Source organism: Delphinapterus leucas, chromosome 2 (assembly GCF_059928025.1).
Source record: "Delphinapterus leucas isolate spDelLeu-1000000601 "Yukka" chromosome 2, BTC_Dleu_Yukka2, whole genome shotgun sequence".
NCBI classification, from domain to species: domain Eukaryota; kingdom Metazoa; phylum Chordata; class Mammalia; order Artiodactyla; family Monodontidae; genus Delphinapterus; species Delphinapterus leucas.
This window is the reverse complement of record NC_143130.1, coordinates 134,089,836-134,211,731: the sequence shown is the minus strand read 5'-3', so window position 1 is coordinate 134,211,731 and position 121,896 is coordinate 134,089,836. Positions and strand designations below refer to the sequence as shown.

General features: G+C 39.7%; 1 protein-coding gene, 1 long non-coding RNA gene and 1 other non-coding gene across 3 annotated transcripts; 2 read left to right on the top strand and 1 right to left on the bottom strand.

Annotated features, from left to right (window-relative positions):
- The first annotated feature begins 6,863 nt into the window (after positions 1-6,863).
- Positions 6,864-26,701, top strand: LOC149750295 (uncharacterized). The gene is made up of 2 exons (XR_016392176.1): positions 6,864-8,235; positions 8,742-26,701. It is a non-coding gene; the product is annotated as an uncharacterized LOC149750295 (long non-coding RNA).
- Positions 8,014-8,120, bottom strand: LOC115803669 (U6 spliceosomal RNA). The gene has a single exon (XR_004024441.1). It is a non-coding gene; the product is annotated as a U6 spliceosomal RNA (small nuclear RNA).
- Positions 26,702-35,201: 8,500 nt separating the features above from the next.
- FERMT2 (FERM domain containing kindlin 2) lies at positions 35,202-105,893 on the top strand. Its single transcript, XM_022570548.3, has 14 exons — positions 35,202-35,492; positions 56,054-56,287; positions 75,120-75,254; positions 84,821-85,046; positions 85,488-85,590; positions 86,970-87,077; positions 90,653-90,787; positions 91,501-91,550; positions 92,735-92,859; positions 99,053-99,159; positions 99,297-99,518; positions 102,772-102,896; positions 103,228-103,369; positions 104,378-105,893. The coding sequence occupies exons 1-14, from the start codon at positions 35,336-35,338 to the stop codon at positions 104,549-104,551; spliced, it is 2,043 nt and encodes a 680-aa protein (XP_022426256.1). The 5' UTR covers positions 35,202-35,335; the 3' UTR covers positions 104,552-105,893.
- The last annotated feature ends 16,003 nt before the right edge of the window (positions 105,894-121,896 follow it).

Sequence of the window (121,896 nt, the reverse complement as noted above, 5' to 3'; positions counted from 1 at the left end):
AAGTCTCATCGCATTACAGCATCAATTTGAGGTCCAGAATCTCAACATCTAAATCAGTCCCAGGTGGGGCTGAAGCGCCTCAGGTGTGGTTCATTAAGTCCAGCCCCCAGAGCACAATTCCTCTGCCTGTGAACCTGTGAGACTAATGAGACAAGTCATCTGCCCAAATACCCGACATACAGAGGTGGGATGGCAAAGGATGACAGCCAGAGCCACTCCCATTCAGAAAGGGAGAAAACTGGGGTGTGCAAAGGAGTCACTGTCCACAGCAACTCACAGGTTTGGGTTTGCTCAAAATTTCCATAGCTCAATAGCAATATTATTCTATTTCGTGCATTTGTTTTTTCCTGCTCTTTTCTTTATAAATACATATCGTTTATTTTTTATTACTCCTCTTTTAGTCACCGCCTTCATCATTATCACTTACATCGTGCTTACTAATTCCAAGTACTTTTCTAAGTGCTTTACACATATTAACTTATTTAACCCTTATTTAACAGCCCGATGACGGTAAGTACTATTGTTATCCTTATTTTACCTAAGAGCAGAATGAAGTACCGAGAGGTTAAATAACTTTCCAAGAGCGTGCAGGTAGTAAGTGGCAGAGTCAGACATAAGATGAGTATTCCTGGAAGAATAATTTATAGGAGGTTTGAGTGAAGGAGGAACTGAACCGGTGTTGTCAGCTGGCAAAAATTCTTCCCTGTTCCTTGTAACACAAAGCTGTACGTGTGCGCGCATGCGTGTGTGCGTGTGTGTGATGCTTTAGCCCTTTCTGTTCCCCAGTCAGTACCGATCAACAGCTGCGGGACTATTCACAATTCATAGGTATTTTTTTCCTACCTTATTTCACTGACAGGCTGTTTCCAGCAAATACAGCAAGGGTGTGTGTTTCTTCTTTTACCCCTCCCAACCCTGCCACTCCTCAGTGCCACCTGGGCACTCCTGCAGCCGCCTAAGCCAGCCTGTTTGCATCCCTCTCTGACAAGGGAGTGTGGAATTCTCCCTCGTGGCATAGACACGCCACACGGAGGAATCTGTCTGGGATCCACACTAAAGGGCCTCTGCCTGGCACCTGCACCAGCCCTCACTGATCCTCACTGCATCTGGCATCACTTCTTCTTTGATCAGGGCTTGTAGTTTCACTTTGGTTGCCCATTCAGTACCATTCCCCTTTTATCTCCTTCTAATAAAACCCCAACGTTTTTCAAGCATCCAACATGCCCACACACAGCCCAGGAGATTCGGGGGAAGATGGCTCCATCCCTCGATTCTCAGTCAAGAAATGGGCTATGGTTGACCTAAACCGATTTCAGTAATTCTTCCCCCTTCTTCACCTGTGTTTGGTTCAGTGGCCGAGGTTTGAGCCAAATAGCACGTGGCCCCTTTGGTGACAGTTATTGATCCAGAGGCAGGTATGTGAACTAAGTTGGCCCATCAGGACTTTTATGACTTTCTCACCTGGAGGATGTGAACAAGAAATCAGGTAGCCCAAATTGCTGTGGGCAGCCACAAGAGGAACACAAGGGGAACCAGCCTTCAGATGAATCCTATGGACAACAGCAAAAAGAGTCAGAAAAAATCTGGGTGACTGATGATATTGTCCAGCCTGACATATCTGTGGAGTTCCTGTTATATGACTTAATAAATTTCCCTATTTTTAAGCCAGTCTGAGTCAGACTTTCTGCTACTTGCAGTCAAAAGCTTCCTAATTAGTACAGAATTAAAGAAGTTGCCTAGTTTGGTCAAACATATATCTTGTATTTTTATTGTTTTAGCTTTTTCACTTATTTTTGAGGATGTTCAAAACTAACTGGAGTTCAATTACCTTCATGGACTGCACTAGTTCAATCAGAATTTTAAACTATCTAAAAGTATGATCAGCTTCAAAACACAGAGCAGCAAAGGAAGCTCAGCTTTGCAGTAATTGTCATACTCAAGGAAGCAGGGGGCATCCCACAGCATTACACGTGTACAGGCCTCCTTAGACTTCCCACTTCCCACTGTATTTTTCTCTCTATATGCCAGTCACCCGCACTGGGGGGTGTGGGGTGCTTGAGGCAGGGATTGGGTTCTCCTTGTCCATGTCTTTGTATAGGACCTGCAACTTAAGAATGAGTGCCAGGCACAAAAACTCCAATGTTCATTTCCAAATCTCAGAGTAATTCCAAAAGCCCGTAGGATGCCCCAGGTATAAAAACTGAAATCAGAATAGCACTCTGAGTATATAAGGGGAGGTTCTGAATAAGTAAAGACTTCTCTGAATTTTCAGAACCTGTAACTATGGTGGAGTGCAGGAGGAAATGTTACATCAGGGTTTTTCTTCCTCAATTACTCATTGTGTTGTTTGTGCTAAATTTGTTGTATATTGTGTCTGAGTGGTCCTTACTACTCTTCTTCTCCCAGAGAAAAGGAGAGAGTTTTTGTACTTCAAGCCCAACACGGAGGATTGATCTAAGTGAGTGTAGAGGAGGATGGGATAAGGCTGAGCTTAGAACTAGGCATTTCGGGGCCTCCCTGGTGGCACAGTGGTTAAGAATCCACCTGCCAATGCAGGGGACACGGGTTTGAGCCCTGGTCCAGGAAGATCCCACATGCTGTGGAGCAACTGAGCCTGTGCGCCACAACTACTGAGCCTGAGCTCTAGAGCCTGTGAGCCACAACTACTGAGCCCATGCACAACTACTGGGCCCATGAGCCACAACTACTGAGCCCGCAAGCCACAACTACTGAGCCCATGCACAACTACTGGGCCCGCGAGCCACAACTACTGAAGCCCGCACACCTAGAGCCCGTGCTCCACAACAAGAGAAGCCACCGCAATGAGAAGCCCACGCACTGCAACGAAGAGTAACCCCCACTCATTGCGACTAGAGAAAGCCCGTGCGCAGCAAAGAAGACCCAGCGCAGCCAAAAATAAAAATAAATAGATAAGTTTATAAAAAAAAAGAACTAGGCATTTCCCCAAACTTGGGTAGCTGGGAAAGGGTAGCTTTTACAGGTTTCCAGGAAGTGAGAGGAATGGGACTCCATTTGCACAGTGTCTCAGGTAAGGGATTGAGGGAATGCCTGTGTCTCTGGGAGTGAGTTTACCCATCAGCAGAGTGGACAACTCTGAAGAGCTATCAGGTTGGCTCAGATAAAATTGTCTTAATGGGTGACCCTGGAGGCCCAGCACTCAACAGCTACCACAGTGAGCAGAAAGGGCAACCTCAACAATGTCAAGAAAATCTTGTTTCCACTCATGGTTTGTGCATTTTAAGAAGTCCTTTCCCACGCATAGGTCACAAGTATATATATATTTTTTTCTATTAGCTTCATGATAGCTTTGAACATATGTCTTTAACCCTTTTGGAGCCAACATTTGTTTATGTAATTGATAGGGATTTGGTTTAATTTTTCTCAATATAGTGAGCCAGTTTTCCTATCTAGTAAACAGTCCATCCTTTCCCAGACTTATATGTGGGGACCAAGTTCCAATCTAAACACAGTTCTATCTCTGAGTTCTGTCATTCTGTTCCAGTTGTCCATTTTGTCTGTTCTTGAACCAGTACCATAATGTTTGAATCATATAGCTTAGTAGTATTCTTAAATACTCTTTGCCTTTCTTTCTCAAGGTAGACTTAGCTAAATCATGGACTTGTGTTTCCAAATAAATTTTCAGTGTTTCTCAAAAAACAAACAAGCCAACCCTGCCATTTTGACAGAGATTGAATTTAATTTATAGATTAATTTGGAGAGAATCTGCATTTTCATATTATGCCATTCTGTGCATGAGTGTGGAATACCTCTTCATTTATTCAGATCTTTTATGTCTTTTAATAGAGTTTAAAATTTTTTCTTACAGAGCTCTAGTGTATTCTTTGTTAATTCCTAGATATTCTAATAGTCTGTTGCTACTGTGAAATACGTCTTATTTTTCTATTATGTATTTTCTAGTTTATTATTGCTAGTGTAAAGAAATGCTATTGATTTTTGTCTCATCAATTGTTTATACCTTACTGGGGACAGGTTCCATAGATTTTTCCCTGGGAGAGATTTTAGTAGGTAAAAGGGGAAAGGAAAAAGAACATGAAGATACATGTGAGGACAAGGGGCTCTGCAAGAAGCCAAAAGGACAGGCTGCCAGATGCTTTGGAAAGCAATTTTATTACTTCATCTTTTCCCCTAAACTTTCATAAAATTATCCTAATTCTAGCAAAGAGGGCAGCCTCTTCAGAAATGTTTCTGCCATTCTTTCCTCCATGACTGGTTCCACCATCCGAATCTATCTGGAGTCCAGTCCCCTCTCAGCACTGTCACCACTACCTCTATATCCCAGGTCCTCTCCTCTAATCCAAGCAGTCACCTATGACAGTAGCCTTCCAGTTGGTCTCCCACATTCTACACTCCCCTGTACAGTCTGTCCCGTCAAGCCTGTCCTTTCATCATGTCACTCAGCTACTCAAAACTCTGCACTCTGGATCCTTACCTCATTCAGCTTAGAAGCCAGAGTGTTACTGTTGCTCTCCATGGGAGCTGGCTCCCTGTTTGCTCTCTGACCTCATCACCTACCATGCTCCCTCCTGTTCACTTTGTTCCAGCCACGTTCCAACTTGGCAAGCAAGCTGCAGCCTTGGGGCCTTAATGAATTATACTTTTCTGCATAACAAATTATCCCAACACTTAGCATCTTGAAATAACAAAGCTTTATTATTTCTCAGTTTTTGAGGGTCAGAAAGCCAGTGGGGGGGGGTTCTGAATCAAGGTCTCTGATAAGGTTGCTGTCAAGCTTTTGTCTGTGGCTACAGTGTCATCTGAAGGCTCAACTGGGGGAGGGGCTACTTCTAAGCTCATTCACGAGGTTGTTGGCAAGCCTCAGGTCCTCGTGGATTTGGGGACTGAGGGCTTCCTTTCCTCCCTGACTGCTGGCCAGACACAGCCCTCAATTTCTTGCTGCGTGAGCCTCTCTGTAGAGCAGAGGGCAGCTCTCCTGGCAGCTTGCTTCCCCAGGGAGAGTGATCTGAGAGAAAATGAGCACCCAGAGTGGAAGCTGTAATCTTTTTAAAACCTAATCTCAGAAGTAACGTATCATCAGTTTTACCATATTCTGTTTATTTCAAATTCAGCATACACTCCAGGAGAGGGGAGTCAAGCTCCACCTCTTAAAGAGCACCAAGCATTCATGGACATATTTTTTGTAACCATCACAAGAACTTTGCACCCATTACATCTGCTGTGGCTGGGGGGGTGGGGGGTGTCACTGAAATGCTGACTCCTTCTCTCATTCAGGTCTCTGCTCATCATAGAGGCTTCCTATGACCTTCCTGTCTAAAACAGCATAATTCCCTGTTCCCTTCCTCTGTGTATTTTTCATAGCCCTCACCATCTGACACGTTAGGTTTTATTTGTTTATAATTTGTCTTCCCACTAGAATATTAGCTTGATAAGTGTAGGAACTTTGCTTTGCTTGCTGTTAAATCCCCAGTACCCTAGAATTATGACTGGCATATAGTAAGCATTCAGTAAATACTTGTAGGGAGAGAGGAGAAAGGGGAGAAGGGAATCCCAGAAAAGGGGTCCCTGTCTTTAATGTCTTCCAGATGGAGACCTGGTTCATGTCTTGAGTCAACTATCCATCCAACCCAGCCCCTTGGGTCTAGAGGAATCCCAGGTGCCGGATGGCAGGTCAGAAAGGAACCGGTGGCTTATCTACCCGTGGGAATTTGTAATAGGTTAAATTATGTCACAAAAAAAGATATGTCCGAGTACTAATCCCTACTACCTGTGAATGTGACCTTATTTGACAATAAGGTCTCTCCAGATGCAATTACGTTAAAGATCTCAAGATGAGATCATCCTGGAGTTAGGGTGGGCCCTAAATTCAACGGCTGGTGTCCTTGTAAGAGGAAAGGGAGATCTGAAGCACAAAGACACAGGGAGAAGAAGGCCAAGTGAAGACAGAGGCAGAGACTGTATTTATGCTGCCGTAAGCCAAGGAACGCCTGAAGCCACCAGAAGCCAGAAGGAGAAAGGCAGGATTTTCCCTTTGGTCCTTCAGAGGGAGCGCAGCCCTGACAACACCTTCACTGCAGACTTCTTGAGCCTCCACAACCATGGGAGAATACATTTCTATTGGTTAATGCCACCCAGTTTGTGGTCATTTGTTAGGGCAGCCCTAGGAAACTAATACAGGATTTAAGCACTTCTCTGAGACCCTCTTCCTTGGGCCTCTGATTATAAGTGATTAAGAAGAATCATCTCCAAGACTTACATAAAAATGTATGACTCAGATCATTTTTCATAACTTACATGCCAAATAAAAACCCTTTAAAATCATATTGCCAACTACATATATAACTTTTTAAAAACATCTCGCTTATTATATATGCTTAGAATTCTAACTTCGGGATATATAAGAAATGGTATCATTTGTTGCCTCTACTGAAGGAGACATTTTGAAGTATATACCCTTTTGTGCTACTTGAGGTTTTATCTTGCACCTTCCTTTCCCTAGCATACAAACGCACCGTTAAGAAAAAAATAGCATAGTATTCCTATTGCTTCTATAAACTAGGATGTAGTTTTCACAGAGTTATGTAAGAGTACCTTTTAGCCAACAATTGCTAATGAAAAACAAACAACTATTAAACTATTCATTTGTTTACATAAAAAACAGCGATCGAGGGCTTCCCTGGTGGCGCAGTGGTTGAGAGTCGGCTTGCCGGTGCAGGGGACGCGGGTTCGTGCCCCGGTCCGGGAGGATCCTGCATGCCGCGGAGCGACTGGGCCCGTGAGCCATGGGCGCTGAGCCTGCGCGTCCGGAGCCTGTGCTCCGCAACGGGAGAGGCCGCAACAGTGAGAGGCCCGCGTACCGCAAAAAAAAAAAAAAAAAAAAACAGCGATAGAAGCAGGGTGGTTATGGGGGGCGGTGGAGAGGAGGGAGAATCGGGAGGTGTTGGCCGAAGGGTACATAGTTTCAGTTATGCAAGATGAGTAAGTTCTAGAAAATCCACTCTACACTATAGTGCATATAGTTAATAATACTGTTCTGCATATTCCAAAACTTGTTAAGAATGTAGATCTTGTATTAAATGTTCTTATCACAAAAAAGAGGGGAGGAGGAGATGTTTAGAGGTAATAGTTATGTTTATGGCAGTGTTTATTGTGGTGACAGTTTCATGGCCGTACACTTACTTTCAAACTCATCCAGGTAAATATGTACAGCTTTCTTTGTATATCAAGCATACTGAATTTAAAAATATTGTTTAAAAGGACACTGATATTACTAATAACAGTTGTGAGATTTTGGTGCTTTGTTACATTGCTGCTGCCTGAAATCTGTTGGCAAGTCAAATTTGTCTTCCTCCACTTATTTAATTTCTTTCTTGTAGCTTTGGACTGTTCGGGTATGTTTACACCTTCCACAATATGGTTAGATAAAAGTGAGGGCATGCTGGATGATTGTTACCACTGGATTCTCTTTAAAAAAGAAAAGTAACCCCAGGACATAGGCCATTTTTTGTTTTGGGTGTTTTTTTTTCCATACAGAGAGCTGAGACAGGCTTATGTGTGCATGTTAAATTTAAGGATAATGATCATTGTGTCTGTCCATAAGTAAGCATTTTGGGAGATCCAAAATAAAACTGCAGTCATTGATATTCATGTCTTCTTTCTTTCATTCAGATGTATTGCCTGCATGTGCCTTGTAATGTGTTAGAGGCTAAGGACAAAAGCAATGAGGCAGGGAATCTGCTCTCAAGATGGTGACAGACTTGTAGCTGAGTATGCATGATTCACTACGATGGGTACAGTAATAGCACACAGCAGCCCACATGAAAGGAGTGAATTGCCATGCCAGGGACCCGCGAGGAGCTTAAAGAGGAGACCTCAGACAGTAAAAGTCATAGAGATGATTAATTTTGTTAATGGCTCCAGGATGGACTATATTACTATACTATAACTGTAATACCAGGCCATCTGAACAGAATTGTTTATTTGTCTTATATTATGAATGTCTGTGATTCTTTTTTTTTTTTTTTTAAACGCTTCACGAATTTTTGTGTCATCCTTGCGCAGAGGCCATGCTAATCTTCTCTGTGTCGTTCCAATTCTGGTGTATGTGCTGCCGAAGTGAGCACTGAATGTCTGTGATTCTTGGCAGTGTATATTCCTGATGTGCTCTTAGCAAATTTCAAGAACTTCACTGGGCTCAATCACATACGTCATGGGAGGATGATGACCATCAAACAAGAGGTATAAATTGGAAGCAGAGAGAGATTTCTCTGTAAGGAAAATAAAATGAAGGAGCTATACATTTTGCAATTAAAATTTGACATTGTTGGCTAATTCAGAACTGTAGTGATTTGGTCCATGCACTGCACTACACTTTACAATTCTCACTGTTAGGAGCTAGACAGAAACTTTATAAAACTGTTTTGAATAGTGTGTTTCTGTCAAAAGTTTAGTCTTGATTTTAGAATTAGAAAATTTTTTTAAATTTTTTTCAATTAAAAAATATTTTAGTACAAACCAGTTTTGCAAAAGGACATCATTTCCATTCTATGGCAGAGAAGCTAACTGCTTCTCCTCTTCTTCTTGGGTACATGGCTAGACCACATGGCCCAGCTCCCCTCTTGCCGACAGGAGTAGCCCTGTGACTGAGTCCCAGCCAGTGGGAGGAGTTAAACTGGTGTGTGCCACTGCCAGGCCTGATCCGTGAAAACCCCGTGCTGACCCTTCTTGCTCTTTGCCCCTTGCAGCTGTCTGGAAGGCAGATGACCCCAGGACCACCTTGGAAGCCACCCGTTAAAGACAGCAGAGTCTCTATCAGCTCGGCTGCCCAAATGATACACAAGGAGGAGCCCCACTGACCCATGCAGTTTACCCAGTCCTGTTCTGTGAACAAGAAATAACTCTATGGTATTTCAGACATGATATATTTTAGGGTCAGTCTGTTGCAGTAGTTAGCCTTTTCTAAGTCATACACTTGCCTAGCAAAATTCTTCCCTCTTACTTTTTTGGGGGAGGGAGGAGACATACAAGAAGGGACAAGTTGAGGGAAATTTAATTATAATGTTTGTGCGGAGCCTCTGTCATTTGCCCCTTTAAACCCATGCTCCATCCTTCCGTACCCTGCTTTCAGTCCCTGAAGACTTCCATCTCTGGGCCTCTCAGCCCTCTGAGTGCCTGGGAGATGAGTGGGAGCGAGGGTAGGGAGGTCAGGATATTTCTGGCCCTGGTTTGCTCCCTGTGAGGTCCTATCCGAAGTTCACTACTCCTCTCAATCTGGCTGTTTCACATGACTGTCTCACTGCTTCTGGATTCAAGTAGCAGTTCCCTGCCCTCGTCCACGTGGGCTTTGCATTGGTCATCCCAGCTTAGTCAGCTTCGGCTGCCGCAACAAAGTACCATAGACTGGGTGGCTTCAACAACAGACATTTATTTCTCATAGTCTAGAAGCTGGGAAGTCTGAGATCAGGGTGCCAGCATGGTGAGCTTCTGGTGAAAGCCAACTTCCTGGCTTGCAGACAGCTGCCTACTTGCCTTATCCTCCTCACATGGTGGGGAAAGAGAGAGAGAGAGAGAGAGAGAGAAACTCTATGGTCCCTTCTCATAAAAGCAGTAATCCCATCACGGGGACCCCACCTGCATAACCTCATCTAAACCTAATTACCTCCCAAAGGCCTAATTACCTCTTTGATGCCATCACACTGGGAGGTTAAGGGCTGCAGAAGGGTAGGGAGGTCACAAACATTTAGTCCATAACAGGCCTAGGCATATGTTGTCAGCCAGACTGCTATGAGACCCAGGTCAGCATGGCATCCCTTGCCCACACCTAGCCTACACCCACACCTGTGTGTTGTCCCTCTGTAAATAAACCCTCCTAGAATCATCCTTTGAATGTGCCATCTGTTTCCTGTTAGCACTCTGACTGAGACCATTTTGCTTTGTTTTAACTCTCAAAAATGATAGTAGCGTGGGCTTCCCTGGTGGCGCAGTGGTTGAGAGCTCGCCTGCTGATGCAGGGGATATGGGTTTGTGCCCCGGTCCGGGAAGATCCCACATGCCGCAGAGTGGCTGGGCCCGTGAGCCATGGCCGCTGAGCCTGCGCGTCCGGAGCCTGTGCTCCGCAACGGGAGAGGCCACAACAGTGAGAGGCCCGCGTACCACAAAAAATGATAGTAGCAAATACTGTACATATTACCAGAACCTAGTAAGGCAATTGTACATTTTAGGACAATAACCATCACAAGCAGTAATTCCCAGGCAAAGTATTCCATCTCCGTCTTTAGTGGCAGCGGAACTCTCTCCACAACCCAAACCTAATATGTCAGTCCCCTTAGCCTTTACTCCAGAATCTGAAACTTAGCCCAGCATTCAAAGCCCTTCATAATCTGGTCTCTGTCTCCTCTCCAGCATTATCATCGCCATTTCCTTCCCTCTCACCCCCTGCCCCCATACCATGAGCTGGGAGAATCGTTCCTCTGTGATTCTGCACATCACAAGCTCTCTCTCTGAATCCCCTGCCATCTTCCTCTTCACTTAACTCCTGGTAGTCTTTTAGAACTCAGCTCACCTCTCTCCTGCTGGGGCAATCCTGACACCTACACCCACACCTCTCCCCATCCGCACACGTGCATGTCTTCCTAGGCTGGAGGACACGCCTCTCATGCTGTCTCACACCACTTTACTTTCCTGCCCACTGACTCCTGGATCATGATTCTTTTAAGGACTAGAGTTGACTGTTATTAATGTCTATATGCCCATAGTAGGTACTTCATGTTTATTGAATGCATGTCTCCAATGGTTTTAGGCTTTTGTTAAAAACTTGCATGTGCACTGGACTTCCTGTAGAAGACCTGGATAAAGCTAGGACCAAGATAGAGGCATGTTCCTCTTCTCTCCCCATTCATCCACTACAAGAGCTGGAGACTTGGGAGAAACGTCTGTTTCTCTTCCAGCATCTCTGCACTTCCCTCCTCCCCATGGAATGAAGACAAAACTCACCACCCCTGCCTTTAACATGTTCAACTCACCGCAGATTCCCTGAGTAGGACCTGAGTTACTCAAGTTTTGCTGTTACACACTTTTAGGGATTTTTTTTTTCTAATTTTACTTTCTGAATAGGTAATACGTCCTCATGAGTCAAAACCAAAACGTATAAAGAGTTATATAGTGAAATGTCTCCCCTCATCCAACCAATGTTTCCATTAACCCAGTTCCTACCCTCCATATGTAACCACTCTTCTTAATTTCTTACATATACTTAGTTCCAGAATTGTTTAGTGCAAATACAAGCAAATTTCAAATATACATTCTTATATTTCTCACTTCTTTACCAAAGCATGCCATACTTTTTTGAACTGTGTTTTGTTTTGTTTTTTACTTAACAGGTTTTGGAAACCTTTCCTTACCTGTTCATAACTTGTTTCCTCATTCTTTTGTACAGCTGAACAATATTCCAGTATGTGAATGCATCATAATTTACTTAACTAAACCTTTATTGATAGACGTTTGAGTTGCTTCTAGTCTTTTTTTGTAACACCTATAATGATGCACATTACAAATTTTTTTAATTTATTTTTTTGTATTGAAGTATAGTTGATTTACAATCCTGTATTTGTTTCAGGTGTACAGCAAAGTGATTCGGTTATACATATATCTATATCTATCTATCTATCTATCTATCTATATATATACACTTTTTCATTTTTTTCCATTATAGTTTATTATAAGATAATGAATATAGTTCCCTGTGCTATACAGTAAATCCTTGTTTATCTATTTTATTTATAGTAGTATGCACCTGTTAATCCCATACTCCCAATTTATCCCTCCCCTGCTTTCCCTTTGGTAAACATGAGTTTGTTTTCTACGATAATGATGCACATTTAATCTAGACATGATGCTATACTATTCAATGTATAATTCTTTTAACATTTTGACTTTATACTTTATTTCAAGAAACTTTCCATCTGTGGGCCCATCAATACGTGACATTTGCTAAAGAATACATTAAGGTTAAACCACAAATCAATGACCTGAAAAAGTTATTTAACTCTATGAGTTCATTTCTGGGCATTTATCCATAAGAACGTTGGACGACATAGCAGAGTATGAGTTCATTTTAATGGAGCAGGCAGCGCATGTGTAAGCTTTGCAGTTTCTGCCAAGGTCATTTGGACAAAGGAGCATTCTGGGATTCCCCTTGGGAAAAATTTTAATCATCCTTATACTTTTGATGATCAGTAATATTTTAATATTACTTGGGATGCTAATGGGTTGTATTCAGCAGAAGTTACAGAAAGAGGAAGGACTCAGTGTGTCCATCCAGAGCACCATAAGTCTTTGTAGGAAGGCATAATGCATGAGTGTCAAACCATGCTCATTCCAAAGGCTGAGGTCAGTTGTGGGTTCCCTGTCTACTGCCCAGTACAGAACAGACATGTGTGGGATTCTGTATGTTTATCCTGTACATACCTGCTCCTGTACAGACTGGTGTCCCACTTGGCCACAGGGCATTCCATCCAGTGGCTCCCTCCTATGTGGCTGGTTGGCAGGGTTGATTAATGAGGCGAGCCCTCAGGCATGGCACATGCTACATCTGCTGGAGGGCAGTGACGGGCTGGAAAGGGCCAATTGAGTATTACTAGAACTTACCAAAGGCTTGTAGGAGCTCATTTCCTCAAAGAGAAGGACCGTGGGTCTTATGAAGCTACTCAGCCTAAACAATGTCTGAGCTTTAGACCCAACCTCAATACGAGACGCATCTCCCTTCAAGAAGGCTGGACCTCCAGGCCCTCCGAGACAGAACCAACTGAGGACACTCAGTGGGGCCGCACCACCCTCTGCCAAACCTTGCTTTGGGGCCTAGAGACCTAAACTCATCTAAAGCAGTGACGTGCTCCACCTCCTTTATCTCTGTACGTGTATATTTTATACTTTCCAAAGTGAAGGTCTTTTTCTGATTTAAGAAAATGAAACAAAAGAAAAAGATGAAAGTAAAATCAGAGGTCTAAATTAGAGAGAATGACTGCTGAAAAATATAGCTTTAAAGCCTTTTTATGAATAGTTTTCACAAACCTTGGCTTTATTTTGACTGTGAGCCTTCCTAACTCTTTTGAGCCTCTGGTAATGGTATTATATCTCTTTTATAGGTTTCTGGAACTCTCTCCAAGTAACTCATTCCGCCTCTTCCCATCTCACCAGTCATCAGGTTGGAAACCCTAAATTGGATGAACTACTCTATTCCATTTCCGATATTTATTAGGTAAGAATTTTTAATTATATTATGGTTTCCATGTGTGTTTATTTCCTGCCACAAGTCCTCAGTGAGCACTTATGAGTTCCCCTTCTAGTCACCTGGGGATGCATCAGTGAGCAAAACCAGTGAAATCATGTCTCTACCAATTTCTCCACGGAAGGGTGGGGTGGTAGATAAATGGTTTTTTATGATCAATAGTTGAGCGCAAGTCAGTTTAATAAACTGGTTTCCAGTGCTTCTCAAGTTAAAATATGGTCCTGAAAGGTGAGCCCTTCTGTTAACTGCTTTCCCTTTTCTTCTTCCTCCTCCTTCAATTTTCCTGGACATCTCTTTGACCTTCCCCCAACACACACACACACACACACACACACACACACACACACAAATACACACACACACCTGTCTTTGTAAACTTCCTGACTGAACCCTCATGCAATTGATTAATTAAAATTTTGTATTGTGACCATATTTGTATGTTTCAGTTATCTATTGCTGTGTAACAAACAGCCCCATGATGAAGAGGCTTAACATAACAGCCATTTTATTTGCTCAGGTGTCTGTGGATCAGGAATTTGGGCTGGACTCAGCTGGTGGTCCTGCTTCATATAACTTTGGCTGGGCTCACTCATGGTACTGTGTTCAGCTGGGAGTTTGGTTGGTGCTGGAGTGTTCAAGGTGTCTTCAGGCCCCTCTCCACTGGTCTCCAGCAGAGCAAGGAAACTTCTTACATGGCAGCTGACTTCCAAGATGGAAGACCAGCCTTGGGAATTACGTATTACTTCTGTCACATTTCATTGGTCAAAATAGCTCACAGAGCCAGCACAGATTCAAAGACAGAGGAAACATACACCACTTCTTGTTGGGGGAATGGCAAGGTCATGATGCAGAAGAGCATGTGGGAGGGGTGATATCATTGCAGCAATCTCTGGAACCATGAACTACTGTACAGACCTGTTTTATGTTAGTTGTTAATCCACTATAAACTATAGTTGTGGGCAGTAGTAATGAATCTAGTATTAGTTTATTTGTTTTCTCTCTGTGTCTGTCTGCTTTTTACTAATCAGTACCTCAGCTCTAAAGGAGGTTTTGAACTATAATCCTGAGTTTCATGAGTGTCCATCAGTATTTTCAGTTCCAAGGTCACAGGAAGTGATTCTGGCTAGCTTTAGCGGAAGGGAATTTTTGTTGGTTTACCAGTTAGTTCATAGAAGATAGGAAGGTTGGAGAACTAGACTCAGAACATGGACAGAACCTAAGGAAGACTGGGTGGAAGGCATATCCACAGTGACTCCACTATGACACTCTGGCGGGGCACTGCTGCTGGCACTGCACACACTGCATAGTGGACACGGCTGCCATGGGGCTCTTACCGCCACCATGTCTGTGCCAAAGGCTTTGATTCTTTCTCTTATGGCTCCAAGTCCTAAGAACAATCAGTTGCCCAGTCTATTTGCTCCCTCATTGACCAGGAAGTGGGGAGAGGGTCCTTTCCACTTCAAAGGTTGGGGCTGAGGGTCAATAAATTGTCCTGATCTGACCTCAACCCCTATTCACTCTGCTGTAGCCCCAATGCAAAACACCAAGCATGCTCCTGCCTCAGGGCATTTGTACATGCTATTTTCACATCTAAAGTGCTCTTTCCCAAATGTCTGCATGACTCTCTCTCACCTTATTCAAATCTTTATACAAACATCATTTTCTCATAAGGCCTTCCAATAGCTATTCTATCTAAAATTGTAAGGCTTTACCCCACACTTCCTATCCCCTATCCCTGCTTTTTTTTTATTTTTTAACTCTTAATTTTATCTAACATAGCGTCTGTATATATTTTATTTCCCCCTAGGATATAAGCTCCACGGGGGCAAGAATTTTAGTCTGCTTTGTTCAATATTGTGTCCCCAGCATCTAGAACAGAGGCTGGAAAGTAGTAAGTGTTCAATAAATATGTCTTCCTTAAAATGAATGTAGAGCCAGTATCTACATGATCCCTTTGGAACACATTTGTTGTAAGGTTGACAATGATTCTTCTTAGAGTTTAATCCTCTTACCAGTATATCTGCCTAGAACATAGTTTTCTCATTTTAATTTGTTATACAAGACAGAATGAAATTTTTTGATAGGTTAAAAATTGTTTAATTTATTGTTTCTTTTCCTTCATCCAGGCTTATCCCTCTGCCTAGAAGGAAATTAAACAAGTCAGACAAGGATCATTTATTATAAAACCATACCTTATGCTTTGTTCTCTTCTCAGCATTTCTAAATTGATATTTGGCTGATTTATTGCACTACTTTTCAGGGTATTGCCGCAAGCTTAATAGTTTTCAAGGTCATCCCTTTCATCCCTCATTCAGAAAGACATGAAGTTGGCCTTTTTCCAGTTTTCAGGAATGTATTAGTCCTCAGGAGCCGCTGCAAGCAAAGCAGCACCACTGTGACCTTAACTAATTCATGATGCGTCCCAGGAGGCAAACCATCAGGCCCTTCCCGGAGACTCAAATACATTGATAGTGTCCACATAGTCATCAGTGAGTCAAAAACGTGTGCTGAGTATCTACTGAGTGCAAAGCTGTGCTAGCTCTTCCCTTTCTGTGGTTTGATGTCCGGCCTTCTCATCAGTGGAGGAGTTCATCAAGCCCTGCCTTCTGCACGCTCGGCAAACAGGAAGCAGAAGGGAGAGGATCTAGCCAGCTTTAACAAGCGCTTCATGACATTTCACATTTGTGTCACTGGCAGGGGGCCCAATTTCAGTGGCCCTGTATCCGATGATAGGGTATTTCCCTCTTTGTATAATAATTGATGAACTCTCATTCATTCATTCATTCACCGAACACATTCAAATAAATGAAATGTTTCAGTAAGTAGGATGGTCTCTAGATCCACAAGAAGAAATCACTTTAAACAGATGAGTTTTGGTGTTAGAAATTTTAATTTTTAAACACTACAGAAAATTACAACCGCTACAACAAAACCCATATTCCTACCACCCAGAATTAGTAACCATTACTATTTTGTCTTATTTTGTTTCCAGCCTTAAAAAAAAAAAGTCATACGGTGCATGACAGAAATTAGAATAATATCAAAGGGCTCACAGTAAAAAGTAAGTCACCTGCCCCCAGACCCCTGACCTTCACTTCCGAGGCAACCTCTATTACAGGTTTCTTGTATTTCCTTACAAAGATATTCTATGCACGTATAAGCCTATATGTAAATGTATTCTCCCTTTTTCGTATTCTCTCTTTTGTTCACAAATGGAAGCTCATAACATACAACACTCTGTATCTTAATTTTTTTCAATTAATATATCTTGGAGACTGTTGAAACAGGAGAGTTTTAAGTCTAACATGAGAAAGTACTTTTTAGCTGCCATGATGATAAAATTCTGGAATGAGTCACTAAAACTGATAATATTAGTTTCAGCTCTCTCAAGCCACTTCTGGCACCACTCTGGTTGACGTTCCTGAGAAGCTGACTCTGAAACAGAGATTAATGTGCAGGAATTTCACTGGGAAGTGCTCTTGGAATCAACACCTATGGAAGAGAAAGGAAGAGGGAAAAAAGCAGAAATGAACAGAGAGAAAGTTTGGGCTGCAATGCAGTCTCAGCTAAGGCCTCATGTCCCCTTGGGGGGCTGAAGCTGGAATGGCCTTTCCAAGTTGTCCTCATTCAGGAAGGAGTCCAGGCCTTTATAACTCACATCAATCATTCATGGAATTCAGATGGCCCTGGGGAGGGTGTGGCCATAGTTTACATGGTCTCCCCAGCTAAGACAATTTCCAGGGACGGTCGACAGCTAAGGGCTATCTGCCAGTGGCACTCCCAAATTAGGGAGGAATAATTTCTTCATCCCTGAAAGGGCATCTGGGGAAAGCATCATAATATCTACTATTAAAAAAAAGAAGTCCTTATTTCTTTTTTTTTTTAATTAATTAATTTCTTTATTTATTTTTGGCTGTGTTGGGTCTTCGTTTCTGTGCAAGGGCTTTCTCTAGTTGCAGCAAGCGGGGCCCACTCTTCATCGCGGTGCGTGGACCTCTCACTATCGCGGCCTCTCTTGTTGGGAGCACAGGCTCCAGACGCGCAGGCTCAGTAGTTGTGGCTCACGGGCCTAGTCGCTCCGCGGCATGTGGGATCTTCCCAGACCAGGGCTCGAACCTGTGTCCCCCGCATTGGCAGGCAGACTCTCAACCACTGCGCCACCAGGGAAGCCCAGAAGTTCTTATTTCTAAGACTATATGCCACAGTATTTAGGAGTGAAATTTCATAATATGTATAGTTAACTTTCAAATGGTTCCAGAAAATATATTTGTGGGAGTGTTAGAAAGAGAAAGAGATAAAGCAAACTTACAAGGTGCTAACAATTAGTGAATCTAAGCAAAAGATATATGCGTATTCATAGTACTGTTCTTGCAATTTTTCTATGGCATAGGTGACATAGTATAAGAGCTTGTACCTGGAACCCAAATGCTAGAACTAGGTGACATGACTTGTTAAAGGCAGATTTTATAACTATCTAAGGTAATTATGCTAGAGTTTCATGGTGACATGACTGGGGAGTACAAAAAACTTGGTGAGTGCCCGCTCAGGTCTTCTCCCAACTTTCAGACCTCATTCTGGATGGGAGGGATTTTCCACCAACACAGACATGCCTTTAGTAAAAGGATAGTGGGGAAATTTGAGAAGACTGGCTCTCTGCACATCATTGTAAAGAAAAATACCCAAAACTTAACAAGTAAAACAGAAAGTACTGTGTGCCCTTTCAATATTCTACTAGAGCGTTATCTCTAATGAGACTGCCTAACAAGGCTGATTGTGTAGGAAATGTAATTTTGTTTGGTTGACCATTTACTGTTGATCAGGGCCTAGGCTCTGTAAAGTTAAATATTAACATAGAAAATTGATAATGATTTTTGCCCAGTCAATAAGATAACCTCAAAGATTATGGTTTTACTGCCCTTAGGACATCTACCAGTTTTGTATCTAATTTTGCCATCTTATTCCAGCATTCTTTTTTTCACCAATCCTATGTATCAGCTTCCTAGATCCCCTCTGGATCAATTTCACCATCGTACTGTTTCCTTCATTAATAAGTTAAATAAATTTTTGACATATGCTTATTATACATTTATATAAAATTCATGTTTTTGAAGATTATACCGTGACTTCCCACAGACTGCCATCTCCTAGTATCCTTTGTAAAAAATGCATTCCTTTTGCTTATCACCATAAATTCTCTTATTAGAATTTATAGATCAGAATGCTCTTTTACACCAAGCCTTCAACCCTGTCTTCCATGGGATGACTGAGGGAGTTTTCTGTGCCTTACCACTGACAGCATTCTCCTTGAGACATGTAGTTTAGTCCTCTCCCCCAAGTACTTTAGGGGACCTAAAACTCCACTAGGCCTGCCAAAAAAAAAAAAAAAAAATCTAGGCAGTCAATCAAATCAGCTGCACACCTATATTACATGAAAAGGAAATATCTAAAACTACAATACAAACAGCAACGTTAGCATGAGTTATATGAGAGAAACAGTTGCCGTGCAGGTGTCGGAACTGGCCAGGCTGTGCTGTTCTTTACATCCGTCATCCACTCTGCCTGGGCTGAGCTTTGTTCTCATTGCCCAGTGCCCCTGCCATGCCAGTTGTTAAATATTTTGAATGTCACCCTTGAATTAATACAGCTGTAATAAGGTTATTGTTATTTTTGTCATCACTTAAAAGCATAGTTGTTAGAGTTTAGAGGTGTTACTTCCTCTAAAAAATAAGAATGAACTTATATGAAGTGCCTACAGTAGTCAAATTCATAGAGACAGAAAGCAAAACAGTTACTAGGGACTGGGGTTGGGGGGATGGCAAGTTAATGCTCAATAGTACAGAGTTTCACTTTGGGAAAATGAAAAAGTTCTGGAGACAGATGTGGTGATAGTTGCACAACAATGTGTGTGTACTTAATGCTACTAAACTGTATGCTGGGAATTGGCTAAAATGGTAAATTTTATCTTATGTATATTTTACCACCAAGAAGGCACTACTAAAAAGAGTTAATTTGGGGCTTCCCTGGTGGTGCAGTGGTTGAGAGTCCGCCTGCCGATGCAGGGGACACGGGTTCGTGCCCCCGTCCGGGAAGATCCCACATGCCGCGGAGCGGCTGGGCCTGTGAGCCATGGCCGCTGAGCCTGCGCGTCCGGAGCCTGTGCTCCGCAACGGGAGAGGCTACAACGGGGAGAGGCCCGCGTACCGCAAAAAAAAAAGAGTTAATTTTAAAAAAGAATGAGACTACAAGTAGAAAATAAGTTCATATAGATAAGGATAGAAAAAAATGATAGGTGTTCATAAAACAAATGGTTAGAGGTATTAATTTCATTGAAGAGACTGAAGGAATAGATTGCCTACTGGGAAATTGTTGGTATACTTATATCATATTTGAAAATTTTATCTTCTCACAGAGAGGAAATAATCTCCATGAGAACAAGATGAAATTTAAAAATTTGGGTTGATTACTGGAAACACTCCCAGTCTAGGAGATAAATATTGAATTATGAAATGGTCTCCTCAGGGAAATTGTGAAAGTCATCATCCAAAATATTAAAAATTAAATCAGATAAAACATTAGATAGGCCTAATGTAGGAAATGATCCTCTTCTGGTTTTGGGGAGACAGACTGGAAGTCTTGTTGGGGCTTTTCTATTATTTATTTGAAAGGTTCTGCCAAGAAGCAAACCCCACGTGCTCAGTTTCAGGCATAAGCTCTGAAATTGCTATTCAGAGTTCCTGAAAAAAACAAGTATTTTCATAGAGGTTGGAGGTAGGGTTTGAGTCCTTTTTTGAGTGTATTAGTCTAGAGACCTAGGCGTGCCCAGATCCTGCACTGCCAAGCATCCTTCATGCTCAGTTGGTTCGACCACATGAAAACAAAGAGCAAAGTGAAGTTCTCCTTCATTAATATCTGAGCAAGCACTTCATACTCCCACAGAGAGGGAGGGAGTCTCTGGCTGGATTGGAGAATGTAGCTTCTGCTTGAGGTCTAGGTGAGGTCTCATTTCTTTCTCCCAAATAGGAGGAACCTGAGTCTCTGGAAACCATATAGAATGGAAGAGAGGAGACACGGAGCCTGCCCCAGGAGGAGGATACCTACCATGCAAAAGATGCTGGATATAGGTTCCAACTTTAACATACAGTAAACTTGCCTGTTAACAAAACTGCCCCAACTCGTAATCTAAACAGAGGTGGGCAAAGACCTAAAGCTGTGGGGAGAAGGGGGATGTGTCCTTTCCCATTTTCTCGCACACAAAGGTAAATTATTTATGAAGGCTGATTCTCAGGAGTGCAAAATTATTTAATATGTATTCATATGTTCACCTCCTGTAGAAGTGTGAAAGCCAATGGAAGCCTTCAATGAAAAGCCTTTATAGGCTTTGAGGATGGATGCCTGGGAATATTGTGATTTGAAATTTAAAGTCTTATTACAGAAGGAGTCGTTTCTATAGTTAGAATAGGAGGACAAATGTTTTGGTTGGAAAGGAAATTCTTTAAAAGATAAAATTGGACCAAACTAAGGGAGAGTCATAGTATTATGTGGAGAACGTCATTGTCCTAAATATGAAATGAAAAATATTGAATTTTATGAAAGGAGAGAGAAGGAGACTAGAAAGAATGTAAAAGAAAAATATGTTGAAATGTAGGTGACAGAAAACCTGAGAATTTCTCAGCTAGCCCTTCAGCAAGTTATGAATGAAAGCGTACTATCCATTCATTGTCATTCATTCGACAGACATTTACTGGGTGTCTATTTTTGTGCCTGGCACTGGCAGGTGTTGAGGATAAAACAGGGTGGGATAGACACTGTTCCTTCAAGGTGGGGATGCATACGTTAACCAAAGAATCACACAAATATCTAAGTATAAACTGTGGAAAGTGCTATGATGCAAAAGAAGAGGGCTTAAAAAGAGCATGTGGCAGAGTGAACTGATTTAGTTTGGGAGTAAAGGAAAGCTTCCCTCACATGGGGTATCTGCACTGTGTATCCTAGTTTGCATTTCCCCAAAAGCAGACCCTAAGACAAAGATTTGGGCACAGGTGACTTATTTAAGAGTTGACTCCGGAAAGCTCTGTGAATGAGTAAGAAAAGGAAGGAAAACCATTAATGAGCAAATTGCCACTATGAGTAACCAGGGTTCAGTTCTCCTGGGGACCCTCTGGGAGACTTTGTGGAACATCCTTAAGAACGTCTCATGAAGAGGTATGAGGCTGGGATAGTTATCCACCCACTCCCGTTCCTCATTCGTTAAGGGTCACTCCAGGGGTGTTCAATTCTCAGCGCTCGCAGCCACCCCCTTAAGCAGAGGGATGTAGGAAGCTTATACAGACACTACAAGCCAGTGGTTCTCAAATCATCCGAATCACCTCGAGGACTGAATAAAACACAGATTGCAGGGCCACACCGCAGAGCTTCTGATTCAGTAGGTGTGGGGTGGGGCTGGAGAATGTGCATTTCTGACAAATTCCCAGGCGATGCTGACGCTTCTTGTTCGGGGATGACACGTTGAGAACCACTGCTCCAGACCAGCTATGGGGCAGAGCATCAGGAGTATCCGCCACATACTAAGAACTAAGGGATCCTAGGCGCTAAGTAGACAAAGGGTGAGAGGGAAGCTAGGGTTGTTCAGGTAGAGAAAACCCTCTACAAAGACCCTGAGGCTGGAGGGAGTCTGTGTGGCTAGACCACTGGAAGGTAGTGCCAAAAGGGAGAGAGCAAAACAAGATGAGGCTGGCAAAGTGTGGGGGGGTCAGATGAGTCAGGGCCTGGGGCGTGGGAAGGATTTTGTTCTTCTTCCTAAGAGAAAGTCGAAGGCTTCGAGTGGTTTTAAACAGGGGAGTGAGCCCATCAGATTTGCATTCTGGCTACAGTGCTGAGAACGTGAGAAGGAGCAAAGGCGGGTGTGAGGACCCCTGTAAGCTCCTATTGCAAATCCAGATGGGACATGATGGTGGCTTGGATTAATGCAGTGGCAGTGAAGATGGAGAGAGGTAGGTGCATCTAATAAATACGTAGGAGAAAAAAGTCCACAGAACTTGGTGATGGATTAAGAAGAGGAAAGAGAAAAGGAATGAAACTGGGTCATTTGTAGAGACGTGGATGGACCTAGAGACTGTCGTACAGAGTGAAGTAAGTCAGAAAGAGAAAAACAAATATCGTATATTAATGCATATATGTGGAATCTAGAAAGATGGTACAGATGAACTTATTTGCAGAGCAAAAATAGAGACACAGGCTTAGAGAACAAACGTATGGACCCCAAGGGGGGAAGGTCGGGGGTGGGATGAATTGGGATACTGGATTGACATATATACACTACTGATACTATGTATAAAATAGATAACTAATGAGAACCTACTGTATAGCTCAGGGAACTCTACTCAATGCTCTGGGGTGACCTAAATGGGAAGGAAATCCAAAAAAAGAGGGGATATACATATACGTATAGCTGATTCACTTTGCTGTACAGTAGAAACTAACACAACACTGTAAAGCAACTATACTCCAATAAAAATTAATTTTAAAAATTAAAAAAAAAAGAAGAGGAAAGAGGTGAAGAATGCATAAAAGATGACTCCAAAGTGTCTGGTCTGTACAGTTGAATTGATGAATCTCACTGGCGAGAGAAGACCCAGGTTTCACTTGTGTGCACGTTCAGTTTGAGGTCCATGTGGCACATCCAAGTAGAGATCTGGAATGAGCAATTAGGTATAGAACACTGGTGCTCAGAGAGCACTCTGGGCTGGTGATTTAATTTGGGAGTTATTAACATGGAGCTGGTGTTTGAAGCCGTGGGCCAGAAAGAGATCCTTGCATGAGAAGAGAAAGGGGTTCAGAAAGAACCTCAAGGGCTCCAACAAATCACGAACATGATGAGGAACATAAGCCGGCCAAGGGGTCTGAGAAGAAACAAGGAAGGGCCAGGAAAACATGGTGTGACAGGAGGCAAGGGAAGTGTTGCAAGGCAGAGGTGATTGCCAGTGTTAAGAGTGGCCAGGAGGGCTTCCCTGGTGGCACGGTGGTTAAGAATCCACCTGCCAATGCAGGGGACATGTGTTCGAGCCCTGGTCCAGGAAGATCCCACATGCTGTGGAGCAACTAAGCCTGTGCGCCACCACCACTGAACCTGAGCTCTAGAGCCTGCAAGCCACAACTACTGAGCCTGCGTGCCACAACTACTGAAGCCCATGCGCCTAGAGCCTGTGCTCCACAACAAGAGAAGCCACTGCAATGAGAAGCCTGCGCACTGCAACGAAGACCCAATGCAGCCAAAATAAATAAATAAATAAGATAAAATAAATAAATTTATTAAAAAAAAAAAGAGTGGCCAAGTAATCAAGTAAGATGAGGGTTAAAAATGCCTTTGAGGGCTTCCCTGGTGGCGCAGTGGTTGGGAGTCTGCCTGCCAGTGCAGGGGACACGGGTTCGAGCCCTGGTCTGGGAGGATCCCACATGCCGCAGAGCAACTGAGCCCGTGAGCCACAACTGCTGAGCCTGCACGTCTGGAGCCTGTGCTCCGCAACAAGAGAGGCCGCGATAGTGAGAGGCCCACGCACCGCGATGAAGAGTGGCCCCCGCTTGCCACAACTAGAGAAAGCCCTCGCACAGAAACGAAGACCCAACACAGCCATAAATAAATAAGTAAATTTATTTTTAAAAACTGCCTTTGAGTTTAATGACCTGGAGGTAATTGTGCCCCCAACATGAGCCACTTCAGTGGAGGTAGAAACAAGGATGAAATGAGTTCCATAGTAAGAGAGTAGTAAGGAAAGGAAGACAGTGAGTATATAGACAATGTTCAACATACTTTTGAGAAGTTTTGCTCTCTGTGAAGGGGAGGAGAGCAACTAGGGAGACTGTGAGGTCCAGGAAGGCTTCCTGACCTGTTCTCCACCGGCCTTTCAAATGTTGGGAAAGACTTGAGTATTAAAATGCTGATGAGAAGTCTCTGGTTTAAGGAGAGAGTTTGAAGACCCTGGAGAGGCATAATTAAGAATTGATGAATTAAGAATAGGAGGAAGTGGGATGCGGGACACAGGTGGATTAGCTTTTGATAAGAACATGGATGTCTCTTCTGCCTAATGGCAACAGAAGAGGAGAGGGCACCTTGTGCTGCTGCAGGCAGGATGCAAGATTTGTAATGTAGGTCAAGGCAGTTCTACCCTGATGGCTTCAACATTCACTCTGAGATAGGAGATGAAGACGTGGGAGAGTGAGGAGGGAGGCTGGGACGGAAGGGGCCGGTGCTGACTATTCAAGGACAGTGGAGAAGATTGGAGAATGACTTTTTTTTAAACACTGGAGAAAAGAATTATTGCTTGAATTCAAACTGATTTTCTCAAGTGGACTCTCCTTGTGTGAGGATGAGGACAGCATCTATCTACATTGATACACTTGTTTATAGCTCAAAGACCAGAGGCACCATGCTACTAAATATGCATGTGGCTCCAAGAAACCCATCAGTATTTATATGTCATGTTTATACTTTTGGTTCTAATGGTCTTCTAGAGTGTACGTTTCTTGGAGGCTTGGATCTGAGATGTACATCTGGGATCATCTGGTTCACTACATTTCACTCTTTCATTGGTTCCACAACCTTTTATTGAGCACTTGCCATGTGCCAGGCACTGTGCTAGGTGCTGGGGGGCTATGGCTGTGCACAAGGCAGAGGAGGGCAGGTGGCCACAGGGACCTCCATTCCCACGGACTACAACACGAATGGTGCCCACGTGCATTGCGATGCAGTTGGAAGTTTCCTCCCTTCAAGGAGGTTACATTCTAATGGCAGAGGGGAAGGCTGGGTGGGAAGGAGACAAATAAGCAAACAAACAAGATAATTTCAAATTTTTGATAAATTTTACTGAAGAGAAAAAGCAGATGAGGAATTAGAAAGTAACTGGGCAGTAGAGGGCGGGGGCAAAGGCTACTTTAATTGTGTGGCCAGGGAAAGCTTTTCTGAGTTGATGAGATTGAGGCTGAGAAAGACAGAGTCACGGAAAGAGCCAGGGAAAAGCCTGGGGGCAGGGGAGTGGCAAACACTAAGACAGGAGAGCCAGGAGGCCTGACTGACTGGAGACAGTGAGTGGGAGTTCAGCAAGGTAGGTTGGTCTTGGTCTGGTGAAGCCTTTTAAGACACCATAAGGAGTTTCGATTTTATTCTAAGCACAATGGAAAGCTGTTGATATTTCTAAGAGAAGAGTAGGGGCTTCCCTGGTGGCACAGTGGTTAAGAACCCGCCTGCCAATGCAGGGGATGTGGGTTCGAGCCCTGGTCCAGGAAGATCCCACACGCCGCAGAGCAACTAAGCCCATGCGCCACAACTACTGAGCCTGCGCGCCGCAACTACTGAAGCCTGGGCGCCTAGAGCCGGTGCTCCGCAACAAGAGAAGCCACCACAATGAGAAGCCCGCGCACTGCAAAGAAGAGTAGCCCCCGCTCGCCACAACTAGAGAAAGCCCGCGCACAGCAATAAAGACCCAATGCAGCCAAAAATAAATAAATTAAATTTAAAGAAAAAAGAGTAAATGTTGAGATTTACATATATAAAGGATCACTGTAGGTACTGTGTAGGAAATGGACTGGAGAGGGGAAGAGCAGAGAGACAATTTATGCCGCTATTGAATAAATAATCCAAGTGAGAAGACAGTGGCCAGGACCAGGCAGGTGATGGTGGAGATGTAAAGAAGTGGGTGAATTTGGGATATATTGTAGAGACAGACTTAGCATGAACTGAGTCACTGGAGGAGGGGTGGTGAAGGAATGTGGGAAAATAAGGCTGACTTCCAGATTTTTAGGCTGAGCCAGTGGATGCATGATAGTGTCATTTACTTTGATGGAAAACACTGGAGTGGGAATAGATATTGTAGGAAAGTCAGTCTCATGTTGCACAGGTTAGTTTGAAATATCTATTACACGTGGATCTCCAGGTCTGGAGCTCCAAGGACAGGTCTGGGCTAGAGACTTGGAATCATCAGCATAGAGACAGTATTTAAAGTCTCGAGGCAGAGGGAGGTAGGCTAGAGAGAGAATGCATATAGAGAAGAAAAGAGGTCCCAAGCTGGGTCCCCTACCTACCATGCTGAATTTAGAGATTTGCTAGGGGCAAAGGATCCAGCAAGGGAGACGGAAAAAAGAAGACAGAGAGGTAGAAGAAAGAGTCCAAGAGGAGCGAGCATTTAGAAAGAGCAGACAGCATCAAATGCTGTGAGATGGGCTTCCCTGGTGGCACAGTGGTTGAGAGTCTGCCTGCCGATGCAGGGGACACTGGTTCGTGCCCCGGTCCGGGAAGATCCCACATGCCGCGGAGCGGCTGGGTCCGTGAGCCATGGCTGCTGAGCCTGCGCATCTGGAGCCTGTGCTCCACAACGGGAGAGGCCACAACAGTGAGAGGCCCGCGTACCACACACACACACACAAAAAGTGCTGCTGAGAGGTCGAGTGAGAAGAGGATGGAAAAAGCACTGTGAGTTTTGCAACAGAGAGGCCATTAGTTTCAGTGGAGTGGTGGAAACGGAGACCAATTTGGGGGTGAGTTAAAAAGTAATTTAGACTTGAAGAAGTAGAGATGTTGCATATAGGTATTTCATTTGAGTGGTTTTAAGTTCAAAGGGACCATAGCAGTAACGGGTAGTGCAGGGATGTATGTCATCAAGAAAGACATTTTTCTTTCTTTCTTTAAATGGGAGATGGTAGAGTCTGTTTATATGGTGATGGCAATGATCTAGAAAGCAAGGGGAAAATTATATGAAGCGGGAAAAACTGCTGATGCAGGAATAGGTGGATACCTCCAAGAGCGCTGTCCTAAAGAAAGGATGGGATCCCAAAATGAAGAGTTTATCTTTTAATAGATGCATTTTTTCCATTTGCTCATTAAGTTCACATTGAAATTTATGTTGAATTTGGTTCAAGGGAGAGAAAAGATTTGCAGCGACACCTCCCAGGCCAAGGGAGAGAAAAGATTTGCAGTGACACCTCCCAGGCACCAGGTGGTGATGTTCAGCTGAGGTCAATCCTCTGTCACCTGAGTACCTGCCTAGGAGCAAGCTGATAAAAGGCACTTTTGTCCTTCCAGGTTGAACTGAGTTGGCCTTAGGGCAACTGGAATTGTAGGTGACTTTCTGGTTTGGCTCTTTTAGTGGAATTGCAACTACTGGTTTGGGAAGAATACAGGGTTTATGCATTTGAAGAGGACATTGTGATACAAAGCACAAAGGATAGGGAGCCTTTCTCAGAATGAGGGCTGGGAGTAAGCAGTTTACCAGCCAGGAAAAACAGGGAGGAACTTGCTAGACTGTAAATAACACTGAAAATCTGGGAGGAGTCTAGTGTGTTCATTAACAAGGAAACACTAATCTAGTGGGAGTTTCTGCTGTGTTGCAGGAATTGACTGCATGAAGGCAGCTCTGGGGGTTGGCCTCGGTGGCCTGTGGCCTTCCAGTGATTTACAAGTGATGGCTGTACTGTCTCCAGTCCAGCTGATCCCCAGCAGCACCTATGGGCCAGGCAAGTTGGCATCTGTGCAGTTAACACTGGTTTTCCCTTGTGAGCCTCTGAATCTCTGTCCTCGTTGTACTGAAATAATCTCTTAATCACATCCTTCCTTTCTTACATCCTGGCCCTAATCTGACCTCCTGGGAGGGTGTCCATCCGAGCAGCACAATAACTCAGCCAGCCCCACCCTCTTATTGCCTAATATAAACATTATTTATTTAAATATGTTTATGCGCTGATTTGTTGTATCCTGTGGTGTGTTTCCATGCTTATAAGATGGCTCCAGCCTTCCAATAACCCAATTCTATCCTTGCAACCTGGTGTGTCTTTCTTCTGTCTTGGCAAGGGCTGCTCCTATTCCCCCTGAATCTTTGGCATGATCCCAGATAATCCTGGAGGGAATCCTGGTTTCAGTGTTAAGCAACAATTTCCCCCTTATATCTTCCATAGTCTTTACGAATGCTTAGCGTCTTTGCTCCTGTGGCACCTCCAAATCACCATCCTATTTCTTGCTTTCCTTTCATTGATAAACTTCCCTTTTCTTTAGCTCTTTGAACTCTGTCTTTGGTCGGTCAGCTATAAAGTGGTCTCTGCAAGGTGAACAATGATTTTCACCAGCCTCGTGTTCTTAAGCACTTCTATTCTCCTGGACTTCTCGGCATCGTTTGATACTACTGACCACCTTTCCTTCTTGAAATGGTTTCTTTCTTTCTTTGTTTTGGCTTGTCTGACACTGTACTTACCTGATTGTTTTCCCACCTCTGATCCTTTCTTCTCTGTTGCCTTAGATGCCTCTTCTTCCAGCTTCTGCCTTTGGGGAGCAGTTCCCCAAGGGTCAGTCTCATTTGGGGGGTTGAGCCATCCATGAAGGCTCACCTCTTTGTTAATGATTTTTCTCTGTGTGATCTGATCCTCTCACAAGATTGCCAGGCTTATTTATCTAAATGTTTCCACTGCGATATACAGCTTCCACCCCAAGTTCAATATTTCTTTTTTTAAAAGCCTCATCTTTCCCTTGGTCCCTGAAACCAGCTCCTCCCAATTTCCCTTTCCCAGTTCAGTAACTCCACTGTTTTTCCTAGTCACCCAAACGTGAAAACTTTGAAGGATTTATGACCTTCTGTTTTCAGACCTCGGTTTTAATTCCACTTCTTCCATGTACCAACTGTGTGGTTTAGAACAAGTTATACAACCAGATAATCACTCTGCCTATCAGTTAACTCACATTAAATAAAGATAATAATAAAAACTCAAGGTTGTTGTGAGGAACAAGTAAAGTGCCCTGCATAGCACTTAGAACGTCAAAAATGCACAAAAGCTTTTGATAATAGTAATTTTTTTGAAATTTCCTCCATCTCCCACCCCCTATTACTTACCTCATCAGCCAAAGGCTTTTTCTTACATCTAAGTTATGAACACATTCCAAGCCTACCTTCTGAATTCTAGTCCCTTGCTCTTCCAATCCATCATGCATATTTTTCTTGGATTAATCTTATTTGAACATTGCTTTCGTGATGCTATTACTATGTGCCAACTTTTTAATGGCTCCCCATTTTCTATCTCAGACTCTAAATTTCTGTCCTCCCTCGTCAGCCTCACTCCATGCTCACTCTTCCTCAGAGCATCTCCTTGACGTTTCTTCCTTTCTTCTCCCTGGCTGGTGATCATGCCATGCTCACTTCTGCCTCCTGATTTCACATATCACTCCCCTGGAAAGGCCAAACTCCATCTACTCCTTCATATCTGCTTAGATTTATCTTCTTCATAAAACGTTCCATGACTGCATTGATGACTTTCTTTCACAGGCTAGGTTATCACAGTCTTCAAAGTGGGTCTGTACTTCACAGTTTAGTCGTTAGAGTAATAGAGTTTTTCTCCCTTCTGATTTTTTAATGAATCGCTAAAAAACACCTCTATATGAATATTAATAATAGTCAAAAGATGGAAATAACCCAAATGTCTTTCATTCATCACTTGAAATACACTTGGGTTGTTTCCACCTTTTGGCTATTATTAATATTTGCATATAAGTATTTGTGTGGACATATGTTTCCAATTCTCCTGGGTATATACCTAGAAGTAGGATTGCTAGGTTACATGGTAACTCTATGTTGAATGTTCTAAGGAGCTGCCAAATTGTTTCTTGAAAACAGCTGACCATTTTGCATTCCCATCAGCAATGTATGAGGGTTGTAATTTCTCTACATCCTAGCCAATATTTGTTACTGTCATCTTTTTTTTATCATATCATTTTAGTGGGTGTGAAGTGTTAGCTCATTGCAGGTTTGATTTGCATTTCCCTGACGCCTAATGACGTTGAGCATCTTATTATGTGCTTATTGGCCTCTTGCACATCTTCTTTGGAGAACTGCCTATTCAGATCATTTGCCCATTTTTAATCAGCTTGTTTTTCTTCTTATTGATGAGTTGTAATAGTTCTTTATAGAGTCTAGATATAAGTCCCTTAAAAGATAAATGATTTGCAAATATTTTTTCCTATTGTGCGGGTCTTTTCACATTTTTTTTGGTTTTTTTTTTTTTTGGCCGCACTACTTGGCTTATGGGATCTTAGTTCCCCGACCAGGGAATCAAACCTGGGGCCCCCTGAAGTGGAAGTGTGGAGTCCTAATCACTGGACTGCTAGGGAATTCCCTCCTTCTTTTCACATTTTTGATGCTGTCCTTTGAAATACAGGCATTTTTGACTTTGATAAAATCCAACTTAGTTTTTCTTTCATCATTTTGGCTTTGATGTCCTATCTAAGAAGCCATTGTTTAATCCAAGGTCACAAAGATTTACTTCTCTGTTTTCTTCTAAGAATTTTATAGTTTAGATCTTACATTTAGGTCTACAATCCGTTTTGAGTTGATTTTTTTATATGGTGTAAGACAGTGGTCTAATTTAACTCTTTTTGCATATGGACATCCTTTCTGGTGTTTTAAATATGTCTCCTGTATTAGATAGATGTTCCTTAAGTGCTTGTGGCGTGTGCTATACATCGACACGTGTGTCTCAGCGCTACACACACAGTGAGCTGCCTTGTTTGTGTGAATCGTTCATATTTTTGTCAGAGGCAGAACATTTCACAAGATGGCGTGGTGCTCAAAAATTGTTTTCTAAGTATCACCCAGCATGGTTTTCTATGAAAAGCTTTCTATAATCTAGACCAGTAAATGCAAGCAGTGCGTTTCTTTCCCCTTGAAGTAGAGATTTCATTGTTATTTGAGAGGCTTTCTTTAGATCTGTGTCAAAACAGCCCCACTCCGAAGCAAGTCTTTCTTGCTGCTCAGTTTGCCAGGCCTTTTCTTGTTGTTTACCATGAGTATCCACTTCTATCAGAAAAGTGGCTCCTGCAACCTTCCTTCCCATTCTTAGTTCACACTCCATGCTCCTTGATTTCTACCCCCTTAGTAGCTTTACCAGTGGGCTCCATTTTTGGTAATCCCTGAGACAAACAGGAATTCTGCTCACCTGGTATTTGACAGGAATAATTCATTACATTTCATCTTGCTGGCCTCATATGGCATTTTTACGTGCATTTTAAACTACCCTTACACATTCACACTCACACAAACCTTCCCTTATGTTCTCCTCTCCCTCAACCTCTCTTTCTTTCAAACTCAGTGGTTATATTTTGTATTAACCTTTTAAGAATATAAAGCACAGTTTAAGTAGGCTCAGAGAAAAAGCTGAAGTCAACCTGTGGATAACCAAGCCGGAGGGAGGGCTGCATTAGACGGCCGATCTGTGAGGTATCATTTGGTCTAAACCTAAGCCCAGTGCTTGGTACCTTATTTGGATATTGCTGCTTTCAATGCTTGAGCTGTTCTTCCAAACACTGGAGTTCTCGGCTACTTTTCAGTATGATGTAAGTACCAGAAGTATTGCATTGTCTTAGAGGTTCTAGTGGGGGATTTCAGATAAGATTCCACATCTGAACATACTGGGAAACGTTAGGTGGAAGTAAACATCTAAGAAATGCACTTGAAGGTCTCACTCGATAATCTAGAAAAAAATCCCCAGTTTCAGAGATTCAAGTCTGACTCTTCTTTAATCTTCAGAGCAATCAACAGCTTGAAATACTCAAAAAAGAAGGCCTAAAGGGACCAGCTGCACCCATCTCAGCCTAACTATTCCTCCAGTGGTTCCTTCAGAGGGTCACTGCCTTCCTGTGCTTTATCCTGCTCAAACACGAACTGCTGACTTTCTAAAGCTAGTAAAGTCTCTTATAAAGATATAATCAAGCTGTTTCCAATGCTAAGAAATGGGGCTGGTAATTTGCAGTATTAACATCTCCCTTTCCAGCTCCCCGTCCCTTATATAGGGATCATTCACAGAAGTGGGCAGCAGTCAGAGTAGTGGGCACTGTGGTGGGAGGTTGTTCAGAAAGTAACTCACTGGAGAGTGAGAAAACAAGAACTAGAATGTGGAAACTGAGCTAAATTAAAAGGGTTTCTGAGACACGACAGTTGGCTTCGACAGAAGGGAATATTCAGACAGGACATGGATATTTTTGGTTCTATAAAGGCATGTTTGAGAAGCCATAGTCATTCAGAGCTTACTGGAGCACTTGCGAAGGTTGTTAAGGTACAGTTCTTAGCCTCATTCCTGGCTCTATTTGAAATTTCTAACCCTCCACTTCCCACCTTTTTTCCTGTTGTTCTGTGCCTTTTATAATGTATGCTATCTCACAGTTTATGCATCTTATACGTTGCCATAAGTCTTTAGAGGATAAGGTGTGGAAATAAACCACATAGATTTAAAAGCCAGGATTTCCCCCAAAATGAAATCTCTCCGTGGGGCAGACCTAGCGTTTCCTTGACATTTGTGTTGATTTGGTACCAGCATGTTTTCCGTTTTCTTTGTGCCAAGCTATTTGTGAATCTGTAGGCAATGCAAAGAATTTGAAGTCCCTGCTCTCAAAGTACTCATGTTTTATTTGGGAATATTAAAAAACACAAAAGGAAACCTCTGAAAGTCCTGTCCAGGTGTCCAGCAGCTGCTCTATCAGTTGTGTCTATCATTGTGAAGGTAATGGCATGCCCAGAGAAATCGAGATGCTGGATGCAATTAAAGCCGGCAACAGACAAGTCCTGAATGCAAAGCTTTGGAGCTTTCGGAAAATAAAGAATAGAGGGGGGAAAAAAAAATCTCCTGATCTCAACACCCAGAGAGCTTCTTAACATTTTGGTGTATTTCCTTTCAGTATTTTTTCTCTGAATATTTAGGACTAGATACGCTTGTGATTTTACAGCTGCATGTACAGTTCTGTACAGTTTTTTTTTACCCTAACAAGCTATTCTCTATTTTATTAAAAACATTTTCCTATATATTTCCAACACCATAATTTACAAAAACATTCCCTCCTCTCAGGAAGTTCATACTGCTTCCAAGTGCACTATTTAGACCCTCCATGAGTAGAAATGATTGGAGAGTGGAGAGACTGCAGACTCGAGGCATCAATTTCTCCATGATGACTAGCTGAAAATACTGTAGTGGTTTTCCCTATTTTTGGTGCCAAACCTCTGGCATCTGACTAAATTTCGCTGCTTTTCTTTCACTCCTTTATGGGTCCCACCCCTTACTTGAGGCCTCTAACCTCGTTTCCCAATTGTGTTGCTGAACACAGGGTTATTTGCGGGGTGGGGGGTGGTGGTGGTGAGGTCCGTCTTTTTGACACAGTTCAAGAAGACTTTGAGACTTTTAAAACTGGGGTCTTTTGTGGGATCTGGGATATCTTATCTGCATCTTCCTGACCTAAATTCGTCGAGCCATGCATTTGCCAGCGAGGCAATTTCCCCGGCTAGCTGTTTCTGACCGGAGCCCTCTCCACAGAGTACGCCAGTAAAAGGGGGAAGTGGAAGTAAAGTGGGAAGCAGGAGGACCGCTTTCCATCACTGGTCAGTCTCCACAGGTAACATTCTTTAGTTCTGCCCGTACCTGCTGGCACCGGTCCAGAACTATTAAAATTCCTTCAAGGTGTGGCTCAGGGTGCGGTTGAGGATGTATATCCATCTAAATGCCTTAGTAGGCTGTTAGTGCTAAATTGCATATAAAAATACACAAATACGTACAAAGAGTTGAAAAGGCTGGAAAAAACAGTTTCCGAGTAAAACTCACTGCCCTGATTTTTTTTCCCCTCTAACTAGCGCATCGTAGGACCTAAATGACTCACTTCTGGTTGGAGCTTCCGAATGGGTTAAGGGCGCAAGCAAACTCTTGGGAGTCCAGTAGGAGTTGCTGATTGTGCCGGACATTGCTTGCAAAGCAATTTTTGTGGTTCACCTCCCTCCGGGTTTTCTCATTCTTTTGTTGGAGGTTCACGGAGCTGGCCTGGGCATTTACTTTTTAAAGTTTTCACGTCCCCAACCCTCTGTCTCCAGCTCCCAGAGTGCGGCCCCTCTCACCGCCCTGAGACTTTTGGGCTCGCTCCAGGCACGGGAAGGGGGCGGAGGACTTTGTTCCCTGCAAACGACATTGCCCTGGGAATTTCCTGTGGCCGTTTCTCACGGACGAGCCCCCTCCGCCGGCTGGAAGCGCCGACACCCACCGTCGCGGGCCCTCGCTGAGCCAGAGAAGCGAGCGCGGAACCCAGCGCCCGGCGCCCACCCGCGCCCCGGTGCGAGGCAGCTGCGCTCCCGTGGCTCCCCCTCCTCAGGTCCCGCCGCCAAGAGCCCGGATGTTGGATTCAATCCCTACGCCGGGTCCTTCATTTCCATAAAAGGGCAGCGGCACGGCGGGGCAGAGATTACTGCCGCCGAGGGCGCCCCCGCCTCCCCCGCACTGCTCGGTCCCCCGCCGCGCGCCGCCCCGCCCCCAGCCCGGGAGTCCGCGCGGCCTCGGCCCCGAGTGCGGCCGCAGGGGACGCGGGGGGAGGGGCGAGGCGGCTAGACCGCTGCGTGCGCCTCGGCGGGGCGAGGGGGAGGGAGTCGGACTCGGACTGAGGGGGCGGGGAGAGAGGGGTGGAGCGCGGAGGGAGAGGCGAGGGGCTGCGACGACCGGACTCCATTAGTTGCTCCGGCCGGGAGGCAGCGTTTCGCCCGCAGAGGAGGGTACCCGCAGCCGCAGCTGCCGCCGCCGCCGCCGGGCGAGCCTTCGCCCCGCGCCTGTTGCCGCGGGAGCCCCGGGCCGGGAGCGCGAGAAGCGCGCGGTGAGGGGCCGGGCCCGGCGGGGACCGAGGGGGTGCGCGGGCGGGGAGGAGGACTGTGGAGCCCGCAGGCGGCGTCTCCCGAGCCTGGGTGCGGCCAGCAGGCGGGCAGGTGAAGCCCGCCGCGGTCCGCTAGGCGAGGGCCGCTAGGTTGGGGCCGCGCGGGGCGGGCGGCGCCGTGTCCGCCGAGGGCCGCCACGGGGCGGGAGCGCGGGTCAGCCGCTGGGAAGGGGCGCAGGATCCTGCCTGCAGCTGGTCTCGCCGCCTCTCTCCCGAACTTGGGTTCGTGCGGAAACCCTCGCGTTCTTCACCTTCTCTCACCTCGCGGCCGACTCTGCGAGTTCAGTGGGATTTGCCTGCCTTTGGGGGAGTGACGCTGACGAGAGCCATTTCCTCCGTGCTTGCAGGAAGGAGCCATGGCTCTAGACGGGATAAGGATGCCAGATGGCTGCTATGCGGATGGGACGTGGGAATTGAGCGTTCATGTGACGGACCTGAACCGCGATGTCACCCTAAGAGTGACCGGGGAGGTGCACATTGGAGGGGTGATGCTCAAGTTGGTGGAAAAACTCGGTGAGTAGCATCCCGGCCGCGTCAAAGTAACGACTACCCAGGCTGGGCGCGGGGTTGGGGGGGTGACTTAAGGCGGGAGGACGGGTGGATTTTGGAAATCTTGCTTGGCATCCCGCAAATACTTTTTTAAAAAATGTAAGCTCTCTCAGTATTTAAGCAAATAGACCTTTTCCCCTTTGAATCTTGTTTTGTATTGTTACTCTGAAATTTTCATAATTTGGTGATTCCAGCCTCCCGATTAATAGGTTCAACTGCGTAGTAAACGGAGAAGATTCCTTAATTCTTTACACTTAGCGATTTCACATTAAAAGAAATGAAAGAGTGCGCAAGTGAATGTTGAGAGGGTTATATTACAGGGTTTGTGGTTATCAATTACTTATCTTCAGTGTACCTGGACGTTGGTGACGTTTGGTATTGAGGATGATGCAAAATCTATTTAAGAATAAATTCTACTGGAAAGTGTTCAACTTCTGGCGCTGATGTGAAGGTCTTGTAGCTGTACTACTACGTGATGGAGTATATCAAAATGTTGCAGTCATCCACTCTTACAAGGGGTAGGGCAGTGTTTGACTACCTATAGTAGTCCGTGCTTTAAGTAAGTTATTTCCCGCGTTCGATTTTATATGAATAACAAGCTGGTGAAAGAATTTTGTTTTAAAAAGCAGACATTATTGAACTTACTCGAGATTGACATATTTGCGTAGGTACAAATATATTGATTTTAAAGTGTTGATTGATTTAAAACTGACTCAGTCTTAAATAATAGGGTATCCAACAATGTGAAGTGTAAGAAAATTTTTCAGTACACATTTGTGATGGATGAAACCATTTTCAGCTGGAAGAATCAACTAAAATGATTTAATAGATGCTTTTATTACAAGAGAAATGGTTGAAGGAGTGTTCCTGAGCTTTAATGTGCCATTTGTTTGTAATACAGGTTCTGAAAAGTGGAAATGCATGGCATTATCTTTTTAGGCTTTGTGTGTGTGTGTCTTTAAAACACAGCATTCCTTCTTCTGGCCATTCTGGAAAAGTAGAGAAGTGGTTATTTATCAGGAAATGTATTTCTTACCAAGGGATTAGTGCATACCTACCACATAAACTTACCAAAATAGTGCTCCAATGTAATTTGCAGTGTAAGACAGCATTCATTTAGATGGGCCTTCTTTGGATTCCTGCAGGAAGTTTAATTATTGAAGGACAATAAAGAAGCTCCTTGCAGGGTAGTCTCCTTCTTAGGACTGTGCATTGTTTGGTTCTCTGAGACAAAAGCCAGGACAGAGCCCCCCCTGGGTGGCCCTTTGAAAATGAGATTTTGCTGTGTGTTTATCCACTTAACTGTTGGTTAGCATTGTTCTTATCTGATTAATCAATCACTGTGCAGAATATTTTTGAACCTTTTTTGTTCAGCACTAGTGAGGGGTTACGTTTAAGGAAGAAAATTTCAAATATAATTGTTTGTATTTCCTTTGTTTTCAAAGGAAGCAAGCATTTTCTTCACATATTGCTTTATATATGATAAATGGGCCTTATTAATACTCTGGTTTCAATAAGAGATATTTCTTATTGTGAAAAAGGACCTGTTGAAGGTGACTGAGATAACTTGTAGTTCTTGAAAGCCAGGCTTCATCTAATGAATAAATAATGACTTCTGTATTTATATTGCATTGATTAGAGCTGTTTATTACAGAATCACAGGCATAAATAGAAATACAGAGAAGAAATTATTTTTAGAACTGATGTTAATTTGCAGTGATTATAATTTTAATCTTTTAATGTTGATGCATTTTAAATATTTTATGCAGTGAAAAGAAGCCCAACAAGGTAGGAGATGTTGTGTACGTGAAAGCCTTACATCTTTCTTGAACTGAGCCAATACTGATCCTCTTAGGTTTTGACTTTCAAATAGAAAGTGTTTTTCAGCTTAATTCTGACTCTCCTGTTTGGGAAAAAGTAAGGCTAAATGATTTTTTGCTCCTGGTTTTAGGATTAGATACTTTGAATGGCAAGGTATTTTGTTACCTATTGGCAAATAAATAGAGGAGAAATTCAGGACAGCATTTAAAATTTACAAACCAGTCTAATCAGATTAGAAAAGAACTTTATAATGCTTCAGAGTTGCCTAAAACTGGAATGGCCTGCCTTCTGAAGCCCTAAGTTGTGTTACTGAAGGTATTAAAGGGCAGACTGGCTGGTTACTTGTCAATGAAGTAGATCAGAGCAGCTTGCCGAGTGTAGATAAGACGTGGAGGTCATGGTAGCGATGAGACAGGGTGTCATGTTGGAGGGGATTGCAGAGCAGGGATGGACAGTTAGCAGGACCAGGGTGCTCTGGTCTCAGAACACTTACGGTGCCGCCGAACAGCCCTCACCTACGTTTTCAAACTCCGGATGCGTGTTTGATACCCTTCTTATTGTCATCAGAGTGTGTATGAATACCAAAGCATTATGTTTTAAGGCTGTCTTCCATATAATCAGCGATAGCAGTTATTTCTCTGGGATGGATAGAGTCCATGTTGACCCCTTCCCTCAACATTGTGTTAAAATTTTGTGTGTATGTGCACATGTGAAATTTTCTGGGAAGAGGCTTCTTAGCTTTCATTAGATTCACAAAGAGGTCTGTGATCAAGAAAAGGGTTATGATACAACACTAAGGTTTGGCCCTTGAAGGTCAGGCTTATTTTGAAGGTACAGTGTTCATCCCAGACTTAGGCACTTTAATTAAGCAAGCTGTAAAAGTAAGTAATGGTTCCTTAGAATGTCAACAACATCTTTGTATTTAGTTAGAATTTTATAAAGAACTTGTGTGCTTCTTCAGCTAAGGTCATTCAACCATGATTCTTAGATTTATGACTTTCATTCAAAGATCTGAACGATCCCTTTTAAATTTTAGTACACAACACATTTGTCATTCTGCACTAACCTTTTACAAGAAAATAAAGAGTGTATACCATGAAAAGGTGGGCTTTAGGGAATTATATCCGGATGTCACAGAAACTTTTTGCATCTGTGACTTTAGGTTGCTACTAGACAAATAATTTCGACCTCATTCTGAAAATGAAAAGTTACTTCACTTTATTTTTTAAAAAATCCAGATTAGAAGCTTTAAATAGAATTTTTTAAATTTATTGTACTTTTTGTTAAAAAGTTTTGAAAGCTTATAGTTGTTTTTTTTTGGGGGGGGGGGCGCACCAGGCGGCATGTGGGATCTAGTTCCCTGACCAGGGATGGAACCCGCGCCACCTACAGTGGAAGCACGGCATCTTACCACTGGATCTCCAGGGAAGTCCCTAGTTTTTTTTTTTTTAAGAAAAGAGTTAAAATATAAGACATCAGGGTTAAGGTTTATAAAAATAAGACATCAGAGGATAAAATTATAAAATAATTGTATTCAAAAACAAATGTTGTAAGGAAGAGGCCCAATTTTATGGGATTCCCTGACGTTCCTCTGGAGATCATTGAGAATTATTAAAACTGTTCTACTCCATAGGATTCAGAGGTTAGTACGTGTTGAGGATTCAAAATGCCAGAGAGATACTTTGTTTCACTGCATTTTAGTATCACTTTATAAAAATTGTCTTTTTAGAATTGTGTACAATTAGATCTTTAATTTTCTAGAAAAATTTATGGTAGTTAGAAAGTAAGGAATTTATTATAACATGGAACTTAGTGAATGGAAATCTCCAGCCAACAGCTCTATGAGGTTGGAGGGAGGAATAGGCTGTGTGATTTCTAAGTTTCTTCTAACTCTGATTCTATGGGTAGGAAGAATGTAGAAGTTGGGTTAAATCAGATTAAATGATAATCCAGAGGAAAAAATGTAAATTGGCAAACTCAGGAGCACCTAAAAAAATATATGGAGTTGACTTAGAAAATTTGAGGAATATGTTTCTGGATGTAGCCTTTGGAAAGAAGTCATCCTTCCTTTAAAGTGTGTCATGTTCTTGCTATAATAATGAAATAGAGTACATTTGCGTTGGAGTTGCATGTTAGGATTGAGTTAAACTGTGAATTTAGCACACGTGATGACCGCTCCCTCCCCCCAAAAAAGATTTTGGTTCAGATGACCTTAAAAATCCCTTAAAGTCATCATGAAGTATGGTTTCCATACATTCATTTCACAGGAGTGCAAAATAGCTAGTTTTTCCTTCAGAAACTCCAAAGATAAATTTCTTTAGTTGAGCACCAGATGAAGAAATTGGCTTGCATTAGGGGCTTTGTTACACAAAAATACTTTGAATACTAGGATCAGAGCTTGGCAAGATGCACACAGGGAGAGACACATGTGTTACTGGACAGCTCCCTTACACTCCTGCTTAGTGCTCCTTGGGGAAGGTATGCTTATTTTGTGGAATGGTGCTGTGCTGTTGAAATACTCAGTTTTTCCCCCTGAGAGCTTATGGTTGAATTCATGGAAGTGAAATGTCTACATGATGCAGCCTCACTGCATTTGTAGTGAAATATATTAAGATAAAAATAAATTTGAAAATCTTTTGGAGTGGGGTGGGAGAAACACCTAATGGTGAAATCATATATATTAGAGTGAGGAAAATTTTAGTTAAATATGTACTGTCTTATGAGTGTTTAGAGTACTGTTAATGATCCACAGGAGCTGGACCTTGAATTTTATGTTTCTCGGCACATCTTAAGCCCCTTAAAATAAAGGGCAGTATGTAAATTTTACTGAAATTCTCATAGCACCTAATAAAGTATAAGCTATTCCTTGGATACATTATGTGTGGTTTGCTCCCGTGTTTTATACACAGTTTTTAAAAGATCAACAAATACTGTTTGATTCCAACTAGAGTTAACTTATTTATAGAGGCACTAGAAAGAATATATCTTTTTTATTCAGTTTCTTAGAAAAGATCTTGTCGGAAACGTCTATTAGCTATTGAAGAAAATTGAAAGAAAATTTAAAGTTTTGCTTTTTACCTTCAACTAATTATTTTTTGAAATTTCAAACTTATAAGTTCAAGAATAATAACTGTGAACACTATAATCTTCATCTAGACCATCAGTTAACATTTTGTCATTTGATTTCTCTGTACACGTAAACACATACACATGTTTTGGGAACCATTTGAGGTAGTTGCACACATCATAACCCTTCATCCCTAAGTATTTAAAATATGTATCACCTAAGAACAAGGACTTTCTCTTAGGTATTACATTACAGTTATCAAATTCAGGAAATGTAACATTGATTCAGTACTAACATGTCTAACATGTTCAATACTAATTGTCTGACATGCATCCGTATTTCAGATTTGCCAGTTGTTCCAGTATTGGCCTTTGTCTTTTCCATCCAGGATTTCATTCTACATTTAACTGTCACTAAATTGACCTCTTTACTTAGTTTCCTTTAATATACACAATGGCTACCAAGTTTGGAACCATAGGAGAATATGTAATATGTGGCCTATTAATATTACATTAAGATACATGTAAAGCAATTGTACCTGTTTTCAGACTTCATAGCCACCCTATGGAACAGTTCCTTAGCTTTTTTTTTTTTTCCCGGTACGCGGGCCTCTCACTGTTGTGGCCTCTCCTGTTGTGGCGCACAGGCTCCAGACGCGCAGGCTCAGCGGCCATAGCTCACGGGCCCAGCCGCTCCGCGGCATGTGGGATCTTCCCGGACTGGGGCACGAACCCACATCCCCTGCAAAGGCAGGCAGACTCTCAACCACTGCGCCACCAGGGAAGCCCTAGAATGATATTTTTATAGGTTCTTTTTCATACACTTTTATCTTTAAAGTTCAGTTTTCTTTTTAGCTTTCTATCGGATAAGGTATAGATAATAGTTTTAGACATCATTGGGTATAGATTTCCCATAGTGTGGGTTGTCTTTAGACTGTAGTAAATGTTAATGCATCCATAGAATAATAAACAATATTCTGGCTCTGCCACATATTGGTTTGTGTGATCACTGGACAGCTAATCCAATCTGCTGAGTGGGTTTTGACATCTGTAAAATGCAAATTTAAGAAAACTTTCTCTCATAGGTCTTGGTGGGAAAAGAGATACTACATGTGAAAATGCATTACATGGACTCTTTGTGCTATACAAATGAGAGTGGCATTGAAAGTCCCTGAATACCCTGAACTGGGGGTGGGGATCAGGGAGGGACTCCTTTTGAAAGGAGTTAAGATATAATCTAGACTGTTTAATAGGTTCTAGCTTTAATCGTGGAGAACTGTACTTCTCAGAAGGAGCCTAGTTTGGGACTGGTTTGTGCTCTCACCCCCTAAACAACAAGGAAAATAGCTATCATTCCGCTCTTTCGCTCACTTCCAAACACACCTGCCCCTGTAATGTAGCTATTTAAAAGAGCTATTTAACTACTGTTTTCATGAGATTTCTGAAATGGAATGGACCAACAAGTGGACGATGGTATTCCAGAGATTTGAAAAATTTATAACCACGAAGGCCTCAGTAGTATGTTTTTTATTCACTTATAACAAAGGAATGATACAAAATTGTGTCTTGGCATATGAAAACGTTAATCCCATTTAGAAACTAATGAAAGTGGTTTAAGACAAAAGCTAACATAGTCAGTTTTTTTTTTTTTTTTTTTGCGGTACGCGGGCCTCTCACTGTTGTGGCTTCTCCCGTTGCGGAGCACAGGCTCTGGACGCGCAGGCTCAGTGGCCATGGCTCATGGGCCCAGCCGCTCCGCGGCATGTGGGATCTTCCTGGACCGGGGCACAAACCCGTGTCCCCTGCATCGGCAGGCGGACTCTCAACCACTGCGCCACCAGGGAAGCCCCCATATTCAGTATTTTTATTTAAATAATTATATTACTGAAATAAAAATTAATAATGCTGATGCCACTGTACATTACAAAATGGTATATGCCCAGTGTGAGGTAAACAAATATTCTAAAAGAATATTATAAAATAATTTTTTAAATGAGATGTGACATTCTACACTTGGGTTTGTGGTTACAAATTCATATCCAGTATAATTCATTTGTAACAAAATTTTGCATAATTATTCCATTTTTTGCTTGTTAATTTTTTCTTAATGTCAAGCTTACTGAGGTATAATTTACATATAGTAAAATTCATACTTTTTAGTATAATGTGCTGAGTTTTGACAAACCCATGCAGTCATGTAAAACAATCACAATCAAGATATAGAACTTTCACAACACTACAAAAAATGTCTTTGTGTTCCTTTATAATCAGCCCATCCCCTCAACCCCAGCTTCTAAAAACCACTGAATGCCTTTTCTAGAATGTCATATAAATGGAACCATGTAGCTTTGAGGGTGGTTTCTTTTGCTTAGTATAATACATTTTATTTTATTTAAAAAATATTTTTAGCATAATACATTTTAGATTTGTGTGTATCAGTAGTTTTTTGTTGTTGTTGTTGAGTTGTAGTTCATTGTATGGATGTGTACCACAGTTTATCCATCTACCACTTGTTTCCAGTGTTTCCAGTCTACCAGTGTTGTTTCCAGTTTGGGGAGATTATGAATTGGGCTGTTGTAAACATTTCCATGAATGTGTATTTTCATTTCTCTTGGATAACTACCAAGGAGAGGGATTGGTGGGTAGTATCCTAAGTATATGCTTAAATTTAGTTTTTGAATTTTATTATATTTTATTTTTTCTGCAGCAGGTTCTCATTAGTTATCTATTTTATGCATGTTAGTGTATACATGTCAATCCCAATCTCCCAGTTCATCCCACCCACCCCCACCCCCACCATCCCCACCGTCCCCCTATGCTTAAATTTTTTAGGAAACTGCCAAGCTTTTCCAAAGTGACCGCATCATTTTGCATGCCTATCAGCATGGTATAAGAATTGAAAAAAATTTTCTTGAGAGTTCCAGTTGCTCTCAGTCCTCCCTTAGCACTTGGTATTTGTCAGGTGTTTTTGTTTTTATTTTTGTTTAGTCAGTCTAATAAAGTACGTAGTGGTATCTCATTATGATTTTAATTCACATTTCCCTAATGACTAACGATGGGAAGCTTTTCACATGCTTATATGTCATCTGTATATCTTAGTGAACAGTCTTCATATCTTTCGCCTATTTTTTTAAATTGTGGTGTTTGTTTTCTTACTGAGTTTTAAGAGTTCTTTATTCTAGATACAAGTACTTTATCAGATATGTGTTTTGCAGTATTTCCTCCCAGTCTGTGGCTTGTCTTTTTATTTTCTTAACAGTATCTTTCAAAGAGCAAAATTTAGAGGAAGTCCATTTTATCAAGTTTTTTCTTTTCTGGATTGAACTTTTAAAAAATTGTCCCATGCAAGGAAATTGGCCTAGGCAAGGTCTCAGAGATTTTGTCCTGTAAGTTGTATAGCTTCTGTCTATTTGTATGTTAATAAGGAGGAATATGTGAGGTACAGTAGTGATAATGTATTAGAAAGGAAATAATTGCATCATATCAATTTAAAATAATGTAATTACAACTTTAATTTGGTAGAATCTGAGGTGTAAAATAATAGTCCAATGAAAACTGATTTACCATCGATTTACTAGAAAAGTTAGATTTTTTAGAACTTTAGTCATAAAAATAGATCTATAGTAAAGCATCATTGAATAATAAACGTTTTAGGGTTTAATGTTATAGAAAGAATTAAGTCTGGATTCCAATCCTGACCATCCTGACCATCCCACTTAATAGCTGTGTGATTTAAAAAATTTTTTAAGTCAGGGTTTTCACGTTAAGGATCTCAGTTTCCTTATTTGTACAATATAGATAAACACAGAATACGCCTTCACTTATGTTTGTTCCCTTACCTTTGTAATGTTATTAGAGTTCTTTGAAAATTTTTCAAATATGATCTCTCTCTAAACTAGAAGATAAGCTAAAACAGTACTGTTGTGTATAAAGGGTCATTATTCGAATCCTGGTCTACCTTCTTTCATTGAGAATACTACACTGTTTATTCATAGTGACTCAGAGTTACGTGGTAAAATGTTTCGAAAATTTATTTTCTGATATTTTCTCTCAGTTTCAATAATTTTGCTTCTAAGTGAATCAGTGTTCTTAAGAGAAGAAGATAAGCAATAAATCATTGAAATGTGGAGTTTACATTTCAGTTTCCTTTCCTTTCACGATTCAGTTTTCAGACTCGATTATCTACTATTTAGTTGTATAAGGACCATCCAGTTTCAGTGTATCCTTGGGCAACCCTTATACAGTTTTCAAGGTTATGGAGCCGATAACCTTCGGCCCAGAGGAGGTGACATTTGCTTTGGAATCTGTAGTGAATCTTTTCTGAGATATTTACCTATCTTATATTATGCTGTAACTAAAAACTACATTAAGTATTTTAAAGATCAATTGTGATGTTAAAGCATCAGTGTATTGATGGTTTTGATATCTTTTCTTAATGGAATGCTCAAGGTTATAAATAAAACACCAATCAAGTGCCAGCATTATTTATTGTAGATGAAGATGTCTGTTGGATAAGTGCCTCCCGGCTTATTGTTCCTTAATGCAGCTCCTGAATTTCATAACCTTTGAAATTAAAAATAACTTGAAGAAAGCAAACAATTGCTGTATCATTTTAAGGTTTTATGCAAGGTGTTGATGAAATCTGTTGCTGTGATAGAATGCCCTTGTTGTGGACCACAGACTGTGGGAGGGCCTCCTGACTGTGTCACAGTCCTGACTTTACCATATTCTAGCTGTGCAGCTCTGTGACCTACCTGTCTGTGCCTCTGCTTGCTCATCTGTAAAATGGGAATAATAATAGTATCTTTATCCTAGGATTATTATAAGGATTCAGTTAGTTAATATATATGAAGTGTTTTAGAATAGCCTTTGTAAATGTAGCTATATTGATGATGAAATGTAGCTGTGTAAAATGTTCCCTTTTACTGAGCTAGATAAATAATATTTTATAAAAGATTGAGAAAGTTTCATTTATAAAGGTAAGCCAAATAGTACTGATTTATCCTCTACCATATTAGGAATGCATTTTAACTTTATTATGCTAACTTGCATCACTATGGGTAATATTTTTAAAAAGTATAACATGTTTTAGAAGCAGTAGATTTTATGCTTCAATATGTACAAAATTATAGATAAACTATGCTTAAATGGAGGGTATTTCCAATAAATTTAATATTCTGGTTTAGGCAAGTGCCTTCTTTAAAAGGTGAACTTTGTTAGTGTTTAAGAACTTAAGTCTAAGACATGCCACTTCGAGTTATATATGACCTTGGCAAGTTATTTTAACCTCTCCTGATTATTAGTCTCATTTAACCTTAACCTTAGTTTACTTCCCTGTTTCTTGGAGTTACTCAGTTAACCAACTGAGTATGGTGTTAAAAGTATTAACAGAATCTCTGGTAATAAGTAGACTGCCTATATTAAGAGCTCAAAAAAATGTTATCCTCAGTTGTCCTTCAAATACTATGTAAACCTAAAACATAAATTTGAACTGTGGATTGAAGTAGGCTAATTCATTTTCATTGTATTTATGTAGTACTTAACCAGAAACCCCTTCTTATTTTCTTGCTGTTGGAAGTTTTGTTTAATGGTTCTGAACTCTGAAAATATTCCCCAAAGCCACACTGCCTTGGGTTTAAATACTGGCTTCACTCCCTATAAGCTTTGTGACCTTGTGTCAAGTTATTTAGCATTGCTGTGACTTAGTTTGCTTACAAGTAAAATGGAGATAATGGTATACTTACCTCATAGGGTTGTTGTGAAGATTAAATGAATACCTATGTGTAAAGCACACAGTGGCACATAGTAAGTTCTGTTAGAGTAACTGGTGTTATTTTATTGACGGTCCTAATGGACCTCTGGGATATCTCACTATTAAATATCTTACCTTATGAGTTTGGGGAATAAATGCCTTAAAGAACTTAGACTAGGAAAGAGGGGCTTTAGAGCAAGAGGAGACATTCGCATGTAAATATTCCTACCTAAAGTCTGTACACTCATATTCTGTTTTCAGTAGGTTAGAGAGGTTTATAACATGAGACTTTTGTGGGGATTAAAGAGGTACATGAACTTGACCTCATCAGTAGTAGCAGCAAGCAAAACATTTATGGAGGGCCAACCATTATATTAGGTAATGGGACATCGTCCCCACTCAAAACGTGAGCAGCTTTCTAGTACCAAAATGGAAACAGAAGATTGCTTTGAGTTGACAGTATGGTTGTGAAGTGCCAAATAAGTGGTACAGGAAGGTGGTGGAGATTTAGAAGCATGAACAGAGACTGGCTTTATTTAAAGAGGGCCAGGGTGAAAAGTTAGGAAGAAAGGCATTCTGGATTGAGGACTGCGGTGTTTATGGTGTTCTGGAGACTAGCTTAGAGAAGTAGAAGATAATAATTATAGAGAGGAAAGATATAGTTAAGTAAGTGAGGAAATGATATTCTGTTCTATTATTCCTTCACGCACCCACTTAATGTTTTAAATGAGAACCTGCTGAATGCTAGATACCATACTATGAATGAGAGAGACAGGAAGTGAACAAAATTAGCTTATTCCTTACACTCATTCAACTTGTAGTCTTAGGGGCAAGACAGTCTTTAAATAAGTAATTGTTATAATGTGATGAGTGTTAGGATAATTGAAATAGTTCTGAGAGTATGTACTGGGGAATCTGACCTAGTCAATGGGGAAGGGTTTCTGGAGGAAATTACTTTTAAAACGAGGGCTGACGGTGGAGTAGGAATTAGCCAGAAGAGTGACAGAGGATCTTAGCGTGGGGGCATGGGATAAAAGAACAGCAGGTTGGGAGAAGATGAGAAGTCCCAGCATGAGAGCATGGGAACAAGGGAAGGCTGCCATTTGAGGAACTGAAAGAAGTCTAATGATGATGGAGGAATGGTCCTGGGGAACCCGTGACTTGACAGGCTTAAGAAATAAGCAAGTGCTTGAAGTGCGTTGTAAACCAGGTTTAAAACACTTGTACTAAGAGCTGTGAGATACCAATAATAGATTTTAAATTGGAAGAGACATTAGATCTTTACAAATTTGGAGTTCATCATGTACATATGTGTCAGTAACATAAGATACAAGCAGTAGTAAGCCTCTTGGATTCCAAGAAATATTTTTTCAGTAGTCTGCACTCCAGTCCTGTATTAGAATTTGTTTCTGAGATAAATTTTAAATGTCAAAGCCAATAAAATATTCTTAAGTTCTTTTTTGAACTATAGAATAGCTAGTGCCTTTGACCAACTTTAAAAGACAAATCCAGTTATATTACCTCTGTGAGTCAAATATTAACTGATACATTCAGCCTTGATGTTAACTCTCTTAGAATTTGTTACATGTTGACGTTGCATGGACTCTGAGTCCAGTCTTCTAGGAACTAAGTCAAGTTGAACAAAATTAGTAGTATGCCGTTGGATTGGATAGAAAGTTACCCACCCTCTGGAAATGAATAATTGACATGACTTCTCTTTGTGCGCACTCTGTAATTGCATGCATGTATGTCATCTGGTAAAGCTCCTCAACTACTTTGAGTTAGTATATTTTATAATAGGAAATAATTGATATTGAAATTGATAAACATTATTTTGGGTTTGTGAGTAACTTCAGAAGGCCATTTGTAAACTTAGTTGATTTTGTTTTGTTTTGATGAGTGAATTCCTAATTTTTAATCAAGTTAGTTATGTCAAAGAAACATCAGTGAGTCACTTTTTAATCGGGAGTTTAGTTTCTAAATGTTTTTGAAAACTGGGTGATGCATCTGCTTTAGCCAGTCATTGAAGTCTTAATGTAAATCAATAATTTTCTTAAGCTAAAATTGAATGGGGTACTTTAATTGAAATAATTTGGCAATTTGAATGATACGTAAAGTTTGAAGCAGTTTACTGCTTATGCTAACAGATGAAAAACATTTTTTTTAAGAAAAGGACATATCATATTTTTGGAAACCATCAGTATTTTGCACAGTTTCGGTATGCACATGTTTCAGTTATCATGGTTTAGTTAACACCAGTTATCCAACAACATGGTTCACATTTTAGTTACCACCATACTTTGAGTAACTGCATAAAGTACCAACTTTGCTTCTAGCTCTTCAGTCTACAATTCACTGTGTCAGTAACATGTGTATCATGATCAGTGACCAGTCATATCACATATTTCAGTCTGTCCATGATTGGTTACTGTATATTTGTGTTCATGCATAAGACAGCATACGTAGTTGTGTTGCTTCTTTTTCTCCCACTGATAAACTCATGAGATTTTTTTTTAATGGATAACTGAAAGAGGGAATTGGCCAACAAAGGTAAGTGTTCAGCAGAAAAATCCAAAAAGTGGTGATGCCAGAACTGAAATTTGAATCAAGCATAAATGGAGTTATAGAAGAAACAGCTCACCATGGGAATGCGGGTGCTGTTGCCATTTGAGAGACTCTAGATATACAGCCAGAGGAATTTAGTGAAGGCAAACGTATTGACATAAATGAGATTAAGTGGTACGACAAAAAAGACAAAGATGTCTCAGAGGAAGTGACACCAGCAAAAAACTGCACATTAAAAGAACTCTCGGAGATATAGCATGGCATTGAAAGTACGCAGGATAAAATGTTGGAAATTGATCCAAACCTAGAAAGAGTATGGTAATTTTCCAGGGCATAGACAAGTAGTATTTAAACTATTCTTGGGGACTTCCCTGGTGGTCCAGTGGGTAAGACTCCACGCTCCCAATGCAGGGGGCCCGGGTTCGATCCCTGGTCGGGGAACTAGATCCCACATGCATGCCTCAACTAAGAGTCCACATGCCTCAACTAAGAAGTCTGCATGCTGCAACTAAAGATCCCTCACGCAGCAAGACCTGGTGCAGCGAAAATAAATAAATGAATAAAACTACTCTTGGTAAGTTTTTACAAAGAAGTGTAACACTTCTCAATATTTCTAATGTTTTAAATTACAGTACAGTAAATACCAGTTGTATTATTTTTTCATTTGCCTGTATACACTTAAGAGTTTACACATTGCCTGCATATTACAAATATTTATTGGTTTAATTCCATGTGCCAGGCCCTGGGCTCTGCCTTTTTAAAAATTTATTTATTTTACTTATTTATTTTCGGCTATGTTGGGTCTTCATTGCTGCACACGGGCTTTCTCTAGTTGCGGCGAACGGGGCCTACTCTTCCTTGCGGTGCACGTGTTTCTCATTGCGGTGGCTTCTCTTGTTGTGGAGCATGGGCTCTAGGCACACATGGGCTTCAGTAGTTGTGGCATGAGGGCTCAGTAGTTGTGGCTTGCAAGCTCTAGAGTGCAGGCTCAGTAGTTGTGGCGCACGGGCTTAGTTGCTCTGCGGCATGTGGGATCTTCCTGGACCAGGGATCGAACCCGTGTCTCCTGCATTGGCAGGTGGATTCTTAACCACTGCACCACCAGGAAAGTCCCTGGGCTCTGCCTTTGAGGTACAAGATAAATAAGATCAAAGACCCATAATCGAGTGGAAGAAGGTAGTTACATAAAATCAATTATAATGAAGTGTGGTATATTATTCAGAGTGCTAAGATGTACGTAACTGCTTTAACAGGAGGGTCAGTGAAGGCTTGGAGATGGTAATATTTGGTTTTTGTGTAGGATTTTGTCAGCTTGATGAGGGGAGGAAGAGAAAGGTATCCAATCAAGGACGCACAAAACATCAAGTTGTTTCACAAACTGGGCCAGAGCATGAGCTGTACCTGGGGATAGCCAAGCAGTGTGGGGCACAGATGGTTAAGGTTTGTGTAACCTGCTAAGAGGTGATAAAACACTTCAGCAACAGAAGGACCTGTAAAGTTACGTAGAGAAGTAAAATGATCAAATTTGCATTTTAAAAGATAACTCAGATAGTTTTGTAAAAAATGGGATTATAGTAGTTCAGACAAGAGATGCTGAGGACTTAAGCTAAAGCAGTGTAATAAAAAGAAAGGAAGGGACAAATTTAACAGCTGTTTGAGAGGTAAATTCCATAGTATTTGGATAGAAAGAAAAACTGAGGAAGAAACTAGACCTTGGAGAGAGATATTCAATTTTGAAGATTTAAAGATTAGGTTAATATAATTACTATTTATATGATCTTGGTGTAGTCTCCCTTAATATGTTGAATGGACGGGGTGAGTAGGGGACAGTTACTGAATTCTGGAATTATTTACGTGCTTCATTGCTAGTGTTTCCTTTTTTCATTTTATTGATTAACAAAAGTGTATGTCAGCTGAGTGAGCTCTGGGACTTTTTTAAAGCAGTCTGTTTCTGCTTTTCATAGCTGTGGAAAATCAGGAATATACTTCTTTCTAGTATACTAATAATCCTATTATAGTAACTGATTCAGTCATAGATAGCCTTGTAGTAATGTAGTATAGAATACACTGCTGAGAATCTGTTGGGGATTATTCCTCTAGAATGAAGCGTAGTCTGGAAGGGAGGGTTACTCTTCTACGATAAGATTAAAAATAATTGAGGAATTTACTTCTGGTCTCTGTAGAACAGTCTTAAAGAAGGGAGGAATGACTTGGAAGTTATTTCAATTATTTTTAGATGATAGAGTATTCATTTTATAATATAATTCCAGTTTCTAATGTAAAATCAAAAGTGGTTAATTACATTATTTTTCTAAATTGTGTCTTTGCAGTTGATACCTGTTTGTGTTCTTCACTTATTTTGAACTCAGTTTAATTTTGCATAGTACTATACTCATTCTTCAAATAGTAAAATAGCTACTAACCATAACCTTTTTGAGTTTTATTGTCTGTAGCTGCCATTGTTAAATCAGTTAAAGACATGCATAATATAAATATTCCTTCACACTTGGTGTTTTGAGAGTGAACTGATGACTCACTTTGTAGTGTTGGCCGGTTCTAGGAAGGACCTCTTGAAACTAACCCTCACTTGAATCACAGTTTCCATGGTCTAGTCCTTAATTATCTGGTGTAATCCTTATCTTTCTTAGGATATATCTTGAATTGATTAGCTTCTTGGTGTATGGAGGGGACTGGGGTCCATTATATATAAATAAATTGACATTCCAAAGTATGGATGGTATTGGAACAGAGAAATGGAGTGGTTTGAGTGACTATTTCCCTGTAGCTCTTTGAGACCCTAATGAACTAGCAGTCTTATAGGAAATAGGTATTTAGGAGTGAGGAAGAGGACAGATTGGACATCTGTAGGGAGGTAAAGAAATTATTAAATAAAGTGGAAATACCAGGTCTCTGTGTGCCTGGGAGACAGAGTTTGTTAACCTTGGGCAGAGCTGAGCGAACATAAATTTAGTCTGTGAGCCTGTTTTCTCATGCTGACTCTTCAGTTGAGATATCAGTTAGATACCTATTAGAACTGGATTCTGATCTTTCTGCCACTGTCTGCGTCCCTCACTTGGACTGTAAGTGACTCTTTGATAGGAATTCTTACGAAACTAATTATATATTCCCATGGCCTAGTTTAGTGTCTGGCATATGGTAGGTCCTTGGAAAATGTTTATTGACTCATTTATTGGTTGTGTACCTGAAGAGCAACACTTCGTCCATTTTGCCTATTTCCTTTTTTGAAGGTCTGAGTGATTAAAAACAAGAACACGAGGGCACATCCTAAAAACAAGGGAGCAGTATCCTCAGCTGCCTCACCTCTGAGATTAAAAGGAGTTTGGGGGGAGAGAGACCTAAAAGAGTGAGAGGTGAGGAGTTCTAAGAACAAAAGATGATGTGATCGAAAAGCGAAATTAATATTTAATGTCCTTTACATTTCAGTAAACATTAGGGATAACATTATAGAGATAATTTTTTAAACTTAAGCATTAATTTTACTTGTAGACCTTGTCTTTACACATTATTGGCAATAACATTTCATTAGAAACATCAGAGTAGTTGTATGTTTCAGGAATTAGAGAGGAAAGCAGAAGGTAAAGTGCTTCTGTTTTTAGGAGCTTTAGTAGAGGAAAGAAACCTTGGCTTAAGACAACAAATTGTAGCTGGGAAAGAGGAAGGAGGCCAGTTAATTCCTGGAGTTTATGGAAGGATGACGAGGGAGTAGCCAAGTGCCCTACTTTACCAGGAAGCCCTTGTCTCCCTCACAACTTAACCAGCAACATTGTCTTTCTTCCTCTCCATCCAACCCACAGTCTTCAGGTGCAACTTAGCAGTTTTCCTTACATCTCTAGTTGAACATCAGCCATATATTCTGCAAAAGCCTTATGATATCAGTTTAGTGTAATATTGCTAGTAGTATACTTTGGACTATTTTAGATTTGAGTAACAGTCTGATTTGGAACCTATTTATAATGTTTCTTTGTGGCAAATCTAAATTCTGAGACTTAAAGGAACTTTGGAACATAATCATTTCATATAGGAGGGATTGTCTTGAGCAAAAGAAGATGTGAGAGAGAAGAGGAAAAAATCACTCCCCTGTTTAAAATCGATTTCTAGACCCACACCCAGAGTGGTTTGGGCTGAGTCCAGGCATTACTCTATTTGAAAAGTTGCTCAGATAATTCTAATGCCAAACAAGCTGAAAAACACTGCTCTAGTGGCTTCTCTCACACACATAATAAAAGCTAAACGACTTTATAATATACAAGGCTTCTGCCGAGATCTCTGATGCTTCACCTCCTCAATTCTAGTCATATTGGCCTTCTTCAAAGATGCTGGAACTTTGTTCTTCTCATCACTGTATCTCTAGCACTAGAATAGTGCCTTCTGGCACATAGTAAATGTTCAGTAGATATTTGTGGAATTAATGAATATTTTATAGATGCTGTTTGTTCTTGTTCTGTAGTAGTGATTACCTTATAATTAATGCTGATTAGGTTGCTGGTATTTTGAGTCTTCAAGAATGCTACCAACAATTATACTATTTGAACATATGTTACAGGCTCCCATAGTCCAACCATTCCATCTTCTAACACTGACTACTTCTTTTGCTGTCAGAATGCCTGCTTTTCTCTGTTTTTGTCTCTTGGCATGTGCCCTATCAACACTTCAGATCTTTTCTGGTGTCCTGTTTCTGCTTTTATTTGGGGTAATTTTTCTTTCCTATATTGTTACTTATCTGCTATTTTCTGTGGGTAAAAAAGACTGATTTTACCAGTGTTGCCAGTCAGTAAAAGATTTTCTCTCTTTCTGTGGGTAAACAAACTATTCATAGGTTTCTAGTACACAATCTTTGGATTATACGTCCTTCTTGTCAATGTTTATTCTTATTGGATGCAGGGGTGCCGTTCCTTTGGTGTAAAAAACCCAAGGTGGAATTGATGGGGAGGGTTAAATTTTTAAAGAGGAAGATCACGGGAAGTACCTGTTTCTGAGGTCAGCGTTTGAAGCCTAACTGATGCAAAGTTGAGATTTTATTGCATCCAGGCCTACAAAGTCTTTCTGTAAAAAGTCCACGTAGTAAATATTTCAGCCTTGGTGAGTTAACTGCTTGAGTGTAGGGTGGCCAGCCCATGCGTGGCAGCTGGGGAAATGCTGGGAATTGAATGGCCCTAGGAGCAACCCTCAACCAAGGAATTGGATAGATGCCCCAGCTTTCTCTTTCCTTAGGGGGATAATTCTAAGTCATGTTCTGTGTAATTCCTCGGAGGATATCTCACAGGACTGAACTCCAGTTATCCACAGAAGTTAATGAATCCTTAATAGACTTTTCTCCCTCTGTTTTGCTTTTCCTAATCCCCTCAGGTATGCTTCCTGGGGTCCCCCCACCCCCACCCCAAATAAGCTACTTGTGCCAAAGTTCTTATTTCAGGATTGTCTTTTGATTTAAGTCAAAGGGAACCCAAATGACTTAAGTCAGTATTTACAAAACTATTATAATTATTAGCGATGTACAGCTTTTTCCTCTCTTCTCCCCCCACTGGAAATATATGTTGTAGCTTCCTTAATGGTTGATATTGGGAGCAGAAGTGAATGGATTGAGATATGAGGAAGAAAGTATTAGATACCTACCTACAATTAATTCAGTTCAGCTCAGCCTTGCTCTGCTTGGTTACTATCATTCTTTACAAATTATCTTTTTCTGCCTTGGGTTCTTTATTCCTGAAGAAAAAAGTAAACCATCTGTAATGTGTGTGACATTTACCTCACAGTATATGAAAAGGTCCCAACCTTGGTTGTGTTCTTATGAGCTAGATCAGATTTGTTGTTTCTAAAAGTTAGTTGATAAATTCTGTGCTGGAAAATAATTTAAGATGCAGGGTACTATATACATTGTGTCACAACTAAGTAAGTAGTTGTAAAATATGTATTTCTGCAGCCAAACTTCAAATAACATAATTGACTGGGCTTTCCCAAAACAAATATTGAAATTTCAAAATGGCAATATAATCACAAGTAATTACAGTTCTCCCATTAAAGTACTTACTAATTAAAATATTTTTTAAAAATGGCTGGGGGAATCGAAAGTCTTTTTCCTACCTGTGATGTGTTTCTTCCATAATGAGGAGAAGTTAATTATATCAAGTAAATTTCACCATTATAGAAAGTGTTTCTAGGCTCATAATCAGTGTGGTGGTTTGATTTTTTACTCTGAAGCTTTCTGGTAGACAGGTGCTAAAAAAGAAATTTCAGGTTAGTGTATACTTTTAAATTTATCTTCTTAAAATTGAACAATTCTTTTTAAAACTGTATTAAGATGAACTTTATAGCAGAATCATGATAATATTTTTCATTTTTATTTTCTTCCCCTGGAAAGCTTTGTTTGGCTAATACTGTTTTTTTAAAAAAATATCCTGTCCCCCTTTTTTGGTTCTTAGTTTATCATATAATTGATCCAAAAAGTCTTTACTTTTATTGCTACTTTAAGAACTCGCTAAAGTTGGCTTTTATTTGCAAGTTTATTGTTATGATCTGCTATATCTGGGGGTAGCCATATCTTGTGTAAATTATACTCTTTATTTGGTATAAATTTATTTTCATTTAATTTAATTGCATAAGGATGTTAAAGAGTATAACAGATATTAATGTTTTCTCTTGTACCGAAATATATTGGGGAAAAAAAGTTGGACAGCGTGACTTATAAGTTACTTTTCTTGGAATGTATTTGGGTGTGTGGTTGGGAGTGTAGTTTTTTTGTTTTTGTTTTCTCTTAATAAGTTATTAAGTGTTACTCGTGGATGTTTTCTTTTCCAGTCTCTTCTTTACCTAGGATATTGGGTTTTGTTCACTTTGCTTCCATCTTACTTTTCACCACTGATTAACCTCAGCATGCCTCTGCAGCCTCGTATATCTCAGCCTTCTCACCTATTTTATCATCAGCATATTGTCCATTCCTCGAGGCTGGGCTCAGAATCCACCAACTCGCCTCATCATTAATCCTTCTGATTCTAGTCCCCAGGGTTCTCTTTGTTCTCGGAATGCCTACAGAGAGTACTTACTCTCTTCCTCATTGTGTGTCCCCCCTTAAGCATTACTAGGTGACCCTGTGTATTCTGCCTCAGCTCCCTTCTATACTAGTTTTCAAGGGCAGAATGTTTTCTCAGCTATTTAGTATTTCTTTTGTACCTGTCACAAAACAGGCACTTAGTATTTAATTAGTTGATCATATTAAATACCCAGTTATTCAGTTTTCTGCTTGTGATTTCTCTCAAGGTGATCTTGATGATTTTTAGAAGTGTTTTGTTTGTTTGTTTAATAGATGTAAAAAAAGATTGGTCTGACCACGCTCTGTGGTGGGAAAAGAAGAGAACTTGGCTCCTCAAGACACATTGGACCTTGGACAAGTATGGCGTTCAGGCAGATGCTAAGCTTCAGTTCACCCCCCAGCACAAGCTGCTCCGTCTGCAACTTCCCAACATGAAGTATGTGAAGGTGAAAGTGAATTTCTCAGACCGAGTCTTCAAAGCTGTTTCTGACATCTGTAAGACTTTTAGTAAGTATTAGATAAATTCATGAAATTATGAGTTGCATGATATGTATATGACTGATGACTGACATTGAGTTTATCTCAAGGAGTAGGGATTGGGGTGAGCTATCTGTGTTTGTGTATTTGTGAAAATATTACTTTATTCTTTAAAGTTTTTATATTACTTTAAGGTAAAGAAATGTTGAGTTAAGGTAGAACAGGAGGTGTCTAGTAGTTCCCTATTAGAAATATATATTATTATTTAATACCTCATTCTGATGACTTTATTTTTATGGGAAGGAGAAGAGAACAGGCAGTTATTTGCAGAGTGATGTAGCTTTTGTAGTATTTCCTTCAACGTAAGTCAATATTCAATTTTAGTGATTCAGGCAGATTGTGTTCCTTCCTTGAAGGCCTGACACAGCTCCTAAGGAAATGACCATGAGTGTTGTCGTCCTTAACCAGTCTACAATTTGAAAACTCTTGTAGCAGTTCTGTTTATGTTTTCTGAAATGAGATGTAGATTACTTTTGGCTGACCCAATTCTGTCATATGACAGGAAATATTCAACCATCAGAGAAAATGTGAGCCATTGTCATTACCATTAGTACATAACTCCATTGTACCATAGATTTGGGGGAGATACAGGACGTTACTGTATTGTTCTAATGACTCAAATTACAAGGTTTTTTTTTAATGTTTAATGGAATTTCTAAGACAAAAATTAAAATACAGAAAAATATAAAGAATTATGTAACATTTACCTAAATCCTATTATCTAGAATTAATAGCTGATATTTTATCATTTTGCTAAACTATTTTTTAAGTCAAAATAATATAGGTAAAGTTCTTGATTCATATTCTCCTCTAATCTCCCTTCACAAAGCAACTACTGCATAAGGTTAATATGTATCTTTCCAGTACTTTTGAAAATATGTAAACATCCATACATGTATCCACATCTGTGAGTGTGTATATCCAAAAACAAAATGTTCCTGCAGTTGCTGTGCAGGTATCTTCTTAATGCCGTTTTGCACGAGTGTGGAGGAATTTCTCTTTTGTGTTTGTGTAGAAGTAGAAAGTAGAATTGCTGTGTTTTAAGTGTACACATAATTCATTTCAGATACCGTCAAATTGCTCTCCCAAGTGGTTATACCAGTTTACGTTCCAACCGTCAGTGTGTGAAAACCCATTGCCTCAAGTTGTCACTAACAATTGAATGTTGTCAGTTTTTAGTGTTTGCTTCTCTGAATGAAAAAATACAGTATTTCATTTTAGTTTATAAAGATAACTATGTTTTTATGTCTTTACTGGCCATTTCAGTTTCTTTTTTGAATTGCCTGTTTATATCATTTATCAGTTTTTTTAATAAACTTTTTTTACAGCAGTTTTAGGTTCACAGCAAAATCAAGCAGAAAGTACAGAGTGTTCCCATTTACCCTCATTCCCACACATACAACCTCCCCACTATCAAGACCCCACACCAGACTGGGACATTTGTTGTAATGATAAACCTTCATTGATACATCATTATCATCCAGACTCCATGGTTTACATTAGCGTTACTCTTGGTGTTGTACAGTCTGCAGCTTTGGACAAATGTATAATGACATATCCATCATTGTAATATCATACAGAATAGTTTCACTGCCCTGAAAATCTGTACTCTGCCTTTTCATCCCTCCCCTACCAACCCCTGGCAATTGTTAATCTGTTTACTGTCTCCATAGTTTTGCCTTTTACAGAATGTCATACAATTGGAATCATACAATATGTAGCTTTTCAGATTGGTGTCTTTTGCTTAGTAATGTACATTTAAGTTTCCTTCATGTCTTTTCGTAGCTTGGTGACTCATTTTTTTAAGCGCTAAATAATATCCCATTGTCTGGATGTGCCACAGTTTATTTTCCACACCTAATGACAGATATCTTAGTTATTTCCAAGTTTTGCAATTATAAATAAAGCTGCTGTAAACATTCATGTACCGTTTTTTTTTTGGTGAACATGTGTTTTTTACTCCTTTGGGTAAATACTAAGGAGTATGATTGTTGGATCATATGGTAAGAATATGCTTAGTTTTGTAGGAAACCGCTAAATTGTCTTCCAAAGTAGCTATACCATTTTGCATTCACATTCAGCAGTGAATGAGAATTCCTGTTGCTCTTGAATTCTCACCAGCATTTGGTGTTGTCAGTGTTCTGGATTGTGGCCATTCTTACAGATGTATAGTGGTATATCATTGTTTTAATTTTGCATTTCCGTGATGTGGAACATCTTTTCATACGCTCATTTGCCATCTGTACATCTTCTTTGGTGAGGTATCTGTTAAAGTCTGTGGCCTATTTTTCAGTCAAGTTTTTGTTTTTTTACTGTTGAGTTTTAATAGTTCTTTGTATATTTTGGGTAACAGTCCTTTATCAGATATGTCTTGCAAATATTTTATCCCAGTCAGTGGCTTATCTTTTCATTATCTTTGGCAGTTTCTTTCACAGAGCAGAAATTTTTAATTTTTATAAAGTCTGGCTTATCAGTTATTTCTTTCATGGATCATGCCTTTGTTATCATATCTAAAAAGTCATCACCAAACCCAAGGTCATCTAGAGTTTTTTCTATGTTATCTTTTAAGGCTTTTACAGTTTACATTTAGGTCTGTGATCCATTTTGAGTTCATTTTTGTGAAGGGTGTGTGGTCTGGGTCTAGATTCATTTTTTTGCATGTGGATGTCCAGTTGTTATAGCACTGTTTATTGAAAAGTTATCTTTTCTCCATCGTGTTGCCTTTGCTGCTTTGTCAAAGACCAGTTGACTATATTTATATAGGTCGCTTGCTGGGCTCTATATTCTTTTTCATTGATCTGTTTGCTGTCCTTTTGCCAATACCACCTTGTCTTGATTACTGGAGCTTTTTACAGTAAGGATTGAAGTCAGGTAGCACCAATCCTCCAAATTTGCTCTTCTCCTTCAATATTGTGTTGGGTATCCTGGGTCTCTTGCCTTTCCATATAAACTTTAGAATTAGTTTGTCAGTATCCATAAAATAACTTGCTGAGATTTTGTTTGGGATTGCATTGAATCTATAGATCAAGCTGAGAAGAACTGACATCTTGACAGATCAAGTCTTCCTGACCATGAACATGGAATGTCTCTCCCCTTATTTCTTTCTTTAATTTCTTTCATCACAGTTTTGTAGTTCTCCTTATATAGATCCTGTGCATATTTTGTCATATTTATATGTAAGTATTTTATTTTTTGGTGCTAATGTAAATAGTATTGCGTTTTACATTTCAAATTCCACATGCTCACTGCTGGAAAGCAATTTACTTTTTTTTTTGCGGTACGCGGGCCTCTCACTGTTGTGGCCTCTCCCATTGCGGAGCACAGGCTCTGGACGCGCAGGCTCAGCGGCCATGGCTTACGGGCCCAGCCGCTCCGCGGCATGTGGGATCTTCCCGGACTGGGGCATGAACCTGTGTCCCCTGCATTGACAGGCGGACTCTCAACCACTGTGCCACCAGGGAAGCCCGCAATTTACTTTTGTATATTAACCTTGTGTCCTTTACCTTGCTATAATTGTTTATTTGTTTCTGGAGTTTTTGTCACTTCTTTTAGATTTTCTGTAGAGATGATCATGTTATCTGTGAACAAAGACAGATTTCTTCCTTCCCAATCTGTACACTTTTTATTTCCTTTTCTTGTCTTATTGCATAAGCTAGGGCTTCCAGTACAATATTGAAAAGCAGTGTTATGAGAGGACATCCTTGCCTTGTTCCTGTTTTAGTGGGAAAGCTTCTAGTTTCTCATCATTACGTATGTTGTTAGCTGAAGGTTTTTTGTAGATACTCTTTATCAAGTTGAGGAAGTGTTCCCCAGCCACGGATTGAACTTGGACCGCAGCAGTGAAAGCGCTGAACCCTAACCACTAGACCACCAGGGAGATCATAACAAGCCACACAGCACAGCCAAAAAGAAAAAACTTGAGGAAGTGTTCCCCTCTATTTTAGTTTACTGTGTTTTATCATGAATAAGTGTTGGATTTTGTCATGCTTTTTTATTTTTAACGCCTATTGATATGGTCATGTGATTTTTCCTCTTCAGCCTTTTGATGTGATGGGTTATATTGATTTTTGGATGTTGAACCAGCCTTGCATACTTGGCATAAATCCCACTTGGTCATGGTGTATAATTCTATTTATACATTGTTGGATTCGATTTGCTAATAGTTTATTAAATAGTTTGCATTTATGGTCATTAGAGATATTGGTCTGTAGTTTTCTTTTCTTGCAATGGCTTTGTTTGATTTTAGTATTAGAGTAATGCTGGCTTCATAGAATGAATTAGGAAATATTTCCTCTGCTTCTATCTTCTGAAAGAGATTATAGAGAATTAGTATAATTTCTTCCTCAGATGTCAAGAAAAAAGCTCCTTGACATGGGTTTTGGCAATGACTTTCTGGATATAACACCTAAAGCACAAGCAAAAATAAACAAGTAGAATTACATCAAACAAAAAAATTTTCTGCATGGCCAAAGAAATGACCAACAAAATGAAAAACAACCAGTGGAATGGGAAAAATTATCTGCAATCCATATATCTGATGAGTTAATACCCAAAATATATAAAGAGCTCATATAGCTTAATAGCAAAAAATCCCCAAATAATCCACTTTTAAAAATGGGCAAAGGACCTGAACAGACATTTTTCCAAACATGTTCAAAAGGTACATGGAAATGTGCTTAACATCACTAATCATTAGGGAAATACCAATTGAAACCACAATGAGATCTATCTCACACTTGTTAGAATGGTTATCAAAAAGACAAGTGATAAATGCTGGCAAGGATGTAGAGAAAAGGGAACCCTTGTGCACTGTTGGTGGGATTGTAAATTGATGTAGCCACTATGGAAAACTGTATGGAGGTTCCTCAAAAAACTAAAAGTAAGACTACCATATGATCCAGCAGTTTTACTTCTGGGAATATATCCAAAGGAAATGAAAGCACTGTGTCGGAGAGATAGCTGCACCTCCATGTTTGTAGCAGCATTATTTATAATAGCCAAGACATGGAAACAACCTAAGGGGAGGAATTGGATTAAGGTAGTCAAAAGGTACAAACTTCCAGTTACAAGATAAGTAAGTACTGGGGATGTGGTATATAGCACGATGACTAGAGTTAACACTACTGTATGGTTTATTTGGAAGTTGTTAAGAGAGTAGATCATAAGAGTTCTTACCATAAGGAAAATAAACTTTCTTTGGGTATCTGTATGAGATAATGGATGTTAACTAAATTTACTGTGGTAATATTATGTAAGTCAAGTCATTACGCTGTGCACCTTAAACTTACACAGTGTTGCATGTCAGTTATACCTCAGTAAAACTAGAAAAAATGTTTGGTAGAATTCACCAGTGAACCTGTCTGGCCCTAGTGCTTTCTGTTTTGGAAGGTTATTAGTTACTGATTCAATTTCTTTAATAGGTATAGACTTATTCAGATTGTCTATTTCTTGTGTGAGTTTTGGCAGACTGCTAAGTTTTTTATTTGGTAAAAAGTATCTTGATTTTTCTTATAACATAACTCTTAAGAAGATGCTTCTGTGTAATGATTAAATGAGGTTTTTAGTTACATTTTCCTTTCCTTTTTGAAAGAAACACTGCTGGCAAAGCATGCTAAGTTCTTTTATGTAAGGTGGGTTCTGACATGCAAGCTTTACAAATGACGAGCCTTTTTAAGAGTAAATGGAAAGTTCATTTGTATCACTTTTTTAGATTCTACATATAAATGGTATCATATGATATTTATCTTTCTCTGTCTGACTTCATTTCCTATGATAATCTCTAGGTCCATCTGTTACTGCTAATGGCATTATTTCATTCTTTTTTTATGGCTGAGTAATATTCCATTACATACACACACGTACACTCACACACCCCACATCTTCTTTATCCATTCATCTGTCAATGGACATTTAGGTTGCTTCCATTAGATTATTTATTTTATTTTTTTCCAGTGGTTTAGATGTAGGAATAGAAATTCACTATTTTTATTACCTTTCAAAACAAAATTGAATATGTTGAAGCCATAGGACTTTATAGACATTGCCTTTTAAAGGAAACTTCATCCAGGACAGTTAATTTAGATACTTCAGAGAGGAAATGCTAGGAAGTTGGAAAAAAGATATCAGAGAATTCAGTGATTATGGGAAAACAATTAGGTTTCTAAGTGTAATATTGCTTTACAGTGATAATATCAAATTGGCATGCAACATAGTTGATAGACCATTTACTTTTTTTTTTTTTTTTTTTTTTTTTGCGGTACTCAGGCCTCTCACTGTTGTGGCCACTCCCGTCGCGGAGCACAGGCTCCGGACGCGCAGCCTTAGTGGCCATGGCTCACGGGCCCAGCTGCTCCGCGGCATGTGGGATCTTCCCGGACTGGGGCACGAACCCGTGTCCCCTGCATTGACAGGCGGACTCTCAACCACTGCGCCACCAGGGAAGCCCAGACCATTTACTTTTAATGTGATTATCAGTGTCGTTGAGTTTAAATCTGTCACCTTGGTATTTGTTTTTTATATGGTATTTATTTTAAGGTTTCTATGTGCTCTGTTTTTTTTCTTTTCCCTCTTTTCTTTTAAATTGAGGGGGGTTTGTTTGTTACAGTTACGTTTATTGTCACCTGTGACTTACTAGCTATTACCACTTTTGTCTTTTTAGTGGTTGTTCTGGGGTTACAGTGTATGACGTTAACTTTATTCACATTCTGTGTTCAAATAGTATACCATTTCACACATAGTATAATAATCTTAAAACAGTATAGTTCCATTTCCCCTTTCCTGTTCTTTGTGCTATTGTCATATGTGTTACTTTCAAATATGCTAAAACTCAACGTTATTTTCCCCTAAAACAATAATTGTCTTTTTAAATATTAAAAAATAAGAAAAATGGTCTTTTATAATTGCCCACGCATTTATCATTTTTCACTGCTCTTTGTAAGAATACTTTCCATGTGATACCCTTTTTCTTCTATCTGAGGAACTTCATATGACCTTTTTATAGTGCAGGTCTGCTGGTGATAATTTTTTTTTTTTTTTTTTTTTACCTTTTGTCTACAAAAATCTTGCCTTCATTTTTGAAAGATATTGCAGCTATGTGAAGAATTCTAGATTTTTCCTCTTTTCAGTAATTTTCAGATGTCTTTCTCTTGTCTTCTGGTTTGCATAATTTCAGAAAAGTCCGTTATGGCTCTTCTATTTTTTCCCCTCTGAATGTTTTCTCTGTTAACCTTTTAAGAATTTATCTTTATCCTGGTTTTCAGCATTTAATTCTGATGTGTCCTGGCATAGTTTTCTTTAGGTTTATTCTGTTCTAGGGTCATGGTGTTTCTTAGATTTGTGGGTTTACGGTTTTCGTCAGATTTGTGTAATTTTCAACCACTAGTTCTTCAAATAATTTTTGGTGTCCCTTCCCACAGCTATCCTTTGTTGGGCTTGTTTCATATATGTTAGAGCCACAGTTATTCTTCCATAGATCACTGATGCTCTCTTCCTTTTTTCGGTCTTTATTCTCTATGTTTCATCTTGGATAGTGTCCATTGTTGTCTTGAAGTTCATTGGTCTTCTGCTGATCTGCTGTTAATCCCATCCAGTGTTCATTTCAGATGTATTTTTCATCACTAGAAGTTTGATTTTGGACTTTTAAAAAATACATAAATCTTCAGTTTTTTCTTCCTTATTTTTATCTTTTTCTCTCCTTTCTTAAACATATGGAGTGTATTTATAATAGATATTTTAATATCTTTGATTACTGATTCTATCATTGTAGTTATTTCTGCTTCTGCTACTTTTTCCCCCCTTTTACTCCTGGTAATGGGTTGCTTCTTTTATGTCTGGTAATTTCTGATTGAACGCTAGAGTCTGTTAATTTTTCATTGTTGGTGGCTGGATTTCTTTTTGTATTCCTTAAAGTAGCGTTGGCTGGGACTTGCCTGGTGGCACAGTGGTTAAGAATCCACCTGCCAGTGCAGGGGAGTCGGGTTTGAGCCCTGGTCCGGGAAGGACCCACATGCTGCGGAGCAGCTAAGCCCGTGCTCCACAACTACTGAGCCTGTGCTCTAGAGCCTGCGAGCCACAACTACTGAGCCCACTTGTCACAACTACTGAAGGCTGCGTGCCTAGAGCCTGTGCTTCACAACAAGAGAAGCCACCACAGTGAGAAGCCCGCGCATCGCAGTGAAGAGTAGCTCCCGCTTGCCACAAATAGAGAAAGACCGTGCACAGCAACGAAGACCCAACACAGCCAAAAATAAATAAATAAATTTAAAAAGTAGCATTGGCTTTTTTTCTGTCAAATTTTTCAGTCATATTACTTGGAATCAGTTGGATCCTTTTGACACTTGCTTTTAAGCTCTGTTAGGGCAGGTCCAGAGCCACCATTAGTCCAGGGCTAATTTCCTTCTGGGGATTCTTCTCAATATCCTGTGTATTAGGAAGACTTTCCCCTCACAAATGCACAGATCAGTATTCACCCAGATCCCAGCGGATAACTACAGATCTCCAGATCTCTCTGTGGAGCTCTCTTCTCTCTGGTACTCTGACCCACAAATTTTAGCCATCTTGGCCTCCCTGGATTCCACCTCAGATCTCTCAACTCAGCGAGACCTGACTCTGTTTGCCCCCTCCCCACCCCGAACTACTTCTAGGCAGTAAGCTGGTACAGTCAAAGAGCTCATTCTGGTTTTTTTCTCTCCTCTCCTGTGCTCCTTGTTGTCTAATACCTGAAAAAGTTTCTTTTCCTTTCGTATTGTTTAAATAAAGCAGGAGGGTAAATCAAATTCTTGTTGCTCCGTCTTAGTTGAGACCATTCTTAACTCATCCTTGATTTTCTTCTAGCCATGTACCTTTTTTAGAAAGCCATCATTTGCTCATTGAAGCATTATTTATAATAACAAAACCATTTCTTTCACAGAAATTTCAAATTGAACATGTTCAAAACTGAGCTCATGGTATTCCTTTCCAAATCTCTGTGTTCTGCCCTTCCCACTCTGCCCCTCAGAAGTCTCCATAGCAGTAAAAGCACCATCCCAGATATATGTCAGAAACTTGGGAGTGATCCTTAGTACCACTCTCTTCCTTATACACATTTCATCCATCACCCAGAAGTGTTAATTTTGCCTCCAAGATATATCTTGAATCTTTCCACATCTTTCCATCTCTACCATCCTTACTGCTCTCATAGGCCACACCACCACCATCTCTCTTCTGGAATGTTCCAGCAGCCTCCTAAGTGGTCTGCTTTATCCATCCTTGTTCCTTCCAATTCATTCTTTACACAATAAGCAGAAAGATTTTGAAATTATTTTTTTAATCAAAGCCATAGATAACAGAGTTAAAGCTAAAAAAGCATATAACATAAAATGACTTTTCTGTCCTATTTCTCCCCAACCCCAAGCACATTCCCTACCACTTTCTACTTTTTTACTGTTTCTTTTAGTTCCGTAATTTAGATAAAGTGCTTATGCTGTTCTTTTGCGGTACGCGGGCCTCTCACTATTGTGGCCTCTCCCTTTGCGGAGCACAGGCTCCGGACGCGCAGGCTCAGCGGCCATGGCTCACAGGCCCAGCCGCTCCGTGGCATGTGGGATCTTCCTGGACCAGGGCACGAACCCGCATCCCCTGCATCAGCAGGCAGACTCTCAACCACTGTGCCACCAGGGAAGCCCTGTTATTTCTTGATTTATCCATTTTAGATACCTGCTCACTTCTTTTTTCTCAACTTTTTCTTTCTCACTTTATTATAACTATTATAATTTTTTATTAAATCAGTACCATTGTTTGCATTATTTTAACAAGGTGAGTATTTTTACTTGCTGAACCAAAGTGTATACTTTTACCTTTTCTAACTTATATGCCTTTTTGTTTATCATTTACTTAGTTTTGAAACTTCTCTGTTGTTGATTCTTCTACATTCTAGATTCTCTATAATTTTGATGATCAAATACATTATCTGATAATAATCTCCTCCCTCCCTCCTTTTTTTTCTTCCTAAACACACTGTGAAGTCCCTCCATCCTCCTGCTCCAATCTGGAGTAGATGGCTTCTAGGTCAAGTTGTACAGTTACAGCCCCAGAACTTCCCTCCACCATTGTCCAGGGAAAGTGTCTTCTCTCTCATACTTGATCCTTGCATTTTCCTCAGTGTTGATTTGCTATTTTATTTTGATGGACTATATCCTCCGTCATCAAAGGTAGATGGGATGTAAATTTTTGAGGTGTCATATTTGAAATGTCTTTATTTTGTCCTTTGATAGGAATTGTTGGGTTGAAAATTAATTTCCCTCAGAATTGGGAATTCATTGTTCAGTTGTTTTAGCTTCCAATATTGCTATTTATAGTCCTGATAGTGTTCTTAATTTTTATCCTTTCTTTGTAGACTGCTTTTTCTCTCTGGCATGTTTTAGGATTTTTTCCCTGCCATTTTGAAATTTCATAGTAATGTGCCCTAATTCCTCCCCTGTGTTTGTTTTCTTCTTTTCGTTGCTAGTAATTAGTCTGATATTAGTTCTTGGATTGATCCTCTTACCTGACTTTATATTTTGTCTGTTGCTTTTTTATTGTGGCTCTCAAATTTTATTTTTCAGTGTTTTATATTTCTATCTGGATCTTTATTACCCAGATATTCATGAATACATTTAAGAGTTGTAGACTTTATATAAGTTAAACCTTAACAAAATAGTTAAGTGGTGGCGCAGTGGTTGAGAGTCGGCCTGCCGATGCAGGGGACACGGGTTCGTGCCCCGGTCCGGGAAGATCCCACATGCCGCGGAGTGTCTCGGCCCGTGAGCCATGGCTGCTGAGCCTGTGCGTCCGGAGCCTGTGCTCTGCAACAGGAGAGGCCACAACAGTGAGAGGCCCGCATACCACACACACACAAAAAAAATCTTTTTAAAAATGGAAAGGACCCTTCCTCCCCCTTGTTAATATCCAAGAGCCCCTTCTTATCTCTGTTTTTTTTTTAATTAAAAATAATAATTCTTTTTTTTTTTTTAATTTTTGGCCACGTTGGGTCTTTGTTGCTGCGTGTGCAGGCTTTAGTTGCGGCGAGCAGGGGCTACTCTTCATTGCAGTACGTGGGCTTCTCACTGTGGTGGCTTCTCTTGTTGCGGAGCATGGTCTGTAGGGTGCAAGCTCAGTAGTTGTGGCGCACAGGCTTAGTTGCTTCGCGGCATGTGGAATCCTCCCAGACCAGGGCTCGAACCCGTGTCCCCTGATTTGGCAGGTGGATTCTTAATCACTGCACCACCAGGGAAGTCCCTCTGGTTATTTTTTAACATCCTATCCATCTTTCACGGATGCCATTGTCTTATCTTTGAGATTTGTAATTAAGAGGTTTATGTTTTATTCTATTCTGTTCTTTGCATTATTTCTGTTTCCCTAAGTTGTTCTTTTTCATTTCATTTGCTCTCTTTCACATTGGAAGGTCTGTGAGTTTTCCATTGCTGCCATACACTTAGCAGCCTAAAACACACATTTATTATCTCACAGTTTCTGTGTGAAAAGTCTGGGCACAGCATGGCTCAGCTGGATTCTCTGCTTAGAATTTTATAAGGCCAAAGTTAAGGTGTCAGCAGGGCTCTGTTCCTTCCTGAAGGCCCTGAGAAAGAATTCTGCATGGTAGAATTGGGTTCCCTGTGGCTCTAGGACTGACGCTCCCCTTGGCTTGTCTGCTAGCTTCCACAGGCCTTCTGAATTCTTTGACTTGTGGTCTCTTCGTTTGTCAAAGCCAGCAACAGCAAGTCCAGCTCTTCTTACTCCTCAAATCTATATGACCTCCTCTGCTTCCCTCTTCTGCCTTTCTCTTCTGTTAGGCAGGCTTCCTGTGATTGCACTGGACCCACTGAGAGAATTCAGGATAATCTCCCTAAAATCAGTTGACCAGTAACCTAAATTCCATTTGCAAAGTCTCTTCACAGTAGTCCCTAGATTAGCGTATGATTGTATAACCAGGGACAGGAATTTTAAGGAGATATCTCTAGAATTCTGCCTACCACAGAGTCCTTTCTATAATGTCTGTCAGTCATTGATTGTCCATTCTAATTGTCCATTCATACATATACCTAATAGGAAACTCTAGTTGAACGGGGTTTAGCTTGTCACCCTTTTGCAGGGTATTTAGACATTGAGCACACTTTTTCAAATGTCAGTATCTAAAAGATCTCTTCCCTAGGGCTTTTCAGATTTTCCTGTAAGGAATCCTAGAGGGTGCGTATCTAAGGGGTAGGTGTAATCCGATGTGGGGCAGGATTCATTTTTCTTGTCTCTCTGTTTTCAGTACATGAACATGCTTGATGTTTGGCACAAGTGAGTCAGTGTGTTTCCCATTGGTACTTCCTGCAAACACCTTGATTTTCTATTTGTCCACTTTGCTAAGTCATTTGCTTCTTTCCCATCTGGCTTTTGTCTCAGCATTCTTCTGATGTTGCTTATCTGATGTTTTTCTCCTATTATTTTTGTCCTTTTAGGTTCATGTTTTATTTCTTTACATTTTGGTATGATTTTTGGAAAGGAGTGAAAGTAAATGCACAAACTCAACATACATGTTTAACTGGAAACGCTCCAGAAAATTTTATTTTTAAACTAAAATGATTATATTTTACCTGAGAACCCTTCTCTGCTCCTTAGTTTCCCACTTCCTCAGCCCCATAGTTTTGGAAATATATATATGTACTACATATAATTACATAATTATATAATTTATTTAGTCTGTCTTCCACTAGATTTGTATTCTACTTGATAACATTATGTTGATTTTGAACGTTAAATTTTATTGCTATGTAGTTTATCCTTTTGTTATAAATAGATCCTGGATCATTGCTTTGTGTAGTGACTCATAATGCTAGTATATCTTTATTATTGAACGATAATTTAGCACAAAGGAAAGATAGCACTGTATTTTGGTGTGCCTGTTTTAAAGTTTTTATAACTCATAGTCCTCTAGGTGTGTTTTATTTTAGTATAAACCTTGTTTAATTACTTATGCTCCTCCCCAAGTCCAGTCTTACACATGTGATTCAGATTCCTAAATTCACTAGTTTAATTTCTCCTTGATATAAGACACAGTAAATAATAAGTCCTAAATTCCTGTATCAATGAAATAGTATTTTATATGGATTTACTTCACTTTTTCTGTTATTGTTGTAATGAAGTGAAAACCACTTATTCACAGACTTCATGTGTAGCCAATGGCTACGTTGCTCCAATTAGAGAAATAAGATGTAGTCCTTCTCCCTCCTCCCCTTTCCCTAAGCTACTAGTTCTCAAGGAAAAGTTGGAATCAAAATTACTGATAGCGCTTTCTTTAAAATAGAGATGTAATTGACATATAACATTATATTAGCTTCAGGTGTACAAAATAATGATTCAGTATTTGTATATATTGTGACATGATCACCACAGTAAGTTTCGTTAACATCCATCACTAGAACTTTCATAAAACAAGCTGTTGGAACCCCTGAGTCACTAAGAGTATTATCTGGGGGTGTGGCGTAAGCATATATTTTTAATATAATTATTTTTACATCACAGGCAATTCTCATGGGCACATACAAGTTAGGAGCTGCTTCATCTGCCTATGACTGACCAAAAAGCTAGTTAACAATACTGATTTTTCTAATAATAGTTGGCTTGCGAGCTGACAGGAAATGATCTAGGAACAAAAATCTCAAAGGATGAATCATGTAGTACAGTGTTTCTCAAGCAGAAAGGACATACCAGAAACATTTAGGAGGCTTTTTCCAATTATACATGCTTGCTTTCCCCTCTCCCGCTAAACTTGTTAATGGCAAATTGTGATAGAAGCGTGTCATATCTCTCAGGCGTGATTAGTTTTATGTCCCTACATACTTTTAGATTTTTCACCCTGTACCAGTTTATGATTTACTTTGGGGAAATGAATGGGTGGAGAGAGAGATTACCACCCTGCCCACACTTAATACCGAAGCAGAGGGGACAAATGATTATTCAGAAGCTAGGAATTTTCTAAAGCCTTTATTTTCTCCCAACATGGCAGTGATAGCAAAGCTGAGGGTACACTGAGAATTGAAAGTACAACCCGTAAATCATTAGGTCTCTTAGCATGTTAAATCTTGTTTCTTTTAAAAGTAGCCTAGGGAATGATGATTCACTTCTGCTAATTAGATAAATATGGCTCAAAAGACATGCTTGAAATACCTTCTGAGTTTCTGAATCTACATAATGATAGAAATTAGCGCTACTGATTCAAACCCCAAAAGTTACTTTTGAGGGTAAATGGGTTAACTTTGTTACCGACTTGTGCCCTTGGACTCTTTAATCAATAGAAATCAATAAAAGGCCAGACAAGGAATTCAGCAAGGCTTTACTGGGGCTTGTGCTGCAGCACAAGAGAGCAGAAACAAGCGACAGTTTCCCTTCCTGGCTCTCTGAGGAGGGCGGGCTGGTCCCTTAAATGGGGTGAGGGTGGGGGCAGGTTGGTGGGCTGTGCTGGAGCCACGGCTTAGATGGTCTGCCCACCCCTTGGTGCTGTGTGTAGGGATCATGCTCAGTACCCTAGTTTTGCTTCCCAACACCTCCAGAATGGCAGTTGGTTTGTGGCCTTTTTGTATCTTATTGTTCATAATTGCCCTAACTGCACATGCATGCAGCTATTTTTAGTCCCTTATAGTTTCTATGTATTCTGTTGCTTCAGCCGACATTTGTCCAGGTGCAAGCACTCTGGTAAAGGGTACCAGGTCCCAGCCTATCTCAACCTGAATGTACAAGACCGAAGAAAATCTGTGATTTTTAATTTTGTAACTTTATTTATTCATGCATGCATGCAGCGCTAGTCTTAGTTGCGGCATGAGGGATCTTTAGTTGCGACATGCAGACTCTTAGTTGTGGCATGCATGCAGGATCTAGTTCCCGGATCAGGGATCAAACCTGGGCCCCCTGCATTGGGAGCGGGGAGTCTTACCCACTGGACCACCAGGGAAGTCCCATAATTTTGTAACTTTAGCTAAAGAATATGCTGTCCTATTTTTAACTTGGAAAAGACATGCCAGGGAAGCTTTTAAGAAAGTGACAGAATTTAAGAATTTATTTTTATCGTGATTTCTGCTGTTTAGTACCTAAGACGTACTTAGCCCAAATTTATTAATTTATTAATAAGTAAGGAGCAGTTACGTTCACCTATTCTCTGCTAAAGTATTTGTTGAGGACAATTTTACTGCTGATTCCATTTTCATGTTTCAGAATAATATTCCCCCCAAAACTGCATGTAAAATACAGAACAAGGGACTTGCCTGGTGGTCCAGTGAGTAAGACTCTGTGGTCCCAATGCACGGGGCCCGGGTTCGATCCCTGGTCGGGAAACTAGATCCCACATGCATGCTGCAACTAAGAGTCCACATGCTGCAACTAAAGATCCCTCATGCTGAAACGAAGATCCCGTGTGCCACAACTAAGACCCGGTGCAGCCTAAATAAATAAATTAATATTAAAAAAATAAGACTCAACTTATAAAAAAAAATATACAGAACAAAACAAAAACCTAATGTGTACCAGAGTGTTCCTAACAGTAAAAATCAAATAACCAACAGAGAAACAAAAAATCCATATAGTTATTAAAAGATTTATTTGAATTTCTTTTTTAAACATGGTACAAGATATATATAAAATAAAATTAAAAAGAAAGTTCAGTGTGGTTTTCAGTGATTGCTACCATGTTAATCTTTATATGCAATTTAACTTTGAAGAAATCTAATAGAAAAATGAGTGAAGGAAGGAAATAATATAAATGGCTAAAAACCCATGAGGAAGTGTACAACATCAGTATTAATCAAAGAAATGTAAATTAAAACAAGGAGATAAACATACTGTTTTAAAAGTAAAGCCTTAAAAAATAACACAAGTGCCCATCTTCCTCCATTTTTGCCTTAAAATTATTATAACCTTTGATCCAGTAATTCTATTCCAGTGAATTTCTAAAGAAATAAAATGTGGAAAAATATGTATATAGATAGATGTTTGTAGAACCATTATTTATAATGGGCACAGTATTAGAAGAATGGTTAAATTATGTTATATTAATACAATTTTATACATCTATTAAAATGATCACTGATTCACATAGTCATATTCCATTTTTCAAGAACAGATTTTACATGTCTTATACTTTTTCATAATTTCCAAATTTATACCATAATTGTATACTTTTTAAAATTAGGAAAAATCCATTAATACTTACAAAGTACTTGTCAGGCCCTGTGCAAGAAACTTTACCCATATTAATCATTGAATTTTCACAAAAAACCTCCTGCGGTAGTATTAGTCTCATTTTACAGCTGAGGAAACTTGGATGCTGGCAGGCTAATAAGTAGCTTGCGCAAGTCATACAGCTCGTAAATAGTGGAGCTGAGATCCAGGTAGTTTGGCCGTGTGCCTCTGCCTCAAATTGTGCCCCATCAGCGCTGCAGCAGGCGTGGTCCGCCCTAGTTTGAGTTCCCCTACTGATAAAAAGCTTCCTGAATTTGTGACGCTGGATTGAATCTAGTGAGTACTGTGGGTTCCTGAAGGTACAAACTACCCCCTGTCGAATTCCGATCCAGTGACTTAGCAGTCTGCATCATTACAAGTTATGCAGCGACTTGGATTTTGTTGTCTGTGACATATGGGGTAGTGTCACCAAACACTGTGAGATACGACCTGGTGCTTCTTTTTTTTGCTGCTTTTTTCTTTTACTGTTTTTCTTTGCTCTCCCTCTCCTTACCCTCTTTATTTTTTAATTAACTTTATTTTGGTATAATTGATGTACAATAAACTGCACCCATTTAAAGTGTACAGTTGGATGAGTTTTGACAGAAGCTTACATCTCTGAAACTACCACAATCAGGATATAGAACATTTCCATTAGCTCTCAAACTCTAGCCTAACAGTCATTGCTCTGCTCTGTCACTATAGATTTGTTATCATTTTCTGGAATATTGTGAATGGAATCATGCAGTATATACCCTTTTCTAATTGGCTTCTTCCACTTAGATAATGATTTTGAGATGCATTCAGGTTATTGCATGTATTAATAGTTTGTTTCTTTTTACTGATGAGTTGTGTTACATTGTAAGACTAGTATTCCGCTGATATGAAAGGATCACATTTTGTTTATCCAGCTGGGTTATTTCCAGTTTTGGCTTTTGTGAGTAAAGCTTACAAATATGCTTTTCATTGTCTTAAGTAAACAACTAGGAGTGGAGTGTCTGAGTTGTATATGTTTAACTTTATAAGGAACTGCCTAAGTGTTTTCAGAAATTCTCATTTCACATTCCCAACAGCTGGTTATGAGAGTTCCAGTTCTTCCACATCCTCACCAACACTGGGTATTATCAGTTTTATTAATGTTGGCCACTCTGATGGGTGTATATGTGTTTTGTGTTGTTTTAATTTGCACTTCCCTGACCAGTAATGTTGAGCATCTTCGCATATGCTTCTTGTTTATTCTTATGTATTCTTTGGTGAAGTGCTTGTCCAACTCTTTAGCCCACTGGTCTGCTTATTATTGAGTTGTATGGGTTCTTTATGTATTTTGGATACAACTCCTTTGTCAGATATGCATATTTTGTGAATATTTTGTCCCAATACACAGCTTGCCTTTTGTTTTCTTAACAGTCTTTCAAGGAGCAGGGTGGTGGTGGTGGTGTTTTCTTGTAGTAAAGGGCAGTTTTTTTATGGGGGGATGTGGGTGTCCTGTCTAAGAAATCTTTGTCTACTTAAATTTTCTTTTAGGTCTATGATACATTTAGAATTAATTTTTGCCCATTGTGTTAGGTGAGGGCTAACGTTCTTTTAGAAAAATACATGAATCTCTTGTTTAGCACTGTTTATTGAAGAGATTTCCCTTTTCCCTTGAATTGCTGTGACGCCTTTGTCCAAAATAATTGACCGCCTGTATCTGGGTTTGTTTCTGGGTCCTCTCTTCTATTCCATTCATTCATACGTCTTATCATTTAGCCAGTAATTGCACTGTTTTAATTGCTGTAGTTTTATGATGTCTTAAAATCAGGTGGTATAAGTCTTCCAGCTTTATTTTAAATTGCTTTGACTTATAAAATTTATAAGGAAATGAGAACGATTCTACAATCAACTTGTTCAAAAGAGTAAGCTGGAATTTTGATTAGAATTCCATTGAATCTTTAGCTAAGTTTTGGGGGAACTGACTTCTTAACCATTCTTGCAATTTATGAACATGGTATATAATATGTAATGTGATATTTATACTTATTTGGGTCATTTTAATTCTTTTTGTTACTTTCCTGTAACCATTTTGCTTCTCATCAGGTTCTTCACATGAAAACGAATAGAATAAACACAAAAACTTGTAGCCATTTGATATCAAGGTAGAAAAGTTTGAGTCGACTAAAATTTTGAGATTTGGTAATGATGGGAAAATATTTTCTTTACATTTACTTCACATATCTTGTGTTAACTTATGGCATACAGAATGAATGAGGGCTACCATATAATATAAACCTTAATTTCTTACAGTTTTGTATTTAAAAATATGTAAATAAGAGTTCCAGTATTTTCTTTCTGTACCCTAGTAGATTATTATCTTTCCACTTTGAGGTAACTACATTTATTGGATAGTTATGAATTAAGAGTGCTTTGGTATATTGTCTTTAAAAGTGTCATACTCCAACCTTTTGCATAGCATTAGTATCTGGCAAAACACACACACATACACAGAAGGAAATTACAAATTCTTTTCTTGAATGGATTAACAGATTTACCAAGTGTGATGTGTTTAAATTTTCTGTTATGCTAGTAAAATAATGTTATTTTATTTTAACAGATATCAGACACCCTGAAGAGCTTTCTCTATTGAAAAAACCCAGAGATCCAACAAAGAAAAAAAAGAAAAAGCTAGATGACCAGTCTGAAGATGAGGCACTTGAATTAGAGGGGCCTCTTATCACTCCTGGATCTGGTAAGGCTTTGACTAAGCATGGGCTCAGTGTGAGAACCATGGACTGTATGCCTCTGTGTGTGTGTATGTGTTTAATTGAAGTATAGTTGATTTACAATATAGTGTTAGTTTCAGGTGTACAGCACAGTGATTCATTTATACACACATACACGTGTGTGTGTGTGTAAATCAGAAAAAGAATATGTATATTCTTTTTCGGATTCTTTTCCCTTATAGGTTATTAAAAAATATTGAGTATATACTGTGCTATACAGTAGGTCTCCCTCTGTGTTCTTGATATTGGGATAAATGGACTGTGTAGGCCAGGAGAGTGGTCAAGTTAAAGAACACTCTCCCTCAGCATCTTTTCCCTCAATCTTGAAATCATCACCAGAGTCTGTTATGTGCAGATCGTCATGTCAGGTGGTAGCAGTCGCGTCAATAAAAAGAAAAGCTGGTTCTCTGCTCAGGAAGAGTCAAAAGGAGACAGTACCTTAACTGGCCTCAGTTCTTTGCTTTGTGGAAATGGGACAGTTTTTTTTTTTTAGCATTTAGTTCCATTTTTTGGGTATTTTGTGAAAACCACCAGTATTTAGTTAAGGCATTATTGGTTTTATCAGGTTACTTAAAACTGTCTCTATGCTTTGCATATGCTGGTCTCTTAGTGCCTCTCTTTTCCCTTTAAGGTGTTGCTCCTTTAAGAAGCTTTCTCAGATTTCCTTCTGTTACCTCCCCGACCTGAATTAGGTTATCCTTCTGTCATAAGTCACCAGACTTTTCTGTGTTTGGTATTATACTACATGTTCTCCCCTAATAATCGTGAGCCCCTGCATGAAGAGACTGTTTCTTACCTTTTTGTTACCAGGACCCAACTCAGCATATGGCATGCAATAGGAACGTAGGCAGTGTCTTTTGAGAAGCTAGATGACTAATTAATTAGATTACATGGTTCTTTAGTCCCAGGAAATTAGTTTCCCATGTTTCCATTGGCCACACATTTACAAATCCATTTCTTAGGATAGATCCCAGCAGCAAATAAGTAAACTAATTTTACTATTCAGTTCATTCCTGGTTTTTTAAGTTCTGGGGTGATGATGATGGTAATGAAAGTACACAGTGAACACAGAGGTCATGTATGCCCAGACCTATTTCATACACTTTACTCGTGGAAACTCATTTAATTCTCATTGCAACCCATTGAGGTGGATTATGTTATTACTCACATATAAGGATGAAAATATTATGGCACAGTAAGTTTAGGAATGTCTAAGGTCACATACCTTGTAACTTTTATGTCACTACTCATGTACTGATTACATTTGGGAGATACCAAGAAATGAGACAATCCTTACTCTTAAGTAGTTTATAGGCTCGTTGAAAAGCACAATTACAGGTACTGTATTTAAGGAGGTAATACATCAATGTTAAATGAGTGTGGCAGAAAATAATGTTATAAGAATTCAGAAGACAAAGCAATTCCAAATAGGGTATATTCAGTTTTGGGATTGGGGAGGTAAGTTTGTGAATTAGCTAGGATTCCAGTGGCTAGGATTTTGATGGGAAGAAAAGGCAATCCTGGTAGAAAGAATGATATTAACAAAGAACATCCTGGCAAAAGAAAAGTACAAGACGCGTAAATAAACCATTTGAGCCAATTCATGGGAGAGAGACCTCCAAGGAACTTCTGGATCACACTGGAGGGTATTTAATGTCAGGCTGAGGAATATATAGGCTAGTGCATTGTAGAGTCATTGGTTTCTGAATATGTTACAAAATGAACAAATCGTTATTTTAGAAAGAATATCAGATTTAATTCCAGTAAAATGTGGAGCAGGGAATGAGGGGAAAGAGTAGTGGTAGAAGCCTACAGATTAGGAGGTGAAAGAGAATAAAAGAATGTGTCTGTCATTAGAATAAGGTAAAAAATCTGATTTAGACTTGACTATATAGATGAAGGTATCTGACAGTAGACACAATCCCTGCTTTAAGTTATTTTTTTAGTTTAAATGGAAACTCATTTAATTCTTAAGACAAAGAACTACATAGAAAAGTATATTTATGGGATGATTTTGGAGTGGTTGAAATCAGTCAGGATTGGTCTTAGAATTGCAAGTGAGAGCTTTTATATAGTGCTTTAAGAAAATACAATTTGAAGACAAAAGATAATGAATTAAGACAAGGGAAAGCTCCAAATCTTTTAAGAGTAAGTAACTATGGGTTTCTTTTCTTTCTTGTTTTAAATTGAGGTGTTACATACAGTAAAATGAACAGATTTTAAATTACAGATGAATATTTGAAGATGTATATACCTTGTAACCGCCCAGAACTTGATGTAGCATATAGCATGATACCGACACCCCAGAAGGCCTCTCGCATGCCTTTCCCCAAATAGCCACTGTTTGCCTCTCTCATCACAGAATAGTGTTACCAGTTCTTAAACCTCCTGTGAATGGAATCATACACTGCGTGTGCTCTCTTGTGTCTGTGAAGTGACTGTGTTTTCAGTGAAAGAATTTAAAAAAAAAAAAAAGGTTTTGTCTACACCCAAGCAGTTTAATTAAAAACATTTCTACACTCAAGCAGTTTAATAAACATTTGGGACTTCCCTGGTGGCGCAGCGGTTAAGAATCCGCCTGCCAATGCAGGAGACCCGGGTTCAAGCCCTGGTCCGGGAAGATCCCGCATGCCGCGGAGCAACTAAGCTCGTACGCCACAACTACTGAGCCTGTGCTCTAGAGCCTGCAAGCCACAACTACTGAGCCTGTGTGCCACAACTACTGAAGTCCATGTGCCTAGAGCCCGTGCTCCGCAACAAGAGAAGCCACTGCAATGAGAAGCCTGCGCACGTTAACTAAGAGTAGCCCCCACTTGCTGCAACTAGAGAAAGCCTGCGTGCAGCAGTGAAGACCCAATGCAGCCAAAAAAAAAAAAAGTTAAATAAATTAAAAAAAACATTTGAGCTGATGTGAAATCCTAAGAAAGTACACAAAGATAGTGACATGTAGAAGACTGATTATCTGTAGAGAAGAAGTCCCATATACACATGAAAAGTAACGTGATTAATTTTTTTAAAAATTTATTTATTTAATTTATTTTATTTTTGACTGCGTTGGGTCTTTGTTGCTGCGTGTGAGCTTTCTCTAGTTGTGGCAAGTGCGGGCTACTCTTCGTTGCTGTGTGTGGGCTTCTCATTGCGGTGGCTTCCCTTGTTGCAGGGCACGGGCTCTAGGCGCACGGGCTTCAGTAATTGTGGCACGCGGGCTCAGTAGTTGTGGCTCTCGGGCTCTAGAGCACAGGCTAAGTAGTTGTGGCCCACGGGCTTAAGTTGCTCCGCGACATGTGGGATCTTCCCGGACCAGGGCTTGAACCCACGTCGCCTGCATTGGCAGGCGGATTCTTAACCACTGTGCCACCAGGGAAGCCCCAACATGTGATTAATTTTTAAAACAAATATTAAATATCTAGTTTGCATGACTTTATGATTTATCAGTCATGTTAGTCAAGTATTGGAGCAAATACTGAGAAATATGATCACTTGCATGTTGTGCCCATAATAACTAGCAACAGGTCCATATGTCTCAGTTTATGATATCTTCGGGGTGTCAGATACTGTGCTCAGTGCTTCACAGATGTTCCTGTACTGCAGGGTGTGGTAAGGAGTAGGTGTAATTTTCATTTTACTGAGGAGGAAACAGGCTCTGTTTCCCTTAGTGCCCATGTGCTTCTTGAATTGTGAGCCATCTCAGTGTGAGCATGGTTAACAATTATATATATGTGTGTATATATTCAATAAGTGATGATTATTATTTATTACATACATTATCTTTCATTTTATCCTCACAGAACACCTATGATTCTGGTGGCGCATTATCCCCATTTTACTTACAAGGAAAGAACATTACAAGGGTTAAGTAATTTGCCCAAGGTCACAAAGCTAATTAGGGACATAGCTAGGATTCAAATCCAGGTTGCTCTGGCTCTAGCACTCATGTTTCTAACCATCATGTAACATCATCTCTCCAATTATAACATTTAAAGTAAATATTTTATGAATTCTAATACAAACATTTGATAAAATATTGGTGTGTAAATTATACCTCAACAAAGCTTTTTTTAAAAGTAATGTTTCAAGAGGTAAAGCGTCATGAGTGAATTAATGATTCTCAGACTTTAGTCAAACTCTTATACAGAATTATGATAAAATTCTCAGTTTTTAAATACCTTGCTTACAGACTGTACTCAAGTGATACACTCTTGAGTCCTCTGCCACTTCATAGCTGTAACTAGGTAAATATCTAATCTCCAAATACCTGTGACGAGGGAACCATTTAAGTAGCCTGATCCCATGTTTGGGGGAAACAATTTTTCCAAGTAAGAATTAACTTTACTGTATAGTACTGACTTACAGACTACCAATTTCAGGATTTATTATGTAAATAGAAATAGAAAATTACTTCATTAGAAACTTTCCTAAGAAATCTTAAAAGCAGCTAGACAAAGGAAAAGTCTGGGTCCTAAAGTAATAGAGAAAGTAATCAGTACTCAGTACTTAACTTGCTTGGCACTGTCAGGAAAATCACCATGCAGGATGCCATTTTTCCTAACTGGAATTTGCCATTTTAAACATCAAGACATTTTTTTAAATACGATTCTTTAATTGTAAAAGCAAAGGGAGTTCCCTGGTGGCCTAGTGGTTAGGATTCTGGGCTTTAACTGCTGTGGCTCGGGTTCAATCCCTGGTTGGAGAATTGAGATCTTGCAAGCTGTGCGACGTGGCCAAAAAAAAAAATTATAAAAGTAATGCATGCTCATAGTAAAAATTCGTAGTAAAAATATTACAGAATTATGTTTTTGTTTTTAATGATGAAAGTGGGACCGTGTTATACATGCATTTATAATTTGTGTTTTTTTTCACTCAGTGATACATACTAATGGACTTTATATCATTTTTTTAAATAACTTTATTTATTGTATTATTGATTTATTATTTTTGGCTGTGTTGGGCCTTTGTTGTTGCGCGCGGGGGCTCTCTCTAGTTGTGGCAAACGGGGGCTACTCCTCATTGCGGTGCACCAGCTTCTCACCGCGGTGGCTTCTCTCGTTGTGCAGCACATGCTCTAGGCACATGGGCGTCAGTAGTTGTGGCACACGGGCTCAGCAGTTGTGGCTCACAGGCTCCAGAGCGCAGGCTCAGTCGTTGTGGCACACGGGCCCAGCCGCTCCATGGCATGTGGGATCTTCCCAGACCAGGGGCCGAACCCATGTCCCCCGCATTGGCAGGCAGACCCTCAACCACTGCACCACCAGGGAAGCCCCTATATCATTTTTTAATTACAAAAGTTATACATTAGTACAGCCTCATTATAAAAAATGAAAGTACCATAGTATAGGACATGTACTAAACCAAAGCTGAAAATTTGACTTCAGTTTATTCCCTTGGTACTCCCTATCAAGAAGTAGCCGTTTCTTAATCACTGTGTGTAACTGTATTGTAAACAGTTGGAGTACAAGTTGCCAGTACCTTTTCTGTATGTTTTATATCTACTTGCATGTCTAGTTTTGTTTTCATAACATTAATGAGAGACATATATATTATATATTTGTTCTGCAGTAGGAGTTTTTTTCATTGACCAGTATGTTTTGGTGATCTTTTTGTGTGTCAGAGTAGAGGTCTCCCTACTTCTTTGTATATAGTGTCAAATTTTTCCATGTAGAAGAACTACATTTAACTGTTTCTCTAGCTAACTAGTATCTAATTTTTCTGTCAAATATACTCCAGAAAGTTTCTCCAAGATTCAGACATACAGTTGACCCTTGAACAATGTGGGGTTGGGAGGTCAACCTTCTTGGAAATCGAAAATATGTGTATAACCTGTAGTTACCCCTCCATACCCGAAGTTCCACATCCACAGACTCAACCAACCACAGATCGCGTAGTACTGTAGTATTTAGGATTGAAAAAAATCCACATGTAAGTGGACGCACACAGTTCAAATGTGGTTGCACATTCTTCAAGGGTTGACTGTACTCCGAGAAAGAGTTATGAAGGCGACGGTTTTGCACTCCCATCAACGGTATATGAAAGTGCCCCTTTTCCGACATTCTGCCCAATACTGAATGTTGTAAATCTTTACAAAATGTTTGCCAGTGTGACAGGTATCTCAGAATTACTTTTTTATTTCCCTGGTAAACACTGAGTGTGAACAATAGTTGAATAATATTTCATGTATTTATTAGCCATTCCTGTTTCTTCTCTTAATTTTCAGTTATGGACTTTGTCCATTTTATCTGTGTTTTTGTTTTAGTGATACTAATCTTTTGATGTGATAAGTATTTTCCCTATACTGGCATTCTGTATTTAAGTTTGTCTGTGCTCTTTTTTACTATACTGAAGTCTTACATTTTTATGTAGTCAAATCTGGCATTTATTTTGTAGTTCTCTGTTTTCACTGTTAATAAAATCTTCACAAATATTACAGAAAATTTTCTATATTTCCTTTTAATACTTTTATAATTACTTCATATTTATATATTTTAATTTATCTGTAATATCAATATTCATATTTTTAATTCACCTGTAATGTGTTTTCTAAGTATGGTATGAGCTAGATACCTTGATGGAAAATTTTCTTAAGTTATTAAATACTTTAGTATTTTTTTAAAAAGGATATATGTGTATATAATCACGAAGTTATGAGGCAGATTCTACTGTATTAAAATATAGGGATACTCTCAGGAGCTATTAGGTTACATTGGGTTTTTAATATTTATAGTAGGTGTCCCAAGACTGTAGTGCTTATTGAAGTCTTTGTTTCTCATCCTTATAGTTTTTAAGTTATCATTGCATGTTGTTCAGCAAACTCATATTTTATTGCTACTTCATCTTACCCTGTATTAGTTTTCTGCTTCAGATACGGCTTAAATTGGGCAATCACGAATACAGGCTGGTTGGGATTATCACTCAACTGGGACTTAAACACACATACCCTCTGACCCAGCAATGCTGCTAGAATTGGGGAATAGGTACAGAACTGTTTATTGGAAGGCACTGTTTGCAATAGCAGTGGTGACATCGATAATAAAACGCTAAAATGAATAAATGCACACCAACTGGGAATGGCTTAAATAAGTTACGGTACCTGGGAGGCGGTGTATCTAGCTGCAGTCAGACTGCTGATTTACAGTTTGGCTCTGCAACTTAATAGCTCTTGACATTGGACATGTATATTAACTTCTCCTTGCCTCAGTTTGCTCCTCTGAAATGACAATAATAGGTTTGTTGGGAACATTAAATGAGTTATTACTGTAGGTTGCCTAACAAAAAAGAACAAATGGGAAAAATGAAGTGATCAGATACGATGTGTAGATTACACAAAGTATAGGTAAATAAGAGGGAAGGGAATTGATTGGGTGGCTGATTCTATTAAATGATGTGTAATGTAGGGGAATATATTTTCTGTTTTAGAAACTTCATAAAGAAGTTTATAAATCAATTCTGACTTTACTCAGTTCTGAATAGTAATTATAGTTCATACCAGGAATGAATTTTCAGTCAGTATTCTGACATATTTAGTAAAAGATTTGTTTGCTAGATCTTTGAAATAAACAATGAGAAGATTCTGCCTAGAAGGTAATGTTATTTTTCCACACCGCATTTACATGTATACTCCCTATAGCAGAATTATTCTTGGCCCAGATGAGCTGGAGTAATGTTTTCAGCCCTTTTAATAAGTAACTCTTTCAGAAAATGCCCTTGTAGTTTAAGGTTCTTGGTTTTAAAGGTACAACTAAATATCCCAGTGTTCTTCCTTGAAGGCTGAAAAGGAGCATTCACAGCTTTCTTTGTTGCTTATTTAACAATGTTCACATTCTACAAGTTGTTTTAAGTATCCATTGGGAGAATACATTTAGGGGTATCAAATCAGATACCTGGAGGCTAGTAAGAGATTTTTTTTTTTTTTCCACTTTGTGTTCTCTTCCTAGACTCCATCTTGACAACTTGAAAAATCTCTAGCATTACCACCACTTTTTCATAGGTAATTGTTTCTATCATTGTGTGTTTGGGGGTGGTATGTCATTAGAGATGAAAGGAGAGAAATTCCTAAGCATATTCCTAAATTAGGCAAGGAAAACAGCCATTCCATTAACATCATCCATTAACAGTGTGACACCCATTTACACATTTTCTTTTTTAAAATTATGACTACAGGATAAAATATATTAACAGAGTTAGAACTTTGAAGGGGTGCTTTTACTTAATGTCATTCTGAATTTTTTTAAAGTCTTAATTTAATTTAATCTCCTTAATTTTTGTAGTCTAAATGACAGAGGATAGATCATCAGTGGACTAATTCAACAATTTTTTTTAATGTTGCCTCTACTACATACTTTAACACTTGAGAAAGCAGATTAAAAAGACAGTATCTCTACAGCTTCAGGGGTTTAATTATAAAATGCACCTTGTTAGCCTCTTTCTAGGGCAATATTTATATATCCCTTTGCTCGAATACTTTATTTGTAAATCTGTTGGAGCCAGTTTAGCTATTCACTGAGAAAATTATTCCCTTAATTTATGTGAATTTATTCAGTTACATTGAGCCGTCTTAAAACAGGGTACAGTGATTTCAAAGGGTGATAAATGTATACATGTTTGTCACTAACACATGACTAGAGCACAACCTTTTTTTTTAATGACTTTTAAAAAAATATTTATTTATTTATTGGGCTGCATTGCTGCAAGGGCTCTCTAGCTGCGGTGAGCGGGGGCCACTCCTCATTGTGGTGCACGGGCTTCTCATTGCGGTGGCCTCTTGTTGTGGAGCACAGGCTCCAGGTGCGTGGGCTTCAGTAGTTGCAGCATGCGGGCTCCAGAGCGCAGGCTCAGTAGCTGTGGCACATGAGCCCAGTTGTTCTGCGGCATGTGGGATCTTCCCAAACCAGGACTCAAACCCGTGTCCCCTGCATTGGCAGGCGGACTCTTAACCACTGTGCCACCAGGGAGGCCCAACCTCATTGTTCTGAATTGGACAAAACTTGTTTTACTTAGATTATAGCTTCTAAGGTTCTTTACTCTTAAATACACTTGGAATATTTACTTCAGTTTATGATTCACAATTAGGAAAAAATCTGTATTTTCTTCTTCCCATTTTCTTTTCATTTTCATTCTTTGTTTCTGTCTTCTATTATTGCCTTTCTTTACCTTCTGAATTCCTTTCTTTCCTTTTCTATAGGCACTGATGTTCTTTACATTGGCCCTCTGAAAGGTGAGCCTTGGCACAATTAAAAAACAAAAGTGTTGGTCTATCTGCTTCAGCAATATCCTTAACTTATATTCTAACTCTATTGAACTGATTTTTTCCCTAGAGTTTCCAACTTAGTTATATTTTTTGACCTTATTGTTATACATGTTATACAAGTAAAGTTAATTTCACTTGTTTTTAAGAGAGGTGAAATAATGTACTAAAGCTTTTCCTTCCAGAATGAAGCTTGTGTTTCTCAGTATGCTTTATATCATTATAGCATGTATTACTGAAAACTAAGATAACTATACTTCATACTTACTACCTGTTTTTCATGTTATTTATTAGGAAGTATATATTCAAGCCCAGGACTTTATAGTAAAACAATGACCCCCACTTACGATGCTCATGATGGAAGCCCCTTGTCACCAACTTCTGCTTGGTTCGGTGACAGTGCTTTGTCAGAAGGCAACCCTGGTATACTTGCTGTCAGTCAGCCAGTAACGTCACCGGAAATCTTGGCCAAAATGTTCAAGCCTCAAGCCCTTCTTGACAAAGCAAAAATCAACCAAGGGTAAGTTTTTTGTTTTGTTTTGTTTTTTTGCTGTTTACCAATTACTTTACAAGTTTTTTTTTTTTACTGAAGTTATAGTTAATTTATACTATTGTGTTAGTTTCAATTGTACGGCACAGCGGTTCACTTATATATATGTGTGTGTGTATATATGTGTGTGTGTGTGTGTATGTATATATGTATATATAGTCTTCTTCAGCTTCTCTTCCCTTATAGGTTATTACAAAATATTGAATATAGTTCCCTGTGCTATAAAGTAGGTTCTTGTTGGTTATCTATTTTATAAATAGTAGTGTGTATATGTTGATCCCAGCCTCCTAATTTATCCCGCCCAACCAAGAGTAAGTTTTAAAGTATAGATACAATTTAAGAATTTCTTTATCCACATAGAGGTAGAATTAATTTTGTCTTGCTCTGTTACACTATTGTTAATTTGTCCAGGTGGCTTGATTCTTCAAGATCTCTCATGGAACAGGATGTGAAGGAAAATGAGGCCTTGCTGCTCCGATTCAAGTATTACAGCTTTTTTGATTTGAATCCAAAGGTACCGAGGGTTTAGAGGGATCTCTTTTGTTCCTTTTTGTTTGCTTTTTGGAAGTTGGTGGGGTAAGGAATTGTTTGGATATATATATAGCAAGTCCTGAATAATATTAAAAACTCAAAGCTTTGGACAAAGGCACCTGTATTTTAAAGTAGTCTGTTGTTTTAGTAAGTTGGAAGCATAACTAAACCCTTTTCTTTTTGTTAAATAATTGAATTTTTGGTTGATTTGTATTTTAAAGGAACTAGTTAGGTACTACGGAATTGGTAAAGTTAGTTTATGTGTTTTTTTTTTAACATCTCTCTTCAACTGTACATAATTATATATCCCAGAAGATGTTGCTTCAAAAAAAATTCTTTTTAAGTCTATATTTCTCTCAATTTAATAGCCAAACATTGTAATATGTTTTTACTATCAGACGGTTGGCATCATCTGTGCTACTGAAGTACTTTGCCTTTCTGATAAGATTTAAATTTGCTGTAGAGATCTGGAATGTTTTCCCCCAGAAAACACATGGCACAGAGATTTGAGTCTTTTGCTTTCTTGTCATCCTTGCGGGTTGAGGGGACCTCTCTTATCTGCTTCTCATCCTTTTCATGTCTGGATTATAGCCTAGATTTTAATGTATATATTTATCATTTTAAATTATGTGCTTAAATAATTCTTCATACAACAGTAAAATGTATATAGTAGAATTACAAAAAGTCATTTAAATCCCTTTTTAGGCTATATCATACCTAATTTTGGTAAAGCCAAAGCTGTTCTGGGAACATAGTTATATTTGCATGGGGTGGGAGGGGGCTATGTATTTTGTTACCATTCTAAGATAGTATTGTTACAGTATTACAATTGATTTTTATTAACGTAACTAAATGGATAATTCAGTAACATTTAAGTAAATCTTTTCTACAAATGTGTGTGTGTGTGTGCTTATGTGTGTTTGTGTATGCCCTCTATTTTGGATTCTTAAAATAATTACTGTTTCCAAGGACCTGCCACTTTTGTCTGGGTATGCTTTTCCACAGTGAGCAAGATGTTCCCCGAAACAATTAATTTACTGTCTGATTATGACATGTTAGTGTGGTAAATTGCAACAACAATACTGAAAAAACAGTCAGTTCTACCTTACTTTAATGTCTTCAAGTTAAATTCCTTTTATTAAGGTCTGTAATACCTAATGTTTTTTTCCCTGGAAAATAACATACAGAATCTGCTTCTCATACTGAATATGTAAAAATCTTATGGCATATTTTAATGCCATTTTTAATGAAAAATTAGATGTGGATATATTTAGGGATACGTAACCCTATAGGTAGCTTTTTTCCTTATTGTTAATGTAAAAGGTAATATATTACAAAAGAATTGTATCTCTTTTGCTGCAGTATGATGCAATCAGAATTAATCAGCTTTATGAGCAGGCCAAATGGGCTATTCTCTTGGAAGAAATTGAATGCACCGAAGAAGAAATGATGATGTTTGCAGCCTTGCAGGTAGTGGCGAGTATTGGTAAATGGGACTTTTCAGGGGAAAGGGTAGGGAATTATTTAAATGGTAAAGAGGCATAGTAATTCCAGTAGCATTCTGATAGGTAGTGTTTTACTTTTTGCTATGTAGAAAGTGAACAGACACTTAGAAGGCAAAATATGTGTGAATTTAATTTAATTTTTGTCTTATGTAAGAGATTAGTGGTATACTTAATAGTTACTTTTCTATATCCTGTAGGAGAAAAATATCCTTCCACCCCTAGATGTATATAAGCTTAAAACTGTCCAGTTTTCCCCTGGAAATAAAATCTATATTAAGAATCAGATTTCTGAAATGAAGCTTTGCATAACTTGATAAATAACTGGGGATGGTAATATTTGTAAAATGGGCTATGGCAGAAATTAATACCTTTTAAGATGATAAAATTTTAAGAGACTAGTGAAACTAAACATAGATAAGTTTTTAGAATGGTAATCCTTAAGAAGTAGGTAGCTAATGTTAAACTAGTATTTTTCCAAATGTGGTTCTTGCTTACCACCTGTTTCAGAATTACAGTAGGGCTTATTAAAAAATTAATTGCCCACTTCATTACTGCTGTTCCCACTGGTAAAGTAACATTAAGGTGGCATCCACAAATCATTCTTGGAGACACTGAGGTCTGATTGACCACTAGATTAATTTTTCTAGATTAATAGTTTCAGATACCTGCGTGAGGCTTTGGCGAGTGTTCTCAGATTATGGTGGAATTCTATTTAAGTACTGGAAGCAAGGTTGACATTCAGTTATGAATATCTTTCACTATCACAATGATTTAATTTTTTCCTTAGAACACAAATAAAAATGCCCTCAATCTTCCAAATGTTTTTATGTACCCAGAAGAGTTTCTCAGTTAAGACTCAAAAAAGTTGTCCTTTAGAGAGGAAGAGCAGCTCATTTCTCCTTAGTTTTACACACTGAAAGAAGGGAATCAAAATGAAGCTCAGACAGGGAAAATTGGTAATGACAGATGAATTAGTTTATTTTCTAGAGACATGCTTAATCAGTTAAGACTCTCATATTGTGTTTGTGGGTGATTCAGACTACCTGAAGATTCTTTAATTAAATTCTGGAGCAATTTTGTTCAGAGTTATCTCACTTGGTTTTATATAGTGTTCTCTCTACATCTTTCTCACTTAGAGTATGGGCTCATAATTTTCTAGTGAAAGTTTTGCTAATGACAGAATAATAATACATGTAAAATGTATGTGGGGAAAACCACGGGTTTTCTTATATAGTATTTCTTATCTTTTTATTATAAAAATAATGCATTTTTTAAAAAAGCCAACAGATATATCCCAGCACTTAGGTGTTCAAAAAATATTTGTTGAATGAGTATACACACAGTCGTACTGTCATAGAAATGGGATCATTCTTCAGCTTTGCCCAACTCCCACCCCAACCCAATAAACATTAGATATTCCATTTCGATTCAGTGAAAAACACCTCAGAACCATGGATTTTAATTCATGGAGACTGAATGCCCCAAAGCATAGCTTTCCTGGACCATTTTAGAATATAGATTCATTGAGACAATTTTGGGCTACAAATCCCCTGAGTTGTTGGAAGCCTTCCAAGAGACTGACCCAAAGCCTCTTGGAAGCCATCCAGTACAAGAAGGGGGGAAACTCTGAAAGTATGGCAAGGAGATGCCTAGGGTTTTTTATTTTAGACATAGGTTACAATCTGAACTATTCTCTCCTTAGAGCTTCTGGTTCCTTGTGTAAATTAGTCTACAATAGTAAAAAGAAACAAAATAATTCAAAGTAAGAAGCTGTGGATAAAAAAAATTAAATTAGGTAAGTTAGTAACACTGTTTTTCAAGTATTTAGGTCCAATCATGTATTGTAACATTTAACAGATACTCCATGCCCCTTTGAAATCAAAACTGGATTTTATGACCAGTCCCATTCACATCCAGGATTTCTCCAGTATAACTCAGAAGGACCTTTTGCATCAGAATCATCTAACGTACTTAGTAAAAATGCAGATTCCAGGCTGGACCCCATATTTGCTGAATCAGAATCTCTGGGGGTGAACGAACCTAAGCATCTATATTTTTAACCAGCTCTCCATATGCTTCTTAATATGCTCTGATATTTGCGGCCACTGCCTGGGGGCCTCACCCTGCCTTTTCCTTCATGATTTGTGAATATGAAAATTTCTACCAAGATAAGGATCTCATTTCAGCACAACCGAAGATACAGCCAGAGAGTAGTCATTACTAATTCACTGCATCTTAAAATACAGAGGACCATTGATATTTGGCCTCAGGATTAGTTCACTAAACGTTCCCATGAATAGATTGTATTCAGTGAATGAATCCTTCAGAAATATGGATTGCTACTTAGTGCTTTGAAAGGTAACTGATTAAGTGATTTAAAAGTTCTGCTTAACTTTGTATAAAACCTCTCTAAAGTTTAGCATCAAAATCTAATCGTTAATATTTGTTCTAAACCACTTACCTGAGTGTATTTAAAATCATGACTAGTTCTATACCCAAAGATCTTTCTATCTACATATAGGAGGAGTTATCACTACTCATTATATATATACATATATGTATATGGGAGTATTCATGTGTGTCAGTGGTGGTATATGTATTCACATATAAACGTATTCTACCTTATTCTAATGTATGAATGAGAAGGTAAATGTCATCTCTCTCTGATCAGGTTTTCAGCATTGAATTGAGGATGGGGGAAAGTGGAACTTTAGTTTTCAGCATAATAGTGATAACTAAATTTCCTCTGCTGGATAATAGTAGTAATATAGGGTAACCAATGTTAATCCATTTCTACAGAAGACCTTACGCATATTCTGTTCATTCATCCAATACTTGTTGGTTCTAGCCTGTGTTTTAGACGTGGAATACTGCAGTGGAGGAAAAAAGACACTTAAAAGCCTCTGCTCGTGGACTTCCCCGGTGGCACAGTGGTTATGAATCCACCTGCCGGTGCAGGGGACACAGGTTTGAGCCCTAGTCCGGGAAGATCCCACATGCCACAGAGCAACTAAGCCTGTGCGCCACAACTACTGAGCCTGCGCTCTAGAGCCCACGAGCCACAACTACTGAAGCCCGCATGCCTAGAGCCCGTGCTCCGCAACAAGAGAAGCCACTGCAATGAGCAGCCTGCGCACCACAACGAAGAGTAGACCCCGCTCACCACAACTAGCGAAAGCCCGTGCACAGCAACGAAGACCCAGTGCAGCCAAAAATAAATAAATTTATTCTTCTTTAAAAAAAGTCTCTGCTCATGTAGAGTTCAGTGGGAGAGGTGTTAACTCTCTAAATCCTAGGGACACCCAAACTGAATTCATTTGTATTTGTCCAGGGACCCTGCTTTTTTGAGTAAACATTTATTAGCAGGTTTAGGACATTGATTTCAGGTGCCATGCCCATTATTTTCCTATCCTTCTAATTCTTAGAGACGTTTAGCTTTTCAGATTAGGTGATGAAAGACAGTATAGATACAGATAATATCTCATTTTAAAATTTATAGTTAGAACAATCATTTAAATAAAATATCACTTCTGGTTTCAGTATCATATCAATAAGTTGTCGATCATGACATCAGAGAATCATTTGAACAACAGTGACAAAGAAGTGGATGAAGTTGATGCTGCCCTTTCAGACCTGGAGATTACTTTGGAAGGGGGTAAAACATCAACAGTTTTGGTAGGGTGAATCTTTTACCTACTGATTGAGTTTGAACAGATGTTTATACCTTGCTGTGGAATTAGGTTTTCATGCAGTGTTTGGGGGATACAGAGAAATATTTAGTGCTTTAGAAAATACAGACATCAATTTTCCAGAAACTTCCAGGGAAATTTTTAACATTAATATTGTTCTAGTGTCTAGTGCTTCCAACACAGTAAAGATAGATCTTGACAGTCTGCACATTCTCTTACAAGTAGAGGGAGAATATTTCTTCAGAGGAAAAATTAATCTCAAGTCATGGTAAAATCCATTTAGTGATCTCCAAATTTGAAATATGACAAAAAGAAGAGAAAAATAGATCTCAGGAAAATTTTTAAATGCTTAGGTGTTAGTTATTACGGAAGAAACACTATTTTAAGGACTGTTACGAGTTACAAAAGTTCCATATGCAGCTATAAGCAGTTTTAGCTATATTAAAATCAACAGTATATTCTTGTGGGTTGTATAAATTGCTATTTTGATCAAATTTTTAATAGCTTTTTATGCCATTTGAAAATACCATTGTACTATGTGACCATATAATATGATTGTACCTTTAAAATCTTTATAATCTGTATTTTATGTAATTTTCCTTATTTACTGAATTAAGCTGGTTCTTGATATCAGATACTAAACAGCAGAGTTTCAGATTTTTTTTTCACGAGAAAAAAATGATTTAATTCTTTTCCTAGGGGGACATCACTTCCATTCCTGAACTTGCTGACTATATTAAAGTTTTCAAGTAAGTACAAAAGGGGAGGAGTTCCAAATATTAATGAATAAATGTCAGTTTTATAGCCACGTTCACATTTTTGAAATTTACTCTGACTGGCAAATGAGGGAAAATAACCATCTTTACCAAATCAAAATTGCAGTACTTATTAAGTTATTTTATCTGATAAACATTTTCCTTAAGGTGGGGGAGGAGATTGTGTAAACCTAGATGGATTGCATCATGCAGATTCTGAAACATACAGTGGCATATCATCAGTATAAAGCATCCCGTCTGGGTGAAAGCAGTACATGATGAACTGCTATTGTCAGTGGCTGTTTCTTTGTTTAGAGCCCCAGAATCTATTGAATTCTATTCATTTGGTGATGGGACATTTTATAACAAGGTTCCAGTGTATCTTATCTAGACTTTTAAACCGTCGGTCTAGTCATACTCCACAGAATCAAGAGCGCTAGGCATTAAGGCAGAAAGAGGAAAGGAGGTGATGTGGAATATAAGATATAAAGCCATTTTGGAATAAACCATTTACTGTAGGTGAACATATAACAGCTCCACATATGTAACATTTCTGAGCTAATGGCACAATTTCAAATGCTGCTCCCTACCCTACTTTGTTCTCCCTTTACACACCTTTTTTACCTACCTGCACTTTTCCTTATCCTCTCTTCCTCATGCTTCCTGTTTGACATTGGAGTGACAAGTTATTAAGTCACCACTGAAATACATGCCTGAGAGATAAGCACTTCCCTCACTTTAGTCTTGCCAGGTAAACTTGCTTGTTTAGAGAGGCTCCAAAGGCAGCCCTATGGACATCATGAACTTGCAGGTAATTACAGGACCTAGGAACCTTCCAATCATTGACATTTACTTCACCTTTATTTTCCTATGCTTTCCATGTGACCTGCTAGTGATAGGGACAGCTACAACTGACAGAAGTACTGGAATGTTTGCCTTACTGTCTTCCTCTGCCCACTCACTGTAAGATCTTCCTGAGTAGATTGAGAAAGGAGGGGCAAATCCAGCAAGAGCAACATTGAATATAACACACTGGCCAAAAGGGAACTGAATTCAGCATATGTAAAACTTGGTCTCAGACTTTTAACATTGTGAAACTTTGCTGCTAAAACATAGCATTGATAAAGTTATTTCAAAAGTGTTTTTTTTTTTTCCTTCTAATTCTGTTTGACACATAGGCCAAAAAAGCTGACTCTAAAAGGTTACAAGCAGTACTGGTGCACCTTTAAAGACACATCTGTTTCTTGCTATAAGAGCAAAGAAGAATCCAGTGGCACACCAGCTCATCAGATGAACCTAAGAGGTAAGGAAAGCCTTGGAATGACCAATATTGATGGTGGAATATCTGTTAGCTAATTTTCAATAAACTTTGCTGGGGGATAAAGTTGTTTAGCTTTTTAGTTTCTTAACTGCTTTAGATACTTTTTTATGTTTAGTATTCAATTTCACATGAATATTTTGTTGTAATCTCTGTGCAGTCCTCACTTGAAGTGTGTGATTCTACTTTTATCCCAAGTAAATGTATGATGTCCCTTTTCTGTTCTTCAGTATTAGGACATTTAGGTTTTCCTCATTCTGCAGGAGCTGCCCACTTAATTTTCAGGGTCTGCCTCATTCTCATCTGTGCTGTAGTCACATCTCCTCCCAGTTTTTGCTGGGGTCTCCCTTCCTCATCAGCATCCTCCTGACCTTCACTGCTAACAAGCTGGTCCAGCTCAGGCCCCCAGTCTCTGGGTTTTCTGGCTCACCAGTGGGTTAGCCACCTGCAGGGTTTAGCTGAGTTCTTCCCCTTTCCCAACACCTCTTCCCTGCACATTTTCGTCATCTTCAACACTGCTCTCGTCCTGGCCCCTGGGGCGGCCCCAGGATACCCCTCTGAGGCTCCTCCTAGCTGACAACCTGAATCTATTGGTTTCCTCTTATTTCTTCAGATCCAAAGCTGTCTCAGAACAGGGGCTGGTACTTGAGGCACACATTGCTGGACCTGTTTCCGCGGTCCTGTGGCAGCTGTGGCGGGCTTGATTCCTGTGGCCCAGACTGAGCCTGGCCAAGGGTCAGAGCTGCTGGTTTTGGTCTTTTTTTTTTTTTTTCTGTTCAGGTCTGTGGAGTTACAGCTTCATTTGGTTTTAGTGAGTTCTGTTGGTCCTTCACACTGCTCCTTCACCACTCTCATCTGTTGGATGCCGTGGTTCAGGTGGTAGGAGAATTCCCTCTCCAGGTTGGTCTGGTTCTTCTGTGGCTGGAGGACATCCTGCTGCCTCTTTCTGTGATTCTCTGCAGCCTTCGTCTGGTCTTGCAGATCGTTCATGAGCCTCTCACTCGCGGTGATGTTACTTAAAACTGCCAGCTCACTTCCGGTGTAGATACCACTTCCTCCAGGAAGCCTGCTCTCCACAGGCTCCCCAGCACTCGCTGCCCCGGGCACCGAGCATGCTTGGTGGGGGACGCGGCAGGTTGGCTCCTTGCTGCTCCACACTCCTTTTACTGTGCCTTCCCTTAACAGCAAAGCTGCAAGACTAAAATACATCTTCCAGACTCATTTCCACTGGGATTTAGATTCCAGCCAGATGCATTCTTGTGAGACTTGAATTCCTGAGTTAAGGGGTTGGAGAGGCAGTTAAGAAAGGAGTTAGGTGCTTCCGGGCTCTGGAGTTACATCTGTAGATCTGTATTCTTAATTTTTCTTAGTAAATTGTGCATTAGTATATTTTTAGTATATTTCAACACGATGTCCAAATCTCTACCCTATCTCTATTCTGCCCAGTAGTCATCCGAACTGTTGCTGTGTAGTTACACACATTTTAATAAATAGAAAGACCTCTGCCCTGGGTAGATTGATTGCTGTGCCCATGTGTTGAAATTCTGTAATTTTCCTAAAACTTTTAGTTAGACTCACTGTCTTTTTCTCTAAGTCACGAGTTTAACTTTTGAGTCTTTACCATTATTTGTTACTCTCAAAAATCTATTTGCAGCTGTCCTCTTGCTTCCCTTTGTAGCTGCTCAGGACCAGCTGCAATTGTCCACTCTTGATTTAGAGACTTAATCTGTTTTCTAGCCCCTGTCTTCTCTGTCCCTATTACATCCTTAGTCTTCTCCTTCTATAGCTGAGAAGTTAAGTCCCGGTATGGAGAACAGCCTACAGGGTGTCCTAATCCCACTTCTCCCAAGTCCTCCCAAGGAGCACTTTTCTAGCACATCACACTGGTGAAGGTAACACTAGACTAAGAATCAAACGGCCTAGATTCTGCTCTGCCACTAAACTAAATCAAATGGCCTAGATTCTGTTCTGCTCTGTGATTTTGGAAATAGCCTATCTGGACCTTAGTATCTTCCTCTGAGTAATAAGAGTGTTGAACTGGATGCTCTCTAAGGCCCCTAAGATACCTAAAATGCACAGTTCTAAAAAGTGCAGTTCAGCAGATGCTCATGGATCTCCTGCCATGAACTGTGCCAGGTACTAGAGACAGGAGCAAGAACAGATTACAGTCGCATCCTTCAAGATGTTTTAGAGCATGTCAGGAGATAAACAGCTACAATTCGGGCAGTAAATAGTACTTTAAAAAGTAAGCAATAGATTAGAGGAGCAAAGAGGTAAGGGTGCTGTACCAGTTAGTCTTCAGTGACATTGGAGAGAATTAGGAGAGACTTCATGGGGGAAATAATGTCACAGTTATGATCCAAAAGAGAAAATTGTGATCTGTGGAAGGAAGGAGGAGAGTTGGTAAAAGAGACTGGTGTGCAAACGCGTGGAGAGAAGCATCCGCAGTCACCGGGCGGGTTGTGCTTCCGGAACGTGGGGTTTAAGCGGGGAGGATGAACCCTTCCTTAACAGCTGTTGAATCCATTCCTGCTAACTATGAGAGGTGATAGCAGAAGAAACTGGCAGGAATTGGAGGATAAAATTGTTAAGTTTTTAAAACTGGCAGCAGTGAAGTGACACTGAAAGATTATTATGAAAATGATGGGATCCATCATATTTATATTGGTTACAGTGTAGAGGAGTAATTTCAGAGCAGTGATAGTGATCCAAATTACGTTTATCAATATGGGTGGAGAAAAGGGCGCAACTTCACTAGATTCTGAGGAAGTTCGATCAACAGACTGGGTGATTGACCTGGGAGAGGCTCGGGGAGGGACTTGATTCCGGCTTGTATAGCTGGGTGGATAGGGTGGTATTGAGATTGAGAATATAGAAGAGATGAGTTTGGGGAGGAAGATGAGCTTAATTTAATTGGGTTATTTTAAATTTGAGGTGCCGGTGGGATATCTGTTTGCAGCACGGGCGAGATCCATGCTGCAGATAGCGATGTGGTAGCAGTTAGTATTAATGGTAGATGTAGCCATTGGAATAGTTGTCTACAATATGAAAAGGCTAAGAGCAGAACCTTGCAGGACACCCATGTTTAAGGGACAGGGCAGATTAGAGGAGGAGGAACTCGCAAGGGAAATAAACCACAAAAAATAATATATAGGAAGACCATGGAAATGAGGCATGATGGAAGTTAAGGTAAAAGTTGTTTCGAAAAGGACAGTGCAGTCAATAGTGTCAGATGCTACAGAAAAGTAAGATTAAGCCTCCATAGGATTTAGCTACATGGAGGTGGTTAGTAACCTTGATTAAGAACAGATTCAGCAGATTTCAATGGGCTTTTAAGTATGGGAGCCAAAGTACAGTCATTGAGAGGTAAATAGGAAACAAAGATAGCTTTTTGATGAACCTTATCTGTGACAGAGAAGGAGGAAAGAGGGCGGTAATAGAAGAGAGAGGTATAAGGTAGAGGAGAGAGGCGTTTTATGGTTTAAGATGAGAGACTCAAGGAAGTTAAATGCTGATGGAAATGACACAGTAGAAGGAAAGGAAGGGAGGTGGGAGGAGAAGATCTCTGTGATGGAGCAAGGCTCCTGACGGGTGGTAGAAAATTCAGCCCACTCGGACGTAAGAGCCTTGGGAGGAGAGACACCTCTTCCACTGTGTGGAAGCAAGGGCAGCCAGGTTTATCTGCTTTGGTGGCAGGAAGTTGGGGCACCTCACTTTTGATGGCTTTCATCTTGGGAAAGTAACATGTGAGGTTGTCCCCTGAGAGTGAGTGGCATAGGAGGCCTGAGAAGATGTGAAATAAACATTGTTGAGAATGTCTGCTAACACAGAAGGCTTGCCAGTGTCAAGGGGCAGGCTAAGGTTGGGAATTTACGAATTGCTGGTGAAATTTATCTGCTCAGTTTTGTGATTTTTTTTTTTTTTTCTCCCCCTTTCCCTCAGAGTGCTCAGCAGCCAGAGCAGAGGCAAGTAAGTGGTAGATGGCTGGGTTGAGCTAGGGTTAAGGGTTTGCTGAGTGTGTGTAATGGAAAGACAGTGAGTCTCGGGAGTTGGAGGTGACAGCTGGTGCAGCGGGGTCCAGGCTGGACTGCAGAGAAGGAAGAGGTGGAAACGTGATGGGGAGAAAGTGATGAGGTCACAGGATGGGGTCTCTCAAAGAACTTGGGGAGATTTAGGATGGAAGATTGTGATCAGAGTGGGCTGTTTGCATTTAATGCTTCAGAGAACTAGTAATTGGGTTACAGTGAGGTCCAGCATGTTACCGTGGAAGCAGGTAGCCTGTGCTTGGAGGAGGCGTGGGGTGAATACTGTCTGAAATGTGGCTACTGAGTGCCTCTGTGCTTACACTGGTGCCTGAGTTACCACTCGCTTGGTCTCTCCTTTTTGGTTTTTTTGGCATTTTACTTTAAAAAGAGGTCTAATTATTATGGGCTTGGGTACTTTAAATCTACTTGCATGATTAATGAAATTTGTGGCAAAGATTGTGTATCTTCAAACATCTCTTTGTTTTAACTTTGCAGGTTAAACATATTGCCACACAACTTCCTAATTGTTTCTAATGACTGTATAGGAGTTAATGTGGTAGCTATTTATGTGGAGTAAATATTCTAAAAAGAAAGCAAAGAGGGGAGAAGGTCCATCAAATTAATGATTGAAGTTAATTCTGGAGAGGAGAGGATCTCTCCTTTATCTGACATGTTCTGTTTCTTTTATATGATACATAAAACATTTATGTGATGGGGAAAAAAAATGACAATTTAAACATATGTTCTTTTTGTGTGATAGATACATAGAGGTTTATTATCTTGTTCCTTGTACTCTCTGTGCCGGGAGAAGTTGCTCCAGTACAAGGAGAAAGGCAACAGCAGTCCCTGCTAACAGTTTACATTCTTCTTCATAGAGCCTACTGGATGGTCTTAACACGTATTGAGGGTGACATGACCTAAGTACTAACACTTGGAATACTCTTTAGGGAGCTTTGACATCTTCATTATCTTATTGATCCTTACAGCACATCCCTGTGAGGTCGAGTTTAAGGTCAGGATATTTGGGCATAAATAAATTGGACATGATTATGAAGTGGCTGAGAAGGGTCTGGAACCCAAATCTGTCTGCTTGCAGAGCTCTTCTTCACTGTATTATACTGGTTACTAATTTATGCTGACCATGGTCCCGTTATCTAACTGGGCATATACATTCAATAGATCTGTGTTGTCTTCTGTAAAGCCACCAGCTCATGGTTAACAGAGTTGATTACATGGATTTTTATAATCCGTAAATGTATGTATTCCTGAAAACTTGCCAGTAGAGTGAAATTCTGCATGCCACTTATTTTCATACTGACTTCGCATGTATATAAGTTTATGTTACCTTCTATACCAGATGGACTCCTAATATATTGTGCTTACAGTTAATTTCTCATATGTACAAAGAAATGCTTAAGAAACTATTTTTGTTCAAATGATCACCCTCTGAATCGAAGTACTTGTTAAGTATTCCAACACCCTGGAGTTTTGGAAGGAGGCCTGTGCCCAGGAGCATTCAGTAGAATCAGGAGATCCTGTGCCTCCCCTCGCCTGTGCCATTAAGCTTTTTGCTTCCACACAGGAACAGGAGAGGAGAGCAGTTCAGTTAGGGAGCAGTGGGGTCCTAAGGAGGCCCTTATGGTAGGACTCTAGCTCAAACTGGGTAATCCACCCGAAACATGCCTTTTTTTAAAAGCATCATAAAAGTCATTTATTCTGACCCAAACACAATTAAGTTAGAATTTAATTATAGAAAGATATTTAAAAATCCCTGTACATTTAGAAACCTAGGGAAAAAATCCCAAATAACTTAAGATTCAAAGAACTGAATGATACTAAAACAATACATATAAAACTTGTGGGATGGAGTGCAAGTGTTTTTGGTAAAATATCCTTTTAATAGGACTCTTTGCTTCTCTTCTCAGTCAAGGGCCACAAACTCTGTGCAGTTAAATCTCTTGTATATTATATAGATCTGATTCTTTGCTCCACCCCCGGACAAAATTACTGAGCATAAAGAATTTATTCCCTGATTTATAGATTCCACGACAGCAAATTCAGCATGTTAAGATGGCATAAAATGAGGGCTACCTATATTGGCTTGGGATTTCTTAAGAGTAAATTTGATCATTTTAATAACTTTTTTACTACAGGGTGTGAAGTTACCCCAGATGTGAACATTTCAGGCCAAAAATTTAACATTAAACTCCTCATTCCAGTTGCAGAGGGCATGAATGAAATCTGGCTTCGTTGTGACAATGTAAGTTTTCTGATTAAAAGTAAAACTCAGTGTTCTTTGCTTCCTTACTTAGTGAGTTGACCATTCATTCTTATATTTTATACTCAAAGGACACCATCATGGGATAGATTTCAAACCTCAGCATTTCTTTTCAACAGGAAAAACAGTATGCACACTGGATGGCAGCCTGCAGGCTGGCCTCCAAAGGCAAGACCATGGCGGACAGTTCCTATAACTTAGAAGTTCAAAATATTCTTTCCTTTCTGAAGATGCAGCATTTAAATCCAGATCCTCAGTTAATACCAGAGCAGATCACAACCGATATAAATCCTGAATGTTTGGTGTCCCCTCGCTATCTAAAAAAGTACAAGAACAAGCAGGTACTTGATTCATTTTACTTCATCTGCTATTTTCTGCTGATTTGTTTTATAATTTTCTACATATACTTTAGTTTCCCCCTCTTAAACCCAACTTTTTCATTTTAATTGGTAGTCTTAGTTTCGTATCAGGTGGTTAAAACATAAAATAAGAAATAAATAGCTTTCAGTCAGTTTAAATTGGTCGTTTAAGAAAAGCCTTATTATTTTAATATGAAAGATAATGAGGTGGAATATTGGGAGCATATTTATTCTAAACAACCTGAGGAAATCACTCTGCTAACAGGATGTTCTTTCAGGAAATTCAGTATGGCCTTACTGCATTGTGTTCCTTAATTCATGCAGCTTTATTCCTTATATAAAGTAAGTCTGATATAAAGCACAGCCAGCATTTCCCAGCCAAATCTGTGATGACTCTTCTTGCTGTCAAAATTGACTTTTTCAGCTTTGGAAATAAACTTTACGAGGGTAGATAGAGTCCACGTTGAACACTGTCTTTTCTTAACATTAACAGGCAAAACCTAGGCCACATTTGCATAATGTGACAAAGTTTGGTAAATTTTCATTGAAACTCACTGCTTTTGTTCCCTCTGTTTAGAATTCCTTTCCTGGAAATTAATACCATAAGAGGATTGCTATTTAGGAAAAAGGTTCTTTGGTACAACGTAAAAGGTTCTTTGCCAGGGGAGTTTCACTTGGGATAGCCCCCAGTATTCTCTACACCCAGCATCATGCCATAAAAGGAAAAGGCTCCAGTTTAGGAGGGGAGTGAAGAAGAACTTTGAAATAAATATTTCATTTTTATCTAGTTTCATTTTTATTTTTGTTAAGGAGTAATTTTAAAACATTACTGGAAAGGCCCAATGATATATCCAGAACACTTACTAATTCTTAACTTTAAATACAGTCTTTATCATTTGGATCTGAAATCACTTAGCTAGAAATGTTCAGAAGTTTTAATCACCAAGTATTCATCTTTAAGTTGCAGAGGTTGTGTAAACTGCACGGAAATGGTCTGTCCCACGGTCATATGAAGTGGGAGTAGTGAGGAATGGAGGAAATGCTGCCCTGGGGAGCTTTGTGGAATGTAGATTGTAAGTTAAAAAGGGAAAGTGAATCGAGTTCTAATTTCATGTTTTATTCTTAGTTAATTCATTTAAAAGTTATTTATAAAGAGACTTGTTTCTAAAAGTGGATTCATTTGCCTTCAAAGTCAATGAATAGTTTCAGATCTTTAGCAATCTCATTTCACTATCAGGTATTAGGAAAAAAAGATCTTAAAGTATAATTGTGAAGACTGCCAAATGGTGGTTTAGTTGTCAGACAGGTATTGTTTTCTCAGAAGCCTTTACAATGATAGTTTTTGCTTTAAAAAGGTACTTTTCTGTTGGTGAGTTCTTGAATAGATGTCAGCTGAAAATTCTCTTGAGAACAGAGAATGTGTGACTGTCTTTAACTGGCAGGATGGCAGTATGTGTGTGGTCTGAGATTAAGGATCTTTCTAGCCCTGTCTTCCACATTGGCATCTTATCAAATGCACATTCTTTTTGAGTTCTCCTTTCCCTAACTAGACTTGGAGGTTGAGTCATATTATTGCTCTGACACCTAGTAAGTGCTGATAAGCAGGAGTTTAGTTTAGTTTAGTTTAGCTGTGTCAGGTGTGTACTAGTCGTTGGACATATTGCTCAGTAATTGTTTGTTAAACTGTGTGATCCAGTGGCACTCCGGGGTCAGGTAGGTCTAAGACGTGCAGGCCATGGGGTCATTCAGCCCTACCAGGGCATAAAGTCTTTGGGTCCATCAGTATAGCCTTTGTTATAGTTAATCTACTTTAATTCCTAAAAACTATATATTAATTAAATTTGCTATGGATATTTTTTACATAGATGTCTCCCAAACTGGATTTTAACATTTTAAAGGAAAGAATTGTTCTGCGTCTTATCCATGTTAATCCAAATTGAAATGGACCAATATGTTTATAGCCACCACTCCTACTGTAGTGTATGGCATATTTTTATTTTCCCTTCTAGGAAAAAGGATGCAAAAAACAGATGGTAATTGAGGGATTTGCTTTTCTTGTGTAAATAAGAAAACAGTATGGTCACTGCACTTATTTTATGCCTTCAACTTATTTTTGAAAAGCGGTGCATGGACATATTATCTGACTCAATATGAGACAACATTAAAGGCTTTTGAATATTAATTTTTATTTTGCTACTAAAATAATTAGCTTTACCCTAACCAGTAAGAACTGGTACATGAAGGGGGAAAGGTTATTTGCTCTTAATTTTCTCCCTACAAATTTCTACCCTTAATTTTAGTAACACTTAACAATCTAAAATAATGGGGAGTGTTTCTCAGTATTCTAAATGGAAAGTAATCGCTGCTTTCTCATTTTCATTTTCATGCTTGCATTTTACTTTGCTTGGTTTCCATCTAAAGTAATTTTTTGCATGGTTTTTGGCTGGAATTTTGGTTTGCAGGTTACCGCAACTTTTTCTTTGCTTCATTGCCATTTTTTCTGATTGCCTTTTTTTCTTTCTGCTTCCTTTTTCTTTTTCCTCGCATTGCCATCTACAGCCAGGCTATATAAGAGATTTGGTAAGTTCTCCATATTTACAAAAAAAAAGAAAGAAAGAAAAAGAAAAGAAATAACTAAAAATATTTAAAACCCTAGCTACAGTCTCCCCTCATGGATTAATTTCCTTCTACTCTTTGAGGGAATAGTCATCCCAAAGTGAGTATAATTTAAATTAAAAAATTAACCTTTCTAATGATTCCTTTAGAAAAATTTTAAAGTTATTACAGTGATTTCAAGTACTTTAAAGCTGCTAAAAATATATATCATTCCTGCTAGAAACTTGTATGCCAGGTACTCATTCTGATCATATTACCTTGGTGCTGAATTTAAAACCCGTCATGTATATGAGGATTAGAAAATACAGTTTTATAATGCAGTATCATATGTATGTGTACTTGAATATGTCTCAAGAATGGCAGTTATGCAGTCCTAATAGTTCACTGCTTCTTGACATATGGAAACTAAAATTAAGAAAAAACATATATCGAGGTTTATTTTGGAAAGTCATTATTTTACTAAAATTCCCAAATGTAGCTTCAGGTATTTTCTAATTCCAACTCTTGCAATACATAATTTTGGGTGGGGCACATAATTCAATGTTTTAATCTTTTTTGCCTTGATTCTACCATGAAAGAATAATATCTAATGGTAAAGATGATGTTTAATCATGTTTAGATAACAGCAAGAATCTTGGAGGCCCATCAGAATGTAGCTCAGATGAGTCTAATTGAAGCCAAGATGAGATTTATTCAAGCTTGGCAGTCATTACCAGAATTCGGCATCACACACTTTATTGCAAGGTCAGTGGTTCTACTAAGCACCTATGTGTAAAACCATAATCTGTGCCTTTTTACTTAATCTACTTCATATAATTAGAAATTGAACATTTAAAGCTACCTCCTGAGACCCATTAACCTGTTACACAGTAAAATTTAAAGAATGTTGGAATGTATTTTCTATACTTAAATTGTTTCATCAGAAATTCAAAATGATTGCATTTCTGTTTTGTGCAAGAATAGCACTTTTTTTTGGAATTAAAACACACGCGTCTTGAAGAAAAACAGACTAACATGTCCCCCTCCCCACCCCCAACATGTTTTAAAACATTTATTTATGTTTTTAATGCTGTAGATTCCAAGGGGGCAAAAAAGAAGAACTTATTGGAATTGCATACAACAGACTGATTAGGATGGACGCCAGTACAGGAGATGCAATTAAAACCTGGCGTTTCAGCAACATGAAACAGTGGAATGTAAACTGGGAAATAAAAATGGTAAGCTGTAACTATGCTACTTGAATGCGTATGTAGCCCGTCTGCTAAAAATGAACGAATTAAGAAGAAAAAGGCCTATAAATTCTATTCATTTCCTACTTAAACTTGCCTATTTCATAACTAGCCTAGATATTAAATTCTAAGAACATAAATATGTTACACTGTTGCCTCATCTTTAAGGTTATCTTTCTATAACGGATAAATAGATAAATATTTCTCTTTAGATAAGTATTTGTGAGTGGAAATAAATACTTCCACTCACAAATAGCAGCTACTCTTTATTGAATGCCTGTGCCAGGCATGATACTAGATGTTTTATATTTGTACCATATTTCTAAACCTCACCTCAGCCCTGTAAGGTTGATGGATTATCCCCACTTTACAAATGAGGACACTAGAATTTAGAGGACTGAGGGCAGTCGCTGTCCATGACCACACACTTAGTAACAGAATCAGGATTCAAACTGGGATACTTAGGGCTCTAAAGCCTGGCACATCATGCTGCCCCTAGCCTTGGAGTACACGATTATCATTTAAAATAAACAGAATGTTTTACTAGTAAGTCATCTGTTTTAGGGTCGCTGGGTTTGTTGTATCGATTTCAGTTACTTCATAGAACCTTGTATTTCTGAAATATTCAGACATGAAACCTAAAGGTTAAATATCTAAAGCAGATATTAAACACAGGAAGTAGGTTTTCTCCCAGGACTTCAAGAGAGACATTCTCATTAATTGAATCACCAGAGACCATTTGGGAACCTAATGACCTAAGCCCCCTTGCATTCAGTCTTCCTTTTCAGAACAAGAAAACTAAAAAGGAGGAGGGGAGGGGCTGGTAAACTTTAGTTATGCTTTTGGACTTAAAGGCATTATTAGTTTAGGATTAAAAAAATATTTGAGGACCAGCAAGTATTTTGTGGTAAGGACAGACCTTAAGCACAGTAGCTTCACTTGGACCCAACCACCTGGAGTTTTGCAGGGACTGATCGTTCTCTGTCTTTGTTCTAGGTCACTGTAGAGTTTGCAGATGAAGTACGATTGTCCTTCATTTGTACTGAAGTAGATTGCAAAGTGGTTCATGAATTCATTGGTGGCTACATATTTCTCTCAACACGTGCAAAAGACCAAAATGAGAGTTTAGATGAAGAGATGTTCTACAAACTTACCAGTGGTTGGGTGTGAACAGAAACGCTGTGTAATGAAGCTCCATGGCCATAACAGTTATTTAAGTTTAAGAGCTGTTGTTTGTTATATGCTGCTTAATAAAGTAAGCTTGAAATTTATTATTTTATCATGAAAACATTTTGCCTTACCAGACCAGTTAATATGTGCACTAACAAGCACGACTGTTAATCGCTATCATGATACAATATATGGACTTGAATATGGCGCACGTTCCTTAGGGCCATGAATTGAAAACTGAAGTAGTGGGCAAGTCAGAAACAAAACATCACTGATTCAAGCTAGCCAAACTGTATGTAAGAAACTCAAGCCATCTACTTTAAAGCTATCCAGGGCTTAAACTATATGAAGTCTATTTATCATGTTTAATGCATGTGTTTTAATGTATGTTTAATTTGACCTCGTACTTTTCAAACAGCCTATACTTCTGGTCGCCATTTGTCGTCTGTCTGCTCCCAACCCCCCCCCCGCCAAAATAAATCAGGCCTGCAGAAGGTGCCTGATATTAAATACTGTCGTTGTTTGATCTTGAAGGAAATAGCTGTTAGTCGTCATGCCTGGTTTGTTTTTGTCCTTGAATAAGCATGTATGTATATTGTCTTTTTATTTTTACACCATATTGTATTACAACACTTTTAGTATTCACCAGCATATTCACTGTCTGCCTAAAATATGCAGCCTTTGCATTACAATATGAAGTAAAGGTCTGTGAAGTATGCATTTTGTGTAACTAATGTACAAACACAAATTTTATAAGATTGTACAGTTTTTTAAAAAACTACTCACAACTAGCAAATGGCTTGGATGTTGCATCTTTGCAATTAATTAAATGCTCTTTAAAATATAATTAATGTGCAGTTTTAATATCTGCTAAATTAAGGATGACTTCATTATAGTCACGATTTGCCACAGTGTCCTTAACTCGAATGCCTGGACTGGCTGTGTTCTAGTCTGTTGCGCTGTTACAGTCCGCATTGGTGCTAGTCAGAAAACTCCTAGCTCACGCAGCCCAAAAGGGTGCCAGGGAGGGGGTAGGTTACCAGTATTGTTCAGTAATCCATGGTTTAAAGACTGTATAAATGCATTTTATTTTAAATAAAAGCAAACTCTTTTATTTAATGTTTCTTTCGTGCTTCTTGTTTTTACTGTTTGCATGGCGTTAACTTTGTAGAAGTGACCCTTTGCCTCTCGGAAGTGCTCTACCTGCAGCTTGTGAGAGCAGCTTGCTTAGTATCCTGTAGCGTCACCAGACAGACAATCTTAATCTCTAAGATGGAGTCTTCCACTTACATAGAAACCCCTCACTTTTCCTACTACTTAGGAATGAACTGTGAAATATTGATATGTTAGACATGTAGCTATAAACGGAAATATGACAGATGAACCGCACTGTTGACTTGGGCAGAACTGGTTTTAAACAGCAAAATGACTCAGTTTCAAAAAACTACAATTTTTATGAATTTACTCCGTATTGTTACTGCTATCCCATCATCATTCAGACTCAGAACTTCAGCTCTGAACTTTTCTCCTTTACCCCGTGCAGTTAGTCAGGCCAAGCCCTGTTGATATTTCCCTCATGCAGCCCAGTGTCTTTCATTTGTCATTGCTCTCACCATCCCCTGAATTCAGGTCTTTGGTCTGTGTCACATGCGCCATGGCGTTTCTTTGTACTCTAAGGCCAGGTCATAACATAAATTTAAGAGCGCCTTCCCATTAAAAATAATAATAATATGTTCCCTTAAGTACAGATCACCAACTTGTACAGTCTCTTGCTAAAAGCCCTAAAATACATTTAGTCTGTGGCGTGCCCGAGTCGTTGATGGTCCCACGGCCTCCCCACAAGGGAGAGAGGAGCCTCTGTGCTGACTTCCCTGCTTCTGGTTGCCCCACTGCCCTCCCAGTGATTTCAAGATTAATTTAGCCCCAGCACAGCAACAGGTTATGCTCTAATAACTCTTGGTTGCTTACAGCATAAAAGCTAAAAGTCCCCAGTTAAGTGCTCAGAGGTCTTCTGTGGCCTGTTTCCCAGGTCACATTTTTTCACCCTTATCTCCCAACAGTCTCCTGCATACTTCACTCAGACCGGGCGGCTGCAGACACACTTTGCACTTGCCCATCTCCATGTCATTCCCCACACCTGGAATGTATGTCTTCATCCCCAAACCTTCTAGTCTCCACCTGTACAAATCTCAGCACTCTGTAGCATTTTAGAAAGAGCTCAAGTGTTCTTTCTTCCATGAATACTTCCAAGTTTCCTTGTAGCCAAACATTTTCTCTTAACTCTGAACTGCCATTGAATTTGGTCCTTTTTGGAACTTAAGAGCAATCATCTTTATTGAGTATATCCTCTTGCCCCTAATAAATGATTACTTCCTTGAGGACTGGATCTGAGCCTCATGGTTTCTACCTAGGATCAATTAACATACATTTGTTTATTGAATATAGTGATGGCCATCTTGGAAATCAAGGAATTATTACAACTTAGAATTTTTCAGCCTCAGCATAGTTTAGTACGGAGGAAACAAACATTTTTGGCACACCGCACTAAGGGGCATGCTAAGTGCTTTCACATACGTTATCTAAAGATGTGTGCAATTCAACCTCATTTTACAGGTGAAGCTCAGAGAGGCCAAGTGACCTGTTTGAAGTCACACAGCTATAACTGACAAGTGCCAAGGCAGAGCTAGAAGTGGAACCCTGGTTTCCATCTCCCTGTCCAGTGGTATTAAAAACAAAGCCTTCATGAATCCTGGGGAACCCTATTGGTGGTGATCTCTACAGAGATGATACCAGTCCATGAAAAGAACACTGGCAGGGCCTGCAGCAACACAGTTTCTGGTTTCTGCTCAGTGACTCAGCTTTAAGTGGACGTGAAGGCTCAGGGGATGGGAGACTAAGCTCCCTTCTGACTCTCTTAAATCAGGAGGTTAGAGACCAGCTGGAAGCCCCTGATATAGTTAGTCAGTAATCTTCACTTAGTACAAATTATTTTTTACAAAACCTTGAACTTCAAGTCAGGTACCTAGAGACGTGAACTTATTTTTCCCCGGTATTACTGAGGTATAATTGACAAAACTGTAAGATATTTAAAGTGTACATTGTGATTTGCTGTAGGTACACACTATGAAAGGATTCCCACCACCTAGCTAATTAACACATCTATAACCCCAGAGACGTGAACTTTGTAGAAGGAAAGCCACTTGGCAGTTGACTTGCTCTTACACAGGACAAAGGGCAACACTGGAGCAATAGTGCGTATTTCATCTTGTATTCCATAGTTGTTTTTTAATGTTAAAAGTCTTGTTAAGGTGCTTTAGTTATCAGTGATGTAGTGGGATCAGACCAACCTAGGTTCCTGACCCTTAATTTATGTAGGAAAAACCACACAGAGTTAACCGTACCTACACTGAATGTAGTAGTTTCTCAGTAAAATGTTAGGTTGTTTTAAACTCAAAACTTTTTCGATTCTCTGGAATGCATCCTTATCCTACACCTTTCATAATTCTTTCTACCCCCTATAATTAAGTTTGACAAGGGCTGCTGCTGTTCTTAGACCATCAATCAAAACATGGTAATGTCTTCACCACTTTGATAATTCAGAAAGTAAGAACAGGGCTTTCTGAAATCCATCCCTTTGTGACAGAGTATCATCACTGATAATTCCTGAATGCCTCTCCTCCACACATGACCCCGCACAGCTGCCGTCTGTGCTCTGCTTTACTCTAAAAATGCAGACACTGATGCCAAAAAATCCTGCCACCCCCTCCCAAAACATTTTTGTGGCTACTGTAGCCGTTCCCTCTTTTTGCAGCTATATAGTTGCAAAGAAAGGCAGAGGTGAGCTGACTTGCTATCTGGGTGTAGACCTAATGACATGTACAGTACAAAGTTGATCCAGTTCTCATTCCGCTGATAAAGCTCCTGTCATCTCTACACAGTACTATGCAGGAAGAAGGTGTTTACTGAAAGCTCTGTGCTCTCCAACAAATTAACTGTGTCTTCATCTGTGTGAACTGCTTTGGTTTGGCAGCTCAAGAATGGGGGAGGTGACAGAGAGAGTGACAGGAAATGGGAAATTGTCAAGCTGGGTAAGAGGAATGAAACTCCGAGTGGACGGCAGAGCCATCCAGAACAGGAAGCAGGGTAGCAAAGAAGCCTTATCTGGTGACCTTATTTCCCGCTGTGCTGACTCCTCTCTTGCTTTCTCTGCTTTATTTAATAAACAATACAAAGTTTCCCAGGCTGAATGTGTACATTAAAATTCTCTATTTATTCCCTTACTGAACAGTTACCAGAGTGTGCGCGCGCGCGCACACACACACACACACACACACACACACACACACCCCTAGTTGAGTTTCCCTTTTGATATCTGGGCCTGGGCCTGCATATTACGAAAAATTAGAAGCACTTAAAATAATTTGAGACCATTATTTCATGAGCTCTAGTTATGGTCTCATGTGACTTCATTGGCCAAGCACTATCTATATTACTGCTCAGGGAAGTAGTCCAAGTTCAATGTTAATTAAATTTGTGATAAAAACAGCACGACCAACCAGACAGGTTTAACATATCTGTATTAATATGGTTTGTAGATATTGGACAATTTTTTTAAAAAACGCCTTGAGCATAAATTCTCATCTCAAATCTAAATTTCATGAACTTAATTTTTATGCCCAAGTAAAATTCAAGTAAACAACATTTACTCTGATATCTACTGTTCAGAACATCTAAACCTTGTTTCTATCTTCCTTGTCTAACTGCAAATTCAGTTAGCTCTTAGAAGGAACATTTAGAAAACAGCATTTCTTCTATTCCAGGAGCACAAAGGGCCAAGAATAGCTAAGATGCTCCTAGAGAACAACAGGTGAGGCCTTACCAGACAGCAAGAAGTCGTATAACACTAGACGGAAAGTGTGGTGTTGGCACAGAGATAAATACAATAATCGAAGATCCCAAACAGACCCCAGAAGCAAACATGCCCACGTAGGGAAACTTGATTTCCAAAAGCCAGCCTTGCAGACCAGCATGAAACACAAGGACTGCCCACCAAACGGTGCTGGTGTTTATCTTTATGGAAGGAATTTAGACCACTCACCTCATCTATGAATGTAGTAGTCCAAGTCAACTCCAGATGGATTAAATACTTAAATAGGGAAAGAATAAAACTTTTAAAAGATAACGTAAGAGAGCATTTCTATGACAGTGGGGAAAGAGCTTGTGTATTAATAAGACAAAAAGTACAAACCAGTTCCATGAAAATGAGAACTATAAAGATATTATAAAGTGTAAAAAGGCAAATCAAACTGGGAGAGAGATTTGCAACATAATTGACAGAGCTTTACCATCTGGAATGTAAGTACACATGCTCACTGATGAAGCCAAAAGAAAAATGGACAGAAGACTGGAATGGGTACTTCACAAAAGAGGAAGGCTGAATGGCCAGTAAATCTACAGAGAACTGTGCAACTCTACCAGTGTTCTAGAAAATGGAGGAAGAAACAAATTTTAAATACAACTAAAATACAGCTTCACACATGCCACATTGGTAAATGTTTAAAGTCTGACAATATCAAGTATTGGCCAGGATGTGTAATCACTGGAATACTTGTTGGTGGGAATATAAACTGGAACAGAGCCCTGCACAAACACTTTGATATCAAATGGTAAAATTAAAGATGTATCCTATAGGCCAGCAGTTCCACTCCTAGGTATGTATAGAACCTGGAGAAACTCTTGCACGTGCAATCCAGAAGACACAAACGTGAATATGCACAGCAGAACTACTTATAATAGCAGAAAACCGGAAATCAAGTGTCCATTACGGTAGAACGGATCAAATATAACACAGTCATAAAATGCAATCAAAATAGTGAATAAATTCCAATACACAAAACAACATAGATGAATCTCAAGCTAATGATGAATCAAAAATCTAGCTTGCAGAACACATAGTATGATTCAAGTTTTAAAATGTACGAGATTTTTTTAACACTAAAATTGGAAGTAAGCGAGTCTTGCTCTTGACAGCTGCCACTCTATTCTTCTGATAGACTTTCCTGGATTTGGACTGGATCAGCACGTGGGTCTGGCCCATCCTGCCAAGTGAATCACTAATTGGCTGACTGTTGGGCTGCCCTGGTTTACGAATGGAGCTAATGAGCCCAGGGTCAGGGGTTCATTCCCCTTGCGGTCCAGTTGGTTTTGCTCTGTTTCATGTTCACGGGCGGCACCACTATTCTGTGAACAGGCAGGCTTAGTCACATGAAGGACTGGATAAGAAAAGATCTATCAGCTCAATCAGAAAATCAACTTAAAGCTCAAGGCTCGGGGCTTCCCTGGTGGCGCAGTGGTTAAGAATCCGCCTGCCAGTGCACGGGACATGGGTTTGAGCCCTGGTCTGGGAAGATCCCATGTGCCGCGGAGCAGCTAAGCCCGTGCGCCCCAACTACTGAGCCCGCACACCTAGAGTCTGTGCTCCGCAACAAGAGAAACCACCGCAACGAAGAATAGCCCCTGCTCACCACAACTAGAGAAAGTCCGCGTGCAGCAACAAAGACCCAACACAGACAAAAATAAATAAATAAATAACTTAAAAAAAAAAAAGCTCAAGGCTCTGGTCAATATACAAATCACAGCATTGTTACTTATAAGCCTTTGTGAAGATATCAACTCAGATCTTATTAAACCATCCAGGTCATAGCAGAGGAGTCAGGGAACTTACTTGACACCTTCCCTTGCTGCCCACCTTAGTATTAAAGTGTGTCCTTCAGATCCAGCCTTCTACAGATGCTGACTTTATAAGAGAGGAATTCTGAACAAAATGTTGACTCTCAAGAAATTAGGCTTTCATGATTTGAAAGTGCTTTATAAATATATGAACAGAAAGTCAACAGGATAGGAACGATAGATAAAAGCCACTGCTTACATGGCAGGGCAATCTTGAAAATAGCTGGAATCTATTTTGATTTGTTTGTTTTAAAAATGTCCCCGTTCATACAGAAAGTACCAGAATAAGGAGTGATGCAAGTAAGTAAAACTGTCAGAAGGTTAAAAATAATGGATTAGTAACACTAGCTCAGCATGGCTTCAGTGAGAATGGAAAAAGACACATAGAATCATGGACTAAACAAGATACATATCAAGTGCTCTTACAAGGGTATATTTTGAAAAGCCATCATTTGTACCAGGGGGTGATGATACCAGTTGTTCTGTACAGAAGATGAGGAAAAAGAAGCTTCAAAAGTAGCTTTAATAGGGAAGAAACTTACTTAACAAGAGCAAAGGACAGACAGCAAATAGACTGTTTTGAGGTCATCTTTGTCACTCAGGTTTGACTTTTATTTCTAAATGTTACACTCAGGAAATAACTTTGTATAATCAGCCTATATGTCTTTACAGAAGGTCTGGAAATGCTTCAGTTTAAAAAGAGGCCTGGATGTCTTGTCCTAAATAGGTTATGCTTCTTTCTGATTGGGTTTTAGTCTCATTTCAGTGCTCCAAGTACTTGCCATATGGCAGTAGTTTAGAAACTTCCTTTTGCTTTCTCATAAATTTTGTTGAAAGCAACCACATAATGAAGAGTAAATGCCTTCTACTTATCCTTAGCAGGAAGCCAGAACTGAGTTCCTTGCAACGCCCTATCCAGACCTGGCTGTACTGTAGATGGAAGCCTATACTGTGACCTTGACTCCTTTCACATGCCCAGAATTCCTCCTATGAAGATCTTTAAAGAGGGGAACTGAACAGATGTTTCCTTTCATCTTCACTGGTTAAGACAAATCTGTGGAATGTAGAAATTCTAGAGGGTTTTTGTCTTTTGATTTTTGTTTTTTAGGCAGACAAAATGAATTTAAAATATTTCCTCTAGTCCCAAGAACTGTATGAGATCAAATTATGTTGATTTCTAAGCAAAAATGATTCTTAAACCTATGAGATTTGATTGTAAACCTTGCCCTTGATTTATATTCTGAGAAGCCGCACTAAGAAGCTGTGCTCCATAACAGCCCGGGGCACAGTCTTTTGCAATCTGTTAGGCAACTATTTAAAGGGGGGGTTGCTGGTGGTGTAATGCCTAACTGAGCTCTGTCTCTAAGTAAGAGGTCACAAATCACTGGAGGCCAGTCAGCTCATTTTGTTCCAACACATCTCTAAATTCAGATGAGTTCCTCGGTGATGCAGGTAAAGCTGCCTGGTTGACTATTCTTTTGGGAAAGGGAGAAACTTTTCTTGGTCATCTGAAAACCAAAGTAGGTGCCTGAAGCTAAAGTTGGAGAAGTAGAAGGCAAGGAGCTATTAATCTTTTTTAAAAAATCTAAAATTTTGAACACTCAGGAGGAAGAGAGTACTATATTAAGTGATGTAGGACCCAGAGATGAAAAGACTCTAGTAATCGTGGAAGACAGTACAGGAGAAGTTTGGTACATGTCACATGGCTGTTTATGACTAACTGCCAAGCCAGTGATGGAGGTGATAAGTGCTCACGAGGCAGAGAAGGCCGCGGGCCAGAGCAGCCCAGGAGCACTGCCTGACCGCGGGGACACCAGAGCGGCGAGGCCTGGAAGGACACGGAGAGAAGTGTGTGTGTGTGTGTGTGTGTGTGTGTGTGTGTGTGTGTGTGTGTGTGTGTGTGTGTGTGTGTGTGTGTGTGTGTTGGGGGGTGTCTGAAGGCAGGAGGGTGAGAAGCAAGGGTCCAGGTTACTGAGAAAATCCCGATCCTGACATGAGGAAATGGTAGGTGCTCAATAAATATTTGTGAAAACGTAAAAGAGGGATTAAAAAAAAAACAGCTAATTAAAATACTCAGAAATCGTGTGGAGTAATGTGATATGTGTTTGAGTTATTCAAACGAAGCTAAATTTAGCCAATTATTTCAGAAGTACAGTTGGGGAAACCAGAATGTGAGGGAGACGAGCCCTTCAAAATCATCCTGAAGAAACGTGGAAAATAATACACACACGTAAAGCAGCGGCTATAACCTTAATTAGTATAAATGCCTCTATTTTTAAAAAGCGGAGGAAAAAAGATGAAAAAGCAACAACAAAAGAGGTTTTATAAAAATGCAAGATAAAGGGGCATAACACACTGAAGTTTCCAAAACAAGATGTCCTGGAGAAGACTCCTGGGAAGGCCAAATTCCATTTGAAAAGACGCTCCTTACATTTCAGGATAAGGAGGGAGATGGCGGAAACAGATCAGAGCGTGTGAGCATCCTCGGGGGCCGAGGGAAGGAGGGAATCACAGGCCGGTGCCCAGAGCCCAAGCGTGGGGACCTCTCTGCTACACGTGAGGGTGTGTGGAGAACTTTGACCCTGAGCAGATGGGCAGAAATCTGCTTTTCTACAACGAAATATGTGTGGTACTCAGAGAAACTAATGTGAAGTGGAAAGAGTGTCACCACAAATCAGTCTTCAAAGCCAGCTCTGTCTGGCAAATTCCATTTAGGTCCTTTAAAGAAAAATGACACCAAAACCCAACAGTATGTAAAGCAAGAAAAAGAGACCAACAGAGCCCTTCTCATCCGACAGGACGTGCACCCATGAATCTCGGAGACACCTTCCCTGACAACCCTTCCTGTGTCCCCATGAGATCATCCTTATTTACTGAGTGTGTCCCAGCCTTAGAGCCAAGGGCCGTGCTCGGCCTCGCCTCCCCAGCGCCTGACGGCCGGGATGAACAAGGTGCTCAAAATGTTTTCACTGAATGAATGAGGTTACGAATTCTAGCTATAAAGCAAAAGATTTCCTGTAACAATGTGAAGGCTTGGAGTTAGAAGCTGCTAACAAAAGACGCTGAATCAAGTGTTCTCCAGGCCTGACAGTGAATATGGTTATATACTTGGTTTTTTATCAGCCAGCTGGGGATTATTTATTTTGCTATTTTTAGGTCCCAACATCTTAGCCTTCTCTCCCTACCACTAGCTGTTTTGAAGTTACAAAACGGCCAATTTAAATACTGGCCCAAGCAAAACATCCCAGAGACAGGTGCTACCAAAAGAAAAGAAAAAAAAAGTTCAAATTCGAAAAGCGAACAAATAAGAAAAAAAGATTTTGGGATTGTCTACGTCATCGTTTCATGTTAGGAATTTGAAGACAACCTCATGGAGATAAAGTTTAGGTGTTAATTTCCAAGTTCACTGCAAGGGCAGGAGCGCTTTTCTAATTTCTTCTCAGCCAAACCTTCCCCAGTGGGATCCCATCATATCGATTCCTCAAATATCAGAAACAGTCACACTCAAATTACACAGAAAAGGATTTTTTCAAAGCCAGGTAAAAATAAATTTTTAAAGTGATCTCTGCCACATCTTCCCTCCGCTAATCGTAATAGCTAACATTTATTGAGCAAGGACTTGGCAAAGCACTTTACACATATTTCGTCTCATTTAAACCTCACAAAGCCCTATGACAGACCTGAACTATGGAGAAATCAAGTTTTCTCAAAGCCATGGAGATAGTAAATGGTTCCAAAGCTTGTAATCTTCAACCACTGTCCTCCCCCATTAATATGGATAATTGAACATTGCCCAGAAAAGTATGGCAACCAGAGCAACCCATGATCCATACATCAATTCACTTTTTAATTTCATACACACTTTCAAAACTTTTTATTATGGAAAAATTCAAACACATATAAAGAGAACCGTATAATGAACCTCCACGTATCCATCACACACATTTAACAATTACCAATATCCTGACATTCTTTTTTTTTTTTTTTTTTGCGGTACAAGGGCCTCTCACTGTTGTGGCCTCTCCCGTTGCGGAGCACAGGCTCCGGACGCGCAGGCTCAGCGGCCATGGCTCATGAGCCCAGCCGCTCCGCGGCATGTGGGATCTTCCCGGACCAGGGCACGAACCCGTGTCCCCTGCATCGGCAGTAGGACTCTCAACCACTGCGCCACCAGGGAAGCCCTATCCTGACATTCTTGCATCACCTTTATGTCTTCCTACTCCTCACTCAGTTATTATGTTTTTGCAGCTTTTTTGAGGTAAAAATTACATCCACTGACATGCACCAATCTCAGCTGTACAACTTGACAAATGGATACACACCTGTAATCCACACTCCTCATTCGATTCAGAACATTCCGTCTCCCCAGAAAGTGCCTCTATGTCTTCCCAGTTCCTCCCCACACTCAGAGGCAACCACTGCTTTCTTGTTGTTTTTCCCACCTTAGTTTGCCTCTTCTAGAATTTCTATAAATGGAATCACACAGCATGTCCTTGTGTCTGGCTTCCTTTGCTCCGTGTGTTTCTGAGATTTATCCAATGTTGTTGGATGTATCAGTAGTTCATTCTTTGTATGAATACACACAATTTGTCTATCCGTTCTCCTACTGAGGCACATGTGGGATGTTTCCATTCTCGAGCTATTATGAATAAGGCTCCTGTGAACATTCTTGTACAAGCCTTTTTGTGAACACGTGTTTCATTTCTCTCTGGGAGTGGAATTTCCAAGTCAAAGCGTAGTGTATGTTTGATTTTTATCTGAAACTGCTAAACCTTTTCCCAAAGTGGATATACTTTTTTATATTTCTACTAGCATTGCACAGGAGTTGCTTACAGCCTCACCAACATTTGATGTTGTCAGTCTTCTTAATTTTAGCCATTTTAATGGGTGTGTAGTCCTAGTTCATTGTGGTTTGAATTTGCATTTCTCTGATGACTAATTATGTTGAGCATCTTTCCATGTGTTTGCTGACCATTCATGTATCTTCCTTTGTGAAGTGTGGGTTTAAGATTTCTGTCCATCGTTTAGAAGGTGGGCTTTCGCTTCATGACAGGAAGGACTGAAATGTCTCATGGATGCCTGGTCCTTCCCTGATGTCCTCACGGCCACCGGGTGGGGGCAGAGATGGACACCCCTGGTCTTTGCCTGTGTGTGTGTGTGTGTGTGTGTGTGTGTGTGTGTGTGTGTCCCAGGAGGCTAACCATGCAGGCTGGTCCTGCTCCTTCCTTCCTCTTCCCCCTATGTCCCATCTCCCTGCATTCCCCCATGTCTCCCTTCTACCCTCTGGTGTTTGGGGTGCCTTCTCTAGGCTTCCTTTTCAAGCGGAAACTGAGAGAGGGATTGGAGTGAGTGAGTCTGAGATTTCAGCAGTATTTGCAACGGTTCACAATTCAATAAATGTTGATGAGGTTAAAAGAAGAAGTGGGTTGTCTTTATTATTGAATTGTGGAGTTCCTTATATCTTCTGGATACAACTCCTTTATTAGATATACATTTGCCACTGTCTTCTTCCAGGCCATGGATTGCTTATTTTCTTAATAGTGTTTCTAATAAACAAATACTTAATTTGGAAGAAATCTGATTTATAAATTTTTTCTTTGATGTTTATTGCTTTCTGAGTCCTGTCTGAATAGTTGCCTACCCCCACTTCATGAATGCTTTCTCTTATGTTCTCTTTCTAGTGCTTTATAGTTTTAGCTTTTATATTTATGTCTAGGATCCATCTTAAGTTTTCTATATGCTGTGAGGTACTACTGGTTGAGGTTCATTTTTATACATGCGGTTGTCCAGTTATTCCTGCACCATTTGTTGAAAACACTATTGTTCCCTGGATTGAATTACCTTGACCCTTTGACAAAAATCAGCTGACCACGTAAGTGAGGATCTATTTCTGGGCTTTCTGTTATGTCCTTACTCCATACTTTCCTCTTTATTTCCTAGCTTTATTCTTCTTAAAGACTGTTTTGACAAGTCTAGGTCCTTTGCATTTCCATGTAGATTTTACAATTATCTTGTTAATTTCTAACACATTAAAAAGCCTACTGAGATTACATTGAATCTTTACACTACTTTGGAGAGAACTGACATTTTAACAATATTGAGTCTTCCAATCAATGAATATGGTATCTCTTTCCATTTATTGGAATCTTTTTTTTTTTTTCTTTTGGCAAGACTGAGTCTCTATTTACCAGACAGAAACAAAGCTATTTTTTTTAAAAGCAGCTTAATTGAGACATAACTGATACACAAAAAACCCTGCACATATTTAATGTTGCAATTTGATGAGTTTGGACATATGCATACACCCATGATACCACACTGGAATCTTTATTTTTATTTATTTATTTTTAAAAATATTTATTTATCTATTTATATATTTTTGGCTGCGTTGGGTCTTTGTTGTTGTGTGTGGGCTTTGTCTAGTTGTGACAAGCGAGGGCTACTCTTCAATGCAGTGCGTGGGCTTCTCATTGCAGTGGCTTCTCTTGTTGCGGAGCACGGGCTCCAGGCACGCGGGCTTCAGTAGTTGTGGCACATGGGCTCAGTAGTTGTGGCTCGTGGGCTCTAGAGCACAGGCTCAGTAGTTGTGGCACACGGGCTTAGTTGCTCCGCGGCATGTGGGATCTTCCCAGACCAGGGCTCGAACCTGTGTCCCCTGCATCGGCAGGCGGATTCTTAACCACTGTGCCACCAGGGAAGTCCCCACACTGGAATCGTTAAAAGAAAAAATTGTTATCAGAAAAATCTTATTCCAAGGTTAAAGGTGCTTTCTATTCTATTCTACCCTTTTCAAAAGCTTTCTAGGGGCTTCCCTGGTGGCGCAGTGGTTAAGAGTCCGCCTGCCGATGCAGGGGACACAGGTTCGTGTCCCGGCCCTGGAAGATCCCACATGCCGCGGAGCAGCTGGGCCCGTGAGCCATGGCCGCTGAGCCTGCGCGTCCGGAGCCTGTGCTCCGCAACGGGAGAGGCCACAACAGTGAGAGGCTCGCGTACCGCAAAACAAAACAAAACAAAACAACTTTCTAGCTATTTTAGTCAGAGATTACCTCAAATAATAGTAATAATTCCAAATAGGAAAAAACCGTGTTCCCCAAAATGTAAATAAAGGACATATATAAGAGCTAATCAAGCAAGATATCTACTACTGTGTTAAAATATATTTTTGTTTGTTTGGCGTATATATATATTTGCAGCTAAGGGGATGGTCACATAGTCTACCTGAAAGTAGGGGAAATTAGTCACACGATTTGAGGGCCTGAACTGTTGGACCACATAAGTGGAAAAAAAAAAAAAAAGAAAGTAGATGCTGATGGAAAGATAATGGAAAGTGGAAGCCCCAGCTTCCTAATGATAGCATAAGATAGCCTCTCTTGTTAACTTAACGGTCAAGTGTGATTTGTTAAAGAGAAAAAGCATTGGCTGGAGTGCTTTGTGATATCCTGCACTCTAGTGTCACAAGTCAACTCTCTTGTAACAGTACAAAGATCAAGAAGTGAGAGATAAGTAGTTCTGTAATAGAAAAGGGAAAACCCTTAGTTCCCTGCTAAGGGTGTGACCTTTGTGATACTTTTCTATGGGACTAACTCCCAGCAATGGTCAAGTCTTATGTGGCCAAATTAATTAGATCAGTGAGGCATTAGTGAAATTTTGAATGTGATCTAGATACATCTTTCCCTTTGTGAATAAAAGATGCTTTAAAGATAACAGAACCAAATTGTAAAACTACTTTTCTCTACTGTGTAGCAGGGATGATTTTGGCTAGAAACAGGAGCTTACAGGACAAACTGTGGATCTTTAATAATTTACAAATCATCCTAATTCTCGAAACGTACGAATGGAACTTTTAAAATACCCAGTGGGCTTCCCTGGTGGCGCAGTGGTTGAGAATCTGCCTGCCAATGCAGGGGACACGGGTTCGAGCCCTGGTCTGGGAAGATCCCACACGCTGCGGAGCAACTAGGCCCGTGAGCCACAACTACTGAGTCTGCGCGTCTGAAGCCTGTGCTCCGCAACAAGAGAGGCCGCAACAGTGAGAGGCCTGCGCACCGCGATGAAGAGTGGCCCCCCCGCTCGCTGCAACTGGAAAAGCTCTCGCACAGAAACGAAGACCCAACACAGCCAAAAATAAATAAATAAATAAATTTATTTTTTAAAATAAATAAATTAATTAAATAAAACACCCAGTACTCACCAGAGGTACACCAGCATCAACAATATAGTCTACATTTTAAATATCTGTTACGTAAATATGTGCAATCAACTCAAATTAGAATCATTACAAAATGAGGACAAATTCCCGAGAGGGGTGTGTGTGTGTGTGTGTGTGTGTGTGTGTGTGTGTGTGTGTGTGTGTGTTTTGGAGGTGGAGGCGAGGGTCACAGACACATTAGCTGTCTGAGAGCTCCCACTCCCCCAGTAAGATGTTCTTCAGCACTGCGCTCTTTTCATTTTTCCCTTAAAAGAAGGATTAGACAGACAATACCTAAAAGAAATGTCTCCAGGCCTAGAGAAATATGGGCTACTGCCTTAAAATAACGATGAAGGAGCTGGGCCTTGGCTCTGCACATCTCTGGGTTACTCATGCTCACTCCCACAGCCCCTCCCTGGCACAGCTGTGGAGTATGCAAAATTTATCTTTAGATTCTCCTACTGCCCTGTCTGGGCCATGGTCCTCTCTGTGGGTCCATCCACAGTGCTCGATGCCTCATTTGTCTGGGGTAGCACCACACCTGGGCCTGCCCTTCTTGAAATGTTGCCTTGTCCTTAAAATAGTGTTTCTCCCTCTCCTACTTCTCCCCAACCCTCTAATCAAGTTAAAGTGAAAATTGCCTTCTTCTCAGTAATCAACTGGGAGGCAAGGAATGTAAATGAATTCACACTTGCATGTGAGTGACTAATATTTTTTATTCCTCCCATGTGCACTGGCATTCCAGAAGTTTGTTAATATGTTCCTTAGGAGGAGAGCTCAATCTGTAGGATACCCAACAGAGAAAATGTGGAGCAGTCCGGATTCCCCAAACCATCCAAGTACCATCAGACTGGCAAAGTTTTGTCATCCCTAATAGAGGTAAAGTCACTACCCGCATTGACTCTCGAGCAAAGGGCTGGTAAAGAAATGTGGCAGATGGATAGATTTTGAAAACCTATCAAAAAGTGAAATGTAAATCTAAAAGATGAAATGTAATTCTAACAGTTTCCTCTTCTCAATGTAAAATAAAAGTGAATGATCAGCGAGGGTGCGAAGACCATTCAATGGGGAAAGGACAGTCTTTTCAACAAATGGTGCTTGCAAACTGAATAACCACATGCAAAAGAATGAAACTGGACCCACGCCTTACACCATACATAAAAATTAACTCTAAATGGGTCAAAGACCTAAATGTGAGAGCTAAAAACTATAAAACTCTTAGAAGAAAACATAGGAGAAAAGCTTCATGACACTGGATTTGGCAATGAATTCTTAGGTATGACACCAAAACACAGACCACAAAAGAAAAATAAATAAATTGGACCTTGTCAAAATTCAAAACTTGTCTGTATCAAAGGACACTATTAACAGAGTGAAAAGGCAGGCTACAGAATGGGAGAAAATATTTACAAATCATATATCTGATAAGCGATTAATATCCAGAATAAGGAACTCTTAACAACTCAACAACAAAAAAACAAATGATCCAATTTAAAAATAGGCAAAGGATTTGAATACACATTTGTCCAAAGAAGATATACAAATGGCCACAGTCACATGAAAAGATGCTCTATATCATCAATTATGAGGGAAATGCAAATCAAAACCACAATGAAATACCACTTCATACCCGTTAGGAAGGTTACTATAAAAGAAAACAGAAGATAAATGTTGGCGAGGATACGGAGAATTCGGAATTCTTGTGCATTGCTGTCGGGAATGTAAAATGGTATAGCCACTGTGGAAAACAGTATGATGGTTCCTCAAAAAATTAAAAATGGAATTACCAAATGATCTAGTATATACCCAAAAGAATTGAAAGCAGGGACTCAAACAGATATTTGTACACCCATGCTCATAGCAGCATTATTCACAGTAGCCAAAAGTTGGAAGCAACCCAAGTGTCCATTGACAGATAAATGGATAAACAAAATGTGGTATATACATACAATGGAATATTATTCAGCCTTAAAAAGGAAGGAAATTCTGACATATGCTACAACATGGAGGAAACTTGAAGACATTATACTAAGTGAAATAAGAAATAAGCTAGTCACAAAAGGACAAGTATTGTATGATTTCACTTACATGAGGTACCTAGAGGCACTCACAGAGGACAGAAACTCATAGACACAAAAAGTAGAACAATGTTTGCCCAGGACTAAGGGGAGGGAGGGGACAGCGAATTAGTGTTTAATGGGGATAGAGTTTCAGTTTGGGATAATGGAAAACTCCTGGAAATGGATAGCGATGAATGTGAACATACTTTAATGCCAGTGACCTGTACACTCAAAAAGGGCTAAAATGGTAAATTTTATTCTATGTCTATTTTACCCCAACTTTAAAAAACTGAATAAACTGTACTTGACAAGGTCAAGTTTATAATCTAAAATTGTGTTTCCAGGGCTCCCCTGGTGGCGCAGTAGCT

Coding starts and splice junctions, on each gene's coding strand:
- FERMT2 (XM_022570548.3), top strand. CDS start 35,336: ATGGCTCTAGACGGGATAAGGATGCCAGATGGCTGCTATGCGGATGGG. Junction 85,047..85,487: donor AAAGCAAAAATCAACCAAGG/GTAAGTTTTTTG, acceptor TAATTTGTCCAG/GTGGCTTGATTCTTCAAGAT. Junction 85,591..86,969: donor TTTTTGATTTGAATCCAAAG/GTACCGAGGGTT, acceptor CTTTTGCTGCAG/TATGATGCAATCAGAATTAA.